The sequence below is a fragment of the Hypanus sabinus genome, chromosome 1 (genome assembly GCF_030144855.1).
Source record: "Hypanus sabinus isolate sHypSab1 chromosome 1, sHypSab1.hap1, whole genome shotgun sequence".
Classification (NCBI taxonomy): domain Eukaryota; kingdom Metazoa; phylum Chordata; class Chondrichthyes; order Myliobatiformes; family Dasyatidae; genus Hypanus; species Hypanus sabinus.
This window is the reverse complement of record NC_082706.1, coordinates 109,119,305-109,263,483: the sequence shown is the minus strand read 5'-3', so window position 1 is coordinate 109,263,483 and position 144,179 is coordinate 109,119,305. Positions and strand designations below refer to the sequence as shown.

Below are 144,179 nucleotides of genomic sequence, written 5' to 3'. Positions count from 1 at the left end.
AATAGTATTGTCAGAGAATTCAGATTTATAAAGGTTAGAGTAAAGATCCATAAATATCTTATTAATTTCATAAGGATCTAAGGTTTCAGTTCTGTCTGGTCTAGGTGTTTTCAAAATCTGTCTTCTAACCATACCAGCCTTTAACTGACCAGCCAAAAGTTTACCTGACTTATCTCCATGTATATAAAATAGAATTTTAGATTTAAAAATTTGCTGTTCAATGGAAAAGGTCAGAGGCAAATCATATTGTGATTGAAGTTCAACCCTTTCTTTATATAGATCTTCAGTGGGTTTTATTGAATATGCTTTATCAATCTCCCTAATTTTATTAGTAAGCACTGACTGTTCCGCTTTAGTTTTCTTTCTTAAAGCTGCTGAGTATGAAATTATCTGTCCCCTAAGAAAAGATTTCATCGTGTCCCATATAATCAAGTTTGACATTCCTTCAGTTGTATTAAATTCAAAAAAATATAAAAATTTGCTCCTTAATAAAACTAACAAAGGCTGGATCCTGTAACAATATGGGATTCAATCTCCACTGTGACATTTTCAAAAAGCTATCAGAGAGCTTCAGGGTTAATTTCAAAGGTGCATGATCCAATAATGCAATGACATCATACGCACACTCAACAACGGAGTATAGCAAACATGTGACTAGAAAAAAGTAATCAATTCTGGAGTGAATGATTTATGATGAACATGTGAAAAAAAGAAAAATCTCTGTTGTTAGGTGTTTATACCTCTAGATATCGACCAGGCCATATTCTAGTAGAAAAGAATTAATACAAACTGCCGCTTTATTAGGAAGCGATGGATTGGTTGATGACCTGTCAATCGCCGGGTTCAGACAACAATTAAAGTCACCGCCCATGATCAACTTATATTCATTCAAATTCGGTAGCTCAGAAAAAAAGCTTCTTAAAAAAATTCAGGACTATCTACATTAGGTGCATATACACACACCAAAGCAACCTTTTGGTCGCATAATAAACCAGTAACAATTAAATATCTTCCAATCAAATCAGTAACAGTATTAAAATGTACAAAAGGGATTTTAGAGTTAACAAAAATAGATACTCCTCTAACTTTATTAGTCGATAAAGAATGAAATAAAGGTTCTTTCCAAAATTTGAAAAACCGGTCCTCATCCTGTCTCCGTATATGATTTTCTTGTGCAAAAATAATATCTGCATTAAGTGTTTTTAATTTCTTAAAAATCTTTTTATGCTTAATAGGATGATTCACACCGTTCAGGTTTCAAAAGATTATATTAATTTTATTAGCATCCATGTTTAAAATTTAATTTAATATTTTATAAAGAAAACTATTGCACAAGCGCAGATTAATCCAAAAGTATTAGAAGGAATGACATATTTGAGAAAAAATGTCCAACAAAAGAACCAACCAATTGAGAAAGAAAACCTATTCTAATAGCCCGCCCCCCACCCCCCACAAAGCCAGACAAACAGCAACCAATAGACTGGTCGCATGCTAAACTAGTGACCCTTGATCCTATCCTTCATTTTGCAGCTACGTATATTAAGATTAAAATATTAATTTCATCCGATTTAGCCATAATAAAAGGGACAAACAAGTTCCAAATACTGCAATGTTATGTCTAACAGTAATAAAAACATAACTGGCGACGGCCATCTTAAATTCATCTAAAGTATATTAATCACATATTCAAAGAAAAGTAAATCCAAGCAAATAATATTACAACTGAAGTTCTTTCTTTCAAAAAAAACTTACAAGTCATACAAAAAAAAGAATATATATATATATAATAAACCTAAAACTATATTAATGTTGAAACAAACAAAAAAATAAAAAGAATAGTTCATGGTAGGTCCTGTACAGACCTATATGGTATAATACTGTAGGAATTCCCTACAAAACAATTATGTATATACTAATTATTAATGAATTAAAAAAATTAATCAGCCCAATCCCATACTGGAGATTCAAAAAGCATAGAATAGACTTTACTCAGGGCATCTATAAACATCTCATACATCAGAATTACCTATTCAGCAATCAGCTTAACTTTAAGATTTTTAATGTATTCCCATCCTTCTTGAGGGGAATAGATTCTCTGTGACTGAGACTCAGCAGGAAAGATTATCAGCCGTGCTGGGTACCGAAGAGATGGATGTAAATTTTGCTTATACATTTCACTCATGATTTCCCGGTATTTCCTTCTTTCGGCAAAAACCTCGGGAGGAAAATCTTTGACTATACAAATCTCTGTTGATTTGAAGATTTTCTTTCGCTTTCTTTTGGCCTCTCGAAGTATGGCTTCTTTGGTTGTATAGTAATGCAAACAAAGTACGATTGCCCGAGGATGCAATTCAGATGAACGTCGAAATCTTGGAACTCTGTGGACTCTATCGAGTAAAGGACTAGCTTCCAGGGTCTCACTAAAAAGTGAGTACAGCATGTCTGAGAAGAACTTTAACAGATCACCAGCTTCAGTATTTTCAGGCAGTCCTAGTATACGCGAATTCCTCCAACATGCTCTACTAACTAAATCAATCATTTTTTTCTTCATTTTAGATAGTTCCGAGGTAATTTCATTAATTTTCTTTTCCATCAAAGACATCTTCACTCCTTGTTCTTTAATAGTTTGCCTGAATTGTTCATGTTCGTGCTCAATTCAATTTGTAATCTGCTTGAGTGCCTGGAATTGAAAGTCCAATTTCTTCAGAGATTCTTGAATATTGAAGATAGATTTTTCAAGCTTCCCATTGGTATCCATCAGCTTATCAATCTTAGTATTGAGCGATCCAAATTCGAACTTCATATCTTGTACTAAAGAAAATATTCCTGCTAAAGTAACAGGTTCTTCCGATTTCTTTATTTGTTCAGTTTGCTCCATTTCAGGAAAAGTCTTGCCGCTTCTCAATTCAATACCAGATCTGGCCATCATAATTAAATCATAAATCCTTCAGCAGAAATAATCAATCATCAAACTTAAAAGGAATCCATCAGTGGGATGTAAAATATAAAGAAAAGTGGAGTTGCTATAAAAGGTGTCTCACTCCATGCGCTGCAAAATGGTGGATCTATAATTCATTAGGTGTCTGAGGAGATTTGTTATGTCACCAAAGACCAGCAAATTTCTACAGATGTACCATGGAGATCATTTTGGCTGGTTGAATCGCCACCTGGTGTGGAGGTTCCAATCTCAGGATCAGAAGAGGCTGCAGAGGGATGTGGACTCAGCCAGCTCCATCATGGGAAAAAGCCTCCCCCCCCCAATAAAGCCATCTTTAAAGAGTACTGCCCGAAGACTGAAGCATCAATCATCGAGGACCCTCTTCACTTTACTCCCATCAGGGAGGAGGTACAGGGGCCTTAAGACCCTCACTCAATTTTTTAGGAAAAGCTTCTTCCCCCCACTATCAGATTTCGGAACCATCCCATGAAGCATGAACATTATCTCACTATTCCTCTTTTGCACTCTCTATCCATCTATTTGTTTACTTACTTACTTTAATAATAATTTTTATGCCTTGCACTGTACTGCTGCCACAGCTACTGTTTTGGCTATTTTTGGGCAAGAATCAGGACACAACCTTAAGTCAAGTCAAGTCACTTTTTATTGTCATTTCGACCATAACTACTGGTACGGTACACAGTAAAAATGAGACAACATTTTTCAGGACCATGGTGCTACATTAAAAATACAAAAACTACACTGAACTATGTAAACCAACACAAAAACTACACTAGACTACAGACCTACCCAGGACTGCATAAAGTACACAGAACAGTGCAGGCATTACAATAAATAATAAACAAGACAATAGGCACAGCAGAGGGCAGTAGGTTGGTAGTATGATGGCTTGGGGGAAAATCTGTTACATAAATAATCAGCTGAATGGCGGTGTCCAGGATTCCGTCCGTTTCTGTACTCCTGCTGAGTATTTCGTTGCAACAGATGTAGTCCAATTTAATGTCCTTTGGAGAGCAGAATGGACGGGAGAGCCGGCCGGCTAGGACTTGCTTTTTTCCTGGCACGGACTCCTGCCCGCTCGCCTCGCCTCAATTCCGCTCCCTCACACACTGCTTACGACATCCCCACCTCCGGCCACCGGCAACAGGCGACTCCAAGGACTGCAGGCCTGATTCCCTCAGCAAGCCGAGGTCGCGCAATCTAACCAGCAGATTTTCATGAAGGTTTGTTTTTGGGCAATCTCTGTATTGTAGCAGTATCTGGTGATGGTAGTTAGTCGCTCTGTTACCATTGCCATAAACACTAATTGTGCCTTAAAATTAAATTAAATTACTAAATTAAAGTAGATTAATTAAACTAGATCCAAAAGGCTGCTGCTGCTGTGTGCCACGCCTCCTACAAATCCAGCCAAACACAAAAAGACACTGGAATAGCTTGTGGGGCAGATTTTTCCACAGGCTATTAAAACTTTCATTCTAAAAAAAAAACTTTCTGAATGAATGATTTCTGTTCCTTTGATGTTCAGTGAGACCTGGAATATGGTTAATGATACTATACACATACTAAATGTCTGAAAGGAAATGTAGGTTCACCCAGGCATCAGATCTGGAAACCTGAAGAAAAGTTAAACCATTCTGAGGAGATAAGGTGGTGTTTAAATATATCAGAGGCATTAAAAACTAAAGATAGTTGAAATGATTTATTTTGGCAATTGGCATTAACTGGTGGGCTCTGTTTATCAGACTCAGAATCAGGCATATGTTGTGAAATTTGTTGTTTTATGGCACCAGTAAGTTCCAGTCTATAATAATAAAAATGGTAAATTATAGTAAATATATATATTCTGGATGATGGGGGTCCTCAATGATGGATGCTGCCTTTTTGAAGCATCACTCCTTGAAGATGTTCTGGATGCTGGAGAGGCAAGTGCCCATGATGGAGCTGACCGAGTTTACAACTTTCTGCAGTAATGTTGATGCTGTGCAGTAAAACCCCCTCTCCCCCAAGCAAGATGGCGATGCAGCCAATTAAAATTCTCTCCAAGGTCTGTAGAAAATGCTCTGTTGGAATTTGGGAGTGTCTTTGGTGACATACCAAATCTCCTCACATAATGAAATACGAATGGTGATTGATAAGTTCGTGGCCTAAGGTAGAAGGAGTCAATTTTAGAAAATCTAGTACATTTATTTTTCAACCTGGTCCCCTCCTACATGCACACACTTAGTCCAGTGGTCGTGGAGCATATGGATCCCTTCTTTGTAGAAGTGGCCCATAGCAGGGGTGATTGATGTTTGTGGCCTAAGGTAGAAGGAGATGAGTTATTAACTTCAAACTTTCTGCATTTTCACTCGAAGAATTGAACTGCACGTGCATGTAGTGAGATCTGTATAACTCATCTCCTTCTAGCTTAGGCCACAAAGTTATCAATCACCTCTGCTGTGGACCACTTGCAAGTCCAAGACGCTCTCGTTACATGCTCTCCTGTACGTTTCCTCATGACCATCTGAAATTCTGACAATAGTTGTGTTGTCAGCAAATTTATACATGGCATTTGAGCTGTGCCTATCCACATAGTCAAAGGTGTAGAAAGTAGAACAGTGAGCCAAGTGCACATCCTTGAGGTGCGCCAGTGTTGATCATCAACGAGGTGGAAACGCTATATCAAATCCACACAGACTGTGGTCTTCTGGTAAGCAAGTCAAGGATTCAGTTGCAGATAGAGGTACAAAGGCTCAGGTTTGGGAGCTTTTCGATCAGAACTGAAGGAATAATTGCTTTAAACTCTGAGCAGTAGTCAATAAACAGCAGCCTAAATATTAGTAATGTCCAGGTGATCCAAGGTCACATGAAAAGCCAATAAGATTGCATCTGCTGTAGACCTATTGTTGTGATAGGCAAATTGCAGTGGGTCCAGGTCCTTGCTTAGGCAGGAGTTGATTTTAGTCATAATCAACCTCTCAAAGGACTTCATCACTGTAGATGCAGGTGCTACTGAACGATAGTCATTAAGGCAGCTCACCCTGCTCTTCTTGGGCACTGATATAATTGTCCTTATGAAGCAGGTGCAACTTTCAATTGTAGCAATAAGAGATTGATAATGTCTTTGAACACACCAGCCAGTTAGTTGGCACAGGTTTTCAGAGCCCTACCAGATATACCATTGGGGCCTGTTGCCTTGTGAAGGTTAACCCTGTTGAAAGACATTCTGATGTTGGCCTCTGAGACTAAGACCGCAGGGTTATCAGGTGCTGCAGGGACTTGCACAGGTGTACTCTTATTCTCCCTTTCAAAGTTTGCATAAAAGGTGTTGAGCTGTTTTGGGAGTGAAGCATCACTGCCATTCATGATGTTAGGTTTTGTTTTGTAGGAAGTAATGGTCTGCAATCCCTGCCAGAGTTGACATGTATTTGATTCCACCTCTAGCCTCACTTGTAGTTGTTCCTTTGCTCTTGAGATAGCCCTAGTAAGTCATAACTGGCTGTCTTGTACAGTCCTAAATGGCTGAACATGAATACCACAGATCTAGCCCTCAAATCTTCAGGACACACTCATCCTCATAGGTTTTAATGAAGTCAGTGACAACTGTGACATCTTCATCCGGACTCTAAGAAGAAACTCTGAATACAGTCCAATCCATTGACTCAAAGCAGTCCTGGGAGTACTTCTGCTCCTTCTTTGTCCATACCTTCTTGGTTCTCACTCCTGGTGCTGCGATCTTCAGTCTCTGCCTATACTCAGAGAGTAGAGATACAGCCAGGTGATCGGACTTTCCAAAGTGTGGGTATGGGGTGGCACAGTAAGAGCTCTCTATGGCGGTGTAATAGAGTTTCAGTGTGTTGGCTTCTCTGGTTCCACAAATGATATGTTGGTGATAATTATTTGGAGACTTTTTCAAGCTGGACTGTTTATATACAATAGCTCAATATTATACTTAATTGACATTGACAGTATGTATTCTTTGTTGTTTCTACGTTTTTTGTATTATGTGTTTGCTAAAACTTCTCCCATGATTTGTATCATTTACGCTGTTGGAAAATTAATAAAAAAAATTGAAATGAAATGAATTATAGCTGTTAGCATGCCTTCTTTGTAAATGCATCAATATGCTGAGCCCAGGGTTGATTCTCTGAGACCTCAACACCAGGAACTTGGAGCTGCTCACTCTTTTCACTGCTGATCCCTCAAAGAGGATTGGTGTGTGTTCTCTTGACTTTCCATTTCCTGAAATCCACAATCATTTCCTTGGTCTTGCTGACACTGAGTGCAAGGTTGTTGCCATGACACCACTCGACCAACAATCTATCTGTCTCTGTAGGCCTCCTCATCGTCATATGAGATTCTGCCAACAGCAGTGTTGGCATTGGCAAATTTATGGAAGAACTTACTTTGAATTTATAGACGCATGGTGAGCAGTAGGTATAAATGGACAAAATATATTGGTTACAGTTCTAAATCAGAAGCCAAACAAAAGCAGTTGAATTAATGCTGAGTTTATTGGACATAAATCAAAATGAGAAATGCTATATCATTTGGGCAAAACAAGGTCACGCGCAATTTTAAGGATCTCCCATCCTTCTTTGACTTCACAGGAATAAAACTCCGCGATTGTCACAGTCCCGACCATTAATTCCCCATTTTCTCCTGATTCCCTTTGATGGTGCCATGGTCCCAACTGTTAATTTCCCATTTTCTCCTAATTCCCTTTGATGATGGCACACCTGGTTTTCATCAAGACCTGCAGCATAAGAACCCTGGCTTTGCACACACTGGATGCCAGATCATTGGTTTTGACAGTGTGGTAATTAACGCTTCCCGACCACTTAAGATTGTGTGTCCTAAATTTTGCTTCAGTACCGAGATTTATCTGTGAAACCCAGTCTCTCCGTGTCAAGGTAAGTTCTGCCTGTCTCCTGCCTTCCTGATCTCCCTCCTGTTTGCTGTCCAACGCTCATGCCCACGTCTGTATCCTAACTAAATCTCTGTGCTGGTGTCCTGCGCTTGGGTTCACCTCATTCATTGCAACAGCAATATTCCTACTTCCAGGCCTCTGCAAAGATCGATTGTTTGGAACTCACCTTTCTGCTCATCTCAACCTGTCGTTTGCTACCAATTTTATATCCTTTATTTGCATATGTAGTGTTCCCTCAATATCAAAAAGTCCCTTCTTTTAGCAACTGCATTCGACTAGGGATGATTAGACATGGGAGATGTTTCCCAATGGTCATCATAAATTCTTGTGTCATTGAGCCTAATGAAAGCACTGATAAAATAAAGGATTTTTTCACATTTTGCCTTTCAGTCTTATTATTCCATCAGGATGCCAACTCCCAGCTAGTCACCATTTGAGTTAAGTCTGCTGGTGTGTTATGCATCTCGTCAGGTAGCTGTGGTGCAATTGTGCATGTGACAACTTGCCTTTTACAAGCAAACCTCAAACTGTCTGCAGACTCTGAATGCTGATCCCTAACTTGGCAGTGAAGCTAGATTTCTGACAACAAGGTGGACTACCAAAATTCTAAGGGGGGGTCACCCTGCTTTGTCTTCTTATCACTGACTCAATGCAACTATTCAACTGTTCAATCAGAAGTACTAAAACCATTTCATCTTTTCAGCTGAGCAGTGGCAGGTTGCAGTGAGTGATCACCAAATTCCTCAACGTGCTCTGACATATCATTGCTGCAGATTGAAACTTTGCCTGGGGATTGCAAAGAATGGGTGTTAGCTTGGCTCAGTTAGTACCACTCTTAACTCTGTGTGACTTGAGTAGTTAATCTAGTCTGACATTTTAGGACACTATTGAGAAAACAATCCATTGGCAAGCATGAGAAGCAATTATTTAAATTCCTTTTGCCTAATCTCTCCAAGGTTTCACTCAGAAACCAAGACACTGTTCCTATGTTCCTGAGCTCCTCACTCTGTCAGCATGGAACTATCTGCTAAAGCCACATCATGGGTTATTTATTTCGCATGAACACAGGGACTGCTGGACAGCACAAGATAATTGTACTTCACATTTCCATAAATGATTTTGATAGTTGCATCACACAGGATAACTGTGTTGTTAACTTATCATGGGGATCAGTCACAATCAATTCAACATATTGGATTTGGAGAAGGCAATAGGATAAAATTAATTGAAGGTAGGCGACAGGAAAATCAGGCTAGTTGACGAACCTGTGAAAGGGAATAGGCTACAGGGAGCTAAATGGGGGATTGTACTGATGGGGTTTGCTCTGAGAACTGGCACAGATACTAGCACAACATTCGGTAACATTTAAAATTCCCCGGAAAACAAAGCTGTCTGTGGTCCAGACTAGGAGGGGTGACTGATAAATTCATGGCCTAAGGTAGAAGGAGATGAGTCATACAGCTCTCGTTACATGTACATGCAGGTCAACTCTGAATGATTACGCAGAAAGTTTGAGGTTAATAACTCATCAGAGGTGATTGATAAGTTTGTGGCCTAAGATAGAAGGAGATGAATTATTAACTTCAAACTTTCTGCATAACCACTCAAAGAGTTGAACTGCATGTGCATGTAACAAGAGCTATATAACTCATCTCCTTCTACCTTAGGTCACAAACTTATCAATCACCCTCATAAAAATCCCAAGCATTAGGCAGGCCTTGGCTGAAAATGTGGAAAGTAGCATTTACAATATATAAATCCTTTGAACATAGAAGCCAGGGCAGTACAGCACAGGAAGAGGCCCTTAGGACCACAATGTTGTGCAGAACCAAATAAATTAGTACTCAAATGGCAACTAAACTGGTACCCTCTGCCTACACATTGCCCATATGTTTCCATTTTCCTCACATTCATGTGCCTATCTAAAATGTCTCTTAAAAGTCCCTAATGTATCTGCTTCTAACAGCATGCCACGCAAAGCATTCCAGGCACCCAACATTCTCTGTGTAAAAAAAATTGTCCCTCACACCTCCATTAAAATTACCCTATCACCCCTTAAATGCCTGTATTCTGGTATTAAATTTTTCAACCCTGAGAAAAATATAGTGTCTGTCTACTCAACCTACGCCTCTCATAATCCTATAAACCTCTATCAGATCTCCCCTCAGCTGCCACTGTTCCAGAAAAAAAAAACAGCCCAAGTTTATCCAACTTATTGTTATAGCACATGCCCTCTAATCCAGGCAGCTTCCTGGTAAACCTCTTCTGCATCCTCTCCAAAGCCTCAACATCCTTCCTATAATGAGGCAACCAGAACTGAACGCTATACTCCAGATGCAGCCTAACTAGAGTTTATAAAGGTGCAACATCACTTCTTGACTTTTGAACTTCATGCCTTGACTAATAAAGTCTCCTGTCATAAGCCTCCTTTAACCACCCTATCGACCTTTCAAGGAGCTATGAACTTAGACCCCAAGACCCTTCTGTTCATTAACTCTGTTCTCACCTTTAACAGTGTACTGTCTCTTTACATTCAGCCTACCAAGGTACAACACTTTACATTTGGTCAGGTTAAACTCCATCTGTCATTTCTCCATCCATATCGGCACTTGATCTGTATCCTTCTGTATTCCTTGCTAGTCTTCAATGCAATCTACAACACCACCAATCTTCATATCATCTGTAAACTTGTTAACCCACCCATCTAATCTCCATCCAGATCATTTTTATACATCACAACAGCTGTGTTCCCAGTACAGATCCCTGCGGAACACCACTAAACCCAGACCTCCACCTAGAATAAGTCCCTTTTTCTACGGGCAAGCCAATTCTGAATCCAAACAGCCAATTCACCTTGGATCCCATGTATTTTAATCTTCTGGATGAGCCTCCTATAAGGGACCTTGTCAAATGCCTTACTAAAATCCATGTGGACAATATTCACAGTTCTACCTTCATCAATCACCTTGCCAAAAAAGCTCTATCAGGTTAGTAAGACATGATTTGCCTTGTACAAAGCCATGCTGGCTCTCCTTAATTAGGCCATAGTTTTCCAGATGTTCATAAAATATAACACTGAGAATTCCCTCCAGTAATTTCCCTACCATTGATGTGAGGCTCTCCAGTCTACAGTTTCCATGATTATCCCTGGTTCCCTTCCAAAATAATGGACCAACATTAGCTACTCGTCAGGTCTCCAGGACCTTGTCTGTGGCTAGTGTGGACACTAAGATATTGGTCAAGGCCCCAGCAATCTCTTCAGTTGCCTTTCTCAATAACCTGGGGTATATCCCATCAGACTCTGGGCACTTATCCACCTTATTACTCTTTAGGAGACCCAACACTATCTCTAACTTTACTTCAAAATATCCTAGCATATTAATACCCATGGCACTGATCTCCCTATCAGCCATATCTTTGAGTGGTTCCTAGTTATCCATTTGGTCCTGATGTATGTATAGAATGTCCTGGGATTTCCTTTAATCCTGCTTGCCAAGGACTTTAAATGGCCCCTACTGTCTTTCCTAATTCTCTTCTTCAGTTCTTTTCCAGCTTCATTATAATCCTCAAGGGCTCTGTTGGATTCTAGCTTCCTATGATTTACAAACATTTCCTTTTCCTTCTTGACTAAATTTGTTACCTCTCGCAATATTGAATGTTCTCTTAACTTGCCATCTTTGTCTTTCCTTCTGATCGGAACATCCTTGCCCTGTTCTCTGTGCAGTTGGTCTTTAAACACCCTCCACACGTCAGATGTGGACTTGCCCAAAAACAGCTGTTCCCAGTTAACTCTCCCTAGTTCCTGCCTAATGCTCTTGTAATTTGCCTTGCTCCAATTTAATGCTTTCCCACAAAAAGAAATATAAAACTTAAGGAGTTGAGCTCACTGTTCCTAAACTGCTCACCGAACTGATAGGTCGGTCATCTGACCAGGCTCATTACCCAACACTAGGTCCAGTACAGCTCCTCCTTTTATTAGACTATATACATACTGATGTAAGAAACCATCCTGGATGCACTTAACAAATTCTGCCCCATCTAAACCCTTTGCACTAATAAGGTTACAGTTTATATTAAGGAAATTGAAGTCCCTCATAACAACAACCCTATTGTTTTTCACCTTTCCTTAACTTTCCCTCTTATCTGTTCCTCAATGGCCTAGTGGTTCTTGGGAGGGGTGGTGGGGAGATCTGTACTATAATCCCAAGAGAATGATTGTACTCTTCCTATCTTTGAGTTCTACCCATATAGATTCATAACGAGCCCTCTGTTATGTCCTCTCAGAGTGCATACGTGATATTGTCTCTGATTAGTAGTACAACTCCACCCCCCCACCACTGTTTTACCTCTCTCCCTATCTTATCAAAAACATCAAAACGCTGGAACATTAAGCACCCACCCTGTTCCTCTCTCAAACAAGTCTCTGTAATCATCACAACATTATAGTTCCATGTACTGATCCATGCTTTAAATTCATTACCGTTACCCATAATACACCTAGCATTAAAAGACACACACTTCGAACTATCCACCCCATCATATCTATTACTTTGCTCCTTCCTGTTTTTACTGGCCCTTATATCTACCTATCTCTACATTCCTCCTCTTTCTAATCTGGTTCCTCTGGTTCCTATCCCTCTACTTCATAATGATGATCCTTTATAGGAAAAAAATCCAGCTTCATCCCTTGGCACTCAAAGGTCATCATCAAATCCTACAGTATGAAAGTCCTAAGAGTCACAACCGTCCATTAACTGGATCAGATGGAAAGACTCTAGCTTCCAAAGGCTGAGTACACTGTGCCAAATAATGTGCTTCTTGATTTACAAAACTTTTTCATTTGCAACATGGCCCAGGGAGGGAGCATAGTGATATATACTCCGCTACCATAGAACTCACAAGCTGCCTGATGCCATCCAGGACAATGCCATCACTTTAATGGCACACACAACATACACTGCCATTCGCATGGCACAGTAGTTTGGATTACCCAGAGAAGTCGGTGGTAGCAGAACATTGCATGCACAGTGACCACAGGATTGACTTCAATGGCACAGAACTACTGTGCCATGCCTGGCTTTTGGGACTCCCCGGTGAAGGAAGCCATTGAAATAACACTAGTGTATAATAATTTCAACAAGGACCAAGGTATCTCTAAGTAAGAAGTGTAATAAAAAAGGTGGGACAGCAGAAACCTGATTGGTTGAGAATGACAGATGACAGGAGTTGAGTAGATATATCAACAGACTAGACTTCTCTAGGCATCATTCTTGAGGAAGGTGGTGGAGTTTGTCATCAAAATGTTGGTTAAAATCAATGCTTGAACCCGGCTGGAAGCCCGAGAAGACTTTATGCATCATATACATCGGGAAAGCACCAGGTCCTATTTTTATACTCAATAAGTTAATTCATCACAACATGCTTAAAGTCAGTAAGATATGCATTATCAGCAGCACCCAAATGTCTGGATGAATATATACAACTGATGCAGTCAAGCTCAGCCTAAACTCCAGACCACAATTGATATAATCACTAAACCATTGTTGGTAGAATCTCAGGTGGTGACGAGATGGCGCACAGGAGTGAGATATGCCAACAAGTGGAGTAATGCTGCAGTAACAACCTGGCACTCAACATCAGTAAGACGAAAGAGCTGACTGTGGACTTCGGGAAGGGTAAGACGAAGGAACACATACCAATCCTCATACAGGGATCAGAAGTGGAGAGAGTGAGCAGCTTCAAGTTCCTAGCTGTCAAGATCTCTGATGATCTAACCTGGTCCAAACATATCAATATAATTATAAAGAAGCAATTTTGGCTGATAACAACCTGCAAAGGGACATAAATACTATTGATAACCCATGGGTGAAATTGACTCTTAAAATATTGAAAACTACTATAAAAGAATATAATCTAGAGGGAGATATTGCAATTCTTAAATGGTGTGCATATGACTCTGATTTTACACCAAATAAATTGGATGCTAGATTTAAGGACTGGACAGCTAAAGGAATAACAGTTCTTTGCAACATAATGGAAGAAGGAACACTGTTCAGTTTTGAAATGCTTAAAGAGAAACACTTATTAGAAAAACAAGATTATTATCGGTATTTACAGATGCAACAATATGTTAATAAGACGCTTAAAAATTTAACCAAGGCAAATACATGCTTGATAGAGCGCTTTAGAAAAGCATATAATTCAGATAATGGTAGTAGAATCATTTCAAGCATGTATAAGGGGTTGTCAAATCTTAGAACACATTCGACTTCATACATTAAAACAAAATGGGAGAAGGAAGGAGAGATAATTATATCTCAGGAAGATTGGACAACAATATAGAGGTACCAATGGAAGTGTACCAGTTCACAGAAATGGAGGGAGTTTGGATGGAAAAACTTGATAAGATATTTTATTACACCCTCTCAGAAATCCCATTATGATGGTAACCTCCCTGTTTGCTGGAGAAATTGTGGAAATCAAAATGCAAATCATTAACATATTTTTTGGGACTGCCCTGCTATCAAAAACTATTGGAGGGGGGATACACAATGCCCTATAAGACATCTATAAATGTGAAATATCCTTGGAGAGCAAGACTATATATTTTGGATATATACCTCAAGAATGGTTGAAAAGAGATAAATATTTAATGAATATACTGTTGGTGACTCTTACAAAAGACTCTTAAAAAGACTCTTACTAGGAAATGGTTATCACAGGACAGCCCAACTTTAAATACATGGATGGAAATTACAATGGACATTTACAAAATGGAGAAGATAACAGCATCTGTTAATCATTAGCTGGAACAATTTGATTCATACTGGGAAAAATGGTTTAACTACATAATGCCTCATAGGCCTGATTTTATTCTCACAAATCAATGAATCTGTTGTAAAAAAAAAATCACTCCCTACTTGTACATAGTTCTTTCCTTTTACTTGTTTTTTCTTTCCACTCTTTTCTGTAAGTGTATACCCCAGATGAATACTTTGTGGAGATTTTGTGATATATGATTATATGATATATATGTACAATGTCTGAAATACATCTTATGGAAATGTTTGTTTGATGAACTTCAATAAAAAAATAAATTACTAAAAAAAAGAAGGCAAGACAGTGGATATACTTTATTAGAAATTTGAAGAGATTTGGCATGTCAACAAATACACTCAAAAACTTCTATAGTTGTAACGTGGAGAGCACTCTGACAGGCTGGAGGGGCTACTGCACAGGACTGAAAGAAGCTGCAGAAGGTTGTAAATCTAGTCAGCTCCATCTTGGGCACTAGCCTACAAAGTACCCAGGACATATTTAGGGAGTGGTGTCTCAGAAAGGCAGCGTCCATTAATAATGACCTCCAGCACCCAGGACATGCCCTTTTCTCACTGTTACCATCAGGTAGGAGATACAGAAGCCTGAAGGCACACACTCAGCAATTCAGGAACAGTTTCTTCCCCTCTGCCATCCGATTCCTAAATGGACATTGAATCTTTGGACACTACCTCACTTTTTTTTAATATACTGTATTTAAATTTTTGCATGTGTTTTTATCTATTCAATATTCATAATTGATTTATTTGTTTATTTATTATTATTATTTTTTTATTTTATATATTATTATTTGATTTATTATTATTTTATTTATTATTTTTTCTTCTCTCTGTTAGATTATGTATTGCATTGAACTGCTGCTGCTAAGTTAACAAATTTCACGTCACATGCCGGTGATCATAAACCTGATTCTGATTCCGATTCTGAAATTAACAAAACTAAACACCACAAAATATACAAGTAAATCAACCCTTACTGTGCAGGTAGTGTTGAGGAAGCAGGGAGTCTGCAGAAGAACTTAAACAGATTGGGAGAATAAGCAAAGAATAAGACATGGAAAACAGCGTACGGAAGTGTATGAGCATGCACTTTGGTAGAAGGAATAAAGGCATTGAATATTTCCTAAATTGAGAGTGAAACCGTTAGTCTAGAATATAAAGGCAAGGATCAATATTGAGTCTTTATAAGGCATTGATCAGACCACATTTGGAGAATTGTGAGTAGTTTGTGACCCATATCTAAGAAAGGATGTGGTGACATTGAAGAAGGTCCAGAGGAGGTTCACAATTATAATTCTAAAAATGAAAGGGTTAATATATGAGGAGCATTTGATGGCACTAGGCCTGTATGCACTAGAGTTCAAAAGAATGAAGGGATCTCATTGAAACCTACAAAATTTTGAAAGGCCTAGGTAGAGTGGATGTGGAGAGGATGGTTCCAATAGTGGGAGAGACTAGGACAGAGGTCGGCAACCTGCGGCTCCGGAGCCACATGCGGCTCTTTCATCTCTGTGATGCGGCTCCCCGTGGTTTGTTAGCTTTTGAAATGTAATTCGAAATTTGAAGATTATGGTGATCTTGTACAATCTAAAAACTTTGTGGAGACACCATTTCCTGGCACATCCGAACCGGCTCACAATTAGCATCCACACCCATGGGGACGGGTTGAGGGAGGGTTTAAAGCAAGGCTGTTTAGTTCGAATAAAGTTACCTTTGACTGCAGTCTTTATTTTAGCGCTGCGTGTAGCACACCACTACAACGTGTTTTTTTATCGCTATTAATCTACATCACCACGGCCAATGCCTGACACCCGCCTGTGCACGCTTTCTTTTAATTCTTCGATCCAAGGTAGGCTAACTATGGAGTAACCTTCAACCCAACGTCTTTTTTTCGGAGTTCAAAATGTTTTTGTTGCATGCAGAAATGTAATTTTGTTTTCTCTGCAGGAGTTCATCAATTTCATAAATGCAACACATTATAGTTTGTTTATACATAGCATAAAGGCAAAAAAAACCCGTTGTATGCAGTGTTATTTCATTTTGTGGCTCCCAGTGTTTTCTTTTCTGTGGGAAATGGGTCCATATTGGCTCTTTCAGTGGTAAACGTTGCCGACCCCTGGACTAGGACCAGAGACCTCAGTCTCAGAGTAGAAGGATGGCCACATAGAACAGAGATGAGGAGAAATTTCTTCAGCCACATGGTAGTGAATCTGTAAAATTTATTGTACAGATAGCAATGGAGGACAATCCATTAGGTAAATTTCAAAGTTCAAAGTAAATTTATTATCAAAGTACTTAAGTACCACCATATACAACCCAGAGATTCATTTGGTTGCAGGCATACCCACGAACTCCAATAACCATAATAGAATCGATGGAAGACCTCACACAAAAGGACAGACAACAAACTGTGCAAATGCAAAATAAAAAATAAATAATAATAATAATAATAAACAAATAAGCAATAAATATTGAGAATAAGAGATGAAGAGTCCTTGAAACTGAGTCCATAGGTTGTGGGAACAGTTCAGTGCTGGGCAAGTGAAGATGAGTGCAGGAGCCTGATATTTGAGGGATGATGATTGTTTCTGAACCTGGTGGTGTGAGTCCTGAGGCTCCTGCACCTTCTTCCTGATGGCAGCAGTGAGAAGAGAGCATGACCTGGGTGGTGGGGGTCTCTGATGATGGATTGTGCTTTTCTGCGACAATGCTCCATGTAGATGTGTTTTGTTGCAGGAGGGCTCTACCCATGATGCTGATAGGTACTTGATTGGTAAGGGCGTTAGAGGTTACAGACTGATGGTAGGAGAGTGGGGTTGAGAAAGAAAATAGCTCAGTCATGACCAAATGGCCAAATGACCTAATTCAGTTCACTACCATGTGACTGAAGAAATTTCTCCTCATCTCTGTTCTATGTGGCCATCCTTCTATTCTGAGACTGAGGTCTCTGGTCTTATGGTCTTATGGAATGCTCCTTCATAATCGGCAGATCTACCCTCTGATAAACCTATCAGAAGCAAAAATCAAACTGCTGGAGGAGCTCAGAGGGTCAGGTAGGAGCAAAGGGAAAATCTCTTCATCTGCACTGGAAAGTTAGAAATGCATTTCTCAAAATGCAGTCCAGAAAAGTCAACTGTCAAGGTACAAGGCATATATAACACATATAAGAGAGCAAGTAAACATACTGTCACACAAAAAAATATGTATAGCCCAAGTCCCTGAGCGGCATGTCCTGTAAATTAAAGGTGCATGGGTGTTATCTGCAGGGACAAGTGGTTCTCAATAGTCCACAAACAGACATATGCATACACACATGTACGCAATCCAGTATGTCATTCCATCAGTCAAACACTGGAGGGCAGCACACCAGGAGGGGCCAGACCCCAGTCCAGCATGGACTCCATGCTACACTACCGCCAACATCTCCGCTCCTGCACTACTACAACAGGCAAGCTCACAGCCTGAGGCTTAGTCTTCGCTACAACCGAGCCCACACAATGTGATGTTTAAGGTAATAGAAGTTGGGAGTAGAGTTTATAGCACAGAAAAAATAGTCCACCCACCATATTTGCAATATAAACACCTTTCCACATAAATCCCATTTATTCTCTCACTGCCATAATGTGTCCATGCAATATCATAACTGATCTTCTGCCTCAGCTCTTTAAGTACTATCCCCATACCCTTTGATCACTTCAGTATCTAAAGAAATTGTTGTTGCCTGTCTTGAATAAACGAAAATGACTGAAAATTCACAGCATTCTCAATGGAGTTAGTCAAATATTTGCATCTGCTTATCACAGTGTCAGAAAATTGTCCTCATACTCTGAGACAGTGTTATCTAGTCATCTCTGCATAGCCTGTTGGATACCAATGGCAATTCTAGCTTCATATTTGTGCTCTAAACCAGAAGTGATGGTTTAAATCCCATTGCAGACCGCTGAACAGAAAACCTAGGTTAATACTCTAGTACAATGTTATATAGTGAAAGATGTCCCCTTTGGATGAGATTTTAAACCATCACTTTATGGACATAAAATCCCATGAGATTATTTCATGAAGTCATTGAAAATCTAAGCCATCAAGCTTGTGTCAGTCATGGTTGCCCAACCACAGTGGTGCAGTCGTTAAACTACTGCCTTACAGTTCCGGAGACCTGAGTTCAGTCCTAACCTTGAACACCACATGTGTGAATTCTGCAAATTCCCCCACATCGACATGTGTTTCCTCAGGTGCTGCGCTTTCCTCTCCATGCTAAAGAAAAATGGCTGGAGATTAATTGGTTATTGTAAATTGCCCTATCTGTATGTCAGTGGCTGACAGCTTTGGGGTCAGTAGGGTACAGTCAGATTATTGAAGAGAATAGATGGGATTTATGTGGAAAGGTGTTTATATTGCAAATATGGTGGGTGGACATTATTCTTTCTGCGCTATAAACTCTACTCCCAACTTCTATAACCTTAACCATCACAATACTTCAGTTAGGATGTCCTACTCAACACTATGTCAGAATGTAAGATGCATAATGCTTTGTCATGTCAAATCTTTCACTCCATCACTCTTGAAAATCTTGCTTCCCCCATCACTTGAATGGTTTTTGTTTTTGGATGGTGTATCTGACATCTGAATAAGCTGAAAAGGGTAATTGCAATTTAAAAATACTCCACAGATAAGCCTAAATAACATGGTTTTACTAATGTAAATAAAATATGTTTATTGGACAAAAAAATTAATGGAGGCCCAAAACTACATACAGTATTTACCATTATGGTTACTGAACATCCAGAGTTCACTCACAAAATATATCAGCAGAGTGAAGCCAATGCTATAGTACAAGTGTATATTATACAAATACTGATGTGTACACCTGCTCTATAAGGTCTTCAAAACATCATCTAACGTCAGATGCTCTCACAACCATCTAACTGGCACCAAACCTGCCTGTGAAAATATCTCACTGCTCTCGGGTTGTTAAAAATCATTTGTTGCTTCATTTGGCAGTTGGGATAATCATTATGCATCTTTTTACTATGTGGGGGGTTGAAAGAATTGAGGGATGCACTGCATGTCACAAAACACAAAAAAAAAATTGTGTGTGTCATTTGTTTTCCAGCCCTGTTAGGGAGCATAGATATTGTCCATTCAATCTCTCTTCGCAGGGTATATCATGCATCTCAGGAGTCAGTGTAGGTGTGAATTTTTGTCACATTTTCTCTAAGAGAACTATGTCTTTCCTTAGTGAAGAAAATAATGTTAAAAGTATTGACCCTAAGAGTAGAAAATTTGATTAATTTTAGAATAATTCCTATAGACTGAAAAAAAAAATTCCTGATTTCCAATTGGTTCACATCAACAAAAAACTTTAACAGACCTACTGTATGCAGTTCTGGTCTCTGAGCTAAAGGAATGATGTCAGTAAGCCAGAAAGGATGCAGGAAAGACCCACAAAGACACCATAGACTCTGGAAAACTTGAGTTATAAGAAGAGGCTGGATAGGTTGGACTTTCTTCCTTGGTGCATAGAAAGCTGCAATATCACCTTACAAAATCATGACGCATAAACAGTAAGTGAGATGAATTGCCAGGGTTGGAGAGTCTAAAACTGGAGTGCATAGGCTTATAGTGAGGGGGGAATATTCAAGAGGACCCTGAAGGTCAAGTTACTCACATATGGTAACCATATGCTTCAAACTGCCTGAGGAAGCTATGAGGCATTTGCAACTACAATGTTCAAAAAGACATTTAGGTATGTAGCTAGCAAGGGGTGAAAGCAATGGTTCCCAGCCTTTTTTATGCCATGGTCCCCTACCATTAACCGAGGAATCCATGGTCTTCAGGTTCAAAACCCCTGATTTAGAGGGATATGGGCCAAATGCAGCCACGTGCATCTAGCTCAGGCAGACAATACGGTCAGCATGGATGAGCTGGCCTGAAAGGTCCGTTTCTCTGCTATATAACTCTATCCCTCTAGGACTTTTTAATAATGTTGGATTTTAAGCTGATTATTCAGTATTAATTATGTAATGATATTTTATTATGGTCCTGTATTATTATGGCAGATGTATCTCAACTGAAAATGCTGGAAATACTCAGTTTGTCAGGCAGCATCTGGGGCAATAGAAGCAGAGCTATTACTTCAGGTTAATGATCTGAAATAACCCTATTACATTGCCACATGGCCAGATCTAATGTTCCTTAGCTAATTCCATAATATAGTTTACACAATATATACAATATGAAGTGGCTCAGTAGCATAGCAGGTAGTGTAATGCTATTACAATGCCAGTGACTCGGGTTCAAGGCATTCTTGGTAAGATGGCAGACATACTGAAAGAGCTGGTGTCGTGCATGAGGTAGAAGGTTATAGAAACTTATTAGGAGGATCTTGAGCAACTAGCTATGTGGGTTGTGAATTGGCAAACAGTTTTAAATCCAGACAAATATGAAGTCTTGCATTTTGGGAGCTCAGACCGGGGTAGGACTTCTACAGTGAATGATGTAAGCTATTGGACAGAAGGACCGAGGAGTACAGGAACGTAGTTCACTGGAAGTGGCATCACAGGGTGACAGGGTGATGATGAAAGCATTTGGCACACTGGCCTTCGTCAGTCAGTATGCTGAGTATAGGAGTTGGGAATTTACATTGCAGTTATATAAGCCATTGGTGACGCTGTACCAATTAAAGCTTAAGGGGAACATAAGGGGAAACTTCTTCACTCAGAGAGAGTGTGGAATGGGATGCCAGCACAAGTGGTCCATGCGAGCTCAATTTCAGCATTTAAGAGAAGTTTGGATAGGTACATGGATAGAAAGATTTCAGACGGCTATGGTCCTGGTGAAGGTGGTTGGGAGTAGGCAATTCAAATGGTTTTGGGCATGGACTAGATAGGCTGAGGGGCCTGGTTCTGTGTTATACTTCTCTATGATTCTATGAAATGAGAATAGAAAATTACAGAAACAGAAATAACAGAAACTAGAGATGAGCGTATATGGGTCACATTCTGGTTGGCAAGTGTGGTACCACAAGGATCCTCAACTATTTACAATCTACATTATTGACTTGGATGAAGGGACTTGAAAGAATTATTAATAAATGAAATGTATTCATAATGTGTCATTATTAGTAGGAATCTATGCAGAATTAGAATATAACAAAGAAAAAACGTACAGGTTAGAATTCTATTCAATCATTCACTTCAACAAAGTACTAACTACTGTCACTGTAATGAATTATATACCAAGAAGGAACTAAAATTGATCCTTGTCAAAACTGTTTAGAACAGGAGACGGTTAATATGATTTAAGTGGTAACTTAATACTTTACTACAATGATGAATTGAAACTTCAGCAGCCTGGTGAGGACTGACTAAGAATTTTGGCTCTTGTACAAGGCTGGCAATCATGTGGAACTTTGAGGTGCATAAAGAAGCAAGACTGCTGTTAGATATAGCTGTAACCGTTTGATGCCAAACTCAGCAACATGGAGAAGGGAATATCACACCCATCTCATAAATATTGTCATTTAACAGGGCTTCGACCTCTGGGATAGCAAAGCAAAGCAAAGCAAAACTTCATGTGGTTCTGGTGGAAATCAATGATACCACGGCTGCTGCTACTATTGGGAAGTTTTCTGCAGTTGAAATGCACAGTCATTGTCATCAAGCTAGCTTTCTTCCTCAACTCAACAGTTATCATCAAACTTTGATGTTTAGTAGAGCTGTGATACTTGGCAGCATAGCAACTAATGCAATGCTTTAGAGTGCCGGTTGTAAGATTGGGGTTTAATTAAAAATTTGTATGTTCTTCCCATCACTGCATGGGTTTTGTCAGGTGCTCCAGCTTCCTTCCATATTCCACAGATGTATGGTTAGGGTTAGTGGGTTGTGGACATATTATGTTGGTACTGGAAGGATGGTGACAATTGTGGGCTGCCCAGCACAATCCTTTCTAATTTGATTTGACACAAACAATGCATTACACTGTATATTTCAACATACATGACAAATAAAGTTAATCTCTCTTATCTCTCTTATCTCTCTTATGTTTGTTTTAACCATGCTGGTCATGTTAAAAATTCCTTCACTGGCTTTCAAAGCTGGTGACATGGAGAGTACCAAGTCTCTCTGACTAACAATAATGAGCAGTGAATCCAATCTCATAAAATATTCCAATTGCCTCTTCATCCTCATAAGTTCTCCAAGGAAAATCTGCTAAAGCAGAAATTTTAAAAACTAAGGACAAGCTATATCTTAGACCTCAACAGCAGTAGTATTACAGATCGTTGATTCAGATTCAGATCAGTACATTGAATCATACCGTGAAATGTCATTTGCGTTAACAAACTGCACAACTTATGGGTGTGCTGGGGGGCAGCCCGCAAGGATTGCCACACATTCCTATGTCAACATAGCTTCCCCACAATGTTTATAGAACAACACAAGCAACAACAACAACAAAATAACAATAGCCAAATAAGTCTCTTTCCCACCATCCTACTTACTCTCCCACACACACAGACTGACAACGTGCCTTCAACCACCGATCTCTGTCACCAAACTCTCTGACTTGAAGACATCAAGCCTTGACACACAGACTTGCTAACCTTAGCACTTCGACCCCTGGACTTTACCAGCTTCTGGGTATTGATCCCAGGACTCATCAATCTGGGTCCTGCTGACCCCAGGCTTCAATATCTGGGCCTCAAATGCCAGAAAGAGAACATGTAGCATTTGGTGTTGGATGCCAGAAGTTACATTCCCTGAAGTTCAATATCTACTCCAGCACCAAATTGCATAAATATTGCACAATGGAATAAATTGTACAAGAGTTGAACAAACTGGTCAGAAAAGAGATAAAAAGTAGATTGATAATGGATATGGTATACGTTTGTGAGATGGATGAAACATGTCTCAAAGGAACATGATACTTGGGAATTCTCCAAGTTATATTCAAAATAAAGATGCTTAAGAAAAAGATGGCTCAGGGCAGAAAACAAAATAGGCAGCCTTTTTTACACATTCAGATCTAACTTTCTATTATGGAAATAAAAATCACACAGGGTATAATATGGGCTAATTGTTTACTTTTATCCATATTGAGCAAGCACTTGAAATCAATTTAATTTCTCGGACTGATTATGTTATCCTGATTGAAATCTCAACCTCACATAGGCTGCAGACCCACAGAGCATAACTCCATGATGTAATATCATTATGAGGTCAGCACCGACCATCCATAGCCAAAACAATCAGAGAAAGAGCAATATGATTTACTGGCATTCTGACAAATGCAAGTGTCGGCAGCCAACATCAAAAGGGAGAATCAGTACAGGCAAGTCTGCATCATGGCCCATGAGTCAGAGGCAGCATGCCTTCCAAGAATAGGCACCTAATTTCAATCCCATTGTCATAGCCAGTGCCACGTTGAAGGCATGTGAAGATGGGTTAGAAGTAGTTAACATTTAGTTATTTTTAAATAGTCCCACTTCAGCAGGACCCATTCACTCATACTGCAGATTCTTACAATATTCCCTTGCCCACAACCCTTTGGAAATAGGAACAGGAGAATAAAATTCACTGTTCCACCTCAATGAATATCCTCAGGGTTGTGCAAGTAATGAGTGGATAGAAACATAGAAAACCTACAGCACAATACAGGCCCTTCAGCCCACAAAGCTGTGCCAAACATGTCCTTACTTTAGAACTACCTAGGCTTACCCATAGCCCTCTATTTTTCTAAGCTCCATGTACCTATCCAGGAGTCTCTTAAAAGACACTATCATTTCTGCCTCCACCATCGTCGCCAGCAGCCCATTCCATGCACTCACCACTCTCTGAGTAAAAAACTTACCCCTGACATCTCCTCTGTACCTACTTCCAAGCACTTTAAAACTGTGCTCTCTCATGTTAGCCATTTCAGCTTTGGGGAACAGCCTTTGAGTATCCACATGATCAATGCCTCTCATTATCTTGTATACCTACATCAAGTCACCTCTCATCCTCCGTCACTCCAAGGAGAAAAGGCCAAGTTCATTCAATCTATTCTCATAAGGCATGCTCCCCAATACATCAAGTCACCTCTCATCCTCCGTCACTCCAAGGAGAAAAGGCCAAGTTCACTCAATCTATTCTCATAAGGCATGCTCCCCAATACATCAAGTCACCTCTCATCCTCCGTCACTCCAAGGAGAAAAGGCCAAGTTCACTCAATCTATTCTCATAAGGCATGCTCCCCAATACATCAAGTCACCTCTCATCCTCCGTCACTCCAAGGAGAAAAGGCCAAGTTCACTCAATCTATTCTCATAAGGCATGCTCCCCAATCCAGGCAACATCCTTGTAAATCTCCTCTGCATCCTTTCTGTGGTTTCCATGTCCTTCCTGTAGTGAGGTGACCAGAATTGAGCACAGTACTCCATGTGGGGTCTGACCAGGGTCCTATATAGATGCAACATTACCATTCAATCCCACTATTGATGAAGGCCAATGCACTGTATGCCTTCTTAACCACACAGTCAACCTGCACAGCAGCTTTGAGTGTCCTATGGACTCGGACCCCAAGATCCCTCTGATCCTCCACACTGCCAAGAGTCTTACCATTAATATTATATTCTGCCATCATACTTGACCGACCAAAATGAACCACCTCACACTATTCTGGGTTGAACTCCATGTGCCACTTCTCAGCCCAGTTTTGCAGCCTATAAATGTCCCATTGTAAATTCTGACAACCCTCCACACATTCTACAACACCCCCAACCTTTGTGTCATCAACAAATTTACTAACTCATCCCTCCACTTCCTCATCTAGGTCATTTATAAAAATCACGAAGAGAAGGGGTCCCAGAACAGATCCCTGAGGCACACCACTGGTCACCATCTCCATGCAGAATATGACCCATCTACAACCACTCTTTGCCTTCTGTGGGTAAGCCAGTTCTAGATCCACAAAGAAATGTCCCCTTGAATCCCATGCCTTACATTCTCAATAAGTCTTGCATGGGTTACCTTAGCAAATGACTTGCTAAAATTCATACACACATACGGTTCTACCTTCATCAATGTGCTTAGTCACATCTTCAAAAACTTCAATCAGGCTCGTAAGGCATGACCTGCCTTTCACAAAGCCATGCTGACTATTCCTAATCATATTATGCCTCTCCAAATGTTCATAAATCCTCCCTCTCAGGATCTTCTCCATCAACTTACCAACCATTGAAGTATGACTCACTGGTCTATAATTTCCTGGGGTATCCCTACTCCCTTTCTTGAATAAGGGAACAACATCCGCAACCCTTTAATCCTCCGGAACCTCTCCTGTCCTCATTGATGGTGCAAAGATCATTGCCAGAGGCTTAGCAATCTCCTCCTTTGCTTCCCATAGCTGCCTTGGGGTAAATCCCATCTGGTCCCAGTGACTTATCCAACTTGATGCTTTCCAAAAGCTCCAGCACATCTGCTTTCTTAATATCTACATTCTCAAGTTTTCATCCCTACAATCACCAAGATCCTTTTCCATAATGAATATTGAAACAAAGTATTCATGAAGTACCTCTGCTTTTTCCTCCAGTTCCATACACACTTTTCCATTGTCACACTTGATTGGTCCTATTCTTTCACATTTTATCCTCTTGCTCTTCATATACTTGTAGAATGCCTTGGGGTTTTCCTTAATCCTGTCCGCCAAGGCCTTCTCATGGCCCCTTCTGACCCTCCTAATTTCATTCTTAAACTCCTTCCTGCTAGCCTTATAATCTTCTAGATTCATATCATTACTTAGTTTTTTGAACCTTTCATAAGCTTGTCTTTTCTTCTTGACTAGGTTTAGTTCACCATGGATCTTGTACCCTACCATCCTTTCCCTGTCTCATTGGAATGTACCTACTCAGAACCCCACGCAAATATCCCCTGAACATTTGCCGCATTTCTTTGGTACGTTTCCCTGAGAACATCTGTTTCCAATTTATGCTTCCAAGTTCCTGCCCAATAGCCTCATAGTTCCCCTTACTCCAATTAAACGTTTCCCTAACTTGTCCGTTCCTATCCCTCTCCAATGCTATGGTAAAGGAGATAGAATTGTGATCATTATTTCCAAAATGCTCTCCTACTGAGAGACCTGACACCATTTCCAGATCAAGATTTCCAGAATTGTGATCATTATTTCCAAAATGCTCTCCTACTGAGAACCTGACACCATTTCCAGAACAAGTACAGCCTCCCCTCTTGTAGAATTATCTACATATTGTGTTAAGAAATCTTCCTGAACACGCCTAACAAACTCCACCCCATCTAAACCCCTCACTCTAGGGAGATGCCAATCAATATTTGGGAAATTAAAATCTCCCACCATAGCAACCCTGTTATTATTACTCCTTTCCAGAATCCATCTCCGTACCTGCTTCTCAATGTCCCTGTTACTATTGGGTGATCTATAAAAAACATCCGGTAGAGTTATTGACCACTTCCTATTCTTAACTTCCACCCACAGAGACTCCGTAGACAACCCCTCCATGACTTCCTCCTTTTCTGCAGCTGTGACACTATCTCTGATCAACAGTGCCACGCCCCCACCTCTTTTGCCTCCCTCCCTATCCTTTCTGAAACATCTAAAATCTGGCACTTGAGTAGCCATTCCTGCCCCTGCACCATCCAAGTCTCTGTAATGGCCACAACATCATAGCTCTAAGTGCTGATCCACACTCTAAGCTCATCCACTTTATTCATGATACTCCTCGCATTGAAGTAGACACTTATCAAACCATCAGACCAAGCACATCCCTTCTCTATCACCTGCTTATCCTCCCTTTCGCACTGTATTCAAACTTTCTCTATTTCTGAGCCAACCTCCCTTCCCTCTGTCACTTCAGTTCGTTTCCCACCCCCCCCCCCCCAGTGGATGACCAAAATAAATGGAGCCCAAGTTTTCTGTGTGCCATGTGAAAGCTCAGGTAGGCCTTAGGTACATGTATTATAGAAATCTCTTCAATAGAATATCAGTAGGGCCAAGATGTTTTTAATGGAACAGGAGGGAATCTTTCTTTCACAATCAACCTCATAAACAATTCAGTTTCCCCTTAGCACCATGGTATCATAGTGGTTAACACAACATTATCATTGTGTATTCAATCTTTCAGGAATTTTCCAATAAAATTGCAAATATTTTAAACATTCTTTGTTTACATAATTCATTGCAGGTATATGTAAAAGTAAGTGAATGGCATATGTCATCACGCCACCCTGTCATATATGTGCATGCCTCGCTAAAAGTAAAAACAAACATCCATGCATTTATCCCGGTCTCCTCATACTTTCCTTTCAATTAACTTTTGGAGTTACAAAGCATAACAGTGGTGATGAAGAAACTTTAAGCAAAACTGAGTCAACTACCTACCTGTTGAAGTGAAGCAAGATGATCAAATTTTTAAAAAAGTGCAGCAAGTGTTTCGTTGGGAAGGGATGGAGATGGTCAAATTTTAAAAAGGCAAAAAAAAGGACAAAGTTCACGGATTCATAAACAGTGAATACCGTTGATAATAATCAGAATTAAACAAAAAGCAGAAATGGCTGCCTACATCCAAAAGGTAGATGTAGTTGATCGCCTAAAAGGTGATGTATGAATTGAGTGAACTGAGCAGTATTTTATGCAAATAGAATAGCCAATACAAAAGGAGTGCCTGTTTTGCTGTGTGTAATAGGTAGAGGAGCTTGCAGTTTGCTCAGTTTAACTGCTCCAACCAAACCAAGCTGAAATTGTTACAAGGAGGTGTTGGGAGCGGACCCAAGTGCAGAACACAGACACAGGCATCGTATAAACAGAACAGTGTTTATTGATAGTTACTAGGGAGGCCAGGGAGCGAGGACAAAATGTCAACATGGACATAAATATTGGATAACAAACCGGTAAAACCTGGACTTGACCTGGACTCGGACTTGGACTCCGACTTGACCTGGACTCAGAACTTGGGTCTTGACTCGGACCCGGAACTTAAGTCTTGACTCAGACTCGGAACTTGGGTCTTGACTCGGACTCAGAACTTGACACAGCCTGGAACTGGAACATGACTTGGAGCCTGCACTTCGACTAAGACCATGAGGAGACAGAATACCCAACTCGGAGTAGCCAGACCTACTCAGCTGGAAGGACTCGGACAACGAAGAGACAGAATACCCAACTCGGAGTAGCAGCAAATGGCTGGACCTACTCAGCTGGAAGGACTTGGAAAATGAAGAGACAGAACCACACAACAACATGTCTATTTGTATCTAGGCTTGAAGTGGCTGGCAATACGGCCTGGACGGCAGGTTCTCAACTCAACCCCAGGAACTTGACTCGACCCTGGAACTTGACTCGACTTGGGCTCGGAACTTGACTCGACTTGGGCTCGGAACTTGACTTGACTCGGGCTCAGAGGACAGTCCCTTATTCTCAGCGGCTCGGAACATGCATACCGCACCGGCTACGGTGAGCAATTCTCCGCCGGACATGAAAAGGACAAGATTCGCATCCAAACTCGGAGTTGCAGCAAAACTGCCGGCAACTCAGCTCGATACGAAAGCAGCCGCAGGCACCGAAGCAACTTAAGAGTCTACGATTCTCGGTGGCCCCGGCGATGGTACAGACTTCTCGGCAGCCCGGAGCATGAATCGCTGGACTGGCTTCCAGTGACCAGCTTCTGGTGATGGCCCAGCAAACAAGTAGCTGTAACCCGTAGCCTTTTATGTTGCTGGTTCGAAAGGTAGATCAGGTGCCTTAATCAAGCCGCCCAACGGAACACGGGGAAAAGGAAATAACTGGAATGAGGAGTTCAGAAATGAACATTGATGATATTGTTTTAGCACTAAAACTACTGTTAATTGCAAAACTCTTTTAGGATTCATAAATAGAATCAAAAGAAAGGAGAGTCCATTTCAGCCTTCATGGCTGAATTGAAGAAGTTGTCTGAGCAGTGTCAGTTCAGCGATTAGCTTAATGATGCACTGAGCGATCATTTAGTTTTGCAGAATTTAACAAGAAAGCATACAAAAATGACTCCTAACTGAAGGACAACCAACGTTTAAAATAGCAATTGAAATCACTCTATCAATGGAAACAGCAGGCAGAGACACAATTGAATTACAGTCAAGAATAAAAGTGTACATGAACAAAATTGCAACGTCTAAATAGAGACTGGCCTGGCCAACCAGATTGTGTTACCATTGTGGTAGGAGCTTACATACGCCAGACCAATGCAGGCTTAAAGGCAAAACTTGCAGTAAACAGAACAAAGTAGGAAAAATATAAATAGCATGTCAGGCAGACAAAAATAAATGGAATGCACAGGGAAGAGATGAAGATAAGACATTATTGCAGTTTCAAGAAGAGCACTAATCTGCATGCTGTTGATGAAAAATCTGACAATGATGAAAACCCACATTGTCAGGTTCCGAAACAGTTACTACTCCTCAGCCACCAGGATCTTGAACCAAAGAGGTTAACTTCACTCAGCTTCATAAGCTGCATCACTGAAATGTCCTCACAATCTATGGACTCACTTTTAATGATTGTTCATCTCATGCTTTTGATATTTATCGATTGATTATTTATTATTATTATTTTTATTTATTTATTTATTTTTGTATTTGCAGCTTGTTGTCCTTTTCACACTGGTTCACAAAAATAAATGGAATGCACAGGGAAGAGATAAAGATAAGACGTTATTGCAGTCTTACACATGACTTGCACAGGGAAGAGATAAAGATAAGACGTTATTGCAGTCTTACACATGACTTACTGTGTAGAGGCATGGGGAAATACATACAAAACAAATACAAACTCAATTTTTCTACTCCAAAAGAAAGACATACAAATTGTAAATAAGACAAGTTATTATGAGCCAACCAATCCACTATTTATTCAACTAAACATTTTAAAATTCAGAGATTTCGTGGATTTTACGGCTGCAAAGGAAAATGATATACAGAAAACAAAGAGGCCTGGAGTCTGGTCTGGGGTGTAAAACATTTCAACCAGTGGGAGAGAACCTAACCTCATTACTGATCATCAACTATTAGTGTCCACTTTCAGTCCACAGAGGGACCTTCTCTCACAGAACCATGACAAATGCAGAGATGGGATCTGCTTTTTGGAGGACACATTTACAGAATTGAGTAGAAGAAGACAACTAATAATGGAAATGCTGATGGATTGTCCCATTTAACATTGGAAAAGGAAAAACCTGAAAAATTTACAAATGAGTACACTCCTCTTGACGTATTCTCCATAATGCAAATCAAAAGTCTCTCTATTACAGCAGATCCAAAGAGAAACCAGAAAGACCTCACACTGTCTCAAGCCTACATGGCCACCCAAAATGGCTGGGATGTGCATCAGAAATTCTAGTTCCCCCAGTTTTACCAGTGCCGGGATGAACTTGCCTTTGAAGGGGATTGCCTTATGTGGGCTGAAAGCTGAAAGCGAAAGAGCTGGGGGAGCTAAATGCTGGTCATCTGGGCATTGTCAAAATGAAAGCATTGACTCAAAGCTTTGTCTGCTGGCCCAGGACAGACCAGTAGATTGAGCAGCTTGCGTGCACTGTTCAGGATGCCATCAAGTCCAGAAAAATGTCACAACCACTTGCTGTAGTCCCAGAGTCAACTCCTACAACCAGCTTTAGGAGGCACCAGAACCTGAGGTTGTTTCACAGCCACAAGTCTCACCTGCCAAGCAGAGAGACCTACCTGGTGAGAAAAGATGTTTTCCCACAAGAGTGCGAAATCCTCCACAACGATGAAATATTTTGACCTGAATGGGGCCTTTTAAAATTTACTCTGGTGTAGTTGTGTTCATAGTAATTTTATTATATGTATTATATATATAATTTTATTATATTTCAGTAATATTAAAGTAAAATTCTAAATACATATTGTTTGATTAAGCATTCTTTGCTGTTTTCATATTCCGTTACAGGTTATACATAGAAGTATGTGAAAGGTATACGTCATTATGTGGCCCCGTTATATATATGCATGGCTCACTATGAGTAAAAATGAATTTGACTCTTTTATCCCAGTGATGCACCATCAATAACTCTCTGAGACGTGAGGCGAGATATCGGCTTTTATTGACTGGAAGAAAGAACAAGCAGTAGTTGACCACCATACTACATCCTGGAGACTGAGGGCAGGGCTCAGGCCTCAATTGCCTTTATACCGGGGTCTGTGGGAGGAGCCACGGTCAGTGGGAGGAGCCACAGGAGCAGTCAGCGGGGGGGGGGGGGGCGTGTCCAGACAGGTATATGTAGTTCACCACACCCAGTCTTCTCATGTTTTTCTTTCCATTAATTTCTTGAGTTATAAAAAATAACAATTGTTACAGCTCGAGGCATTCCGGATTTTGGAATTCGATTCAGCTCTGACAGAACGTAGCTTATACTTTCTCCCCACGGTCCATGCAGTTTACTCCTGGTGCTCTGGTTTCCTCTCACAGTCTAAAGATGCACTGGTTAGTAAGTTAATTTGTCATTGTAAGTAGTCCTGTGATGAGGTTAGTGTTAAATAGAGCGGCTCACTGGGCTGAAAGGGCCTGTTCTGTGATAATTAATAAAATAAGATAAACTTTATACATCTCTCGCCCTACATCTGAAATCCTGTATGCAACAGACACCTTTCCTGATTTTCCGATCTATTTACCTTGGCAGTAAATTATTGCATTTTTCCATGGATGTGCTCTTTGTTTATATTGTCAATGTGCCAGCTAGGTGTGGCACAAGTTTTTTGTACAAATGGTAACCCGGTTATTATATTTGAACTGCTGAATGTTAGGCAAATTAAAAGCACAATCTTTTAAATGGTTTGTGCTGGGAAAGATCACACGATCTTGCCTAAGATTTCAATATAATGAAACCCCTTATCTCCATTAATCTACCCTTCCTTTAGCAATAACAGTATTGCAAAACGTGCCCCTTGCAACTTTGAACCACTACTTGATATTCTCTGCTATCCTTTTTAAACTAATTTCTTCATTGCTCTGTGATGGAACATCGTCTTCCTCTTCTGAGGACTCATATTAACATAGAACTTTGGCTCAGCTGTAATGAAGTGGATAGCTACTCTCCATAACAATTGGATGCCCATTTTCTTCATCTCTGCTACCCAATGAAAACAGTGTCTGACTTAGCTGTCTACAACTGACTGGTCTGAAACATAGATAAACCCTTCAGAGCACAATACATGAAGCTTAGCTGCTAGAGCTAAGGGCTAAGTCAGTATTTATGTTGGCACCAAACCACTATCAATTCAGGCGTGTTTCACAGACTGGGAATGAAGAGTTCTGATTTTACAAAGTGTTGTAAAAAGATAACCAAGATTCATCTAATTCACACAAAAAGCTGGTAGAACACAGCAGGCCAGGCAGCATCTATAGGGAGAAGCGCTGTCGACGTTTCGGGCCGAGACCCTTCGTCCTGATGAAGTGTCTCGGCCCGAAACGTCGACAATGCTTCTCCCTATAGATGCTGCCTGGCCTGCTGTGTTCCACCAGCATTTTGTGTGTGTTGTTGTTTGAATTTCCAGCATCTGCAGATTTCCTAGTGTTTCCTCTAATTCACCTGCAAACACTCCATGAATTCTGTAATACAGTACTATGAAGCTATTATCTGTCAATAAGTTTCCAACATAATCTGAGGGAAAACAAAAACAACCTCAAAGACAGGAATTTGATTCAAAGTTGCTTCTCCCTTCCAATCTGCCTATAATATGTTTAAATTATTTCTAGTAACTTCCCTACAGCTGATGTTAGATGCACTGCCCAGGTTTATCACTGCTGTCCTTGATTAAGGGGACCATAGAGAACAATATGGCCCGGGAATATGATATTCAGCTTATCATATCAGTGCCAAACATGATGTCAAATTAAGTTATTCACAAACTTCCTATACGCGATCAATACCCTTCTATTCCCTGCCTGTCCATGTATCTTTTGAAGTACCTCCTAAAAATTGCTATCATATATGAATCTACCAACTCCCCTAGCAGCATATTCCAGGCACCTATCACTCTCTTGTCAAAATATGTGCCCCACGCACTCCTTTAAACTTGTCCTCTCGCCTTAAGCCTAGGCGATCTCGTATTGACTATTTTTCATAATGTTAGTTACTTTTATCAGTTTGCCTCTCTGCCTCCAGTGATTCAGGGAGACTGCCACTTTCAGGGAGATACAGACTTGTACCCTCAGATCTCTCTGTGCATTAATGCTCCTAACTTTCCTCTCGTGTATGACCTCTGTAAGGGCAACATTGCACACCAGTCTAGGCTAAACACCATATGCCAGTTCTCCATGCAAAATTCTAACTGCAACAACTGCAACATGACATCACAACTCTACTACTCAGTGCCTTGGCTAATGAAGACCAGCATGCCTATATCTTCCCCATAAACCTGCTTAATTTTGTTGCCATTTTCAGAGAACTACTGTATACATATGTACCCCAAGGCATCTTTATTCCTCTACATTCCCCAGTGCTCTGACGTTCACTGATATGTCCTGCCGTGGTTTAATTTTCCAAAATACGTCACCTCATATTTACTTGAGTTAAATTCCATTTGCTATTCACTTGCTATTTTTATTGCTGCTTTAGATCCTGTTGTAACCTTAGGCAACCATCTTCATTATCTGTTATGCTGCCAATTTTCATAAGAACTCCAAACTTACTAAACCTGCCACCTCCATTCTTATCCAAATCATTGATATATATGACAGCAGACCCAGCACAATCCCTGCAGCACACTAGTGGTCAAAGGCCTCCAATCAGAAAAATATCCCTCCACTATCACCCTCAGACTCCTGCAACCAAAGCCAATTTTGTATCCAGTTCACTAGCTCACCCTGAATCCTGTGTGTTTTAATCTTTCCGACCAGCCTATAATGCTGGGCCTTGTCAAAGGCCTTGCTAAATTCCATGCAGACAACTGGCTAAATTCCATGCAGACAAATGGCTTACGATACAATGAGACATAGATCTTTGTGCTTGTTCAATGTCTTCACCACTGTAGCCATGGACTTACATGAACTCCCTGCAGAGCTTTGATTACGACGGTGGGAATACAATACATTGACCATGGGGACAGAGTACAACTGTGAGATTGCAGTGCACTGTGGGTATACATGAAAGTCAGGTGAACACAGGTGTGAGGTTGTGAAGTGTGGGGGACAAGTGATGATTAGTTCCTCTTCTGAACTGATGCTAATATATTGGTCCACTTCTAGCAGCATTTTATATCAGTGGAATGGGGCAAAGATATAGTGGCTGGAGGCTTGAGGGTTGTTGTGTCTGTGCACAACTACATATGAATTAAATAAAAGCACGCATATGGGAGATAGCTTTAACTGATGTACTCACATTGCAATGAGAGAGAAAGATAACAGTACATGCACAGACAACAGGTCAATATGTAGTGCTCCAAGGGTGGAGACAGTCATTGCTCTAAAAGAAATAGATCCATACATTACAAGGGTGGTCTTCGAGGCCTCACATATGAGCTGATCACGAACGGTGACGCGGATCAAGTGGGAGGTGTGCTGAAATGAAAGGGGCTCAAGCACACATAGATAAGTGTATAAATGCTTTCCATTGTGTCTTAACAAATGAAGTTTTGTAGTTCAAAGTAGATCATTGGAGTTTGTGTCTTCCAGCCTTATCAAGTTGATCTGTGAACCTTCTGGTGTGATGTAACACTTTGGCAGTGTTGACAAAGGACCTGGAGGGTATGGTCGAAACAAAAACGTTTTTGAGTAAGGGTAAGAAGGGAGACCTCCTGTGCAAAGGATACCAAATATTACAGTGGACCAATAACTCTGCGGGGCTTGGCAGTCTAGCCAGTTTGCCAGCGGACCATGGTATGTGATGCACCATCAATAACTCCCTGAGATGTGAGGCAAGATATCGGCTTTTATTGACTGGAAGAAAGAACAAGCAGCAATTGACCACCATGCTACATCCTGGAGACTGAGGGCAGGGCTCAGGCCTCAATCGCCTTTATACCGGGATCTGTGGGAGGAGCCACAGGAGCAGTCAGCAGGGGGGCGTGTCCAGACAGGTAAATGTAGTTCATCACATTCACCCCCCCTTTGTTTTAAAAGAGAGTCCCCATGGGGCGGTTCCTTACAAGTATATTTACAGGTTAAGACTATCAGGTGGTCGAATCTGTCCCTGCGATCTATGCAGCATCGGCTGTGATTGCACAGGTGCCAGTGGTGATTCCACCGGAGACGGTGGTTGTGCTGGTTCCGGCCTAACTGGAGGTGTCAGCCCACTAGGCGTCAGTGATCCTTCAAGCGTGTGCGAGGCACCTGGCATATGCGCGTGTGAGCCGCCCGGTATAGGAGTGTCCTGAGGAGTCTGTGTAGGGCTCGGTGTGCGCAGTGTCACCTCGGGTACAGGGTTCATAGTTACCGTGGAGTGTTCGGGGTAGTGGTCTGCTGCTCCTGCGGGCGCCAGGTCGCGGACGGAGACTGTGTCCTCCCGCCCATCAGGTAAGACCATGTAAGCATACTGGGGGTTCGCATGTAGAAGGTGAACCCTCTCGACCAGTGGGGAGTATTTATTGCTCCTCACATGTTTCTGGAGCAGCACTGACCCTGGGGATGTCAGCCAAACTGGTAGGGTGGTCCCAGTGGCAGACTTCCTGGGAAAAGAGAATAGGCGCTCGTGAGGGGTAGCATTGGTGGACGTACATAACAGGGAGCGGATAGAGTGGAGTGCCTCGGGGAGGACCTCCTGCCATCGAGAGACCGGCAACTCTTTTGACTTAAGGGCTAAAAGTTTGGCCTTCCACACAGTGGCATTCTCCCTCTCCACCTGTCCATTTCCCCGGGGATTACAGCTCGTGGTCCGACTAGTAGCAATGCCCCTAGCCATAAGGTACCAGCGCAGCTCGTCACTCAGAAAGGAGGACTCTCTATCACTGTGGATATAGCAGGGATATCCGAACAGAGTGAAGAGCTGGCGCAGGGCTTTTATGATGGACATGGCAGTGGTGTTGGGGCAGGGGATGGTAAAGGGGAACCGCGAGTACTCGTCAATAATGTTGAGAAAGTAGACATTGCGGTTGGTGGGGGGAAGGGGGCCCTTAAAGTCAACACTCCGTCGCTCAAAGGGGCGGGTGGCCTTAATAAGTTGCGCCATTTCAGGACGGTAGAAGTGCGGTTTGCACTCAGCGCAGACTTGGCAGTCCCTGGTCATCGTCCTGATGTCCTCAAGGGAGTACGGCAGGTTCTGGGCTTTCATGAAATGGTAAAATCGGGTGACCCCTGGGTGGCAAAGATGTGCACGGAGAGCTGTGCGCTGGCACATGCTACCCGGGATAGGGCATCAGGGGGCTCATTGAGTCTGCCAGGCCGGTACAGGATGTCATAGTTGTAGGTGGAGAGTTCTATTCTCCACCGCAAAATTTTATAAGAATCAGAATCAGAATCAGACTTTAATCGCCAAGTACCTGTACACATACAAGGAATTTACTTCCGGCAGATGTTGTCTCTCTGCTCATAACAGATGATAAATATAAATGAAAATATAGATTATACATACAAGTAGAGCAATCCAAGTAATAGTTAGCCGACAGTTAACCAGCTGATTTTGCCCCGCTGTTGGTTGCTGAACATGAACGCAACTGAGCGCTGGTCGGTCAGCAAGGTGAACCTTTTGCCGGCGAGATAGTGCCTCCAGTGCCTAATAGCTTCCACTATGGTCTGGGCTTCTTTCTCCATCGCGGAGTGCCGAATTTCAGGGCCTTGAAGGGTACAAGAAAAGAATGCTACTGGCCTGCCTGCCTGATTGAGGGTAGCAGCCAGCGTGAAATCGGAGGCGTCACTCTCTACTTGGAAGGGAATGATCTCGTCCACCGCATGCATCGTTGCTTTGGCAATGTCCCCTTTAATGCTGCTGAAGGCCGCGCGGGCCTCGGCAGAGAGGGGAAAATGTGGTAGACTTGACCAGGGGGCGGGCCTTGTCTGCGTAATGGGGGACCCATTGGGCATAATAGGAAAAGAAGCCCAGGCACCGTCTGAGGGCTTTGAGGGTGGTGGGAAGAGGGTGTTCTAACAGGGGTCGCATACGGTCGGGATCAGGGCCAATGACCCCGTTCTCCACGACATATCCAAGGATAGCGAGCCGGGTGGTTCCGAACACACACTTGTCCCAGTTATAAGTAAAGTTCAGGGCTTTGGCCACTTGGAAAAATCGTTGGAGGTTGGCGTTGTGATCCGACCAGTCGTGACCACAGATGGTGATATTATCCAGATAGGGAAATGTGGCCTTCAGTTGGCACTGGTCCACCATCCGGTCCATTTCCCTCTGGAAGACAGAGACACCATTTGTGACACCGAACGGGACACGCAGGAAGTGATAGAGCCTGCCGCCCGCCTTGAAGGCGGTGTAGGGTCGGTCCTCTGGGCGGATGGGGAGCTGGTGATAAGCGGATTTCAGATCTATTGTCGAGTACACCTTGTACTGAGCTATCTGGTTGACCAAATCCACGATGCGGGGTAGTGGGTACGCGTCAAGCTGCGTGAACCTATTGATGGTCTGGCTATAGTCCATGACCATCCTATTTTACTGCCCGGTCCGAACAACAACCACCTGGGCCCTCCAAGGACTTGTGCTTGGCTCAATGATCCCCTCCCTGAGCAGCCACTGCACCTCTGACTTAATGAAGGCCCTGTCCCCCGCGCTGTACCTCCTGCTTTTAGTTGCCACAGGTTTACAGTCGGGGGTCAGGTTGGTAAACAGCTGTGGGGGAGGGATCTTGAGGGTGGAGAGGCTGCAAGTGGTGTCAGTAGTGCAGCTGTCGGCATGGTGCTGGGTGGGATGTGTGTGTCAGTGTGTGTGTGTGGTCAGTAGCGGGGTATATGACGAAGTCCCACAAAACTGAGGATTCCTGACAGTGAGTGGTGGGAGGGGCCCGTCATATGCCATAGTCACACTTTCGAGGTGGCTCTGGAAGTCCAGCCCCAATAGCACAGGCGCGCACAGTTGAGGCATGACCAGTAGCGCAAAGTTCCGATATTCTGTGCCTTGCACCACCAATGTCGCTACACAACCCGCCCGGATGTCTGTGGAATATGACCCAGAAGCCATAGTGACCCTCTGGCTTACCGGCTGTGTCATGAGTCCGCAGCGTTGCACTGTGTCCGGGTCAATAAAACTCTCAGTGCTGCCCGTGTCAAACAGGCAGCTAGTCCTGTGCCCCTCCACCAGGATGTCCATCATTGACCTTGCAAGCTGTGTGGGGCACTTTGGTCGAGGTTTATGGAGGCCAGAGTTGAACAGCCGTCTTGGTGCCCGGTAAGCACCCGTGGGTCAGGGGCGGGGCAATGTGGCGCCGACAAAGATGGCCGCCCCCATCCGGGCAGGCAAGATGGCGGCCCCATGCCTCACATGCAGCGCTGCCCGACCCCGCTCGTGGTTCAGATTTACAGACCTTGGCGAAATGGCCCTTCTTCCCGCAGCTGGAGCAGGTCGCTTCTCGGGCCGGGCAGCGTTTTCAGGGGTGCTTTTCGAGTCTGCAGAAGTAACACTGCGCGGGCTTGCGACTGGCAGCATCTGTGGTCGGGTTCGGGGAGTTCGTGGACTCACGACTGGCAGCGGCGGGTGGCGGGGTCTGAGGGGTCCACGGAACCAGCGGAGAATCGCGCGGCTGGACAGCGTCAGCGTTGTGCAGAGCAGCCTCCAGAGTGTCGGCCGTCTCGATCGCCGTGAGTAAGGTAAGATCGGCATTTTCCAGCAGCTGCTGGTGCACGTACACTGACCTAATTCCTGTAACAAAGGCGTCTCGTACTAGCAGATCCAAATGCTGCTCCGCCGTCAGCCTTTTGCAGTCGCAAGTTCGCACAAGTGTCTGTAGGGCTCGGAGAAACCCGGCGCTCGTCTCGTCGGGTCGCTGCCGCCGCGTCGCTAAGCGATGTCTTGCGTAGACGGAGTTCACCGGCCGCAGGTACTGTCTCTTAAGGGCGTCCAGTGCCCCTTGGTAGGTCGGTAGGTCCCTGATAAGGGAGGATACTTTCGGACTTACTCTAGATAGTAATATTTTGTACTTCATGGCAGGCTCAGTCATGGGAATCTGTTCCAAGTATGATTGGAAGCATGCAAGCCAGAGTTCAAAGGCAAGAGCTGCTTCGGAGTCTTGCGGATCAAGGTCTAATTTTTCCGGATGTAAAATGCTGTCCATGGTTTACACTTCCAGTCAATAAAATTGATGCACCATCAATAACTCTCTGAGACGTGAGGCGAGATATCGGCTTTTATTGACTGGAAGAAAGAACAACCAGCAATTGACCATCATGCTACATCCTGGAGACTGAGGGCAGGGCTCAGGCCTCAATCGCCTTTATACCAGGGTCTGTGGGAGGAGCCACAGGAGCAGTCAGCAGGGGGGCATGTCCAGACAGGTATATATAGTTCACCACAGTATGCTAGTGGATTGGATGGACAAGGGGTAAAGAAGGGAGACTATCTCATGTCCATACTAAAGGTGTTAGGGTTGCAGTACAAGAGTGGGAGCCAGAGAGAGGATTTTTGGCTGCTGATGGCCATCATCAAACAACAACATGAGATAATCTCCTGGAAAGAGAATTAAATAAGGAATCTTAAACATGAAGTGGAGGCATTGAAGCAGTGCTGCACTACAATGCAGGAGGGTGTCCAGTTGGCATAAATCTGGGCACAGGAGATAGAGGAAAAGAGTATCGCTTTTGCCTGCTTCAAGGCTAAGGTCCAGCAACAGAAGGCAACTCCAAGGGCTAATTTGCAACTGGACCCAGGGAAAGTCCGGGCTCTTATTTTATGGGGTGATGACACAGATATCTGGGATGGAGATATTTGATTTGATGATGAGGATCGAGAGGAGAGGGTGGAAGGTTGCCCTCCACCCATATAACCATATAACCATATAACAATCACAGCACGGAAACAGGCCATCTTGGCCCTCCTAGTCCGTGCGGCCTTCAGTTGCATTAAAGGGGACATTGCCAAAGCAACGATGCATGCGGTGGAGGAGATCATTCCCTTCCATGAGATATTCCATAGATATTCCCCTTGAAAGCATGACCAACTAGGGTTATTACATCCACAGAAATGTGATCTGACTAATCTCCCTTTGGGGGCAATCCTATTGAGGAAACATCTGGGACAATGGTCAGCAGCAGGTCACTGTCTACCATGTAGATGCCCACACTTCTCCTGTGACAGAGGAGGTGACATACAATGCTTCCGTAGAACGAGCTGTTCAGATAATGACAGCCAAAAAGACTGAAGTGGAAGAAGATTAGAGTTGTTTCACCCTGTGAGCACATTGGAAGAGTAGGAGTTTAGGGATGGAAGGATTAAGGAAATGAATAGAGACCAGAGGGTTGGTGCTGATGAGATATGATGAAGCCAAAACAGTGGCAGCAAATTATCCAACAAGCCAAGGTCCCTTGGGACAAATCAGAAGTGTTAAGGGAGACAGGCCAGATTTGGCAAGTGGACTACATTGGGCCTTTGCCTACGCCTAATAAGAAGTGATATGTGTTGACTATGGTTGATACTTAATCTAGATTACTTGTGACAGTGCACTTTAGCCATGCTGATCAGATACATACAATTAATAATCTGCAATGTTTATCCCCCATGTATGGAGCTCCCCCGGGAAATACAGTCAGACAATGTTGCACAACTTGCGGGAACCAAGGTTCAAGAATGGGCCACAGAATCCAGGGGACTGTGGGTATTTCACATTCCCTATTATCTGCAAGCTGCAGGATTGAGCAGGTGGATGAATGAGCTGCTGAAACAGCAGGTTAAATTATTAACAGCTACATGCACCCTGTAGAAGTAGTTGGGAGTCCTACAACAGGCAGTGAACAAGTTGAACTCCAGACCTGCAGGTCAGAGAGGGTCCCTGATGTCCTAACATTTTGCAGTGAATGGCTCCACAAAAATAGAGGAAAGGGAATTGGAATTGGAGTCAGGGATGGTATGGATACAACAAACAACCGGAGCTGGCAATAGGCAGTGCATGGCACTTTCAGAACAGAAAGTGGTGTGTCTGTACACCCAACAATTAATTAAAAGGGCTGATCAGTTCTGGATGATAGCTTTACCCCCACATTGTACTGCCCGGTTATCAAGGGAGATTATGCTGATGGTCTCAGCCATGGAGACATTAGCCAATGAGACTGCACTGGCTTTTAGCAAGCGAAGCATATGCTGATACGGCTTTCAGCTGAGATAATAGCCATGAGGACAGTGACCCTACAGAACAGAATGACATTTCTTTATATCCTGAAAAAAGAAGGAGGCGCCTGGTGCCACAGTAGATCAGGAGTGTTGTATGAGTCAGAAAATAAACAGATTTGGCTGACCGTATCCAATGGCCGGCCGATAGGATACGTAAGGTAGGAGATCAGCTCCATAGCTATTATACTCAAGGAGGGAGTTGATAGTCCTATGTAGCACTAGGAGGCTGATAGGCTGCTGTAGTGCACTGCACTGTTACTATAGCCATTTTGCTTTTAAACTTAGTAGCTTTGTGATTTGCTTGTAATATGGTCAGGCATCCACAGGGTTTGTAATAAAGCCTGTGGGCCAGATGTAATGAGGTTGTAATATTCGAGTGATGGAATGTATTGTAAAGGGTTAATCTTTGTATTTGGTGAATGCCTTCACTACTGTAGCCTTGGATTTACATCAACTACAGTACTGTGCAGAAGCCTTAGGCACACATATACAACTGGGGTGCCCTAGACTTTTGCACAATACTGTAAATAACAAACCTATGGACTTTGCTACATGAGAATAGTAGAGGACAACAGTTGAATAGACTTAAGGAGATAAGTTAACAGAGGTGAAAAACTTAATGAGTATTGGGAGAGAACAAGAATATGGTGTTACAATAGATGATTAGCCATGACCACATTGAATGGTGGAACAGGGTCTAAGAGCTTTCTATATTTCTTTGTTCCTTTGAGAATCATTATCAATGTTGACATTGTAACATCCAACTTCTTTCAATGACTTTCAGTTTGGCATGCATCAACATGAGACATGGATTAGTTTGAACATACCTGGCCTCACTCTGCAAGATCAGTGCTGTCGACAGAGATTCTTAATTATCTGCAAGAAAATTACAGATTCAGTGACTGGAAATGCATACACTCCAAGATTACATCAGCCGTTGCTTGTCAAGCAACACGTTTTCCAGAAAATGAAGAATAGGTTTCATTATTTAAGTTACGGGAAAATATAATGCTAATAATTCATAATGAGTGTTTGAAATGATTACTCATAATTAAAATAATCAATTTTTTGTATCTTCAAAGAGAATGACTTTGATGATATAATTAACTTCCATTCCAGTACATTTCTTTTTCAGAAACAGGGCTTTCCTTCCACCGTTATCGTTGCTACCCTAACCCTTGTCTCCTCCATTTTCCACACATCTACCCTCACCCAATCCAACTCCCAACTCCTAATGAAACAGTGATATGGTTCCCCTTGTCCTCACTCACCACCCCATGAGCCTCTGCATTCATTCTTCACAACTTCTGCCCTCCTTCCACTATCAGGCATACCTTTCCCTTCCCCTCCCCAACTTTCTGCAGGGATCGCTCTCTCCGCTGCTCCCTTGTACACTCATTCCTCCCCACAGATTTCGCTCCTAATACATATTCATACAACTGTTTGGATTGGGAACAACACCTCCTCCACAATCTGCATCAGCACAGGTATACCACAAACCTGTGTCCTTAGCCCTCTGCTGTACTCACTCTACACTTATGACTGTGTAGTTAAGGGCAGCTCCAATGCCATATTTAAGTTTGCTGACAAGACTAATGTTGTAGTGCGAATCATAGGTGGTGATATAGGAGGAAGACTAAAAATCTGACTGAGTGGCGCCACAACAAAAATGTCTCACTAAATGTCAACAAGATCAAAGAGCTGGTTATTGACTCCAGGAGGAGGAAGCTGAAGGTGTAAGCCAGTCCTCATCAGGGGATCAGACGTCGAGCATGTCAGAAATTTTAAAGTCCTCAGTGTTATGGTTTCTGAGGACCTGTCCTGGGCCAGGCAGGCCATCATGAAGAAAATGCAATAATGAAGAAAGCATGGTAGTGCCTTCCTTAGAAGTCCATGAAGATTCAGCATGTCATCTAAAACTTTGAAAAACTTCTCTACATGTGTTGTGAAGAGTAAATTGACTGGTTGCATCACAGCCTGGTATGGAAACACCAATATTTCTGATCTCACATCATTCCCATTTGTCACCCCCCACTCACCCACCTTCCTCCTCACTTGGTCTCACCTGTCACCCAAATGACAATCTTCTGTAATATATTTTTACTGTTTGTTAATGTATTTGTGGTAATATTACTTCACGTGTTGTGTGCGAGTTATATGTACTGTGTTGTGCATTTTGGCCTAGGGGAATGTTGTTTCATTTGCCATATACATGTCCAGTATATGGTTGAACGATAATAAACTTGAACTTGATTTCACACCTGCCAGCATGTATACCACCCTCTCCACACCTTTGTATTCTGGGTTCTGCCCCTTCCTTTCCAGGCCTGAAGAAATGTGCTGGCCCGAAACGTTGACTGTTTATTTCTCTCCATAGACGTTGCCTGATCCTCCAGCATTTTGTGTAAGTTTTGTATAACCAACTTAATCCTATTTCAGCCTTTTTTACTTCCATACATACTGCATGTTCCAGCAGGCTACCTGACTATTGCTATACATGCCTGTCTTTAATGTTCAGTATGAAAAGCATTAATGGAATTTACATTGTCTTCTAATTGGATGCTTTAACTAGGGGTGGAGGTCCTTAACACATAGTTTTATTTGCAGTATCTACTGATCCTTTATTGGAGTAGGGTAAAGAAGAAAAATGTCCAGCAAAATTCCTGACCTGAAATTTTTAGTGATATTTTCAATGCTCGTGCAAAGCTGAATATAAGGAAGAAAGCAGAACCAAATCTTGTCGGGCATCCATCTCTAACTCCCCTGCAAGATTTGACTCTACCATCTAGTTGTGGATCTCCTTGACATTTAATTCAAAACCTTGAAAGCATTTAACATCCTTATAGATTCTTGGGAACTTGTGACTGATCAATCTCTAGGAAGACTCTGAGAAACTCAAATCACCTCATTGTGCAAGCTCAGTGAAGAGAGTCAGCTTTATAGTGCAGAAAATTTTTTCAAGATGGTGCCGTTGAGTCGTGGATTAGATTTAGTTGCTTTTTAATTGTTCCTTAGTTGGTTTTTTTTGCTAGGTTTATAGAGATGGTTTTTGGGACAGAGAAGGTAATTATGGTTTAGGGACAGGTTTATGAGGGAATTAGAAGTCACGCCAGAGTCTAATTAGAGCCTAGTTAGAAACTTCCCTGCCCCAATTAAGCAGCTTAGTATCCCAAATAAGCAAAGGGAATCCCAGCTATTTCATAATTAGTTTTTGCTCTTTAAGAGTTGTCCCAAATAAGCAACTGACCCGATGGCCCAAATAACTGGAATCCGCTGTGTTTCCATTCCTTGCGACTTAGACTTATCCTGCTAAATTGCCATTAATTTCTATCTTTCACTTCCATTATTCTGTCTGTCTCTCTGTTTATTACAGTTCTCCTAAATGATTGCTAAACACTTCATCTTTCGGGTATCAACAGATTTCAACATCACACACAAAATTATAAACTTGTATGGACAATGAAAGTAGAATTAGCAGTGATTGGTGGGGTGCAGAACTTCTAACCTTCTCCAATCTAAACAACATACATTTTCTTTAAATCTTTAATCACTAAACCATTGGAGTTCAAGAAGTCACATGAGACATACTCTCCATGAAGTATTGCAGAAGCCTCCTTGGCAGTTGGCTCTTGTAGATCAGCTCATCCGCTCAGTCCACTGGAACTGGCTTCGCATGCTAAGATAGAAAGGCATATCCTTAACTCACTAGGGTTGGAGTTTCCCCGTTACCCTCACCTGGTTTAGCCCATCCGTTGGAGCGGTGTAGCAGAGTGTGGCCACTGTCACAAGCAAACAGTTACTTGGAGCCACAGGTGAGAGCTGGATGGCAGGTGGGGACCAAAAGTGGACGAGCTGACGCTGGGCAGAGCACAACAAGCCCACCACCAGAGCTGCTACCCCTTACGTCCCATATTATGAGTTTCAGATTAACTCATAATATGAGCTGTGTTTATCCCTCTGATTATAATAACTGCTGGTACAATTATCCATGAAGCCTTGCTGCTTTGATCTGCAGTATTTCTCTATACTATACACCACCTTGCACCATCTCAGTAAGTACGAGGTGTTTGCTTCTGTTTCTGCTTAATCAATGGATCTGGAGTAAACAGCTTTAAGTTCCTCAGCATCCACATCACCGAGGACTTCATGTGGTCTGTACACACCAGCTGCGTGGTGAAAAAGGCACAACAGCACATCTTTCACCTCAGACTTGTTGAGGAAGTTTGGTATGGACTTTCTACAGGGGCACAATTGAGAGCATCCTGACTTGCTGCATCACTGCCTGGCATGGAACTGTACTTCTCTCAATCACAGGGCTCTGCAGCGAGTGGTGTGGACAGCCCAGCGCATCTGTAATTGAGACATGATTCAGGACATCTACAAAGGCAGGTGTGAGAAAAGGGCTGAAGGATCATTGGGGACCCGAGTCACCCCAACCACAGTCTATTCCAACGGCTAGCATCCGGGAAACGGTACAGCAGCATAAAAGCCAGGATCAACAGGCTCCGGGACAGCTTCTTCCACCAGGCCATCAGACTGATAAACTCATGCTGATTTCTATGTTACATTGATTGTTCTATTTATTATAAATTATTATAAATTACTATGATTGCACATTGCACATTTAGACGGAGACATAACGTAAAGATTTTTACTCCTTATGTATGTAAAGGATGTAAGAAATAAAGTCAATTCAGTTCAATTGCTTGCTTCTGTGGAAGGTATATGACAAATAAAATAGGGAAGATGTAAGGCAGCAAGACAGTAGGACCTCTGTAGATCCATAAATCACTTTGGATGTGGTTGGGCATTGTGGAGCACTATTCAGTTGTAGAAGCTATCTGGTTCTTTTTTAAAAAGTGCCAAGTAAATAGGTTATAATACACACGGTGATACAGATACCTGAGTCAAAGGAAGGTACAGGTTCATAAGAAGAACATGCGGTTAGCTTTGTATTGCCGTAAATGATGGAGTGGGATTCGGACTGTAAAGTCACCTAAGCATGCTACACTTATTATTATGATACGTCTCAGATAATTTACATTACTTTTGCTAGTTATTTTTGAAACAAAGCAATCTGAAATAAATTTTAATCAATGAATTCAGACTACTTCAATCATCTTCTGAGATCCTGTTCCAGTAAATGATCTTCTTGCATAATTAATTATTTTACAGAATTAATTTAGAATTAATCCTATTTCAAGCACTTGCAGCATCCTTTGGGCCACAGCGCTGGACAAGTGAAATAAGTTGCCATGGTCTACAATATCTAATCTATTTGATAAATAACAAAATTATTATATCACTCCCAACCCTCTTTCCAGTAAGACTATTACTTATCTTTGTAACCAGCTCAGAACAGAGAAAAACTGGGATAGAAGCAAGTCATCCTCATTACAAGGGACTTCCAAAGGAGAAGGGATAAAGGAGGTAAAGGTGAAGCTGAAAAATGTCTACCATCATAAGAATCACAAGGAGACACAGCAGAGTCAATCAATGGGGTCTATAAGTGGTGAAGAAGCTCAATGCCCGAGCTGGCTCAATATGACTCATAGTGGCTGTATCTCCACTCATCTAATAAAGGTTGGAACATACTTTAGCTTCTGGTTCATCTCAATCTTATTTTTGTCTTGGTGACTGCAACAGACATCGCTAGATTTCCCTGTTTGTGGGCAGGGTTTTCTCAGCTGTCAGAGGCAAGGTTCAGCTTTTTAAGATTTTGACTTGTCTCAGTAGCAGAATACAGGTGGTTTCTGGAACCTGTGGTATGCATTCACAGCTTGTGATCACCCTTTGCAGTCCATGTAGTCTACAAGCCGGTTCTTTCAATTAGTTGGCACTAATCCATACTCAAGATTCTTCCGTGGCAGGGCTGCTTTATCACTTTAAGTTAATAATGGGCCATCATTGTATTCCATGTGATGATTTTGTTGATTTGCTCCCACAAATATTAGTGATAGCTTAATTTTATTATCATCTGGGGACAACAGAACTATCATTTTTCATCCATGTTATCTTCTTTAAGCATAGTTTCTTCTTATGTACATAGTTTTGGAAACAAATTGAATTTACACTCAGCGGCCACTTTATTAGATACACTCGTATACACGCTCATTAATGCAAATATCTAATCAGCCAATCAAGTGGCAGCAATTTAATGCACAAAAGCATACAAGTGTGGTCAAGAGGTTCAGTCAAAAATGGGGAATGAATGGGGAACAAATATAACCTAATTGACTTTGATCATGGAATGATTGCTAGTGCCAAATGGTGTGGTTTCAGCACCTCAAGAACTGCTGATCAAATGGGATTTTCACTCTAGAGATAACAGGGAATGGTATAACAAGCAATAAACATCTAATGAGTTGCAGTTCTGTGGGAGAAAATGCCTTGTTGATGAGAGAGATCAGATGAGAATGGCCAGAACGGCTCAAGCTAATAGGAAGGTAACTCAAATAACAATGCATTACAACAGTGGTGCGCAGAAGAGCATCTCTGTATGAACAACATGTCAAACCTTGAAGTGAATGTGCCATGGCAGCAGGAAACCTCACTGGATTCCACTACTGCACCCAATAAAGTAGCCACCAGGTGTATAGAGTGTTGCATTTTACATGTGTTTCTCAACTATGCTTCACTTCATTGTGTTTTAATTCATATGTGTTTCATTTAATAACTGAGTCACATGACATATTCTCCATATCATACATGCACCACTACATTTTATATGCTGACTGATGTGTTTTTCATTGATCAGAGTTCTACTTGACATGTTCTTCAATCAGGTCATAGTCCATTATCAAGAATTATTTTTGGAAAGATATAAAAATATCATTATGTTGTTTAAGCTGTTGAAAACTTAATTACAGCTTTTTGTTAAATCATATTACAACTTTAGGTAATCACAGTTGCTTTTATGAAGAGGTTTGATGGGTGAAAGGTTTTCAGTAGAACTCTGAGTCACTCACATTACAAAGTAAAAGCACAAGATGAGCCATGGTATTCAGTTGTTCTGTGATTACCCTGTGATTGTGTATCACAGCTATGGAAAAATAAGGGCATTATTACAGAAATGAACAACTGACTTTGTATTTCTGTAAGTTATTATTTCAAACAGATTATCAAATACACTCTGAATTGATCCATTTAGGGGATGTTTTGGAGTACAGAAAAAAAGAACAGAGGTTCAGTAGAATGACATGAATATTATCTGAAGAGATGTAGGTGGCTTCACAAGAACTAGAAGTTTAGAAATATAATAGATTCTTTTCAAGGTTAAGACCTTCTTGAAAGAAGTTAATTAAGGAAAATATTTATCTCTACACATTCACTAATTAAAAGGTGGGATGTTTTCATAGAAGCACAAAACTAGAAAATCATGGACACTTTTAAAGAATGCAGATGCTTGACATTTAAAACAAAAATATATTCTGGCAAAAAGCAGAAAGTCAGACAACATCGGTGGGAAGAAAAACAAATAGTGTAATGGATCTGTGATCCTCTGCTCTCCAACAAAATTTCCACTTGACCTTTTGTCTTGCTTATCCTCAGTGGTTTCACTTGTCCTTCCAGCCTTGAGGTCCACACACCCAAAATGTTGACAGTTTGCCTTTCAGCAAGTGCTGCCTGAACTTCTGAACTTTTCAGCAATTTTCTCCAGAAGTCACGGAACACTTTGCCATAGGAATAGGCCATTCGTACATTGTGATGATGACATATCTTTCAATAACTTGTCCAGCTTTTCATTGTTCAGACTTCACTGGAAAGGAAAGAGGATGAAGCTGTCTTTCTGGTCAAGATCATTCCACTGTGAAGTTGAGTAGTTGGTTCTGGAAATTCGGTGCAATTACAATGAACAAATGTGATCATTTTCCAAGTCAAAACGATATGCAACTTGCAGGGCAACATGGAGGAACATCCAAGTGTCTAGGGTTCCTGTCCAGCCTCGTGATCATGGATTTGAGAGGGGCTGACAGAGTAACGCATTTGAGTATCTGCAGTGTATTTTAGAGATGATACACACTTTGTGCCAATGGTGGAGGAAACGAATGTTTATACAGGTGGATGGAGTACCAGACAAGCTGGGTATTTTGTCCTGGATGATGTCAAACTTCTCGAAACTTCACTTATCCAGGCAAACAGGCAGTATTCCATCACAACCCTGACTTGTGCTTTGTAGATGGAAAGACTCGATGGGAAGGGGATACCCATGAGTCATCTCCAAAAGGACATCCACGCTCTGATTAGCTTTTCCAACCATAGCATTCACATCTATTTATATGGCTGCATCAGTTTTTGTTCAGTGATTATCTCCAGGATGTTGAAAGTATGGTCCTGATGCAGGTTAATGGGAGTAGATAGTTTAAATGTCTCGGCTCAGACTAGATGGGCCAAAAGGCCTGTTTCTGCGCTATATTTTCTACAACTATGACACTATTGATCATGGTAGTAAGGGTAGATATGTATACTCTTTTGTTTGAGATGTTCCATACCTAGCACATTTAAGGTATGAACATCACTTGCCTCTTATCAGTCCATTCCTGAGTTTTGTCTAGCTTTGCTACAACTAGGCATGAAATACTTAATTTGCTCAGGAGATGTGAATGGAACTTAAAATTGTGCAACCATCTGCAAACATCCAACTTGAGACCTTACGCTAGAAAGAAGTTATTGATGAACTAGCTGAAAATAGTTCTGTCTAGAGCAGGGGTGGGCAAACTTTTTGACTTGTGGGCCACAAAGGGTTCTAAAATTTGACAGGGGGGCCGGACCAGGAGCAGATGTACGGAGTGTTTTGGTAATACACCTCATAAGAGAAAATAAAATATCATGGGATATGTAGAAAACATGTGCTTTAATTTCAATTGAAAATGAACAAATGCATTACAACAAAATATCTGTCTTTGAAGTCCCATGGTATTTAGCTATTTATTGAAATGACTTTTAAAACACTGAAAATTAAATGAATAAAATACAGCTTTTTTTAATAGTAACAGTCATTATTTTAAAGCACTGAAAATTCTGTTATCCTTCAAGATATTATCATCATCACTCTCTTCCTGACTGTCTTTATTTCAAAAACGATAGGAGATGCAGGTCTACTTGTCCTGCTCCTTCTTATTCAATTGTCCCCTGTGCCAAAACTCAACAACGACCAGCACAAAGACAGAACACTGTCAGTATGCGCCAGTATGCGGAGCGCGTTATTTGATCTGGAGCGCATTTTTTATTTTGAGAACGTATGTGCACCTGCGCACTACTCATGTCCATCACTTAACAGACATGACATGTAACATGTAAGGCTTATTGAAAAAAATATTTTCAAATGCATTTTTTACATAACACAACGAATAAACTTATTTTTAATTTCAGTGGGAACAGTGTTGTTGGTCTCCCTTTTTAGCCAGCGCATCAAAGTCTGGATTTAGTTTTGTTGTGGCAATTCTCAGGATGGATCTGAGGTGTTGGTCAGTTAACTTGGATCTGTGGCTGGCTTTGTTGATGTTCATGACGCTGAACGCCTGTTCACACAAATAGGTCGAGCCGAGCAAAGAGTAAAGCGCAAATGTGGAGTAATACGCTGCACCTCAACAAAGGTCAATGTATATAGAGTGCGTCATCTATTGGGAAAACGCCAGAATTGCGGGGAAAAAACGTTAACAAGGTTTATTAATATAATTTCATCAAGTTCTGCGGGCCGGATTAAAAAGCTTAACGGGCCGCATATGGCCCGCAGGCCGTAGTTTGCCCATGCCTGGTCTAGAGTATTCTTGACTGAGCATCCTGAGGAGCTCTTGACTGAGTATCAATAAACATAAACATTTTCCTTTGTATAAAGTATGACCTTCACTATTGGAGTGTTTTCCCCTTGACTTTGGTTTCCCATGTTGCTTGATACCACATTTAGCTAAACGCTGCTTTGATCTCAAGGGCAGTCATTCTCAAATTACCTGTGAAATTTAATTCTTTATATCAATGCTTGATTTAAACTGTGATGACATCTGGAGTTGTAGGATGCTGGCAAAACCCAAACTGACCATTGGTTCTGTATTGGAAGATTATCCCTACAATCCGCTTAATTAGTCCTTCTTAATTACTTACCTAATTACCTTATTTTTAACTTACATTGGAATTTAATTCCACCACCCTTTCATGTTGCGCATCCCAAATCTCATTTGACACATAACAAACTTAATTATTAACTCTCTAGCTACTTTCTCAAGTATTCTAATTAAATGACTAGTGGCTACCAACCCTTCTAAAATTAGAGCCAATTTATTATAATGTGGTTCTGTCAAAACTCTGAATACTTACATTTAATTCATTTATTTTTAATCTTCTACTCTGGAAATAATTCCAGATTCACTAATCTCTCTATATAACTGAGATCCTCCATGCATGGTACCATCTTGGTAAATATTCACTGAACCTTCCCAATACTACTCCTACAGTAAGAATTATGAAGTGTCCTCTAGCTGTGAGCCATCTACCCATAAAGTACTGTGCAAAAGTATTAGGCACCCGTGGTTATTCTATGCTTTCAGATGGTATGGCATCCACAGAGCCCTAATCTCCACATCATTGATGTCTGTGATTACCTGGAGAGACAGAAGCAAGCAAGACAGCCAAAGTCAGCAGAAGAACTGTGGCAAGTTGTCGAAGATACTTGGAACAACATACCAGCTGATTTTCTTACAAAACTGCACAACAGAGTACCCGAGAAAATTGATGCTGTTTTAAAGGCAAAGGGTGGTCACACCAAATATTTATTTGATCTAATTTTTTAATTGTTTACTGCTCTTTAGTCTTTTTTATATTCAGAAACTATTCATTTCACTATTTTTTGAAAGCATCATCGCTTTACAGAAGTTTTTACATGTGCCAAAGGCTTTTGCAGAGTACTGTGTGTAATATTTTTGCATTTTTTTTGTTTTTGTAATCAATGCTGCAATTTATATTGCTATGTACTTTCATGAACCACTTCACTAACTTCTCCTGCCCTCTACAGGGGTTTATGAATAAGTACTCTCAAATCTTACTGCTCTTGAACAAGCTTCGAAAATGCTATCTTGATTATATTGCCTCTCTGCTGCTTCTCTCAAAGTCTATGATATAGACAGAATGGGTTGCATCTAACCATTTTACCAGTCAGCCCTAAGCCCTTAAAATCTTCTATTTTCCTAATTATAATATGGTAGGAAATGGAGGCAGAATTAGGTCAAATGAACCTTCCAGCATTCAATAAGAGAATGACTGATCTTATGTACAAACTACTGCCTCTTCCCACCCAGTTACTACATATCCTAATTCTCTTGGGGTCTGACAGTGTGTGTTGTTTTCCACCTTGAACATACTCCACAACAAATTATCCACAACCCTCTGAAGTAGAAAATTCTAAAGATATACATTTATGGCATAAAGATATTTCCCTCATCTCAGTCATAAGTATTGATCACTTAGCCTCAGACTGTGCCTTCTAATTCCAGAATTTCCAGCTAGAGAAATTAATTTCTTGGCCTCTACTTTGGTAGACCCTCTGTGACTCATTCTTCAAAACTTTGGTGAGTTGGCAAGTATAAGGCAAGCTTCTTCAGTCACTCTTCATTGTGCATCCCAGAAACCAACACTATAAACCTACATTGCACTGACACTTTCCTAATTTTGATGGTCAGAGCTTCACACAGACTTTCACTAAAACCTTTTGTAATCCAAGCAAGATTTCCTTCCTACTTTTTTGAACTAAAAGCCAACAAATCATTTGACTTCCTAACTACCTTGTTGTGCCTATTGTTTAGTTTCTGTATCTCCTGAATCAGCAGGTCCAATTTCCATTATAAATACACATTTACTGGTTTATTATCTCTGAAAACTATCTGGGCACATGGCACGCCCCACTGGAGATGATGGTAGAGACTGTTACATAATGGACATCTAAGAAACTGTTAGATAGGCACATGAATTATAGAAATATGGAGGATTATGTAGGAGGTAAGGGTTTGATTGATCTTAAAGTAGGCTAAAACATTGTGGGCCAAAGAGCCTGTACTTCTCTGTAATATTCTATGTTCGACTGTTAAGTTCTAGGTTTCTTCTGTACTTTCCATTAGAGTGTGCATTCTCCTATGTTAGGACTCTAACAACTACTTTCTTCTCCACTCAACATCTAGTCCATTTGCAGACTCTCACTTCCTCAGCTCACTTTTTATCTTTAGCAAATTCATATGCATTAAATTCTGTCTTTTCATTTCAGACAATGTAACTTGTAAATGGATTGTAAGTGTCACTCGTGGGGTACCGCTGGACAGCACTGGGCAGCCAGCTATTCACAAGCTGAGGGTCCTAATCTGATTCCATTGGCACTCCATGAGTAATATTCTGACATCTATTCATTCACATCATTCCTACTGGTTTTATTTCTGTCATCAGTCTTCTGTCCATCAATCCTTGTTTTAAAATAAACAATGCCTAATTGTGTATGAACTGTGCAGCTTTAAAACTATTTCCCTCTATCTCTGCTCAGGTTGTTTACATGAGTAACAAGAAAGGCAATGTTTCTCATGCCATGAATTAAAGAAATTATTTCTTAAAGTGGTTTTCCAGCCATACCAGGGATCAACCTGGCGAATCCTTACTGCCTTTTCTCCATCAGGTAGGGAGGCTGGACCTTTTTACACTATTCCAGATGCAGTCTCATAAAATCTTGCAGAAGGACCTTTTGAACAGCACAATCTTTCACTCTCTCCTCGCTTAAAAATACTCACCAAAATGCATAACCTCACAATTTTTTTCTATATGATATGCTATCTACCAAGTTATCAACCATTTATTTAACCTGCCTAAATAATATTGAAATTTATCTGTATTTTTCTCACAGCCAACACTACCAGCCAACTTCTACCTCATCAGAAATGTATATTCCAGAATGATTTTTTGCAGATATATTTTTAACCTGCGTTTATTTAATTATTTTTATTTACATTGGCATGCAAAAATGTGGGTACCCCTGGTCAAAATTTCTGTTACTGTGAATAGTTAAGTGAGTAGAAGATGAACTGATCTCCAAAAGTCATAAAGTTAAAGATGAAACATTTGTTTCAACACTTTAAGCAAGATTAGTGTATTATTTTTGTTTTGTACAATTTTAGAGTGAAGAAAATGGAAAGCAGCTCCATGCAAAAGTTTGGGCACCCCAAGAGATTTGAGCTCTCAGATAACTTTTAACAAGGTTTCAGACCTTAATTAGCTTGTTAGAGCTATGGTTTGTTCACAATCATCGTTAGGAAAGGCCAGGTGATGCAAATTTTAAAGCTTTAAAAATACCCTGACTCCTCAGATATTGTCCCAAGAATCAGCAGCCATGCTCTAAGCAGCTGTCTAGCACTTTGAAAATTAAAATAAATGATGCCCACAAAGCAGGAGAAGGTGATTAGAAAATAGCAAAGCATTTTCAGGTAGCTGTTTCCTCAGTTCATAATGTAATTAAGAAATGGCAGTTAACAGAACGATGGAGGTCAAGTTGAGGTCTGGAAGACAGAGAAAACTTTCTGAGAGAACTGCTCATAGGATTGCTAGAAAGGCAAATCAAAACCCCCATTTGACCGCAAAAGCCCTTCAGGAAGATTTAGCAGACTCTGGAGTGGTGGTGCATTGTTCTACTGTGCAGCGACACCTGCACAAATATGACCTTCATGGAAGAGTCATCAGAAGAAAACCTTTCCTGCATTCTCACCACAAAATATGGTGTCAGAAACTTGCAAAGGAACAATCTAAACAAGCCTGATGCATTTTGGAATCAAGTCCTGTGGACTGATGAAGTTAAATAGAACTTCTTGGCTGCAATGAGCAAAGCTATGTTTGAAGAAAAAAGGGTACAGAATTTCATGAAAAGAAAACCTCCCCAACTGTTAAGCACGGGGGTGGATCAATCATGCTTTGGGCTTGGATCATGCTTTGTGTTGCAGCCAGTGGCACGAGGAACATTTCACTGGTAGAGGGAAGAATGAATTCAATTAAATACTAGCAAATTCTGGAAGCAAACATCACACCGTCTATATAAAAAAGAAGCTGAAGCTGAAAAGAGGATGGCTTCTACAACAGGATAAACATACCTCAAAATCCACAATGGACTACCTTAAGAGGCGCAAGCTGAAGGTTTTGCCATGATCCTCACAGTCCCCCTACCTAAAGATCATTGAAAATCTGTGGATAGACCTCAGAAGAGCAGTGCATGCAAGACGGCCCAAGAATCTCACAGAACTAGAAGCCTTCTGCAAGGAAGAATGGGCAAAAATCCCCCAAACAAGAATTGAAAGATTCTTAGCTGGATATATAAAGCGTTTACAAGCTGCGATACTTGCCAAAGGGGGTGTTACTAAGTACTGACCATGCAAGGTACCCAAACTTTTGCTTCGGGCCCTTTTCCTTTTTGTTATTTTGAAGCTGTAAAAGTAAATAAAAAAAGTAATCTTGCTTAAGATATTTTAAAAAGTGTCACCTTTAACTTCATGCCTTTTGGAAATCAGGTCATCTTTCACTCGCTTAGCTATTCAGAGTAACAGAAATTTTGACCAGGGGTGCCCAAACTTTAGCATGCCACTGTATATTCCCCAATCACAATGGTGAAATTCAAATTCATTTTGCTGGATTAACCATCAAAGCCTCTGGATATTAGCTCAGTTACTGAAACATAATGTGACATTACACCCACTGTAATGTGTTATGGAAAATCAGCAGCCAAACGTTATTTAACATTTCAGAGAATGTCAAGAGGAAGTGGCTTGTAACTATTTTCTTAGCACTGAGAATGAAACAGAAAACTTTAGTTGTTTTGTAAGAAAGTTAATGATGCTCACCAACAAGCTAAAGTTATTCTCAATTAAACACCTACATCAACCCAGCATAAGTAAGAATCTATTACAGCTTTCTGACTGGAATGTTTATATCCCATGAAGATTGTGACCCTGAAATCAGTCTTTGGTATCCTTTGCTTTTTCAGTAAGTTATCTGCATTTTTAAAGGGCTTGAGTTTGATCATTATCTAGAATTTTGAGGCTTTAACAGGGCTCTGACTAAACGTTATCTCTTTACTTTCTGGTGCTGGAAAATCAGCAAGGGGAGGTAACGAATTTTAGAAAACAAACTCTAAACCACTGAGGTGAACAATCACACTCAATCCATACTGCAAGAATAAAATAAGAGCAAGTTTTTTTTAAAGTTTCATTCTTGAAATTTGTATAGCATTTGCAAAACTGAAAATGCGGGGTCTAAAACAATCCTTACAAATTTGTACAGGTTTCCTCAGGTATCCGAAAGTAGAGCATTCCTATGAAACCTTCCGTAAGCCAAAATGGCATAAAGCAAAGAAGCAATTACCATTAATTTATATGGGAAAGATTTCTGAGCACTCCCAGACCCAAAAAACAACCCACCAAATCATACCAAGTTTTCAAATTCAGGGTTTGAAAGATTTACCTGTGATGGTGCAATTGAGGTGCACTGAGCAAATTAAGGAGCCAAGATTATCATCAATGCAACAGGAAGCATAGCTAGGGGAAAATTTCCAAGATGATTTGAAGCAAGGGAACATTTTGACAAAATGCCTGAAGCCAACAGTTAAAAGAGAAGTTCTTTTTTCATTCATTGCTACTTTTTAATATTGGAAAGTTCAAGAAGGTAGATGTTAGATAAATTAAAGTTGTTTTCTCTTTCAACTAATGATCATGTTGTCAGAATTCCCCACATCTGAGAAATGAAAATTGGCATCAACTAAGATGATCAACCTTACAGTTCCTGGATTTAAAATTTCCTGTCATTCTTGTTTCTGCTTTATCTTTGTTACCATGGTTTTGTTTCTCTGAATATTCTTGTTTTTTTTTATTTTTGCTAAGGAGTACTTCTTACCATCACAGTAGGTGCCAAGGTACTGTCGCGGTTAGCATGACACTATTACAGCTTGGGGCGTTCTGGAGTTCAGAGTTCAATTCTGATGCTATCCTGTAAGGAGTCTCTATACATCTATCCATGGGTGCTTGGATTTCCAAAGATGTACCAGGCAGATTAATCGGTCATTGTAAATTGTCCCGTTATCAGGTTAGGGTTAATTGAGGTTGTGGGGTTGCTGAGGCAGCATGATTCAAGGGGCTGACAGGGTCTTCTCCCACTATATCACTAAATAATTAAATAAAACTATCACAGTGCTAATGTAACATGGCACTAGTTTCTTAATCTCAGGATTTTAATCTTAATCTCTCTCAATTTTATCAGTTTTACACAACAAAAAGCCAATCAAAAAATCAAACTTAGCTTCGTCCAGCCACTGCTCATTAACTCAACCTCATTTTCTCTCCTTTAAATCTCGGTGCTGTCCTGATCATTTTTCTAATATATCATTGTGGAAAAAATGCCCCAATATTCATGCTTCTGAGGTGTGGAATATTCAGGCATGAAACTTGTTGTCTATCTAGCCTACCAATTAATCCTGAGGTAAACCAATTGCAGATAGGTTCATTGGACACTCTAAATTCTGGGTAGCAATCTAATGTTTTGATGATATCACACATGAGGAACCCAATGCAAACAATTAAGTAACAACACACAAGTTTTGAGCTGGTGATAAAAGATGTTTTTCCTATAGTAACATTATTTCTACTGACTCCTCATTACAGTGTCTAGCAATTCTGTAAATGAGCAAGAATATGGACTTGCATTTCTACTCCCATGATGATGACTTGCACAAAACTTCTTTTGTTGCCTATCCTGCTAACTTAATGTAGTTGACAATATTGCTCCTTGCTTATCTTCTCTATGCCATTATATTGTAAGAACTGTTACGTAACATGGAACGACGTAGAGCAAATGTGAATATCTGGAGATCTACCATTCCCTCTTTAAGAGAGTGAAATTGATTGCATCTCCCATTTGATGTAAAAATAATTGAAATCCACCGCTTCATCCTTCTAACACCTTGTACTTTACTACATACTTTTAACATCTGTCTGACTTTTAACACCTTGTATTTACATTACCTTTTGCATATTCAGAAGATTCCAAAATGACTAACTGTCAATAGGTTAACCATGTTTATGTAAGCAGTTTTCCTTGAAGATTAGGTAACTCAAACAACAAAGAAAACAACCCATTATTCTGCATTTGCTAGTATTTAGGGATGCACGTTGGCCAGAATATATGGAGAATTGACCTAATTTTCATTGGAAAATGGAGATAGATTTTTGTCCCTTTACCCAAAAGAGCAAGTGGAGCTTCACTTTAAGACTCTAATATTCAGTTGTACAAAATGCTAGTTAGACTGTACTTGGAATCTTGTGTGATTTCTGGTAGCCTGGAAGGATACGATGAAACTAGAGAGGGTACAAAAACGATTCATAAGAAATGTCAGCTGTTCATTCCCTCCACAGAGGCTGCCTTCCTTCTGAGTTCCTTCAGTATTTTGTGTGTTGTTCTGGATTTCGAGCATTTGCAGAATCTCGTGTTCATCAGAATGTTGCTTGAACTGGAGAGCTTGAGTTATAAGGAATGACTGAATTGCCTTGTACTGTTTTCCCTAAAGTAGAGGAAGCTGGGAGTTGTCCTTGTGTAGAATTATGAGGGCCATAGATAGAGTAGATAGCCAAAGTGTATTTTTTCCAAGATAGGAGAGTCTAATAGTAGAGCATATACAGTAGGTTTAAGGTGAGACAGAAAAGATTTAAAGGGGATCTGACGGGCAAGTTTTCACACAAAGGATGATGAGTATTTGGAACAAGTGGTAGAAGCAGGCAAAATTGCAATACTTAATAGGTGTTGGATAGGTTCATGGTAAGGAAGGGTTTAGAGCAATATGGTTCAAATGCAGGCAAATGTTATTAGCTGAGACAATCACCTTGACAAACATAGACTAGTTGGACAAAAGGGTTTGTTCTCTGCTGTATAACTGTATGAATTAATAATTGGTAATTGGTTTTTGGCTTATTATTGTCCCATGAACTGATATACAGTAAAAGGCTATTATTTGTTTGTCATCTGAACAAATAATTCCATAAATAAATACATTGAAGTAGAACAAAACAATAAAGAGAATGCAAAATGTATTGTTTACAGCTAAAGAGGGAGTGCAGTTCAGGTAGCCAAGTTAAAGTGCAATCTATGAATCTAAAGAAGACATGCTAAAATTCTTGAAAATATCTACTAAAAGGCAATAGTTGGACAATCTGCTTCAGCTTTGTCAAAAATTGCAGGGTGTGATTTTCCTAAGCAGAATAATTAGTCAGAAGAGCCTTGTAAATCCTTGCCCTTCTCTGTGATTGCACATGGAAACTGCACATTGCATGCTGAGCTGAGCAAAATATACAAACCTTATTATTGTGATCTCTTGTTGTAGCTGGAGCTTAAAGTAACAGTTCCCAATCAGAAAGGCCACTTCCGGGAGTGGAGCCTTTGCATGATAGTGCAACTTTGGGTGGGGCTCAAGATATATCTGAAGCAAAAGAATGATCTGTTGAGTTAGAGATGGAGACCTAGTAAGAAGATTGGTGTGGTTAATTATCTATTACACATGCCAGCAAAATAGAAAGCTTTATCTGTAGTGTCAAAGGAATTGGAGCCATCATGAATCCATGAGATTTGTGGCTTCTATTGTTTGCAGTCTTCCTGATTCTATTTTCTGTAAAGACTGTGTACTTTAACAAACTTTTGAATGGGTCTTTACACTTCCATTGAGTCCCATTCTGGCATTTCAGACCTACAAGTTTTCTTCATTACACATGTCTGATCTGATAAGGCAGCAGCAACATCATTCATGCACTGCACACTATAACTGCTACCTCACCAGACCAGTTGCACCAATGAACATATCATATGCAATGCAATTTCCGTCACCTGCTGAGCGTACACAAAGGTGCTGATTGTAGAGTTTGCAATTATTTTTCCAGGCTTAAACTATCAAATAAACTTGTAACCCATAGAACACGAGTCTGTATCTAATCAAGCAGGTTTGATAAATTCTGTTAAAAATTCATTTGGAAAGAATCTAGCTGAAATGTTTCCTTTAGAGAAAGAAACATTTATATAGGAATTGTACATATTACCGCCTGTCTTTATGGGCATGAGAACCTCTTTACTCTGCTAAAATATCAAACTAGTGCCAGGTGACATGTATTTATTTTATTAAAGCATGAAGTTGTATCCATGTGTTCAGGATTAGACAATTAGCTGGGTCAGGGTGAGACAATAAATTGCGTTCAGACTTGGCATGGCTCCTGTCAGTAATTCCATTGCAGATGAACCCAGCTCCAGTAAGTTCCATGTAATCAGGTGGGGTTTTTGCCCATGAATTGGGTTTCTAGAGAAGGCAATTATGGCACCCTTACTCCATACAGCCTGTTGCATCAATATGGAGATAAAGGGTGTTACTGGACTAGCATTTTGGTCTGAATACTAGATTGCATTATGAATTGGGCTGCAGGGCTATGAATGTGGTGAGAGGCTGCGGAGTTCCATAGAAAGAGTGATTTATGAAGAATGTCAAAATGGTGTGTGTGTGTGTGTGTTTGTTTGAAAAAGTAAGTTTCCACATGAAAGAGGTCATGAAAAAGGGGTTGTTACCATGGTTGCATCTCATCACCTCAGCAACCTTCTCCTAAGATCTCAGAGTGACAACCCTGCCAGCTCTCTTGGCAACTCTCTGTAACACAGTGCTCTTTCCTAATCTAAGGTATTACTTTTAAATCAGATTAGATTATATATTCCCCCCTCCCCCCTCTCCATACAGGTGCTTTCTATTGTGTTGTGTAAATTTCACAACAATGCCAGTCCAGTGTTATGGTACAATTCTGGGTACCAAACACTCTTAACATTTTATAAATATACCTCTGGTCAGTTTTACTATCTTTCAAGCAAAATCTGTTAGATGTTTGCTCCTAAGCAGCATTAATGTAAGGTCCAAAAAATGTCTTAAGTTCAATTTTAGAGCAATGTTGTCCTTAACCAGTCTGGGCTATTTGATTCCAATATCACTAACCAAAAGCAAAGCCAATGCTGAAAATTTTTTAAAAAACAGAAAATGTTCTGGATCCTTTGCTGATGAGACATCATTTTTGGAGGTAAAACCTTCAACAGTGTAGTTCTCTCGTTGAAATGGTCCAGCCAAACAATCCTAACATCAGATCGGGGGGTGGGGGGGGGACAATAAATGCATGGTCAGTTATGCTAATATCTGGGAAATTAATTACAAAGTCAAGATTCCCAAGGCTTAGGTGCCTCAGGGAACATTGTAGTCTCCCATCTCAATCAATGAAATTTCCATAAACATGCTTATTATTACAGAGTATTCTAGTGCAAGATTGAAAATAGAACCAACTTGAAGTTGCATAGTGCATCCAAGCACTTTGCTGATCAGCATGAACTGGAAGGTTATTAAGGATGGGTGGGACTGATCAGACAGTCAGAGCAGATAAGTTAACACAGGGTTTTTATGGAAGAGAATTCCAAAGAACAGCAACTTTATGACTAAAAGTTTGATCTGAAATGCAGAAACTTGATTACCTGGTACATGCTGTGTTTTGCTGATTAAAGAAATATACCAATGTTGCTCTGGCATTCCCTCAGAACTATCCTGATTCAGGGCACTAACTCCGTGTTTTCTCTATCTTAGTCCCAAAGTACCTTCAGTTTTGTGGAAATATATTCAAAACTTTGATATTTTTATGTATTTGATCTTGTAATGTAACAAAATAGGACTTGCATAATCCCAAAATGCTTTGCTATAAGCTAAGTGAATACTGTATGTGTCAAGAGGCACGTAATGTCCTTGTTCATTGTGTAAGTAAGTAAAGGTTGATATACTGCTGGTCTTGAGAAGTGCAGCTGTACTGAAATGGAGGAGCTGAACTCCAAAACAGGTAACAGTCAAAGAATATCCTGAAAACTTGTATTAAAAAACGAACATTGTAAGCTGTAATTCAGAAGCACCCTCTATCCATGAGAAATGGAGGTGTTTCTCATTCTTAGCAATGAGAATCTGTCTTTCAACAGATCCACTCTGTGCTTTTTTGGTTCTTTATTATAAGACCTAGCAAAAGATACGCAGCAGTTTTATCAGTGTTGATTAAGACACATCCTCAATGACTGTTGTGTACTTAATTTTTGAGTATTGTGTGAGTAATCGTGTGTGTGTGTGTGTGTGTGTGTGTGTGTGTGTGTATGTATGTATGTATATATGCTCGCTTAAAGTAAAACATGAAGTTACATTTGGGATTCCCATGTCTTCCTTTGAAATAGTTTTATATGTTGAAGCTACAAAACAAACACTTGTGACGATTATTTTTAAAACAAACCCAAGAGGACTGTCAACCTACTGAAGTACAGCGAAACTTTCAAACTAAAAAAAATGCATTGAGGAATGACAAGTAAAAACTGCAGCCCAGCATGTGCAGAGACGGTTGAGTAAAAAAAAAAGTGGAAGGTTAGACACAATCGAGTTTTATTTTTAAAAAGGCAAAAAACTGAAGAATTTACAAGCCCATAAAGAGTGAGTACAGGTCAAGTCAAGTTTATTTATAACTTAGGAAAGTAAGAATTAAATCTACAAATAAATTATGCATAGATAACAAAGTAAACTGCCTATATTCAGTACAAATTATCCGGTGGCATTTTGAATGCGATGCGGCAGGGAGTGCAGAAGCCTATTGGCCTGAGGAGAAAAGCTGTTCCCCATCCTGACCATTCTTGTCTTTTTGCATCAGAGTCTCCTCCCTGATGATCAAAGAGGATGTTGGATGAATGGGTAGGATCCTTGATAATACCAAGGGTCCTGCATACATAGCACTCCTGATAAATGTTCCCAATGGATGGTAGGGAGACTCTTGGCCATTTTCATAGTACTTCCAGTCTGATGCCCAGCTGCTCCCATACCAGATGGTGATGCAGCTTGTCAGAATGCTGTCAATGGTGCTCCTATAAAATTCAGTTAAGATAGGGCAAGGGGAGCCTTACTTGCTTCAAATTCCTCAGTAAGTGGAGGAGATGCTGTACCTTCTGTTCCAAGGATCACCCCTTGTAATAATGATCAGTAGGGTACAGCAGAGAATCTGTTTTTACTGACAAGTAACTTTCATTATTTCTACTAAAAAGCACATGGGTTCAAACGCTTATCTACCTGTGTGCTCCCTACTAGAATTCCCTGACAGTCTCTGAACAGTCAATGAAAAGAAGAGGTATTACCCGGGGAAGAAGTCTACGCTGGCCAGGCGTTCCTCGTGGTCCTGATCTCCACATGTCCATGGGGTCCTCCATATCTGCAAAGGTTGGTCTCTGGCTGCTGGAGAGTTATGGAGCCCCTGAGTCTTATACTGTTCTTCATCAATTGAACCATTGGATCTCCATCCCATTGGCTCAAGGTCACCTGAACTACCTGAGTCACCTTCTTACTGGTCATTGTACAGGGCTACAACCAACATTGTTTCATGGTTCTGCCCACCCCAGCTTTGTGTATTTGTGCCTTGACACTGACTGGTCCAAACCAGTTAAATGAGGCGACACGGACAGAGTCTAAAGAGATTGCAGATCGCTTATTTGGTAGGTCTGGCATTTTACATAATAAGTAGCTACTCCTCTGAGAATGGTCTCAGATTAATTGCTCTGATTAGATTGGCCCAGGGTCAAGAATCAGTTCAGAGTCCATCCCTTTGCATAACAAATAAATGATTGTTGGGGAATGGTCTCAGATTTAGCAGATCCTGAAGCTTCCTGTGTCCACATTCAATTGCTCTGATTAGATTATCCAAGAGCAAGAATCAGTTTAGAGTCCACAAAAAAGAGGAAACCAAACACAACTGGCTTGTCTGCTTCTCCTATCCTTGATTAGACTGCAGTTTCTTCTGGCCAACATTTCTTATTCAGGGAGGTGATATTGAGGTGAGCTCATCCACGACGTGAACGCTGAGGAACTTGGGGCACTTAACTCTCTTGATGGATAGGCCATGTATACACAGAGGGGGATGGTTCATCTGCACCTTCCTAAAGTTCACAATCATTTCCTTGGTCTTCTCCATGTTCAGACTTAGGTTGTTAATAAACATTTTTTTTAAATCCACCATTTGTATACCACGCCCCCGTAAAAGAGTCAATTAAAAGCAAATTAAGAAAGGTACTGGATGATGCTACAATGGTCTCCATGCTGTACACCATGAACTGTTCCCAAACAAAGGGCAAACATGTGTTCATGCCAAGTCCTGTGCCTCTGGTTAGAAAACATATTGGACCAAAGAAAGACCATGCTGCTCAGAGGGAATGTGAAACAGTAGGCAACATATCTGAGAAAGTTTCTGAGATGGTAATCAAGCAATTACTTGTGAAATGTGGCTTGGTTTTAAGCTGGAAGAAAGTTCAAGGAGCTTCAGTAAAGTTGCGAGCATTTTGCTTTTGTGAGTGTAAAGAATCAGAATCTACTCTACGTGCATTAAGGTTATTGCGTGAACTTCAAGTTGGAGGCAAAAAAGCAGCTTCTAACAGTAGATGCAAAAGCCAAAACCCAGCTAGATGAATGGAAGGCTAAAAAGAATGGAGTCAATGGAGGTATAAATACAGAGAGTTCATTAGAGGATGTTGCAGATGAGGAAGCCAAGAGAAGAGATCAGATCGTAAAGGGAGCAACAGAAGGATTAATAAGAGAATACTCCAGTGAACTAAATGCTCATTCTCAAGATTAAGATGCGTGAACTAGAAGAAGAAAAAGGAAGACGAGGAAAGGTGGCTATCGCTGTCAGAATCACTTCCTGTAGTTTCAGAGTCAATTCCTACAAACACCACAGATGTGACTACAGAATGTGAGATTGTTTCACAGCCACAAGTCTCACCTGCCAAGTACAGTGATCTTCCTTGTTATGAAAGATGTTATCCCACATGAGTAAGGAAGCCTCCACAACGATTAACTCCTTAGGTCCGAAAAGGACAATTTAAAATGTACTATGCTGTGGAGGTGTTTATATAGTAGTTGTATTATACAGTATATTGTGTATAAAGTTAAGATGCATTCTCTATTGAGTTGGAGTTTATAGGTAAGCAGGGAGGAATGTTGTGTATTCAATATTTCAGTAATATGTGAAATATATATTGTTTGATTAAGTATTCTTCTTTGTTTAAATAATTCATTCTGGGTTATGTGTATAAATATGTGAAATGCATATGTCATCATGCTACCTTGCTTAAAGTAAAATATGAAGTTTGACTCACATTTTGGACTCCTGTGTCTTGCATTGAATTAGTTTAATGTTTTGTAGTTACAAAACATAGCAACATTGACTGAACTCCCTCAGTACTGTCTCAATATTGGTCCAGGGAAATGCACAGAGCCTGAATGTCAGTCTCTGGACTCCCTGTTCACTGCAGAAATATCAGGCCAGACTCACCATCTGCACTGTGCAATAGCCTGCCTACTCCCACAGTGCTGTCCTGATGTGGGCCTGACCACTCCCTCACCTACCCCCTCGGAGATTTTACTATGTTTATTTTATTTAATTTAGTGGTACAGCATGGAGTAGGCCCTTCTGGCTCTTCAAACCATGCTGTCCCAGCAGTCCCACAACCCCAATTAACCCTAAACTAACGGCGGGGTAATTTACAGTGGCCAATTAAACCAGCCAGTACATCTTTGAACGGTGGGAGGAAATGGAGAAGGACTTACAGAGGCTCCTTACAGAACAGTGATAGAACTGAACTCCGAACACCAGAACACCCTGAGCTATGATAGGGTCATGCTAATCGCTACACTACTGTGGTGCTCACGGTGAAAATATTTGAATATATTTTCATTGTATACATCCCCAAATTATTCCCAAATACTCCTTAAATACTATCTGAATTTTAGTTACCATTACAGCATAGGCAAACATGACAGCATACGTTAGAGCCCTTAAATAATTGGTCGTGTGTTCTGGTCCAAAATATAGAAAACAAAGGAATGAAGCTTCAAACACCTCAAAAACAGATGTGAATGGAAATTGGGCATAGCCTTAAGAGTATAACTTTATGTTACAGAATTAAATTATTTAATTGAAACCATGAACTCTCCCTTCCTTAATATAACAAACATACACTTAGCTGCCTGTGAAGTGAGAAGTCCTAAGGCTCCCCCTGGTGCTTGGCAATACTTGGCAATCGAAGCAGGCAAGGCCTTCCAGCACCACCTGGTGGTTTAACTCATTTATTTTATTAGTGAGACAAGAGGTTCTGCAGATGCTGGAAATACAGTACTGGACATCACACACAAAATGCTGGAGGAACTCAACAGGTGAGGCAGTATTAATGGAGGAATGTTTTGGGCCAAGACCTGATGAAGTGACTTTGCTTGAAGCATCGGCTGCTTATTTCCCTCCTTAACAACATAGATTTTTGATTGAGAAACTACCAGCAGCAGCATGACTGTACAAAAGAATCAGCTTCGATCAGGTTGTAGCATTGCTTTCCTTAAAACTATTCAGAGTTGAGATGACACTGCACATTTTAAAAAGTAGGTATTTGCCAATGCTAGAAATCTAAACTATAATAGACAATGATTTAGATATTCAACAGGTCAAGTATCTTCTGCAGAGTGAGCAAGATAAAGATATTTACAGCTTTTAGATCTTAACAGTGCATTCCAGCCTTTCAAATTCAGTCCACTTGTGTTGAAAGGCAATCAACTGACAATATTTACACTAATGTTCTTCTTACTTGACCAACTGAGTATTTCCAGTATTTTTGCAGTGCCATGTTCAGGAAGTGCACAATCTCCACAGTCTGCAGTTAAAAAGAAGGAATGTAACAGGCTTTTAGACTTTTAAATCAATATATGTGGGTAATCAAGCACAGGGTAATCTGTAAAAGACACCATTGCTGAAAAAATAGGTAAAGCAGAGTTTTGGATGAGCTCAAGTTCATTCTGAGTTGGAAGATGGGAGATGGATTGGAAAGAAGAATAGTACTTAACAATTTAGGGCAATGGACTGCTATAGGCTTGTTGGTATGTAGGAACTTTGAGTCTCTAACAACACTGATATTTTGGAACTGTCAGAATTTTGATCAAGGAACACTATATTTCAAAATCTAATTAATAAATGTCTGCCAAAGAAAACTTTATGCACTATTAATGTCTTTTATGTCCTGCTAAAGGGTTTCAGCCCAAAACTTTTACTGTACTCTTTTCCATAGATGCTGCCTGGCCTGCTGAGTTCCTCCAGCATTTTGTGTGTGTTGCTTGGATTTGCAACATCTGCAGATTTTCTCTTGTCTGCTTATGCACTGTTTCTGTGGTTTGCCAACGGTGGAGAGAATAAATGCTTTAGGTGGTGGATTAGATGCCAGTCAAGTAGTTGCTTTGTGCTGTACACCAGATTGTTGGTTTATGCCAGGAATACACTATCCAGGCAAATAAAAGGTGCACTTCTGGTTTGTGACATATACAGTGGATTCTGGTTAATTGGGCCATTGGTTAATCAAGACTGTCGCTTATTTGGGACAACGCTTAAAAAATAAAAACGAATCGAGAAAATAACAGGAATTCCCTTCATTTATTTGGGACATTGTGCAACTTAATAGGGACAGGAGATATTGCTGAACAGTTTCTAACTAGCATCATTCACTGCACTTGCATAGCAGGTGGATACTACACCATCCTACAGCAGTTTTAAAATAGTGTCAATTGCATGTGCCTGTGTTCAAAAAGCAGTGATCATTGTCACAGAAAGTTGGCGACAAGTAAGCAGCAAGACAATTCAGAACTGTTTTGCTCACTGTGGTTTTAAGCATTTAGGCTTGCAGATGCCAGAAATGGCTGGGAGTGAAAATGAAATAATTTCACTACTTCAACGAGTTGAGGACTTTGAAGAATTTGAAAGTATCAACAATCATCTTGGAAGTTACAATGAAAATGAAGATTTAGAGGATGAAATCATCGAAAGCTTTGTTTAAAGGCAGTCCATTATCTGTACTAGGTGTTGTTATCATTTGTAAATCTAAAACATTAAAACCAATTTAAAAGAAAAAAACATGGGAGCAACTGTATATATTTTGGTTTTTACTTCAGCATGGCATATGTACATATGACATGGCGTTGTGATGATGCATGCCATTCATGTACTGTTACATATAACCTACAAGGAATTACTTAAACAAAGAATGCTTAATCAAATAATATATTTACAGTATTACTCAAATATTACAGAAATATTAAATACACAACTCCTCCCTATTATAAGCTCCAAATCAATATAGAATGCATTTCAACTTACAACTTATGTATATGCACATATATATACAGATGTGTGTGTATATATATATATAAAATCTATCATTTTAAATTGTCCCATTCAGGCCTAAAGGTTTCATCACTGTGAAGGATTTCTTACTGTTGTGGTATAACATCTTTCCTGACTAGGGAGGTCAGTCTGCTTGGCAGGTGAGACTTGTGACTGTGAAACAATCTCAGGTTCTGTTGCCTCCTCTGTGATAGTTGTAGGAGTTGACTCTGGGTCTGCAGCAAGTGGTTTTGATAGCTCTGGACACCATTCGTCTGGACATGTTGGCATCCCGAACAATGCATGGTAAGCTGTTCGATCTGCTAATCTATCCCAGGCCACCCGATAAAGCTTCAAGCCAATGCTTTTGTTTTGACCATTGCTAGTTGACCAGCATGTAGCTCCTCCAAAACTTTAGCTCTCAGCTTGAATGGTACGACAAAGGTCTATCCATGTATAAGGTGACTTCTGTCAAGAGCAAGTTCATCCCAGTGCTGGTAAAAATGAGGGAACTGGACTTTCTGTTCCCCATTCCAGCCATTCTGGTTGGCCATATAGACCTGAGATAGTGTGGGGTCTCTCCTGGTTTCCCTTTGGATCATCTCTGTGATAAGAAAGAGACTTTCGATTTGCATTAGAGAGAATACATCTAGAGGTGTGTCGTCTTTTGTAAATGTTTCAGATATTTCCTTTTCAGAGGGTAAACGAGACAATCTATCAGTATTTCCATGATTTGTTGGCCTCTTGAATTCAATCTTGTAATTCTGTCCTCCAAGAATCAGAACCCATGTCTGCATTTGTGCTGTTGCTGTTAGCGGAACACACTTCTGTGGATTGAAAATGGTCACTAGTGGTTAACGATCACTAGTGGTTAATGAGGGTAAACTCTCTCCCACACAAGTACCAGTTGAAACGCTTTACACCCCAAACCAGGCTCAAGGTCTTTCTATCAAACTTTGCGTAATTTCACTGCAGTGGTAAGGGAACGTGATGCAAAGGCTATGGGGCGTTCACTTCTATCACATAACATGTGACATGACTGCACCTATACCATAAGATGAGGTGTCACAGGCAATTTTTACTGGATGATGTGGATCATAATGTGTGAGTACAATATTTGATGTTACCATTTCCTTTACCTTTTTGAAAGCCACATCAGACTGCTTTGTCCATTGCCATTTCTTCCAGATCTGTAGTAATGATGTCAAGGAATGTAGCACAGTAGCCAGGTTTGGCAGGTACCTGCTATAGTAATAGACAAATCCTAAAAAGGCCAAAACTCTGACAGGTCCTTTGGCCTTGGGACATCCATCAGCACACAGAATTTTCTTAGCACACTTGTGTAATCCTTATGCATAAATAGTGTGTGGCACAGCAAGTGATGTTTCATTTAAAGAATGTGTCATGCTCTGAGCACATAATTTTCAAATCTTATTAACACTGTCTTGAGATTTTGGAGATGTTCCTTGTTATCCTTATCAGTAACAATGATGTTATCTAGGTAACACTGAGTGCCTGGATAACATTGCAGTATCTAGTCTATAGCTTTCTGCCAGAGTGCAGGTGCAGATACTACTCCAACAATTAGCCTATTATAGCAATAAAATGCTTTCTGAGTATTTATGATGAAAAACACTTTGAACTCTTCTTCCACCTTCATCTGTAGGTAGGCCTCAGCTAAATCCACGTTGCAGAAAAGATGTCCTCTATCCTGGCAGAGGGTATTGATCTACTTTTAGTACTGGCAACCTTAAAATCACCACAGATCCTGATAGATCCACTCTTCTTGGCTTCTGGGAGAATCAGTGTTGCCCATGGGCTCCACCCAAACTTGTGAAGGATTCTTTCAGCCTTCACGCAATCTAGCTCACTGGCTAATTTATCACAGATGGTATAAGGCTCTATAAAACTTTGGTATGGCATTTTTATTTAAGACTATGTTACCCATAAAATGTTTCAGCTTTCCAGTGCCATCTTTGAACACTGTTGTGGCATCACACACATAATACAGCGTCTTTCTTAATACATGTTCGGTTGACTCTATTACATGCAAATGGTAGATGAATCTTCAATCGTGTTGCAATTGTCTCAGCCAATCACATCCCCACAATGCTGATCCACCTGTTTTTAGCACATACAAGCCAAATGTGGCTTGTTGGTTGTTGTATTTCTGTTATGAATGTCTATCCCACAGGAGTTTTTTTTCCCAGTATACATTCTTGGTTGGATATCTGTGGACTTCAGTTTAGTATCTTTAAAATGCTATTCAAACTCATTTTGTGGAATGACTGGAACAGACTTAATTTGCTGTTCACTTCTGGTGTAAGCCATTGTGCTTGGTGATTGTTAATTTTCACACTATAAATCTCAAGGCTAAACATTCCTTCGTCACTCTCATCACTATCAGATTTTTCATCAACAATGTGCAGATTCATGCACTTGAAACTGCAACTTGACTTTATCTTTTTCTTCTCCCCAGAGCAGTGTATTTATTTTTGTCTACCTGACATGCTCTTTGTATGTCTCCTACTTTGTGGCATTTTCTGCGACCAGACCAAACCTGCATTGGTCTGGTATACAGTAAATATGCCCCTGCCACAACAGCAACATAATTTGTTTGGCTAGGCTGTTTTCTGTTTAGGCGCTGCAATTTTGTTGACGCTCAATTTTATTCCTGACTGCAACTCAATTGTGTCTTTGACTGCTGTTTCATTTGGTACGGCAATTTCAACTTCTCTTTAAAATGCAAGCTGCAGTTCAATAAGGAGCCATTTTTGAATGTTTTCTTGTAAGATTACACAAATTAACCAATTTCTCAGTGCATCATTAAGCCCATCACTGAACTGACAATGCTCAATCTCTTCAATTCAGCCATGCATGCTGAAATGGACTCCTCTTCATTTATTCTACTTATGAAACCTAAAATGTTCTGCAATCAACAATGGTTTCATTTCTAAATATTTCTGCATTACTTTCACAATATCAGCAAAGTTCACTTTGGTTGGTGTGCTTGGAGCAGTGAAACTTCTAAGCAAGCTATATGCCTCTAAACCCAATGAACACAGCAAAATTGCAACTTGCTTCTCAACAGCTATTTCATTTGTTTTAAAATACTGCTCAATTTGCTCAGTATACAAAATCCAGTTACCTGTTGTGCAATAAAACTTGTCTATCATTCCAATGTGGCCAGCTATTTCTACCTTTTTTAAATCTATGATTATTATTACCCAGTATTCACAGTTTATGAACCTGTGAATTTAGTCCATTTTCTACTTGGAGAATGAGCATCATTGGCAGTTAATGCCCAACTGCAGTTCTTCATCAGACACTGGTGGCACCAGAGATTTTTTCTTGCTGGTGCTACAGTGGGGCTGAATTATTCAGTGATGGTGCTGAGGGATGTACTGTATGGTAATATGTATTTGCAAGGCCAGACGTGCGGTATTCAAAAATCAGTTTTCAAGCATTATGTGCCTACTATAAATGCCTCTGTTGATTCACAAGCAACAGCAATTGATAGATCTAACATAGAAGTGAACTGTGACAGTGTCAACAGCATCGGAGACAACCCAGGCTACACAGAGCATAAACAAACAAACCAACAGAGCATCTGACCCATAGCACACAACATAAATCATGTACCAATCTCGCAATCAGCGTCAAATGTGTGCTTTTCAATTGAAAAACACACTACCCCACAATGTCCACTGCTATTCACATTACATAGACAGACAATGACAAAAGATACACTGTTATTAAGGTTAAATACGGCAAACAACAGATGTAAGGCTTTACCAGGAGCTGGACAACTCTGACCATGCAATACCTCAATTAATACAGCTACTGAATTTAAAACAAAAGTCAACAGAATCACCGCTTGATATTCTAAGCAAAACCAGTAATCTTAATAGTAGTAAATGAAATATTTTAGGATTTGCAGGAAACATAAAGACTTTGGGGTATCCACCACAAAATAATAATTATAATCAGCATTAGTCCAGGCCCAAATTTTTTTAAAAATCAACTGCACTCACCATTGATGTTTTCGGAGAAGCACAATCCATCTGTTGTTGTGACTGGTGGCAAAAGCATCAATTATTTTCTGGATGTCAAGTGCCTTGGTCCTCCAGCTGCTTATGGCCAACAGTGCCAAGTTGCTGTTCCGAGCATTGCCGCTGCTATTCCTTAGGTAGCTTTTGAGGCATCTGAGGCAAGAGAAACTCCATTCACATGAGGCAGATGTCACAGGCAGAGTCAGTGATACTCAGATTAATTAGTATGAATCTATAAATGCATCGCAGTAGGGTCTCATTAGAGCTAGAAATTCCACTGTGTCATTCACTGTCTTTGTTTTGTTTCCAGCAGATGCTGAACCTGATGTAGCTCTGCAGTCAGGTTCACTTCAGTCACTCCATAGTATTGGGCCATTGGCCAAAGACAATTCTTGTCTAGGAAGAGCTTGTGTTTGGGACTCAATGCTGAGACTCCAGTCAGAACACCTCCAGTCTCAATTGAGAACTGTCTTTTCATTTCAGTCAGAAGTCTGTCTATAACTGGATAGAAACAGTGCTTGCGAAGGTCATCAGAGGATGTGACAGGTGTAAGTTCAGTTTGGACCTCAACAACAAAATCATGTTGGCGGCAGGGTGGCTGGCCCTGTCTCCTTTCATGTGGTCTGCTCTGTATACTGGCCTTGATGCACAGGTCACTAGCTCTTGCCTGAATTTCACTCCATGATTCCTCTCCCCGTTTTGCTGAGAGTGCATTGATAACAGACCGAGCCAAGGCCACAGTGGATGAAAGCTCCAGACTGGGAGATTGTAGACGGTCTGACATGAACTTGGTGACTCAGAATAAATCCTCAAACAGAGTGAGAAGTAAAGCAAACTGCTCATCAACAGTCCATTTACAGCTCTGGACTCCGTTTTCCTCCGTGCATTTGGTTGACACAGAATATCCTATAGTGTAGCTAGTATGGCAGGGGGTGATTTCCTTACAGCCCACAAAGCTGTATACTGCCATGCCCAACATGTATCTGACAATTTCTTCAACCCCACAGGCTGTGCAGTTGATTCCAGTTCTCTCTGTGGACAACAAAGTTTGAAAAGAAGTTGTAAAGCAGCTGCAGAGTTTCAAAAACCTCACCTGCTTGGTGTACGTTGCTCACAAAATCCACTGAAACAAGGTTAAGTCTGTGAGCATGACAGTGTATATATAAAGCCTGCAGGACCTCTTTCCTGAACCTCTCTTGTACCTCGTTATTGCACCCGCACATCACTGCCGCCCCGTCATAACACTGACCTATACATGCGTTCTTATCAATAACACACTGGGCGAGTGTCTGTTCAATGCTTTTAAGAAGCAACTCTGCGTCCAACCCTTCTGCTGGAGTGAAGTGCAAGAATTCCTCAAGCACTGTTTCATTATTCAAATACCACACCACCTCTGATATTTGCTCCTTTTTACTCAAATCTTTACTTTCATCCACCATGATGGCAAAATGTCCAGCCTCCTTGATTTCTGCACTTATTTGTTGTCTGACCATATCTGCCATAATACCCATAATTTAATTTTGGATATCGTGATGGTTTTTTTTTTGCATTTCCAGGATTGTCCTCTATTTTTTTTAGCTACAGTTTTATCAACCTGCCCAATTACACTGACCTCAGCAAAGTTTCCCCTATTGCCAGATCCATTATCCTCCCAGTGTCCTCACTGGGCAATGCCTTGGCATGCAGTATAGCGTAGAGACTCAACCACTGCTCTCATAGACTCACGATTTTCTTGGACAATCTTTGTATGTCCTTGCATGTTTCCCACTCTTGAACCATCTTGTTTTCTCAATCTGAATTCAGCCCATGCCTCCATAGCAAACTTATGAGCTGCACTTACATGGTGGGTTTTGAAAGCTGTTGCAGCTTTCGACCAGTTGCAGTAACCGGTGAGAGGGTAGACTCAAAGTGAAACCCATGTCCTCCACACAGGAAATGCCTGCATGCGAAACAGAACGTAGTATCTTTTGTGATCGAATATTCCAGCCGGGAGTACAGGTCAAACCAGCCATGAATAAAACTCCTTTGCTGATTGCTAAACTGTTGCAAAGGGTACTTTTTTCAATGCTTGCCGATGGGGTCCTTCCTCAGGCTGCTGGCTAACATCGCTAACAGTATTCCCACTAGCACTAAGAGCAGCTTCATCCACATTCTCTTCCAAATCCCGCTCCATTTCTTGTTCCTCTACTTCGCCCTCACACTCCTTCGATGAACTGCTGTCGTCCTCATCCCCACTTACTTCTTTCTGCATGTCACTTTCAATTAAGACAGGCTCAGGCTGTCTTAACACCACTGATTCCTCCGGATGAGGTCGTTTTCTCACTAAAAATTGATCCATTTTTCACGCCGGCCAAAATAATGTATGTGCCAGGCCCATGCTAGCTTGTAAAAGCACAATGTGTGTGTGTGGCATCCATTAGTCTTGCAAGACCATGGATCTGCGCCTGGATCCTGCACAATATACGGTATGTATACTATCAATTTCTTGCGTGAGTAGAGAGTGAGTGATATCACCACCTTAAGTGATCTTAGGTCAGCTTAACTAAGATGAGGACAGCAATGGCAAGACATTGACAATGAACAAATAAGCAGAAGTGTAGAGTGGATCTGACCTTAGACCAGCACAGAGTTTATAACTTTATTGCTGCATGGGTGCTATGGTAATTGGGGGCGCTGTTTCACTAGATCAGCTGGAGAGACAAGCTGTATTCAAAACTATACAGAGAAAGCAGCTGCAATTTGTATGTCAAATTTCAGTTAATTTCTTGGCGGTGCTATTGTAATTTCTGCTGGTTCTATAGCACCAACAAGCACCACCTCAACGTCGCCACTGCCATGAGAAGTCATGGTGAGCTGCCTTCTCTAATTTCTACGCCACAACAGTAACCATCCTATTAACAGTGTGTGCTTTTCCATAAAGACTAGTATTTTTACCCAACATTGAAAAATTACTATTGCTATGTGAACCAAAATTGTTTGAATTAGAGAGAAACTTGAAGGGAGGGGAATTCTATGTGGCTGCATCATTTTCTTTTCTTGGAAAAGAAAGTCACAGGTTTGGAAACTGCTATTGACAAGTCCTTGCCAAGTTACTGAAGTATATCAAGTAATTAGTACACACAGCAGCTTCGTAAATTGAATAGTGAAAATAAAGAATGTTGTTGGTTAAAAACATGGTATTCAAATTGATTGCAATTTTCTTGATAGCGTCAAGCTGTTGAATAGTTAGAATAGCAACCATCACTTTCCTGAAGTCCTATGGTTTGAAAAAAATTGAGGAGTCAGGATCATCTTGCTACATACAAGGAGCAGCAGTGTCATTGATAATGGGAGTACTCCATAGCCATTCTGACTATTCAGAAAGCTGTAATGGGGACTACCTTCTTAGACTGCTATACAAGTAATGTAAACCTACCTTTGCAGTGATTTTAGGAGGAACATTTTAGGTTTTTGAGCAGTAATAGCCGTATTTTTCAGGCTTATGAGGAAATGGTTGAATAACACTTATAAATGTCACTTTTGAAGAATTGACACAAATGCTACTGCAAGTGTAGCCTCCAATATGCTGGGACATTTTGATTCTATGATTCTGTGCTAAGGTTTCACCATGATAGCCTTATTTTCAGGCCGAGTTCCTAATAAGTTCTTTTAAATATCTCATCAAATCATATTTGGATATCTCTGCTTTAAGAGAGAGATGCACAACATCTGGAGCATGCAATACTTATTGTTTTCCTCTAGCCTGACTGTAAGCCTTCGTAAAATCATGGAGGACTAAGGGGACCTATATTATAAGACAAACTTTTTGGTTAATTGAATAGTAAAGGGGGATAAAATTAAAAAGAGCTACAAATAGACAGTTTAAGAGAGAAATGCCACAACAGTTTAACAGGAGAGGCTTTAATTTTTGTTAATGAGCAGATTGTGGCTGTACAATTATCCTGTATGAGATACATTTCAAATTTTTATTGCCAATAGCAGTGTTGATTAATCAACAAAACCCAACAAGCCTAGATTTCATTCCAGTGGAATGACCTTTGTGTACTGTTGGCAAGATTATATTTCTCCATTTGAATTTGTAAAATATGGAGTATTTTAAAAACAAATGTGAGAAAATAGTTTTATGAAGAACAGAATCTGTTCTGAGCCTCTAGGTCTATGTGGTCTGTAAAAATGTCTATCTTGTCAAAACCCTTAGTGAGAACACTTTGCATTTGAAGTAAGTGTGCTTACTATATGGTTGTTATCTGCTAGAAATATGAAGTGTTAACTCTCTCTGTTACTTCAGAGAGCTTGATCAACTAGTCTTACACAATTTGTATCTCACACATATGTGTAACTCAAAAATATTGCCTATACATTTACATACACCAATTAATTTTGCCTCAGAATATTGGTTTTAATAGTTTCTACCAACATAACTGTTTAATGATTGCATCATCTGCCCTTTCTTAAAATGGAGAAAATTTATTTTCATTAATTTACTCCATATGCAGAACATTGAACATAAAGTAGTACAGTACTGCAAGAGGGCTTTAAGCTTATAATGTTTGTGCTGACATTAATGCAACGATAGTGTAGCAGTTAGTGCAATGCTATTACAGCGTGGAACAGTAGAGTTCAGAGTTCAATTAGTGCAATGCTATTACAGCATGGAACGGTAGAGTTCAGAGTTCAATTCTGCAACAAGAAGTTTGCACATTATTTCCATGTGTGCTGAGTTTCCTCCAGCTACTCCAGTTTTCTCCCACAATCCAAAGCCTCGTAGGTTAGCAGGTTAATTGCCTATTGTAAATTGTCCTGTGACTAGGTTTGAGTTAAATTGGTGGGTTGCTGGGTGACATGGTTCGGTGGGCCAGAAGGGCCTGTCTCACGCTGTATCTCTAAATAAAAATAAAAATAAAATTAAACAAAGTCCCTTCTGCCTTCAGATGCACAATATCCTGCTTTCCCCTGCATATCAATGAGTCATCTAAAAGCCTCTTAAATGTCACTTTCATATCTGCTTCCAGAAGGGAAATTATACAATGGATTGGATACAGCAAACATTCAAGCTAAGGTTCAGAGAACCAGCACTTATACCATACCAGTGAACCACACTGACAACAGAAGACGGAAAAGCTGCTTTAATTCTCAATGAGGCTGTTTAACAGTTTACCCCACTGACCCCTTCCCAATCAACAACTGACAGATACAACATAAAATCCAGGCAACTGTGCCGTATCTGAGTAAGAAGTGGCAAAGTCAAAAATTTAGAGCAGTCTTTCTCAAGCTTTTTGCCCTGGAGGAACCCTTGAAATCATTTTCAGGTCTCAGGGAACCCCTGCATAAAATTTATTACGTCTACAGCTCATGGTACATTAGCGTGATCAGTAAGGTGTTAGTTTCCTTTTAAATCCAAGAATTTTGTCACTTGAAGTCAAAACATTTTCTCCAGAACCTTGCAGAAACTTGTCCAACTGGTTCATATGATGACAAATGTCTGCTAAGTAGGTTTCTTTCTGCAGCCATTCTTCATCTTCAAAGCACTCAGCAAAATCTGCCCTACTATTTTCTTGAAGGTACTCTGGCACTTCACCTTTCATCTCAAACATCCTTTGAGAACTCTTCCTCTGCTAAGTCACCAGATTTCTAAAGGTAGCAGGAGATTGGTGTGTTCTTTGTCCAGATTTTCAGTTTTTTTTAAAGATTCTCGAGTGAACTGGTCTTTGTATAATAAGCCGTAGAACCCTAGAACATTACAGCACAGAAACAGGCCTTTTGGCCCTTCTTGGCTGTGCCAAACCATTTTTCTGCCTAGTCCTACTGACCTGCACCTGGACCGTATCCCTCCATACACCTCTCCTCCATGTACCTGTCCAAGTTTTTCTCAGTGAGCCTGCATTTACCACTTCATCTGGCAGCTCATTCTATACTCCCATCACTCTCTGGGTGAAGAAGCCCCCCTCCCCACCAATGTTCCCTTTAAATTTTTCTCCCTTCACCCTTAACCCATATCCTCTGAGAGGTTTTTCCCCTAGCCTCAGTGGAAAAAGCGTGCTTGCATTCACTCTATCTATACCCATCATAATTTTATATACCTCTATCAAATCTCCCCTCATTCTTCTATGCTCCGGGAATAAAGTCCTAACCTATTTAACCTTTCTCTGTAACTCAGTTTCTCAAGTCCCAGCAACATCCTTGTAATCCTTCTCTGCACTCTTTCAACCTTATTAATATCCTTCCTGTAATTCGGTGACCAAAACTGCACACAATACTCCAAATTCGACCTCACCAATGCCTTATACAACCTCACCATAACATTCCAACTCTTATACTCAATACTTTGATTTATAAAGGCCAATATACTATAAGCTCTCTTTACTACCCAATCTACCTGTGACTCCACTTTTAGGGAATTTTGTATCTGTATTCCCAGATCCCTCTGTTCTACTGCACTCCTCAGTGCCCTACTATTTACCTTGTATATTCTACCATGGTTTTTCCTTCCAAAGTGCAATACCTCACACTTGTCTGTATTAAACTCCATCTGCCATTTTTCAGCCCATTTTCCCAGCTGGTCCAAATCCCTCTGCAAGCTTTGAAAACCTTCCTCACTGTCCACTGCATCTCCAATCTTTGTATCATCAGCAAATTTGCTGATCCAGTTTACCACATTATCATCCAGATCATTGCTATAGATGACCCAGCACTGATCCCTGTGGCACACTCAGAGAAGCAATCCTCCACTAGCACTCTCTGACTTCTCCCATTGAGCCAATGTCTAATCCAATTTACTACCTCACCATGTATACCTGGTGACTGAATCTTCCTAACTAACCTCCCATGCAGGACCTTGTCAAAGGCCTTACTGAAGTCCATGTAGACAACATCCACTGCCTTCCCTTCATCCACTTTCCTTGTAACCTCCTCAAAAAACTCTAATAGATTTGTTAAACATGACCTCCCACACACAAAGCCATGTTGGCTCTCCCTCATATGCCCCTGTCTACCTAAATACTTGTAGATCCTATCTCTTAGTACACCTTCCAATAACTTACCTACTACTGACGTCAAACTTACTGACCTATAATTTCCTGGATTACTTTTAGAGCCTTTTTTCAACAACGGAACAACATGAGCTATCCTCCAATCCTCCGGCATCTCACCCGTAGATACCGACATTTTAAATATATCTGCCAGAGCCCCTGCAATTTCAACACTAGTCTCCTTCAAGGTCTGAGGGAATACCCTGTCAGGTCCTGGGGATTTATCTACTCTGATTTGCCTCAAGATAGCAAGCACCTCCTCCTCTTCAATCTGTATAGGTTCCATGACCTCACTACTTGTTTGCCTTATTTCTATTGACTCCATGCCAGTTTCCTTAGTAAATACAGACGCAGAAAATCCATTTAAGATATCCCCCATTTCTTTTGGTTCTGTACATAGCTGACCACTCCGATCTTCAAGAGGACCAATTTTATCCCTTACCATCCCTTTGCTCTTAATATACCCGTAGAAGCTCTTTGGATTATTCTTCACCTTGACTGCCAAAGCTACCTCATGTCTTCTTTTAGCCCTCCTGATTTTGTTCGTAAAATTTTTTCTGCACTTCTTATACTCCTCAAGTACCTAATTTGCTCCGTTTCCTAAATATGTCATACATCTCTCTCTTCTTTTTTATCAGAGTTCCAATATCCCTAGTCAACCAAGGTTCCTTATTCTTATAACACACACAAAATGCTGGTGGAACACAGCAGGCCAGGCAGCATCTATAAGGAGAAGCACTGTCGACGTTTCGGGCCAAGACCCTTCGTCAGGACTAACTGAAAGGAAAGATGCTAAGAGATTTGAAAGTAGTGGGGGGAGGGGGAAATGCAAAATGATAGGAGAAGACCGGAGGGGGTGGGATGAAGCCAAGAGCTGGAAAGGTGATTGATGAAAGTGATACAGAGCTGGAGAAGGGAAAGGATCATGGGACGGGAGGCCTCGGGAGAAAGAAAGGTGGGGGATCACCAGAGGGAGATGGAGAACAGGCAGAATGATGGCATGAACATTGATTTCTCTAACTTCTGTTAATGCCCCTCCTCCCCTTCTTAACCCATCCCTGACAAATTTAGTTGTTTGTTTTTTTTCTCTCTCTCTCTGCCCATTACCCTACCTGTTCTTCATCTCCCTCTGGTGCTCCCCCCTCCCCCTTTCTTTCTCCCGAGGCCTCCCGTCCCATGATCCTTTCCCTTCTCCAGCTCTGTATCACTTTCGCCAATCACTTTTCCAGCTCTTAGCTTCATCTCACCCCCTCCGGTCTTCTCCTATCATTTCACATTTCCCCCTCCCCCACTACTTTCAAATCTCTTAGTATCTTTCAGTTAGTCCTGACGAAGGGTCTCGGCCCGAAACGTCGACAGTGCGTCTCCTTATAGATGCTGCCTGGCCTGCTGTGTTCCACCAGCATTTTGTGTGTGTGTTGTTTGAATTTCCAGCATCTGCAGATTTCCTCGTGTTTGTTCCTTATTCACTTTGCCTTTAATCCTGACAGGAACATACAAACTCTGCACTGTCAAAACTTCTCCTTTGAAGGCCTCCCAATTACCAACAACATCCTTGCCAGAGAACAACCTGTCCCAATCCACGCTTTTTAGATCGTTTCTCATTTCTTCAAATTTGGCCTTTCTCCAGTTTAGAATCTGTGGTGAACTACATATACCTGCTCCTGTGACTCCTTGCACTGACTGTGGCTCCGCCCACGGATCCCGGTATAAAGGTGATTGGAGACACCGCCCTGGCCTCAGTCTCCAGGATGTAGTGTGGTGGTCAATTGCTGCTTGTTCTTTCTTCCAGCCAATAAAAGCCTATATCACGCCTCACGTCTCGGAGAGTTATTGATGGTGCATCAGAACCTCAACCCGAGGACCAGATCTATCTTTATCCATGATCAAATTGAAACTAGTGGTGTTATAATCACTGGAACCAAAGTGTTCCCCTACACACACTTCCGTCACCTGTCCTAACCCGTTTCCTCATAAGAGATCGAATATTGCATCCTCTCTAGTCGGTACCTCTATATATTGATTTAGAAAACTTTCCTGAACATATTTTACAAACTCTAACCCGTCTAGACCTTTAACAGTATGGGAGTCCCAATCAATATGTGGAAAATTAAAATCCCATACTATCACAACTTTATATGTTTCCTGCAGTTCTCTGCTATCTCTATGCAGATTTGCTCCTCCAATTCTCCCTGACTATTGGGTGGTCTATAATACAACCCCATTAATGTGGTCATACCTTTCCTGTTTCTCAGCTCCACCATATGGCCTAGGTGGACAAGCCCTCTAATCTGTCCTGCCTGAGCACTGCTGTAACATTTTCCCTGACTAGCAATGCCTCCCTACCCTTCATCCCTCTGCCTCTATCACGTCTGAAACATTGGAACCCTGGAACATTAAGCTGCCAGTCCTGCCCCTCCTGTAGCCAAGTTTCACTAATGGCTACAGGAAGTTAAATATTTTTGAACCATCATCCAGAACTTTATTTATTTCATCTTCAATAGTTTTTGACATCAGCACCTCTCTGTGAAGAAAGCAGTGTTTAGTGACAACTGCCGTAATGAGCCACACTCAGGATGGAGAAGCAATACCTTGTATTCTGTCTGCGTAGCCTCCAACCTGATGGCATGAACATCGATTTCTTGAACTTCTGGTAGTACCCACCCCCCAAATTCACCATTCCCCATCCCCTTTTCCCATGCTCACCTTATCTCCTTGCCTGCCCATTGCCTCCCTCTGGTGCTCCTCCCCCTTCTTATTCCTTCTATGGATTTCAGTCCCCTCCTATTAGATTCGTCCTGCATCTCTTTTACCAATCAACTTCCTAACTCTTTACTTCACCCCTCACCCTCCTAGTTTCACCTATCACCTTGTTTTTCTCCCTCCCTTTCACCCACCTTCTAACTCTGACTCCTCATCTATTTTTCTCTAGTCCTGCTGAAGGATCTTGGCCTGGAATGTTGACGGTATTCTTTTCCAGAGATGTTATCTGGCCTGCTGAGTTCCTCCAACATTTTGTGCGTGTTACTTGGATTTCCAGCATCTGCAGAATTTGTCTTGTTTGTGCTGTGATAATGTCAGGATTTTCTTCTTTTACAAGGGAAACCAAACCTCTCAAGGAGCCAACCATTGATGGGGCACCATCAGTATAGATGCCAACACAGTTCCTCCAAGACAGATCTTTTGTTCCCTGATATGAAGATGAAATATTAAATATATCTTGGCTTTTCTGGCAGCTCTTTGCAACAGAAAAAAGTTTTCTTGAATTTCAACATCATTTACAAATCTTAGAAATCCTACAACATGAGATTTATTGGCATTTATCAATACGTCAACTTATAGTACTGATTGAGAGTGAAACCTCTTCATTTTCTCATACTGCATCTTGTCCTAGCATTTTACTCACTATGATTTTACATGCTAGAATTATTAGGTTCTCACCAGCTGTGTGACTTTTCCTTTTCTGGGTATTAAGTTCTACTGAGTCATGATGTATAAAAAATTCCTTCTTTAGAATGAAAATTTCCCCTCCACTTTTCTACTATGCTGTCAGAGTTTATTCACTCCCATTAAGTCAGTGGTGGCACGTAATTTGGGAGGGAGAGGCTGTCATCACAACCCAGGTTGAGAAATACTGATTTAGAGCAATGGTCTAACTTGCTAACGCTCTTAATATGTTAAGTTTCAGACTTACTTCAGGTCCACACCATCTGCACACAAAAACAACAAATGTCTGAGAAGGTATGAGTACCAAAAATGTGTCAGCACATCTAACGTTAATATGATGGAACCTATGCATTAATGTGGTCAGGTAGCATGACTATAATTTTTCTCTACGATCCAGCCTAATCCATTGGGTTCCTCCAGAGTTTGTTTTTAACTCCCTCTATGCACTTGTCCAGGCGACTCTTAAATACCTTGCTGTGCCTTCCTCTATCACCACCTCATTCCAGATGGCGACTACTTTCTTTTTGAAAAATGTATCCCTCAAATCCCCTTCAAACCTCCTCCCTCTCACTTTTAACTTACTGTATTCTTGTTGTCTGCGATTATAGATCCCTACCCAAGGAAACATACTCTGCCCATTTATCCCTCTTACAGTTGTATATATCTGTCATGTCACCTCTCAGCCCTCTTTGTTCAAGGGAGAACAAATAAAGCCAATCTCATCTCTCCTTATAACTCAAGCCTTCCAATACAGTCTCAATTTGGACAATAAAGGGAATCAAATATTGTAGAGGAATCTGGGCTGAAAGTGTATCTGATGCAAAGGTCAAATCAGCCATGATCTCAGGGGAAAACGGAGCAGTCTAAGTGCTACGTAACCCATTGCTTGCTTCCATTTCTTATGTTTGTATATAAGCAAAGTAATACTCGCAGACCACAACAAAAACAGGCAATGCAAGTGGATGCATGGTCCTCAAGATGTTTCTCTGTGGCATTTTAGTTGCTTCAATACTCTTTAGCGCACACTAAAACTGATGTTAATAGACTGGCTCATAGTGCCATCAATGATCAACCTAAAGCTAAAAGTCCTTGCATATTTGCTAATGCTTCAAAATAAACACAGACGGTGCAAAGGTTGATAGAGTGTTGTCAATAGAAGACAGTTAACGGTGTCATGATTTGGCGATTTCCTCTGGTCCATCAGCCATACGTGTCTTCTGAACTTCTCACAATACCTTCAGTACCAGAGCTTTGTATCATTAGCTATCTGCCTTGCACTAAGTTCTCCACACTTAAAGTCCATCATTCTATTAACTCCTGTAAATTATTTTAATTATTTTCAGTATCTGTCCAGGAAGTTGAGGCAACAAGTCAAATTAGCAGTTTGGGCACCAACTGGTAAAATGAGGCAGAAAGGGGCTGAGATATTAATGGTAACAGAATAATAGTAAATAAATAGTAAACTCAAGGAAAATTATAAAAAAAGCTAAAATTAAAGGAATTACACTGGAATCCACAAGGCATGTAATAAAAATGGATGACATAGAAAACTTAAATAAATAGGCTCGATCTAATTGGTATTACACTGTTGCAGGACAACAAAGAAGTTAGATATTTCAAGGTCCTTAATATTTTAAAAAGTCATATAAAATAAAAACAATAGCAAAGAGATTCTGCAGATGTTGAAAATCTTGAGCAACACACACAAAATGCCAGAGGAACTTAGCAAGTCAGGAGGCACCTATAAAAGGGTATAAGCAGTTGACATATCGGGACAAGACTCATCATCAGAAAACAAAGATGGTTGTGGAGAGCAGTGTGGAGAGATCTTAGCTAATAAAAAATGGCATAGGCCAGTAATTAGGTATGAACTTTGTTCTTTGGAACAAGAAGGAAAAGCAGTATGTTGGAGATAAGATATAACATGTGACAAAAATGGCCAGTTTATGGATTCTCAAACAGGAGTAACACAACTGGAGTGAGAATTAATACAGGAGAGCTAATACCACAATCATGTGTACATTAATTGTCACTTAAACTGTTCAGATCAAATAGACAACATTAGTTTAAAGAATACTATAGTTCATAGATCTCATTTGAGGCAGTTCCACCAACTGTCTTAGAATCTGCTGGGGAAAAAGTTATCTTAGAATTTATGTTGTATAATGAATGAGTCAGAGTTAATTAGTAATCTCATCGTAATGGGATCCCTGTGAAAAGGTGATCCCTGCATAGTTTTAAAGATGACACAGTTCAGTCAGTAACTGGAGACCGATATTTAAAAAAAAAACAAATTATTAAGTTAAAATGGTGGATTGGTTGTTTGAATGTGGAAATTAAATTAATTTAAAGAAATATTTCAAAGTTCTGAAATATACATTCTATTGAGAAACAAAAGACAGGAGAGACAGCAGGAGCTGGAATCTGGAATAACAAACAATCTGCTGGAGGAATTCAGTGGGTTAAGTGAGGTGGGGAGAAATTGTCAATGATTCTGATGGATAAAGAAGAAATGAAGGATGGTTGACAGAAGAGAGACCTGATGAGTTCTTCCAGCATTTACACGAGGAAATCTGCTGATGCTTGAAATCAAACAACACACACAAAATGCTGATGGAATGCAGCAGGCCAGGCAGCATCTATAGGAAGAAGTACAGTCGATGTTTCCGGCCGAGACCCTTCATCAGGACTAACTGAAAGAAGAGATAGTAAGAGAATTTGAAAGTGGGAGGGGGAGATCCAAAATGATAGGAGAAGACAGGAAGGGGAGGGATGAAGCTAAGAGCTGGAAAGTTGATTGGCAAAAGAGATACAAAGCTAGGGAAGGGAGAGAATCATGGGACGGGAGGCCTTGGGAGAAAGAAAGGGAGAGAGGAGCACCAGAGGAAGATAGAAAACAGGAGAGTGATTGTGAGAGGGGCAGAAAGAGAAAAAAAGGAAAAAATAATAAATATATAAATAAATAACGGATGGGGGTCATTAACGCAAGTTAGAGAAATCAATGTTCATGCCATTGGGTTGGAAGCTACCCAGACGGAATATAAGGTGTTGTTCCTCCAACATGATAGTAGAGGAGGCCATGGATTGACATATCAGAATAGGAATGGGACTTGGAATTAAAATGTGTGGCCACTGGGAGATCCTGCTTTCTCTGGTGAACAGAGCATAGGTGTACAGCGAAATGGTCTCCCAGTCCGTGTTGGGTCTCACCAATATATAGAAAGCCACATCGGGAGCACCAGACACAGTATATCACACCAGCCGACTCACAGATGAAGTGTCACCTCACCTGGAAGGACTGTCTGGGGCCCTGAATGGTGCTGAGGGAGGAAGTACAAGGGCAGGTGTAGAACTTGATCCGCTTACAAGGATAAGTGCTGGGAGGGAGATCGGTGGGAAGGGATGGGGGGGACGAATGGACAAGGGAGTCATGTAGGGAGCGATCCCTGTGGAAAGCAGAAAGGGGGTGGGAGGGAAAGATCTGCTTGGTGGTGGGATCCCGTTGGAGGTGGTGGAAGTTACAGAGAATTATATGTTGGACCCGGAGGATGGTGGGGTGGTAGGTGAAAATAAGGGGAGCCCTATCCCTAGTGAGGTGGCAGAAGGATGGGGTGATAGCAGATGTGCGTGAAATGGAAGAGATGCGTTTGAGAGCAGAGTTGATGGTGGAGGAAGGGAAACCCCTTTCTTTAAAAAAGGAAGACATCCCCTTCGTCCTGGAATGAAAAGCCTCATCCTGAGAACGGATGCAACGGAGACGGAGGAATTGCAAGAAGGGGATGGCATTTTTCCAAGAGAAGGGTGGGAAGAGGAATAGTCCAGATGGCTGTGAGAGTCCGTAGGCTTATAGTAGACATCAGTAGATAAGCCATCTCCTGATGCTTATCAGGAGATAAGTCTCTATCTCAGATAGAGACAGAAAGATCAAGAAAGGGGAGGGAGGTGTCGGAAATGGACCAGTATAGACTTGGAACATGGACTGTTCCACAAAACCAACAAAAAGGCAGGCATACGGGTGCCCATGGCCAGTGGCATATCTAAGGTATGGCAGGTATGGCACATGCCCTGGGCACCACTGGGCGCCACTGAGCAGTTTCTATTAAAGACAGACAGGCCATCCTCGGATAGTGAAAAAAGAATTTTCTTCAGATGTATGATCTGTCTTTGATTATCATGGGTGAGAAGCTCGGATGGCCTTATTTCAGAGCATTGTGTAAGAAGACCATGAAATGTTTCTTCACGAAGAAGAAGGAAAGTGGAGCCTAAAGACGTCAGAGACAAAAGAAATGAATGGCTGATGAGAGCTCAAGAGATGATCATTTAACAGCTAAGGAGGAAACGGAAAGAGTCATGAAGGGAACACTCGACCGTCTTCACAGAGAAGTGGACAAAAGGTTCGCTCGTTTGCACGACACTGACACCAAGTTTGGGTTCCTTCTCGATGTCGAGGGACTGTGTTACGGTGCCAATAGTAATGACCTAAAGAAGAAGTGCAAAAATTTGGGGGAATTGTACAGCTCTGATGTTGATCAACATCAGCTATATGAAGACATTTTGGATTGCAGAATGTCGCTATCAAGGCAGGTCAACATGAAAATATCAAGACCTGAAGAGCTTCTTGAATTTATTGTTCAGTATGGAGATGAGAGCATCTACCCCAAACTTCTCATTGCTATTCAAATAATGCTAACCATTGCAGTTTCCATCGCCAGCTGTGAGAGATCATTCAGCAAATTAAAACTAATACTTCCGTATTTGAGAGCCTCCATGGGTCAAGGCAGACTCTGTGACCCTGCTCTGCTGAGTGTAAAAAGAGAAGAAACTGAAAAAACTGACTTAGATCACATCATAGACCAATTTGCATCAGTGAAATCAAGGAAGGTGCAGTTATAATTTTCATGTAGTTTCATAATTTGTTAATTAAAAGATTAATAGCTTGCCATAGGCGCTATTTTCCGTAGATACGCTCCCTGTCCATGGCTAGATCTTCAGTTTGGAGGAAGTGAGAGGAGCCAAAGGAGAAATTACTTAAGAAATAATTATTGAAATAATTCTGCTAGATGAAGGAGAGTGCTGGCAGAGGAGTTAGGTCTGGAATCCAAAAAAGCATAGAGCTTTGAGATCTTCCTGGTGGGGGATGAAGGTATATAGGGACTGGACATCCATGGTGAAAATAAGGTGATGGGGACCAGGGAACTTAAAATTATTGAAAAAAATCAGAGCAGTGTTTCCAACATCTGCATGCTCTCTTGTCTCCAGACTTGCTGGCTCACAGCTCCAGTAAATGGCTACTGTAAATCGTCCCTCAGGGGTAATTGATGGGAATGTGGGGAACATAGAACACAATTTTTTCTCCTTTTTCTTTTTCTTTTTCCTTTTTCTCCCCCTCAGAATTTTTACTTTTATTTCTGAATTCCTGCATCTTCAGTTTACTTTCGGTTTATATGCGTCATCGAGAAAAGTACAGCACAGCAACGGGCCCTTCGGCCCATCTATCCATCCATTTCCAACACCTGCCTCGCTCTCAGCAACAGCTCCTCCCTTTCAGGGTCCACGGCCTCCCGGCCTCTCCTCGCTGACCGCTTCCTGACCTGAACAGCCGCCGACAGAGAACGAAAATTACGAAATAAGCCTTCGAGGGCGGAGTGATTCTTTCTTCCTCTGATCACGGTTTGAATGACTTTGGCCGTCCTTGGGTTGCCGTAGCAACCGGCTGCCCTATCGACGTGACATCATCCCGTCGACCCCCCCACCCCCCCCTTCCACTTTCTCCTTGACGTGGCGCAGAGAGAGGAGGCGAGCTCGAGCGAGCGAGCGAGCGAAGCTCGGAGTTTTCCCCCTTGTCTTTTTAAACCAAGGTGAGGGCGAGCAGGCGATCGCCCGGGGCACGCTTGGCGCATTAAGCGGGAAGGGAAGCTCGCTGGCTTGCGAGAGGGAAGGGGGCAGAGGCCGGCGGGTTCAGTATTCGGTCGGGGAGAGAAAGGCCCGCGGTTCAGGTTCGGCGGGGCTGCGATCATCGGGCCGACAGGCTGCCATTACTTTTCCGGCGCCTGGGCTACCGAGCTCTCGGAGGACCGTGTCACGGTAGCTGCTTCGACGGATCGTCGGGTTTTCCGGCGAACAGTCAAATTTCGGGGGGGGGGGTGGAGGTTTGGCCGTCTTTTTCGGGTCGCGATTTGAGAGTCGCCATCTTGGGTTATTGGCTGGTTATGGGCTGGGGAGGGAGGCTGCCGCTTGTGAATGTGCTTCAGACGTACCACCTGTTTCAGTATTGAAAGATTTCTCTCCTCCTTACAATATGCAGTAATTATATTCACAACTGTTTCAATGCGAAGGAAAAGAAAAGGCCGTTCTTCGCTATTCGATACGATCGGGCCAATCTTGCATTTTAACGCCATCTTCGGCATTTCACTTGATGCTTATAATAGTTCAGAATTTTTTTTTTGTTTTGAATTTAATCCGTGACCCCACGATATTCGGGTAGAAAACTAGAAAAAATTACCGAGCGGTGAAGAAATTTCTCAGAATTGGCCTTCACCTTATTTTGACATTACTATCTCCGGAGTTCCCGATTCCTCGGCCAGTGGAGATATCTCCTCATGTCCACTCTGTTAAGTCCTCTAAATATTTTATTGTTTTGAACGAAATGAACTTTAATTTTTAAACTGTTAAGAATAATCGCCTGAGTCCATTTTCTGTCTGTAGGACAGACCAGCCATTCTAGGAATCAGTGTGGAAAATTTTCTCTTGCGTCAAGTATTTTTTTTTGGTAAGGAGAGTAAAATTGTAGCTCTTCTTACGGGTATGGTCTCAGCAAGGTCTCTTAAAATTGTAGTGAAGCATTTTTGTTTTTTCAATGAAATCATCTTGCATGAAAGGTGCCTGTTAACTATCAGTGACTTGTTTGGAAGGACGTTCAGGCCCCATTTGACCAGTATCCAACCTGTTGTCATTTTTGAGCTTTCAATGGATATCTTTGCATATTGCCATTTGAACACTATATGCAATGATGTTGTCTACTCATTCAGTTTTGACTCCTATGGGTCTTTGTCACTACCTGCATTCCTACCTTGTTGACTGTCCTTGGCAAACTTGAAGATGAGGAATTTTGAAGAGGAATAGATAGTGGACAGCCAGCGCCTCTTCCCCAGGGCACCACTGCTCAATACAAGAGGACATGGCTTTAAGGGTAAGGGGTGGGAAGTTCAAGGGGGATATTAGAGGAAGGTTTTTTTACTCAGGTTGATTGGTCTGTGGAATGCACTGCCTGAGTCAGTGGTGAAGGCAGATGCACTAGTGAAATTTAAGAGACTACTAGACAGGTATATGGAGGAATTTAAGGTGGGGGGGGTTATCTGGGAGGCAGTGTTTAAGGATTGGCACAACATTGTGGGCTGAAGGGCCTATACTGTGCTGTACTATTCTATGTTCTAGGTAATGTTTGGTTTCTTCAACCAAATTGCATGGTTGAGACCCAAGTATTGATCCCTATGGTACTCCATTAGTCACTGCTGTCAACCCAGGAAGCACCCATTTATTCCTTTTTTAAAATTTATTAATCAAAGAAACCGCAGCTAGTGTGAAAGCTTTGTAGTGGTTAACTTGTGTCTTCCTATTAAATAGCACTTTAGTGACATTGAAAAATGGATATAATTACATGATGTACATATTTTGAAATCTTTCCGCACTATAAGCCCTCTGAATTCTCCAATCTACAGATATTCTGCAACTATCACCCTTTTCTAGTGTGATTCCTTCCAAGTTATAGTTACATAACCAAATTTATCATAAAGTAATGGGACTAATATATAAAATTGTCATTGATTACACCATCCTCACTGAAAGAAAGATGTTACAGTGTATGTTCACCTGGACAGCTTCCATTATACATATAGTTGTTGAAGTTTAAATGAAGCATAGTCAGTCTTGTTATATGCTCCCCATGAACAGACTCTCCTATCCTAATTCATCTCACTTCACCTAGAGAAATTCATGCTCATTTGAAATATTTAAACCTTTAGATCAGTTACTCTTATTTGGTGGTGAGTTGCTGCTGTTCCCTTTGAAAATGATTTTTTATATTAGATTCCTAAAGTTGGGTTCTTCTCTCCCCCCCCCCCCCCCCCAATGAATATATTCGCTCAATAAAGTTCTTTGATAATTTTGTAAAACTGTATAATTGTTGTAGGGGAAATGATTCCAGTGTGTTTGGCCTATACTTCCTTAATAAGGAATCAAACTGTGGTTACAGTAATGACTACCACATCCTTATCACCAGGCTGCAAATAGTCCTTTATGCAACTTGGTTAAGGATGAAAATTAAAAGAATGAAAGTTTGTAAGAGCTGAATAATAAAAGACAGTAAACAAATTGCATGCAGGGAAAACTGCTTGCCCTTCAAGGTAGTGGAAATATAATTAGTCAAAACTATTTCCAGTATAGAACTCAGTATATACTGAAAGCAGAACTACAGTTCTATTAAAAAGCATTGGGCAGTGCGGCTTATCAGTTAGCCATTTGTGTCCATGTTGACTTGTTCAAGAGGTTGCTTAAGACCATAGACATAGCAATTCTGCAGATTCCTGAACATCTCACTGTTTTGTAAAATCCACAATAAGTACTGAAGTCAGTACTACATAGCTCATTACTTTTAAACATTAGTTACTGTATGTGGAGACCATGCAGTAGCTGTTTTGTACCTTTCAAGGTATTGTAGATCAACTGGCAATGTCACTTCCATAACTTTTTATGTTGATTGGCAAATAAATATTAGCTGGGATATTGGGAAAATCGGTAAGCAGACCTGCAATCTCTAGCAGGTCTATTTATGTCAACTTATTCAAAATTTTGATCATACTCTGTAGCATGTTCCTGAGCTCATCTTGCTGCAATATGCAAACCATTTGTGTATAGATTTGCTGAAAATATTAAAAAAACTACTGAAAACCCATGTTAAGATCAGTTGTACTACTGGTGTTGTCAAACTGTCAATGCTAAATTTTGGCTCATCTGCTGAGAAGGGGAAATTATAACTTGCAAATATCAGATTAATAGTGCATAGTTGGAAAGGACTTCTGATTTGACTGCTAGCTTATTTTGGATGCTCAAGTGCATCTCTCATAATAACAGATAATGAAATGGATACTTGAATGAAGGCTTTCAGGAGAAAAAGATAAGGAGTAAAGCATTTTTGGACATATAATCTGCTATTGGTGAGAGTTTTCAAACTAATTACAAATTCAGTCTTCCTTTCAGTTTCATTTGAAATAATGATTTGCAAACTAGAGCTGGTTCTCAGTCATCAGATCAGATGTAGAGTATTTGTAATTATTTTACCTAACCATTATATTGGAAGCCTCTTTATTATTTTAAAACAAGAGATGATGGAGTTGACATGCTGTTACTTCGCAGAGTAGATGGTTTCTTTCTGTATAGTTCAATGAAAAATGTATTATTTATATCTCTTGCTCTCCAATTCCCTGTTCTGTTGCCATTCTCCAATTCTTTTAAAGATGGGAACAGTTCAAGGATTTGCCAGTAAATCTGATTTGGTACTCTTCTTTCAAATAAACGCAAAATTAACTTGCACAATAAAGAGTAAAAAGGAATCAATTCAAGTTGAGTTTCTTCTCAAATTGTCCTTTGGACAATTTGATCAATTACACTGATCTAAACTTGTAATGCAGACTATTCACTACATCTTGTGGACTGGATTTTGAGAACTATTTCGCTGCTTCTGGGATGTATAGGACCAATCACAGCCTTCCATTGTCGCTATATTAAGTCATGAAATCATCAATTCATATTTTCCAATATATCCCATTTTGAGAATCAAACTACAGGTGCTGGAAATACAAAATTCAACCACTAAGTGCTAGAAACTTGAAGCAGATGAGGCTGAAGCCGGGAAGGGGTTAATGTTTCAGGTTTGAGACCCTCTATCAGAACAGATTCTAATGAAGGCTTTTTTTGATCAGAAATGTTAACTTTTCTTTTTTCAAAGATGTAGCATTTTTTGATCTTTATCAACTGGAGGATCAATACTAACGTAGGAAGTGTTTTCTTTCAAATGTAGATGTCTAGGTTGCTTTTAATTGTAGGCATGCATGATGGGGGAGATATTTTTGCCATGGGAATAAGCAAGTTGGGTTAGTGTGTCTAAATGGAATAAATGAGTGATAAAACCTTTGCAAATTATGTGTGTATCTCCCAATCTAATGTCTACTGCACTCTTGAAAATTAATTTCTCCTTAAGAGTAAAACTAGCATTTAGTAAAGCAAACTAAAGCAACGGTTGTTGGAAATACTTATGTCAGATAGCAGTTATTGTTTCACGTCAGTGAGTTTTCATTAGTAAGTTCATTAACTAGTTCTTTAAAGGTATTCACTGGCTTGCTGGTTATATCTGCTCTATGCAAATTTTGGCTCGGGAGATTACACTTAAATTTCAATAAGAAGATTTTGGCTATCACGTGAACAGTGTGCCACTGATATTTCTCTAAATGTGAGAAGATGTTACTTCCTATCTGACCATCCTAGAATCAGAATCAGATTTATTATCACTGACATATGCCATGACATTGTTTAGTGGCAACAATACAGAAGACTTAAAAAGTTCCCTCAAGTTACAATAAAAATAGTACAAAAGAGTGTAAGGTAGTGTTCATGGACTGTTTACAAATGTGATGGCAGAGAGGAAAAAACTGTTTCTAAAATGTTAAGTGCATGTCTTTAAGTCCCCTGTACCACATACTTGATGGTAGGAATGAGAGGGTTACAAAATTGAAGCAGGCCATGCAACACACACAAAATGCTGGAGAAATTCATCAGGCTAGGCAGCATCGATGGAAAAGAGTACAGTTGACATTTCAGGCCAAGACCCTTCAGCAGGACTGGAGGAAAAAGAGAGGTCATGTTGCTTCCCATGCCTGTTACGATTTTCTAAAGCACTTAGTCTAGTTTAAGTGAAGCTGTTCTTTATACACACTACTGTAAGTGAGGTTAGTTATTTGTTTTCAGAATAGTTTTGTGTACTTTATTTTTGAAATAATTTGGCCTGTTTTAAAAGCTTACATTGAATTTTACCTTAAAGCTGTCAGTGTTCATTGCCTCTCACTTGCTATAGTCTCATATTCCTAATAGATACTTTGATCTTTGGCATCAGTTTGATTAACCTATTTCATGCGGATTCTGGTTTTAATTGCGTAACTGTGGGCCAGGCAAACTGAACCAAGTACTGCCTGGTGTACACTATTTACTCATCTTGATCTGACCAGCTCTGATTTGCCAATCTGTTTCAGATTTATTGTGTATATTATTGCTATAATCAGTTAATACTTCAGAAATGAAGCATATTGCTGCTTTGTAGACACCAGGGCATTCAGCAAAATGTGTTTTGACAGGCTGATTTTAATAAAATGAAGTTGCACACAAGTTTCTTAGGCAATGCTAAAACCCAAAAAAACACATTGAGGTTTTAATCAGCTCTTTCTGAGATATCCACTGATCAATTTTGTTCATATCTCCAATCATCAGTGTAACTTCTGATTGGACTGAAGTTGCTAGATGTGGTAATATGCAAAGTAAATGACAACATCTTGCCTTTGAGCAAGACATTTTTTGCTGGTTTCTCTACCAAGCTGGAACCCTGTGACTCAAATTGGCTACTACTTTGATGATTAACACTGAGGGTGATTGCATGTTTGTGTGCCTGAAAATATTAGCGTAAGTATGATGAATTCCGGGGCAGATGGGATTGGCCAGCTGTGGTTGCCAACTCATCTAGAAGGACAATTCTGATCTCAAACCTCCACTGCTTTGCAACTATAACCACTCATGGGGAATGCTTTTGGGGGGGGGGGGGGGGGTAAACCCCATGGAAAATTCCAGAAGTGGAGTCCCTAAGTCAGTCTTACATTGAGTTCAACGCTGACTGGCAACACCTGCAATGCGCTGGTGCCAAACTATATCAATCTGTGCCATTCCTTTAGATTAACCAGCTGCGTAGAGAGGGGGAGCCAGCTGCTTGGGCAGCAGCTTGCTCTCTGTATCATACTGCGCTGGTTTGTGTATCCCATAGACAGCAGGATGGAACAATCCTGACCAATGGAGGTCCTCTATGATAAATACACCTCCAAGTGAGTTTGTTTAGCAGACAATTGGCTTTCAGATCTGAGAGCTTAGCAAGGTTTGTGGATGAGAATTATATTTAGTGTTAAGGAAACATGAACCAGTGTACCAGATCAAATGGTTAAATACAAATAAATTGCGCAATCTTTTGTAGTACAAGATAACACCCACATTAAGCTGATTTCTAGTTGGAAATAATGAAACTACTGAGCTATTAAACTTAATTCAAGTTATCTTCATTACTTCAGTTTGTAATATCTCTACTTGTAGTTTCCAAGACTATCCACCGTTACTGAGTGGCTAAATTACAAATGAAGTTTGGCTCACTATTTGTATACTTAAAGACTGATCACTAACAATGACCCATATTCTCTGAAGATGGTTTGTGCTTTTTTTTCAGTTAGGCTTCCTATCCGTTTGGCATTTGTGTTCTTCTGGTTCAACGGTTCAAAAGAGCAGGTATCACTGTTTATATTTTCTTCAAACTTTCTATTTCAATTTCCCTTGCATTGTTACTGTTCCTCAATTATCTTGGCTTCCTCTTCATGTTTAATTTCCTTTTATTCAGAAATTGTATTTTTTCAACTTTTTGTTTTTAAGTTATCTTTATTTTGTTTCCACTTGTTTGAAAATTTCTACATGCCAAAATGGACCTACTTTTCTGTACCATTGATTTGCTTATTACTAAATTTTGCCTTTCTTCTTGTATTGAGACTAATTAGTGTCTACTGATCATTTCCAATCTGTTAAACTAACTTACTATTTCTTAACCACAATAAATAATGGATTTTGTCTTAACCTAGCCTTTTTCAGGAGCATGAATGCCCCACTTGAAAATATTGTGATTTTGAAAAGTCAGTTATCTATAGAAACTGAAGTCTTTATTTTAGATACTATGTTGTACGGACACCATTTATTTTCCCAATTTTTGAGCCTTTATTGTATCTGAATTTATTTGTTTATACACTAATGGCATTTTGATTTATCTTTTATTGCTGCTTTGTTTTGGAACGTGGGCTCAGCTATAATACAGAAGTTTTTTTACTTTCTGTTCTGACGTTAAGACGCTTCTCCTTTTTTCAATAAGATTTAAGTATTGCCTTTTTCACACAATGAGAATGTGAATTCTTCTTCCTGCTTTAGCTGGGCAGTCATGCTGATGTTCCTAATCATAAGTCCCCTTGTCCTCACAACATCAAAACCTTTTTACAGCACCCTTAAAATTTTGGCATTCAGCTACTTCTGCAAAGGTCCATCTTCTGGTTGTATTGGTAATTCCAACAGAAACAGTAACTTATGGAATTCATGAATTAATTCATTAATGCTTAACACTGGGCTAGTGGCTATTGCTTGTATCTTGACACTCACCACAGGCACTGTTTCTTTAGTGTGGAACAGGCTCTTCCAATCCAACAAGCTATGCCACCCAGCAACCCCCCTATTTTACCCTAGCCTAGTGACAGGACAATTTACAATGACCAATTAACCTACTAACCAGTACATCTTTGGGCTTTGGAAAGAAACCAGAGGAAACCATGTGGTCACAGGGAGAATGTATAATAAACTCCTAAGAGATGGCACCAGAATTGAACTCCAAACTCTGACCGAAGCTGTAATAACTTCGAGCTAACTGCCATGCTACCATGGCACCTCTATTTTTTTTTTAACTCATTACACCGAAATTTGGAAAGAAGGGAGAGAGAAATCTGCAAAAACTTCCCTCCAGAGCTGCTTCAGTTGCTAAATATATAATTGTGGTACAAATGTCTGTGGTTACCTCCAGTTAACCAGTTTGCTTACAGGAGAAAATGTGTGTGCATTTACATTTTCTTTGAAGAATATAGAACTGACATTGAAGGAGATGGTGCTAGCAAACAATGTGACTAAAGGCAGTTCACAAGACTGCTTATTTTACTACTTTCAGATATGATTCTGTTACTGTTGGAACCTGTGATTTATTTAAATGGTGTGTTTTCAGGCCAGTTCAGCAATCTGGCACTTGGCAGTCTCCAAGGAAGTTCAATGAGATTTCAAGCATTGTGTGGCCTGGAGTCCATGATTGACTCCATATCTCGCTGATTAAAGCATCAAATAAGATTGAAATTAACAAGGACGAGAGTGGAAGGCAAGTGGATATTCAGCGCTGTCTACGTGCATTTGACTCCCCCTCCACCCCCACCCCACTTTTAATAAATATGAATTGTTTGGGCTGGTGTATAGGCCATTCACCTTGAAGATCTGGACTTCATTGATACATGTTTCAAATGACTCTCTTTATTTTGACTTTCTTGTGAAAATGAACAGTTTGAAAAGCTTCACATTAATTACTCAAATTTTGAAGACTCTTAAAATCACCTCATTTTCCTCGATGAAGATATATTAGTTATCATGAATGTGCATTACTACAAACTCAGACAAGCATTATAGGCCAACTTAAGTTTACTCTGCCTTTAGATTTACAGAAACAAAACCATGGGGAATATAGTGCAGTATTAAACCCACTCTTTACCATAATATTAGGCAAACATTTTGATATCAATGAATATTTTATGAGGACCCAAAGGATTTGTTCCACTGGTGACGTGGAAATCTATCCCATGGGCTTTTATATTGATGTATTGTGTTTCCACTAGATTGTCATTGAAGCATATAATATTTAGTATGTGAACTAAGAACACCTGTCAATGTAACTTAAGAATTTGTCTTTCTCAGCGTTATCATGGGAACTGGGTGAATTCCTCATGGCCATAGATCTGTTATTGTGATAACTTTTGGGCAAATACGTTCATGAAGTAAGATAGTAACTTGTATTTGTATACGTTTACCAAAGGAGGAGGTTGGATGGTAGCTCAGTGGTTGGCATAACGCTTTGCAGCACCAATGATTCCAGTTCAATCCCTACCACTGTCTTTAAGGAGTTTGTGCGTTCTCTACTTGACCACATGGTTTTTTTCTGGGTGCTCCATTTTTTATCCACATTCCAAAGATGTATAGGTTAGTGTTAGTAAGTTGTGGGTACATTATGTTGGTGCTGGAAACATAGCCACATTTGGAGGCTGCCCCCATCACCTCCTGGACTGTTGGTATTCAGTGTATATTTCAATGTACATGTAACAAATAAAGCTTTGTCACATTTTAAAGCATAAAAGCAGTGTTCCAAAGTAGTACTATATAGAGTACAAATATAGTACTCTACACTAAAGGGTGTAGTAGGATTGGTGTAAAAAAGCTTGCTGTGTTTTGAGAGGATATGCATTTGGTAGATTATTGAGTTTGGAGTGTAGCCAGCTGTAGTCACATCTGCCGGAATCAGGTAAAAAGTAGGATTTACAAAACACGTATATAATTTCATGAACTTATGTGTCTATGGTTGGAATCTGCAAATTTGTTGGAAGTTTGGGATGAGACCATTCAGATCACAAAAAGCTTTAAGGATGAGGCTAGATTTAAAGTTTTGGACAGGACCCAGTATAGATCGTAATGGAAAAAATGTGAAAAGTGAGCAATATTTGGTGCTGAGTTGCTGCGATTTTCTCAGTGAGCCCTATGGGGTCTAACCTTGCATATAGAAAGTCATCTCAGTTCAAACAATGCTGAAGGAAATGTTGGAAGTCACCATTGACCAGAAATTTGACCTGAATAGCCACTTAAATATTGTTTGCAAGAGCAAACAAGGAACTGAAACCTGAAAGTCACTCCACCATCTCTAAGGCATAAATTAAGTAAAAGAATACTCTGCTTTGTCCTGGTAAATGTAACTGCAACAATGCAATAGGAAGTTTAAATTCTAGCAGACTTGTGAGACTGCAGATGCTGGAAGAATCTGCATTGTCAGTAGAAGATTACTTTGGAAACTGACAAAACCATATCTCAAGCTATCGCTGCTGTGATTATGTTTTGAAATTTAAGTGTAAACAGTTTTTTTAAAGACTTGGTTTTGTTTAATTAATGAACTTTCTAGTTGTGGCTGTTTCTCCCTAATAACTTAAAGGCCTTTTTAAACTATCAGACCCGTGAAATCCAAATAGCAGAAATAAACAGCAAATAGAAAATGTAATCGGGGCTTGCGGCCATGATTAGAGCTCCGCTGGCGTTGTATTTGTGCACACATTTGAAATATATTCCTTGATCTGGTTCTTATTTCTGCTGACAGGCTGAAGTTGGTATCAGGTTAAACCCATCCCCAGCATACACTATAGGTAGTCCCTGAATAATACAGTTCATTAGTTGCGCTCTAGTAGCATTAGATTTATTGTCATAATGAATTATATTCAAGGTCCTTGTTCATTTACAGAAGTATAATTGTACTGGATCTAATTCAGAAAGGCAGATCTTGAGAGACCCATTATCAGCAGGATCTGCTTTAACTTGTCTTGGGTGACCCAGATCAAATTTCTGGAGGAACTACAATAGAGGGGCGGTCACGAGTTCTTTCGTCACATGTGCCCAAACAATAAAGCATGAAAATTAAACCTTTGGTGTCACCCTGCGTAGAGCTATCAACCAACATCTGAAAGGTGTCTCGGTGAAGTTAATTGGAATGTGGTGGGATTCAGGTACAGTGCATGTGCACTCAGTGGGCTGAAGGGCCTGTGTCCATATCATATGACAGATTGAATGTTCAAATGTAGCTGCATCCCACTGCATATGATGACTGGAGCAGATTTTTTTCTAATTTACGCTGAAAATAGTGCTGTTGCAAATGTTTTGTGCCATTAGTTGTTTTTCTGCATTTGGTGCCTGACATACTTTATTTTCTTTCAGATAAATAATTGTGTCCTTGGTGTGTCCAATCAAACACTGCAAATATGGGGGGGTTTCTTAGCACTATGTTGAAATCTCTGTTTGGAAGAAAAGAAATGCGTATTCTGATGGTGGGCCTGGATGCAGCTGGCAAGACGACCATTCTATACAAACTCAAACTGGGTGAAATTGTAACCACTATTCCCACCATAGGTAAGTGAGTTGTCAGAATTTAATACATGGAGACATGATATAATAGAGATGTTGTAACTTAAGTTGCATGTGGTGGACATTACAATTAAAAACTCAGTGCTCTAATTGTCCAGTTAATGCAGGATATGTAGAAAGCTTGATATTTACAGTATTTCCAGCATTTCGTGGTTTTATTTGAAGTATTATTTGTAAGAGTACCCCCTAGCCACCAATGAAGGAGAATGTTAGTAAGGAGCAGATATACAGGAAAATTGAAGGTGTGCAAAGGGCTTACTGATCATAGTGAGGGACTTCAACTATCCGTGTCCAGCAGAGAGGGAAAAGAGTTGATGAAGGATAGGAACATAGAGTAGTACATTACTGGGAAGGCAATTCATCTCACAATATTGTGCCCGTCTTGCCAATTTGTACTAAATAACCTCCTGTGTATCATCCATGTCACTCCATTCCCTTTGTATTCATGTGTTAACTTCAAAAAGCCTTAAATTCTACCAAAATGATTCTATTACAATCACTGGTAGCCTTTTGCATCAACCTACTACCCTCATATCGCTTTTAAATTCCACCCCCACCCTAACTTAGACAATTTGAGGGTGGTGGATGTCTAAAAAAGGTTAACAGTGATTGCAGTGGGATCAGTTTTATCTTTTGGTGTTTCATATTTCTACTCATGGTGGAGGGGCGGAAGATTTGGATATATACCCTATCTTTGGTTTTCGTTTAAAATTATAAAAGGCAATCAGGTCTCCTCTCAGCCACCAATACTCTAGGGAGAGCAGCTGAATTTGTCCCAACCTCTCCTTGTAGGTTAGACCTTTTCTGCACCCTCTCTATATCCTTCCTATAATGGGGCAAACCAGTACTCGAGTTGTGGTCTAAAGTTTTATATAGCTACAGCACAACTTCTTATAACTCCTACTAATGAAGGCAAGCACATGTGCCATTCAACTTTTTAATCCACTTGTGTAGCCACTTTAAATGAACTATAGACATAGACTATATGTCTCAATGACATATCCCTCTATGAAGAGCTCTATTATCTGTATACATTTTCTTTTCACTTCATCTTCTCAAGTGCAACAACTCACTTGCCCAGATTAAACTCCATCTACCACATCTCAGCCTGTATCTGTAACTGATCGATACATTTAGTCCTTTACACTGTCTACAGCTCCACTAATCTGCAAGAATGCAAACTTGATCCACCCAAATACATTTTCATCCAAATCATTGATACATGTAGTGGTCCCAGCACTGATTTTTGTGGAATGCCACCAGTACGCCCTCCAGCGAGGAAAGGCAACTTCCACCCGTACTGCCTTCTATTGGGCAATCTGGTTTGTGATCTAAATTTGCAATTCACCCTGGATCTGCATGCTTTTTTTTCTAAGTCAATCTATAATGGATTTTATCAAATGCCTCACTAGAGCCCACATAAGTAACATGCACTTGCTTATCCTCATGAAACTCCTTTGTCACCACCTCAAAACCATGCTTATTGTTTCTAAACAAGCTATGTCTTTCCAAATGTACATAAATCCTATCCCTCATATACTCACATGATATGAGGCTCACTGGTTAAGAATTATGTGGATTGTCCCCATTTTTGGCACAAAGGCACATTTGCTATTCTCTAGTCCTCTGGGACATCACTTTTTGTTAGTTTAGAAAGATCTGTCAAAACACCAGCAATCTCCTTGCCTGCTTTCAATATTCTCAGAGACTGAGGTACTGCATATGTGGTATCAGATGAAGATCCTCTCTCTTCATAATACGAAGATGAGATGGCTACGGATTTAATATAAAGGACATACAAAAAAGGCCACATGCTTAGTGTACAAGTCGTCCAAGCATTTGAGAGAAACCTGGGAGAAAATAGTGGAGGCTGAGGTTGGAATCTTGGATGAGCTTGGTTATTACAGAACAGACAGTATAAACTTAGCATTGGGAGAAATACCAAAACCAAATATAAGGGATGGAGTTTCATTAATTTGAGCAAACTTGAATTGATTAGAAAAGACCAGCATAATTTGATTAAAAAGTCAAATTGATAGTTTTTAGGGTTAATAAGAAAAACAGTCTGTGTGGTGTACATAGGCCTCATAATGTATTTTATCATGGCATTTATTTTGCTGGTTTACTGCTTTTCTTGGTATGAACTGATGTCTTGAGCTAGGATTTAGGGAGCACAACCTCCAAATTTACAAATGTCACAAAGGTTGGAGGAATGGTGAACTGAGAGAGTGATTTTTAAAAAAAATTCAAAGGATAGCTATGCTAGTGGAATGATGGCAAAATTAATTTGTATTTTGATTAGATAAATGAGAAAACACTTATGAAATGGTTACAAGAACACAGATCTGGGAGCATAGTTTGTCTTAATGGTGTAGTCGTCGTCATTATATACCATGTTGTATTACATAGGCAATCATGGTCTGATGACCATGCTTATTGGCCACCTTCTGGGCACTGTCTTTACGAGATGGGTGACCCCAGGCATTATTGATACTCTTCAGAGATCGTCTGCCCAGTGCCAGTGTTTGTATACCCAGCATTTGGTGATATGCACCAGATGCTCTTATGGCTTAATGTGACCCTGATCAGGGGCTAAGCAAGTGCTGTACCTTGCGCAATGGTGACCTGCAGGCTAGAGGATTTAATGTTCATTCCGCCACCCAACTGATGGCAGATTAAGTTGAGAAAATTGTTTAAGTGGAGGATACCAAATGCTGTTTTTTATGAATAGAGGTTAGGAATAAGGTTGTATTGGAAACGTTTTCATTGTTGAAGGAATTGGAGCTGTCAGCTAATCAAGATTGAATGTTAAAGGTATTGAATTGAAGGGCTGACGATGGTACATTCAACAGAGTTGTTATAAGCCTTTTTTATTTCTTAGGTTTCAATGTAGAAACAGTGGAATACAAAAGCATTAGCTTTACTGTATGGGATGTGGGTGGTCAAGACAAAATCCGTCCACTTTGGCGCCACTACTTCCAGAACACACAAGGTGAGTTCAGGTTGCTGTTTTTTTTTCTAAATATTCAACAAAAATACCTTTGTTCACTGGCTTTTCATTTGAGAGAAAATTTATCTAAGTAGATGAATTTAGACTTTGCATGCTTAAACAGCAGCTCTTTAGGATCCAGGATTATTTGCCTCCATTCTGGTTCTGAGGTGACCTCCCACCTTTGCTGTGATGCCAGAGGCTAAAGGGACAATGTTTTAGAATGTTGAATAATGTGCTTCTTCTGTCATTTACACTGGATTTCTATGTGCTTCCAAAGTTTGAACTGGCTATTTTGTACAGTCAACGACTAGAGATCCCGAGGAGTATTAGGAGTATTTTCATTTTTAAGGAGGCTGTGAGTACACCTTTTAATCTTCTGCCCACCTGATAGTCTGTTCCCATGGCGAAGCTCTGATATAGCAGACTCAATGGGCCACATAGCCTAATTATGTTCCCATGCCTCTTAAAATATTGTGTTTACTTTGAGAGTCTGGTGTCATGCAACTGAACATCACATGACAAATGAGGCTGGCTGAGTGTAATTATAGCTTCAGAGGGGTATTGGCCTGAGAGAGAATGTTGACATGTTTTTTCTTCTAGTAGATTGAAGGTTTCATGATGATCTAAATTTCAGAAGTGTATAGATTTGTAGGTTTCAATGCTAAAACCATGAGTTCTGCGAGGGATTTGAGTTTTTGACTTTCAATCAAACTTATACATAGACCATACTGGTAAACTCAAGGTTATAGTATATTTCATCATCACTATCTGTCTTCACTGAGGGACATGGGATGTGATGTTTTCCAGATTATCATTGTGAACCTTTGTTATAGGTTTTAAGGGGGTAGTTCGTATATGACCTCTACAGACTCTCATTTATTGCAGAGAACAAGTTTGGCTTAAAGCTTGGCTTCTGAATGTGCACAAAGATAATGATTGTACATGTACTGCAGTGGAACAGTTGAGTTTAGGGTGACTTTTATACTGGAGATGAAATGGGTTTTTTCCCCCATTAGTGCTGTAGATTAGTTTTATTTATTACAGTTGGGTTGAAACATTACCCAGATAGATTTGGGAGATAGAGAGCTGGTTTTAAATACATTGGGCCATCAGTCAGACCACCCATGTTTGACACTAGTCTTAAGATTAGCTTTATATAGTTAAGATGCTTGCATTCTATTGTGAAGTAAAAAGGTAGAAATAAAATTTTAGTGGGCAAAGTAGTGTTTTGCAAGATCAAAGGGTTTAGAAAACGGCTTGTACATTGGTGCTGCTCACTGCAGTTCAGGGACTGGCTCTTCAGCTACCAAGGAGGCATATGAGAGCAGGGAGACCCTTCCGTAATGGCCACCATTAAATTAGCACTGATGGTGCGGCTCCTAGGTTTCACACCAATATAGGTAAGTGTGGTAGCTAGCTTTTCCCTTGACTTGGTGACCTTGGGAGACTGACAAAGGCACCTGTCAAATGACTAGACCAGGGGTCGGCAACGTTTACCACTGAAAGAGCCAATATGGACCCATTTCCCACAGAAAAGAAAACACTAGGAGCCACAAAACCCGTTCGATATTTAAAATGAAATAACACTGCATACGTTTTTTTTTGCCTTTATGCTATGTATACACAAACTATAATGTGTTGCATTTATGAAATTGATGAACTCCTGCAGAGAAAACGAAATTACATTTCTGCATGCAACAAAAACATTTTGAACTCCGAAAAAAAGACGTTGGGTTGAAGGTTACTCCATAGTTAGCCTACCTTGGATCGAAGAATTAAAAGAAAGTGCGCACTGGCGGGTATCAGGCATTGGCAGTGGTGATGTATATTAATAGCGATAAAAAACAAGTTGTAGCGGTGTGCTACACGCAGCGCTAAAGTAAAGACACTGCAGTCAAAGGTAGCGTTATTCGAACTAAACAGCCTTGCTTTACAGCCTCCCTCAACCCGTCCCCGTGGGCGCGGATGCTCCAAAAGACACGTACTCACAAACCCCCGTAGGCTATCTCCCTTAGCCAGAACGGTGGCTAATTGTGAGCCAGTTCGGATGTGCCAGGAAATGGGGTCTCCACAAAGTTTTTAGATTGTACAAGATCACCATAATCTTCAAATTTCGAATTACATTTCAAAAACTAACAAACCACAGGGAGCCGCATCACAGAGATCAAAGAGCCGCATGTGGCTCCGGAGCCGCAGGTTGCCGACCTCAATGACTAGACCATCCAACTTTTTTCAGCTGGCTTAAAATATCCATTGGGCATCTGACTAAAGTCTACCGTTTTATTTTAAATTGGATTTGATACAAACTTTTACTGAACAAATGACTGCTTACTAGCTGAAGGACAAGTGAAGATGCAGACCGGGTGATATTTATACTTGCTCTCCTGTTTTTCAGGATGTTTTATAGCCTAGTATTTGTTAACATAGGTATTGATGATGAGTAATTAATTGAGAATGTTGAAGATTCAACTCAATTGGCCCTGATCAGTTTTAAGATGGGTACCAATATCTCTCTGGACCCCACACTGATCATTTACAATCTAAGGGCTTAGAATGTCCTTCATTAGCTCAAGCCTTATCTGAGCCATTGTTAAAAATAGTGCTTTCTGCACTTTTCTTCCCTCTACCCTGCAAAATACAGTCCCCTCTTCATACTGATTTCTCTACAGCATAAGCTACCTGTAATACAAGTTAGGGTTTTAGCAATCCTGGCTGGGTCACCTGGGAAAGAATGTCTGATGTTGGAAGACTCAGAACACCCGCTGACCCCAGGTTACATCACTGATGTGTCCCAGTGCATCCTACGATATATCTCAGCAGCATTATAAATGTCCCAGACCAGAGATTTGTTTCTTATTAATTAAATATTCATTGACATCAGATTTTGTCATTTGGGCACAGATCTCATAATGGCCCTTAATGGGATATTTATATTATGACAGCAGAAAAAGCTTGGGGTGGGGTGAGGAACTGTTTTCTTGTCACATCTTCTTGTTGCTGGGTTCCAGGTTTGATTTTTGTGGTTGACAGTAATGACAGGGAGAGAGTGAATGAAGCTAAGGAAGAATTGATGAGAATGCTTGCTGAAGATGAGCTTCGAGACGCTGTGTTGCTACTTTTTGCAAATAAACAGGTGAGCAAATAGCTGCAGTTATTACAAATAATGGAGAGTGGGGCTGAGAAAAGGTTAATCATGATTGAATATAGCTGAGCAAACAGGATGGTCCAAATGGCCTAATTTCTGGTTCTCTATTTTATGAACGTATAATTACAGTACTGGGTAGCATATGTGGACAAAAAGCCACCAACCTAATTAATTGGTAAATCATATCTGGAAACTGAAATGTAAATTTTATTATTCTGATTAGTTGGATATTAGTTTATTGGCATGAGCTGTATGAGTGCTTGTTTATCACATGTATTCTCTATTCAGTTTTGTCATTTTTTAAGTGAATGCTGTCTTCCATTTTAACTGTGGTGGTAGAAATGTTAGTTCAGGTATGCTCACATGATTCTTTCAAATGCATTTCCCCTATTGATCTTCATCAAATTTTATAGATGCATCACAGCTTGATAATGCAACTACTCTACTGAAAAAAAATGCATAGAATAGTGAATGCCATGTAGCCCATCATGCAAACCAACCTCCCCTTCATTAAGTTTGTCTATACTTTCTGCTGATTGAAAAGCTGCTAACAAAATCAAGGAACCTTTCTGCCCTGAATACTCTCTCCTCTCCCATCAGGAGCAAGAACCACTAAACTTAAAGACAGCTTCTATCCCACTGTTATCAAACTCTTGGGTGGACCTCTTGTACACTGAAGATTAACTTGTGATTTCCCAATCTACCTGCAATAAACTTTGTCTGTAATTGTAACACGATTTTGCATTTTTTTACTACCTTGATGTAATTACGTATGGTATAATCTGTCTTGATATCACGTAAATCAAATTTTCAGTACTTGTGACAATAATAATTAGCATTACTAAAGATGTCTCAGTGATATTGATCAGCCTAGAACTAAATGTGATGCTGTTTCCAATTGTTCTTCTGTTCTCAGGATCTGCCTAATGCGATGAATGCTGCAGAGATCACTGATAAGTTGGGTCTGCATGCACTCCGCCAGAGGACCTGGTTTATCCAGGCAACCTGTGCAACCAGTGGCGATGGTTTATATGAAGGACTGGAATGGTTGTCCCAGCAGCTTAAAAGTAACAAATAATTCCTTTCTTCCTTCCTACCCACCACTCTTCCTCCCTTTATTTCTGCTTCATTATGTCGTATGGCAACTGCTACTTTGTGGTATTGGGTGCCAGGAACCTGCTTCATTATATCTGATCACTAGAACTATAAATAACACCATACTGTATGGGTGAGAAGTACAGACTTGAAAGCAAATGTGGTTTCTTATTTAAAATGTGTATATATTGTCCCTTTTTGTAACGAGGCAGTTTCCTGCTACTCCTATGCAATATTTACCCCATGATTGTTCTGTTTCCTTTAAGGTTCATATTGACATGTAAGAATTTAGTGTAGAAAGGGGACAAACTGAGCTTGGAATTGGGAGTTGAATGCACTCCCAACAGTACAATGTACAAAGTCTCCTAAGAGATTTGCTTTACAAGCTCTTAAATGGGGCTTTCCTGCAGTTTGGGGCATGGCTTTTGATGGAGGGAGGGAACTTGCATCTGACCTTTATTGATTTTTCTGCTCGTCTTCCCTCATTGCCCAAAGCTGGAATTTCAGCAGTGAAGGATTGCTTGTATTTTTGGTTTTAAAACTGCCAACACACTTCAATGATTTCTGGGTTCAGATTCTCTTGCACTTCTGTGAGTTGGTCTCAATTTAAAGCTTATTTGAACATCCCTTTCCTAGACCTATGGAGGCTGGAATTGAAGTTCAGAATAAAAAGACTTGTAACCTACTTTATCTGCCTTTTTGAATAATTTAAAGTCAAACTCAGTGGCTTGATTTAATCACTCAGATCGATTTTCAATTAATTTTAGTGAAAAGCTGAAGGTTTCATCATCTGGGGACCACAACTTCAAAAAACATGAATTGCATTGGGGAAGAGATGATTAGCAAACACAGCAAATTTTGAGTGGTTACCTGAAGTGCCAGGAATTTTGCCTGTTCAATTCCTGACTTTTCCTTTGTGGCTTACCCCCTACCAACGTGGTAAACTGATCACAGCATGCAGGCACTGTTGGGTCAGATGGAAAGGTTTTTTTTTTGGGTTTTGTTAGCTTGTCCCATGGCTGATGTAGCAAGTATCAATGTAATTGAATGCACCTAAGCCCCTAACCTCCTTTGCTTTTCCCAATGTGTGGAAACTACATGTGCGAGTCATTCCATTTTAGGTATTGCGCAAGACATTGTATTGCCATCAATTCCATTTCCCTTCTCTCCCATACCATTCTCCAAACCTGCAGAACTCATCTGATTATAAATACTGTAAGGCCTTGATTTGCCAGTGTTTAAAGCTTTTAAAACCAGCTGAGAAACTGGATAGTAAATACTTGAGTCTGATCAGGTTGAGTTATTGATGTGAAGTTGATCCTTTCATTACACTACTAATCAGATGTTTTGTATACATTTCAACTTTCATTTTGACAAAAGCACTGTAATTAAAGCTACTGTTAGAATAAAATCTAAGATTAAGAACTTGATTCCTGCACTTGTTGCAATTTTTAATGCATATGACTGTGGTAGAGAAATTTTCTTGTACTGCATAAAACATTCTAGAACTTTTATTAACCTCCATTACCCCAGAGTTTAATGTGTGCTTCAAAAATTGGTCAATGCTGCTCTGATATTAAGCCCTAATAACTGAGAAAGGAATGTTCCAACAGCATTTAATAGAGACATAGTAAAATAATGAACTTTACATCTTGGGCATTAAATCTACATTCACTAGACCAATTAATGAATTAACCACTCTCCCTGCAATCTGCAGCAGATTTGTTTCAAAGATATGCTCCTTGTTTGCCAATGCTAACAACCATTAACCTGCATAAGTCTTCAATCTATATAGCCTCTTGTAGATTTAAGGTGTTGACAAAACTTGTGCTAAAATGACAAGCCTGGCTGTAAAATATCCTATATCTTCTCCCTCAAAGTTACTAATTATTAAAGCATTAATTTTCATGCTGTGATTCTTGGAGAAGCTGCCCTCACTGTGAGATTAGCCCCTGGATAAATACAAATTGGCGAGGGAATGTTCAACTGCCTTTAAATGACTGTTATCTGTGCTGGCCGTTTACTTCATTCTCTGAATGGTGATGTCTTCTGGAAAAAGAAAAGAAAACATTAGAAGCCGAGGTCTCTTCACAAAGTAAAAATGCACCTAACAAGAAATCTGAATTCTTCCCACATAAGCTTAGGATGTACCCTTATCTAAGGGGCTTATGATAACAACTTTGGATGTCATTCAGAGTCTACATAACTAAACCTGAATGGGAATTATATTCTTGGAGAATTATGTAGCTGGTTCGAACCATCATTAGTGTAAAACTTAACTTTTGGGTAAATTTACACAACTGAGAAATTTTCAAAAGGTTGAATAATAATACACTACTTTTAAGCACCTAGGCAGATTCCATAAATTATGTCAACTCCTGGTCACGACTTTCATTTAAAATTAGACAGGGAGTTTTCATACAATGTTAACTTTCTCCTTTCACTAAAGATGCTCTTTGGAGAAAAAGCATCCCTTCCTCCCCCTATTGTGTCAAATGATTCAATAGCAAAACTTCTGTAATTTGTTTTATATAGTGATAGGAGGGTTCATCTAAGAATTTAAGTTCTGACATTTCCACATCTTCCATCTCAAGATTGCTCACATCATGCAGTTATCATGCTTCTAGTATCATTTATAGCTGGCTGCTGTTACATTCTCAAATAATTACTTATAAAACCTGTATGAATCCTATTCATCCTTCATCCCAAACTTTACCAGAGGTCAAGAATTTTATTTTATCTGCTTTGTGATGTTCAATATGCCCCCTTCCCATCTCAAACTTGGTATCACTTGTCTTCATGTTCCATGGTATTCTCAAAAATACAACTTCAGCTAAATTTTCAATGTTTTTCCTTGCCTTCTCAGAATTGTTTCCTTGGTGTGGTCATTTGCATTAAAAAGGTCTTTGATGCTCCTTTTCCAATGAATATTTATCTCTCTTCATGGTGCCAATTTTAACATGTTCTCAACAAAGACAAGGCGAAAATATGAATCTGCAGCGGCTGGAATTCGGAGCAAAAACTGCTGAAGCAAAGAGACTCAAACAGCAAAACTGGAGGCATAGGATGCTTAATATTTTGGTTTGATACCTTGTTTCAGGTTAGGATGTAGAGGTAAGGTAGTATAAAGGTTTAAAAGAGAGGGATGACAGGTGCTGGTTTCACCCCTTCTCAATACTGACAACCTTTATTCTGCAAGCTGTCCTGATGCAGTGTCTTAACCTGAAACATCCCTTTGCTTCCATAGATGCCAAGGTTGCCCCTGTCCAAACCAGAATCTATCAGTCTTTACCTGTCTCGATGGCTTGTTTTGGATAATTTTTCTCTGTTCTTGTGCTTTTTTTTCTTCTTTTCCTTTTTGTGTTTTTTATCTTTCTTGTGCCGTTTTCGATGTATTGACCTAGAATGTGAGATGGGCAGTCTTTACTGAGACAACTGTTCAAAAGAATCTAGAGATCTGAAAACATTTCCACCCCGACTCCTTCAATGAACTAACCAAATGAGTATTTTAGAAGGCTTTCTTTGCTCCAAACAAATGCAATTTTTGCAAATCTCAGAGGATACTCAGAATAAAGCTTAAAACAGGACATAAATGGCCTGTTTTTCAAAGCACTATCAGGATAAAAAAGACCACTGATTCTGAGAAGCCACATTGGACATTCTTGTACTTACTTCTCAATCTCCTCTTCTCTACTCTCCTCTGGTTTCCGCTTTTGACTCACTGATTCCACAGCTTCACTGCATTTGTGGTGCTGTAACAAAAAAATGACAGTGTTAAGTAATGGGGAGAACGGAAAACTGAAAGCTCAGGAGGTTCAACACGAATATGTTGAACACCATATCCTTGATTACTCCAATATCCAGAAATTGAAGTACTCAAAATTGGGCAGCATCAATGGAGTGGGTGATTGATGTAGTTACGTTTTAGGTTGAAGACGTGTATATAACCAGCGTCTATCTTGTGTATGCATGGAAAGTGCAACAAGGGGAGATGGTTTCATCTCTCCTCCTTAGACGACCTTCTTTCTTCAAGATAGTCACAGAAAATGGTTTCCCTTGAATTAGTGAAAAACATCTGGCAGTGACGTGAAGGTAACATGACAACTGCTACAGAACACAAACTGCTGGAGGAACAGGTCAGGCAGCATTTATGAAAATGAATAAACAGTTGATGTTTTGGGCTGACACCCTTCATCAATATTCAGAAATTAGACTCAGGATTTCTAGCATCTGCAGAATCACTTGTGTTGGACTACTGGTGCTAGCTTTTACCTTCCACTTGTGCAATTCATATTCTTAAACTTTAGCTCCATCTCAAATGAGTAAGCATTTGAACTCAGTCCTTGAACTCATATACCTACATTGCCTGTATATTCTTCTATCCTGTTTTCCATAAGGAGCCTCTTTCATTCTTCCAGTTTTTCTGGCTTTTGCATCTATTCTGATGAGACCTTCCACAATTTTTCCAGAACATCTTATTCCTCTGTTACAGTTTCTGCTCTAGGGCTACAATCGGGTCTACTGCTACTAGTCCCAGAATTCGAGTGGACTTGAAGGAATTACTAGAGTGTCTGAGGAAGTGAATTTCTGTACGACTAATTCTGTGTAAGCCTTGCCAAAATGAAGCCAATGCAAGAATATGATACAAAATTTCCTGAAAATTTTATCCTGGAAAGTCCATGAAAATACTCATCTGATCCTTGTGTCAAATATCTGGAGGCTTTATGTCCATATGTCATTTCTCTTAACAGTATCTGTATATAGCAATGAATGGCAAGAAAATCTGGACAATTTAGCACATTCCCTGGATCCCTTACACAATTGGCAAGTAGTACACGCTGCAAATATCAACAGATTCGATAGGAAGTTAAGTAAGGGCTTGCCTGCAAGAACTGCTGAAACTATTAGCTCCCTCCCTAAAATTCCATAATGCACCCATATGATTGTCTTCCTTTCCAAAGCTATCATCATAAAATTGAAGAAATTGCAATGCAGCTCCAGACATGACATTGAAAATTTGGTTACATGTAGCACAATAACTACACTACTTCTTAGTTTGAATAGTTACTGTAGGTAGACTAAGCCCAAGCAGGTATTTAAAATTAATGGATTTTTTTGGCAATATTATGAAAGTCAAGAACTTGTAATACTTTAGTGCTAGTTTCTGCACTTCTACACCAAGACCTAGAAACAAAGTAAAAGATTTACTGTACATACATGCCTTTTGTATCCTAGAAAGGCATCCTAGAGCAGTTTGTACGTTCTGTGACAGTTTCCTTCCACAGTCCAAAGACAAACATACCAGTTAGGAGGTTACTTGGTCATTGCAAACTGTCCTAGTGTTAGACGAGTTGCTGTGCAGTGTGGCTTGTTGAGCCGGCAAGGCCTGTTCCATGCTACCCCTAAATAAAAACTGTCTAATTAGAGTGGCTGCTCAGCGTTACCCTTAAACCTTGGTCACAATTAGCAGAAAAGTGCAAGACTAGAACAAAGATTGTTGTAACCAAAAGATGAAGGCAGATCCTACTGAGACAGTATATTGTCTACAGAAATTATTTCTAAGCAGCATGATGTACCTATGTGGATAACAGCCTCAATGTTGACTCTACCACTTTAAAGCTGGCTGCTCCCGAAATGGGAAGTATAGTGAAACAAGTTACAGGGATAATTGTATCAGAGAACAAAGTAACAGTAGGCTACCTGGCCTCTTAAGTTCAATAAGATGATCAACATTTCCTTATACTTTTCACATCTAGAAATATATTGGTTTTTGTTTCAAGTATTTAAAACAGTATCTTTGCAATCAAGATTGACTGCCAGATTGTATGTTTCCTATATGCTACCAGCGTGACTTGAAAGAATATTGGAAAGGAAGGGAGGGGCAAGCCAGTTACTATTGTACCTGTGAGACCAAAAACAGTAACTCTAGGAAAATAGGAGGATCTTGGAAGCAAAGTGAAATTAAAGCACCTTGACTATTTTCTAATAAGAGAACATAGAAGTGGTTCAACATGCAGCTCAAAAAACCTATTCTGCTATGCAGCCCAGAACCTCAAGTTCAGTCCTTATCTTGGGACGCCATTGAAGCAGACTTTGCACATTCTTTTCGCTGTAAAGATTTGTTTACCAATCCTCCAATTTTATCCCCACACAAAGGAGGTATAAAAAGATTTCGTGTCCAGAAATTTACAGATTAAGATTTACTGGATTAAAGAGTGGAAGATTTTGGGGGTGGGGGGGGGGGGGGGAGAAGAGAGAGAAATTGATAGGATAAAATATCTGCTATTCAAGAAACCAAGAATTGGGAGTATAATTAAATAGTTATGAGGCTAAGATCTATCCATGTTCCCAGTTCTGCACCTTCATTTTTTCTGATAATTCTGACCAACTGTCCAGCTTTCTGGAGGAGAGGTTTCAAATTTCCACAGCATTTAGTTTTTTTAAACTAGCTCTCCCTTTAAAATGTATTTCATTTTTCTTTCAATGCCCAAAGGAAAATTTCTTAATACATGTTGAAACATTTTATTTAAAACTCCATATTATACTCAAAACATAAACAGGATATAGATGTCACTAACATGGGCAATATTTATTACTTACTCTCAGCTGTCACAAAAATAGTCTGCCTTCTTAAAATGCTCCAGCCAGCACAATAAATGAACTTTAGCATTTTGGTATAACTGGGTTGCTTTTACCAGGGCATATTGAAGAATCAACCATAATTGCTAGCCACATGGTTCAGCCAAGCAGGACAGAATTTTATATGACAATTAATTAGTTAAACTGAGCAATTTCTTGGACTAGTTAGTTACTTCAAAGTTTACTTATCTAAGTTTACTTTCCAGACTGCCCTGGTAAAATTTCAAGATGCATCAGTCCAGCAATGTGCACATCTAGTCTACTAACTTAACCTTTGATACCATGACCTTGCAGAAGAGTATATTTACGATTCTGTACAAGTTATTCCAGCCCTCTGAAATCAGATCTATAGAAAAATGAACCATTCCCTACCGTAAAGATGGCCAGTCCAAGCTTGGCTGCTTCACGGTCTTCTTTAGTTAGCATCATTCTAGAAGTAGTACCACTGTAAGGAAAGAGGCTGGATCAGTTCTCTCTTCCCCCATCACAAATCATGGACTCACCAAATACAGGTTGCCCCTGCTATCCGAAGGTAAAGCATTCCTATGAAACGGTTCGTAAGCTGGAATGCCGTAAACTGAATAAGCAATTACCATTTATTTATATGGGAAAAATTTGTGAGCGTTCCCAGACTCAAAAAATAACCTACAAAATCATGCCAAATAACACAAAACCTAAAATTACAGTAACGTATAGTAAAAGCAGGAATGATATGATAAATACATAGCCTATATAAAGTAGAAGTACTTTTCTGCAATCATTGCAGCACCGTCTAGCGTAGCGAAAATCTCACTATGTCGCGGAAGCAGTCTCACCAGTAACCTTTAAGCTATGAAGCATACCAAAAACACAAAAATACACAGCCTATATAAAGTGGAAATATTGTATATACGTTTGTAGTTTCAACTTACTGGAATCTGGAAGATAGCAAGCACGCTGATGGTGTGTTAGGCTGAGTCGGAGGTTGGGGTGCTCGGCAACTTTTCCCAATAAATTGTAGTTTCATCAGTTAAACACTTGCTTATACAAATAACCACCTTCTGTAATTATTTTCTTCAGTTCTGCTGGTAACTTTTCGGCAGTAAAAATTTGGCACTGTCCAGTAAACTTTAAGCTATGAAGCTGCCTTCGCCTCAAAAACCAATCAAACCACCCATAACTACCTTTAAATTCCACTTTTGCAATACTTTCATCACCGTCGTCCAGTGCTTAATAAGTTTCAGCTTATTAAAAAGACTGACCGATTTCTCCTTAAATATAGGATAACTTAACGGAACACCATGCTTTGTACACCCATCTTTCCATTTTATCCATTATTGGATGCCGACTAAGAGACCACTTTGCTATGAGCAGAACCAACAGTAACATCTGCAGCTTTCAAGATTCTCTCTCTGCGTAGAAACAGTGCAAATGGTTCAACGCGCGGACAATATTCTTACTTTGTTCATCACAATCGAAATGCTTAATTATGTCTAGTTTTACACTGTGTAACACCCTTACGAGCTCTTTTAGGCTTTTCCGACACCTTAGAACTCATCTTGCTAACGGATGCACAAAATAAATTGAGATAAAAGCACAGATGCTCACAGGCATGTGTTTAAGCTATGGCAGCTAGATTGCAGTTCCGGGGGAGGAGCTTGGCTGCTGCCTTTGGTTGCTAACTCTTTGGTTAGCAAAAACAGGTAACTAATGTAGGTCTTTCATAACAGCGAGGTGTCGTAAAGCGAATGTTCGAAAAACATGGGCCACCTGTACACACTTTCAGGAGTATATTGCTCCCAGCAAGTGGCATACCCCCTGTACAGTGGAAGAAATTTCCAACCAAGTGGTAGGCCCATCTCTGAGTACCATTGTAGTTTCACTGTGATCATAGAAGGGGGTCAGGAAAGTCGGAAAGAAGCTGGGAGGTCAGGACCAGAGAGGCTGGAGATCACTAGACAGCATTGGTTGTCAGCAAAACAGTAGAATCCATCATTAGGAACATCATAACAGATGCTAAATAAATCTGCATAAAAGCAGCATGAATTTATGGAAGTCATGTTTGAGAAATTACTTTGAATACTGACCATGGTAAATTACGTTACCAGTGGAATTAGCTGAATGGTTTTTATTTGCTAGTTCACATAACATTGCATAGAGATTCACATGGTTAGTGGTACTATATTAGTAGGGATAGCAGGTTGATTCATGGAACAGAAATAAGTAATAAAGGAGTCATTCTTAGTTCGGCAGAAATACTTTTGGGTGCCAAAGGAATCAACATTGAGTTCTCTGCTATTCATTATTAATGACTCATTGATGACTTGGACTAAACAAAATGGACAAGAATGAACCTTTTACTGATGTTAAGTGTTCAGCTTTACTAGTGCCCCTTGAAGTTCCTTTAAGGTTAACCCAATAGATGACAGACAGAATAATGTGGGGAAATTTGAGGTTGGGAAAGTTTGTCCATAAATGGTCAATGTACAGAGTAATCATGTTACAAAGTTTCATGAAAAGCAAATAATACTAATGCAAATATAGCAATTAGTTAAAAAGAGGTACATAGACAAGGACCTTCGGAGAGTTGATGTACAGAAAGAGTATAAGATTACAAGTTGAGTATTATGTACATGTGTTTGCCACAGAGCAGGAAGGATGTGGTAGTAATAGAGAGTATAGAAAAGATTTATCATGAAGCCCTACACAGTGGAAAACATTTCTAACCATGATACAGGTCCCATCTCACAATTAACTTAGGCCACGAACTTATCAATCACCCCTCGTAAATTTAGAAAAACCTTTCTTTTGAGAAACTATTGTAGAATTATACAGCACAGAAACAAGGCCCTTTCTGCCCACCTTATTCATGCCAACTCTGATGCCTATGTACCCCAATTCATTTGCTGGCATTAGGCCCATATCACCTTGCCTTTACTATTTAAAACCTAAATACCCTTTAAATACTGTCACTGAATCGGCTTCCATCGCTTTTTGTAGCGCATTCCAAATATTCACCATCCTTTGTGTGGAAAGTTACCTAATCACTGTGAAACTATGGTGTAATTGAGAAATGTTAATAACTCATCAGGGGTGATTGATATGTTCGTGGCCCAAGGTAGAAAGAGATAAGTTATTAACTTCAAACTTTCTGCATAATCACTCAAAAGAGTTGACCTGCACGTGCATGTAACGAGAGCTGTATAATTAATCTCCGTCTACCTTAGGCCACAAACTTATCAATCACCCATGCTGTGGACACTTTCTGGAGGTCCAAGATCCGTATGCTCCACGACCACTGGACTAAGTGTACAAATGTAGGAGGGGAGTATGTATAGCCTACTCCTGCTATTCCTTATTAGCCTTCCTTCCCATTCAGTAAGTGTGCTCAGGAAATGTAAAAATAAATCCAATTAAGCTTTGAAAATCAGTTTCAAAAATCACTGTGTTAAATCATCTGGGAAAAAGGATGCAGAGTCCAGCTCCTATGCACTATATATTAATATTAGCTCTAGGGTATCTCTATATGACTGCATCCAAATTACATAGCTTTTTAGCAGCACAAGAATCAGGGATATGTCTGTCACCATGTGCTATAGGCTATCTAATGATGATTCTGCTTAGGTCTTGTTAGACGCAACCAGAATGTTGCGGAGACTAAATATGCATGCAGTGCAATAGATGTTTGTACAAAGGCGAGTGTTGGAGTTGAACCACTGAAGCCAGGAACTCAGCAATTACGCAGAACCTGACAAACTGGAGGTCCAGCATTACATGTGTATGGAACGATCTGTCTGTTGGTATACAAAACAAAAGCTATTCAATTGCAACTCATACAGTATGACAATAATAAACCATTCAATACCAATTCCAGTTACAGAAATATTGAACAAAATGACAGGGATAAATCAAATTTGCTGTGTCAGCAGAATTAAAATGTTCAAATATTTATAGTAGTTATTATACATAGTGGCATATGTTAAACAGCAATTACAGAAGCATTATATTGCTTTACACATACATTCAAGGGCATTCTTGAGTACACTAAAGAAAAAAATTGCTGGAAGAACTCAACATATCTGGCCACATCTGTTGAGGGAAATAGACAGTTGACAATTCGGATTAAGACACTTACTGTAGATATCTAGATTAATCTACAACTGGCAAGACTGGGATCTTCCTACCTTGAACTGCCAAGCCCAAGGACTCTGTCAACATCTTTGCTATCTGGGTCCACACCCTCGCGCTTACAGACCTCTGCCAGTTCCTGAAATTAGATGAGAACACTTTTTATTCTAAGGCAGCATTTTGCAACTCCACATAAGCAGAACATCGTCCAGGTTAGTGAACAAATCAACAGGAACAGTAAAAAAAGTAACAATGATAAATATTAATGCAATGTTTTGGTGTTTTTACACAGCAAACAAGACGCTTGTAAAAACAGTATACAAAAGGAAAGATGGATACAGAATTTTCTCACACAAAAATGTATGAACTTCCAGTGTAGAACGTAAAGTGCATTATACAAGGTGCAATGCAAAATAGAGACAAATAAATATTAGGGCAATGCACTAACAGAATGATACACAAAAGTTTAGAGAGAATGTTAATGTTTGGAGTTGGAGTATATAGAGAATCTCTCAGTGACTGGGTAGCAGATACAGAGATTGCACACAGCATGTAGAGAATAAATGACATGCACACAAGGGCAAGTTGGACATGCAAAATAATGGGGCACCTTTCACACAGTACACTGCCCATGTGTAAATAAAAGGAAACTGTGTGAAGTATGTGGACGATCACATTATGACTAAGACAAAAATTGTTTTATTTCTTAAAGCACATTGTAATTTTTCCTTACCTCTTTGGTTACTCCAGTTGGTTTCCTTTTGGGATTCTTATATCCTCTAACAAAGAGGGGAAAAAAATTATACCAAATTTACTTAATATGTTGACATCTAATAACTGCCTCTCGTAGGCACTGTGAAATAGAGTCATACAGCATTGAAATAAGCCCTTTCAGCCCAACTGGTCTATGCTGACCAAGATTCTAAGCTAGTTCCATTTGCATGTTTGGCCCAAATTCTCAAAACCTTACCTATCTTTGTACCTGCCCGAGTGTCTTTTAAATGTTGTTAATGTGCCTCGAGCATCTCATCTGGCAGCTCAATTCACAAATAGATTACACTCTGGCTGGAAAAGTGGTGCTCTGGTTATTAAATCTCTTCCTTCTACCCTAAACCTGTGTCGTCTTGTTCTTGATTCCCAACCCTGGTGAAAATTCACCCCATCTAACTCCTGTGATGATTTTATATACTTAAGAGCACCTCTCATGTTCCAATGAATAAATGAATGCTTAACCTCTCTCAATAACTCATTCCCTCAAGTCCCATCAACATCTTCCTGAGTCTGCTCTGCACTCTTTCCAACTTGGTGACCATAGCAGTGGTCAAATCTGAACATGGTATTACAAATGTAACCTCACCAACATCTTGTACAGCTATCACATTAACATCCCAACTTCTCTACATTGAAGAGAACATTGAGAATGAAGAAGCCCAGCATGCCAAAAGAATTTTTCACCACTGTCTACTGTGATGCCATTTTCAGGGAACAGGACACTTGGATCTCCGAGGTACCTCTGTTCAACAACACTCCCCGAAGCCCTGTGAAAGTATAAATTCATACGTCTTCCCAAAATGCAACACCTCACATTTAAACATTTGAAGCAAGCTGCACTAATACATCTTTATTCTATATCATGGTGCCATAGCTGTTACAGAAATGCCTCGGAGTTCTAGGGGCCCACATTAAATCCAGGCTCCCCCCAGGATTTATTTAGATACAGCACAGTAACAGGCCCTTCCGACTATACCACCATATGGGAGGAAACTGGAGCACCTAGAGAAATCCCACGAGGTTACGGGGAGAAGTAATATTTACGTGGACTTTGTACATTCTCTCCGTGACTGAGCTTCTGCCAGATCCTCCAGTTCCCTTGCATCTTTCAACAATGTGCCAGTAGGTTAAATGTCTATCACAAATTACAGTATAGGTATGGGGTAAAAGAATTGGGGGGGGGGGGGGGGGAGTCATAGAGTCAGAGCAGCACAGTATCAATACAGACCCTTCAGCCCAATGAGACCATGCTGACCAGTGTCCACATAGGTCGTCCCAATTTCCTGCATTCAGGTCACAGCCCTCTAATCCCCTTCTCTCCATGTACCTACCCAACTGCCTCTTAAAAAGAGACCACTTCCAGAAGCTTGTTCCATATGTTCACCATTTTTTAAAAACAAAACAAAAGCTAATTGAAAGGAAAACAGAGCCAGGAATAACTCGTGTACATTCTCGGTTGCTTTGAGGTGACATGCATATTACATGTTAAGTCATGATGTATACAACTCACTGTTTACATACAACCTGTAATGATTTATAGAATGATTAATCAAACAACATATTTACCTTACTCAAATACTACTGAAATATTAAATACACAACACTCCTCCCTGCTTAGATATAAAGGACAACTCGAATGTATCTCAGCTATATACACAATATACATATAATGCAACCATTATACAGACATCCACAGCATAGTAAATTTTAAATTGTCCCATTGAGGTCTAAAAATTTAATCAGTGTAGAGGATTGCCTACTCTTGAGGGTTAACATCTTTACTGCCAAGTGAGACTAAACTCTGAAATAATCTCAGGTTCTGGAGCCTCCTACGTAGTGGATGTAGCAACTGACTCAGGAAGTATGTAGTTCTGACAGGTCTAAACACCTTTCATCTCCTTTCTTCACGTTACTTTCATGCTTTTCTCTTTTTTGCCTTCCTTTTTCTTCCAGCTTCTAGTATCTATGAAATTTCTAATTTCAAGAAATTTAGGTCTCATTTATCCTCTTCCATTCCCATAGTACATACGTCATTGTTCTCTTTTCCTTCTTTCTAGTTTGTGCATCTTGATCATGAGAAGGTACATTTAGCTCACTGGAGTATTCTCTTATTAATCATTTTATTGTTCCCTTTACAATTTGATTTTTCTTGGTTTCCGCATCCACATCATCTGACAAATCCTGTTTTCAAATCTCCTTTGATTCCTTTTTTTTTGACCTTCCATTCATCTAGCTGGGCTTAGGTCTTTGCATCTACTTTCACAAACAGCTTTTTTTCCCCTTCGCACTTGAAGTTCATGCAATATCCTTTAATGCACACAAAGTAGATTCTGGTTCTCTAAAAACAAATGCTTGCAACTTTCCTGAAGCTCATTGAACTCTCTTCCAGTTTAAAAACAAGCCACATTTTGCAGTAACTGCCCAATTATCACATCAGAAGCTTTCTCAGATAAGTTGCCTCCAAACACTGCTGCAGTCAGACCATTGTTTTTTTAATCACTGTCACAATCCCACTGAGAGACATGGTACTTCCTTGGTCCAAATGCTTTCCAACCAAAGTTCATGGTAAATTTATTATTATCAAAATACCAACAGGCTCAATAAACTGCTTAGAAAGGCTGGCTCTGTTATAGGAGCCAAACTGGAGGCTGTGGTATTCTTACCCTCGGCCATTAGGCTGTACAATGAGTCAACCTATAAGCCGGGGAAGCGATGACCCCCCTCCTATTAAGACTTTGATGCAACTTATTTTTTATCCTTTCTTACTTCTCTTCTAATATTTGCATATCTGTGTAATGCTATTATGACACTGTAATTTCCATTGGATCAATAAAGTATCTATTTATATGTCACCATATGCAACCCTGAGATTAATTTTCTTGTGGGCGTCCTCAATAAACCTATAATAAAATGGAATCAATGGAAGACTGCACCAACTTTGGTAAGGTTAGATCAGAGGATGGCACCAACACCTGTTTGCCCTCTGTTAGGCAATGGCTCATGGTGTACAGCATGCAGACAGTTGTGGCATCAACCAGTACCTCCCTTAATTCGCTTTCAGTTGTCTCTCTTGCAGGGGATGTGGCATGCACATAGTGGGTGGATCTCCAATCAAATTGTAGCTGTCTCAGCCACTGTGGTCCCCACAATGCTGGCCCTCCTGTTTTTATCACATACAAACTCAATATGGGCTTTGAATGTCATCCCCACAGGTTCTGCAGTACAAGTTCTTAGATATCTGTAGGTTTCAGTTCAGTATCTTTGAAATGGCGTTTAAACTCATTTTGTGGAATGCAGCAGCCACAGGCAGTGTCCAATTCCATTTTAAAGAATCTGCCATTCACTTCTGGTGTAAGCCACATTGCTATCTGGTGTTAGTTTTCACATTGCAAACCTCAAGGCTACACATTCCTTTATCACTCACATCCTGATCAGATTTTTTTTTAAAGATCAACATCATGCAGATAAGTGCTCTTTTCAAAACTGCAATTTGACTTTTTAATCTTTAGCTCTTCCCTGTGCAGTTCATTTATTTTTGTCTGATTGACATGCTCTTTATGTGTCCTACTTTGTTACATTTTCTGCAAGTTTCACCTTTAAATCTGCACTGGTTAGGTGTATGCAAGCCCCTGCCACATTAACAATTTATTTGACCAAGCATGTTTCCATTTAGATGTTGCAATTTTGTTCACACTGCACTCACTTTTATTCTTGGCTGCAGCTCAATTGTATCTCTGAGCACTGTTTCTATTGATACAGCTATTTCAACTGTTCTTTAAAAAATAAGTTGTACTTCAGTTAGGAACTGATTCTGAACACTTTCATGTAAGATTCCAGAAACTAAGCACTCGCTCAGTGCATCAAGCCCATTATTGAACTGACAATGCTCGGACAACTTCAATTCAGCCACGTACACTGAAATGGACTCCCCTTCCTTTTGATTCCACTTATGAAATCTAACAGTTCTAAATGTTCCTGCATTACTTTCATGATACCAACGAAGCTCATTTCAGCTGGTTTGGTTGGAGCAGTTAAGATTTCTAAGCAAACGATGTCTTTAAATCCAATGCACTCAACAAAATTGGCACTCGCTTCTCAATGGCCATTTCATTCCCTTCAGTATACATTTGTTCTTGTATAAACACATCAATCTTTCCAATGTAGCCAGCCATTTCTGCTCTTTCTTAATTAATGATTTAATACCTGGTAATCATTGTTAATGAACCCATGAATTTGTCAATTTTTTGCCATTTTTTAAAAAATTTAACCATTTCTATCCCTTACAAAGAATATGTGCTGCAGTGTATTTTTTTTAACTAGACCATTTCTTGATGTGTTTTTTTAAAAAACTTGAACATCTTGTTGCCCTTCAACAGATAGATAGTTGTATCAGGTTCATTTTAAAAATACCTCATCACCATTGTTATTTTTTTGTAGCTCCAGACATAAAAACTAATTGAAAGACGAAACACGGAGTCAGGAATAACTCATGTACATTCTTTGTGATGTGCACATACGACATGGTAATGTCATGTATGCGATTCATTTATTTTTACATACAGCCCATAATAAATTATGTAAGTGCACAAGAATGCTTAATCAAACAATACATTTACAAAATACTACTCAAATATTAAATGCACAGCACTCACCACCCCCGGGTGAAAAGGTTTTCCCTCAGGTCCCTCTAATCCTAAACCTTCAGATTTGGACCCCCCTTATACCAAGAAAAAGACTGTTACCATCTCCTTTGTCTGTGTCCCTCATATATTTAAACACTTCCGTAAGGTCTACCTCATTCTACTATGTGCCAAGGAACAAAGACCAAGCCTACACAGGCCTTTCCTCTAGCCCTGACTGCTTCCTTATAAATCTTTTATGCATCCTTTCTGGTTTAACTATACCTTTCCTGTAGTAGGGAGACAAAACTGTGTATAGTACTTTAAGTGCAGCCTCACCATCGACCTATAGAGCTGCAATATGTCCCAATTCCTATAGTCGATGTCCTGACTCAAAGCCGAGAAGCTAAATGCCTTTTTCACTACCCTACCTGTGATGCAGCTTTCAATGAACTATGTGCTTTTGCTCCTATCTTCATTGAAATGCCCTCAGCCTACTTCCTTAACTGTTCAAGATAACCTTGTAATCTATAATAACCTCTTTCCACTATCAACATCTAATTTTGTCTCATCTGTAAACTTACTACTCAGGCATTGTACATTTGCATCAAAATCATTATTTAGATATATAACAAGGTTCCCAACACCAGCCCCTGTGGTACACCACTAGTCAGCAGCCTCTATTCCAATGAGCAACCTCTAACCACTACCCTCTGACTCCTACCTCACAACCAATTTTGATCCACCTAGCTAGCTCACGTTGGACTCCATGGGACCTATTGTAACATTCCAGACCAGCCTACTATGCAGGACCTTGGCTGAAGCCTTGCTAAAGTTCACAGACAACATCCACTGCCCTACCCTCATCTACATTTTAGTTACCTCTTCAAAAGACTAAGAGACTCTCCAAGCACAACTTGCCACACAGAAAGCCATGCTGACTCCTCCTGATCAGACTTTGTCTATCCAAATATCGGTAGATCCTGTCCCTCCGAATTCCTTCCAGCATCTTCCCCACTACTTACATTAAAGGTCTTTAATTCCCTGGGTTCATCTCACTACCTAAGAGCATTGTCGGAACAACATGATCTAATTCGCTTCAAGACACAGGCAGCCCTGCTGATCTCTAAAGGGACCCATTCTCTCCCTAGCCACCCTTTTACTCTTAATACAGCTATAGATCTGGTTGTGACTGAACAAAGTCACCGGAGAGACACTGGAGCTGGTGAAATAGAAATCACTATTCATAACGAGATGACATCATTCTGGAGATATGCTTGGTAGAGACTCAAAAACCTAAAGGTACATCACCCTTAAGATCAGAGGTAACAGTAGGTGATTGAATACAATTTCAATAGTTACGATGACATTGTTTACTTAAATACTTTGGGTTGACAAGTGGTTCCTTTGAGATACATAGGGGAAGCGCACTGTCATTGATAAGACACCTCTGAAGGCTCAAATGCTTTCGGGAGAAACTAATTAATTATCAAATATTCTAAAACCTTCTGACAACAGATTCAGATTCAGTTTATTGTCATTTAGAAACCACAAATGCAATGCAGTTAAAAAATGAGACAGTGTTCCCCCAGAATGATATCACAAAAGCATATGACAAAACAGACTACACCAGAAAATCCACATAACGTTTGGCAATCCCCAATCCAGAGACCGGAGAGGCAGCTGCGTATTAATATCGTGCTACCATCTAGCACGTTCCCCGGAAAGGAGCTCCAAATCCAAATCCACCAGGTAAAACAAGACCAGAGCTACAAGACCTGCACAAAACCACATAGTTACAACTTATAGTTACAACAGTGCAAACAACAGCAAAACTGATTAAAAAAAAAATCAGACTATGGGCACAGTAAAAGTAGTCCAAGATGTTAAAGGACTGTAAGTTCAAAAGAAATCACCACAGTTTCCACAAGTCCCCAGGGTCCCGACAGACTCGCCATCCCACGCCGGCAGCAGAAGGGAGTACCCCTGTATGGACTTCCAAGGTGCTGCCCGATGCAGCCTCGCAGACGCAGCACACAATGGAAGCTCCGTCGAAACCAGCCTCGCAGACGCAGCACACACCGAAAGCGACCTGAGTCCGTTGAAAAGAGTCCGAGTCCATTGAACCTCCGAGCCGACGACCATCCCCTTCAGCGCAGCTTCTCTGAGCACTATCCTCTGCCGAGCGTATTAAGACGGCCCCACCAATGGCCACCTGCAACATGACCCTGAGGACTGGGGGCCTGTTCTTCCCAGCAGAGTCCCGGCCCTCACAGCAGCAACGAAGAAAATCTTCCTGGAATTTCCCGATGTTTTTTCGTGCTTCCATGTCTGTTTTCAATCGATTATGATTGCACACGGCACACACCCAAAATTAGTGCTGTCAGGTTGTCTCTGAGTACACAAATATGATAATTACATAAAAACTATTGATCGTCTATCCCTGTGACCATGCTTGATATGCTAAGTGACAACCTCATCTGGTCTGTCAGCTTGCACTCAAGTCACAATGGTGCAGCTAACTTAGTGTTGCCGGGTTTGGTGCAAGCCAATTAATACAACTCCTGTTTGGCTTCTGCACATGCAATCTCTTAGCGTGGTCTTTTAACTTCAATTTATTGCTTGCAATTTCAAATTAAACGAAAGGTAATTGCAAGCTTCCTGAACTTATTTACATTTACAGAACTGAAGAGTGGTTCTTGTTTGAATATATTCACATAAATCTAGAATACTCCCCAACAGGCCCTCTTAGGATTTTCCTTAACCCTACCCAATAGATGCACCTTACAGTCTTCCTTTGCCCTCATCTCTTAATTCATTTATTGTCATGAAGAGTTTCACTTGACCCCAACTCCTAAACCCCGTGCAAGTTCCCTGCTCATTCTTGACGACAGCCTCAATTTCACTCGTCAGCCAAGGTTTCCCAAACATAAGAAACAAAGAAATTCTGCAGATGCTGGAAATCTTGAGCAAACCACAAAACAATGGCGGAGTTCAGCAGGTTAAGCCTGAGAAGGGCCGTAGTCTGAAACCTTGGTTGTTTATGTCCCTCTGCAGATGCCTCCTGACCTACTGAGTTACTCCAGCCTCTTGTGTTCTCTAAACTTGCCAGGTTTACCCCTCACCTGTTCCTGGACGCTTGTTATCACACTTTTTAAGAATCTCCCACTTGCTATCATCATTTCCCTTCAAACTGGGGAGTGAGGGAGAAAATTTGTGTAGAGTTGTGGGAAATGTGATTAATGGATTCCTCCATTGGGACACAACCCACATCCAAAGGGCCACATGGTCCTCTTTGCAATATGATAACCAGTTTAGAGAAAGACCTAGGTTGTGAAATCGGGTTTCAATCTGAAATATCTACTGTTTTGCTATATCTATTGTCTGCACTGTTGAAACTATATGTTAACTATAACTATATGTAACTATGTGGTTTTGTGTATGTCGTGTAGCTTTAGGTTTCTCTGATGGGTTTGTAGTTGCTTTCCGGGGAACGTGCTAAGACGGTGGCGCAATATCGATAAGCAGCAGCCTCTCCGGACCCTGGATTGGGGATTACCAAACGTTATGTGGTTTTTCTTGTATGGTCTGTTTTGTGCTTTTTCGTGATATCATTCCAGAGAACGTTGTCTCATTTTTAAACTGCATTGTATTTGTGGTTTATAAATGACAATAAACTGAATCTGAAATTAGAGAGACTACACTGACTTCATAAGAATACCATCATAGAAATGTCAGCATAGTAAATTTCCAGGGCTCCAAATAAGACTAAGCATCTTGGTGAAAATATAAAACTGAGAGCATGTCAAAACAGCCTTAATCCCTAAACCACTGTGAGGCTAATGTATTAACATATTAGACAAGCTGCCACTTTGGAATCCAGATGTATCAAATCTGCACTTAGCATTAGTAGAAACGAGTAACTGTGCAGAATCACTTGCAAAATGTATAAATGCACACATTCACTTTTTTTTGATTTATTAGTAAACATGAAATCTGTGTGTTCAGAAATCACATAATACTGTATTTGTACCTCTCTTACTCCTCCTCCATATCTACTTTTGATATATCACTAACAGTGCTTTGAATACAATCCTGCAAAAAGAAACAAACTACATATAATCCAAAATACAAGTCCCAGTTACTCTTTTTTGCAAGGGCTCACTCTGCAGTCACCCCTCACTCTGGTCAGGACCTCAATCTGCCTAATGTTGAACTCCATGAGAACCACAAACATTTTGGACCCCTTTTCCAATTTGCCCTGATTAGGTAAGTGTCCCATTATGGGGCCGACAACTGATCGGTGGTATGCTTTGGGAGGCAACCACAATCCAAGGAAGTTGGCACAAGCTTTTAGAAGAGGGAGGGAGATAACACAGAAAGGAATGCAGAATTTCTCAACTCACAGTGCTGCCATTAAGGCTTCCTGCTCAGCTTTCCTAACAGCCATCAACTCCTCTTCGCGAGACTGCTTCCCCTCGGTTTTCTTTTCCTTGGTGTACCAGGTTAAGTCCCTCCCTTTCTGCCATCGTCCAACTGGTGCCATGAGTGAGTTTCCTGCGTGTAGTCAATAATGAGGCACAAATGTATATAGATCAACTATCACAAAACTACTTCACGCACATGGACTGTTGGATGACAAAATCACTGCACTTCCATAGCCTTGTGCTCCAGTTACAATGTACGACAAACTACTGCAAATACCCAGGCGGAATGCCAATTTTCCCCAAGTCAATAATCACCTGAAATACGGGAAAACCATAGAACATTACAGCACAGTACAGGCCCTTCAGCCCCCCTCCCCCATGTTCTGCCGACCCAAATTATCCTTAAGAAAAAGTACTAAACCCACACTACCCCATAACCCTCTAATTTTTGGATGTTTGGAGAAAAGGCAAACGAAATTTCAAATTAACATTATTTTTGCGCGTGTTCTTGGATTGCTTCTCAATTTAACTCAATGGTACATGGCAGCTAATGCCAGCAAAGTAACTAAAGCAATGACAAAGGAAAGTTGCTCTCTCATGATTTGACCACACCTCCTCTTCTCACTCCTCTCTTCAACTAAACCGAACTCTTCCCCCACCTCTCCCCCCCGCCCGCCCGCCCGCCAGGTCTCCTGGACCCAAAAAGTACCCCTGTTCACTTTCCCTGCGGTTCATTCCCTGACCCTAAATAGCCCGCCTCCCTTTCTCCACGACCGACAGGTCTCCCCATGCCCCTCTCCCTTCCCTCCCGCACCCCACCGGACAGTGCCGAGTCGTTGCGCACAGTCCCTGCTCACCCAAGTAATTCTCACGATGTTTATCGGCTTTCACGTCCTCCCAGGTGAACTGATCCTGTCCCCCGCGGACACCGCCCCGGGCCGAACCCATCATCTTCTCACCGCACGAACACCCCAGGTCCGACCAGAGCAGCTCCCACTTCCTTTAACGCTCCACACTTCCGACGCAGTTGGATGACGATTTGACGCCGCCATCTTCCTGCGGGGAAATGGGTGTCGGCTCGGAAAAACAGCAGGCGCCATGTTTGTTAGGGGTGTAGCTGGGCCCTCAGGCGCCCCCTGCTGCACCGCAAATGTCCAGCAGGCTAAGAGAAAAAGTGAACCAAAATGAATCGGGTCGCTACTGAAAATTGTCAGCATTTTCTGTCGGTGTTTTAGACCCTAATATTTTACTTGAGCTCTAATACATCTCATAAGTTTTGTGCAAAGTAAAAATTTGTGAAGTAAAATGGCCGCTGACCAGAAAAAAAACACTGATTTGTTGTAATACATGTTGAGAGTTTCCCACACTTTGTTTTCTAACTTCAGATATTTTGGTAATTGTGTACATTTCTCTTATCATAAGGTCTTGAACACAAACATGTGTTTTCATTGACACTGTGTGCAACAACAGAAATGACAGAGTCAATGTCAGAGTTTATTGTAATTTGTACAAATACATTTATACCCAGAAGCAATAAATACTTTCAATGGCACTCCTAGGCACGTGGCGTCAGATAATCAGCATTTACAAGAAAAAATAAACATAAATTATACACAATTTTTTACTAGCAAGAACAATTAGAACACAAAGAGATCAAAATGGTCAAAGTGTTGCTAAACTGCAATGATGAGGGCTGTGCCAGTTCAGTCTGGAACCGAGTGTTGAAGGGAAGCAACACACACAACATGCTGGAGGAACTCAGCAGGCCAGGCAGCAAACATGGAAAAGAGTGAACAGTTGACGCTTTGGGCCGAAACTGAGGGGAAGTATCTTTATTTGGACTAGGTGGTATGAGAACTCAGGCTTCTGTAGTGCCTGCCCACAGTAGATGTCTTGTTACTGGTAACAGTCTATGTAAGTGGCCCCCAGACCAAAGGCCAATTTGCTTCATATTTAAACCATGAATAATCAAAATCAATCTTTCCCATTGAAGCAATTGCAATCATTTCCAGATTGTTCTGTCATTCCAGCTATCCCACCTGTGTACTTGTATAAACAAAGTGTATGAAACTAGAATGCAACATTCTAATTTCTGCTTTTTGAAATATTTTGAGGTTGTGAAAGATAGTGTTTAAATGTGGGATCTTTAAAATCTCCTATCGTGATTATAGGAACATAGAAAACCTACATCACAATACAGGCCCTTCGGCCCACAAAGCTATGCTGAACATGTCCTTACCTTAGAACTACCTAGGCTTACACATAGCCCTCTATTTTTCTAACTATTCTCTTTAATTGCTGAACACCACCAGCTCTTTAACGTGTTTACTCTTAGCTAATTCTTGCAGACACTACTTGCCGCAAGTTACATTACTGTTGAAGGAGGAGGAACAAGCCAAGGATCATCTTCATGAAGAAGATTAGCCATGATCATATTGGATGGCAGGAAGACTAAAGATGGCCACCTTCTCTTCTCGTCTTGTGTGATCAGTTTTCTTCAGCTCCAGCATTCAGACATCTCTGATTAGTAAACTGCTGCTTGCTTTCAGACAATTGGATCGGGACTGACAGCAAGGGGACCGATTGTTGCAAAACTGCACCATTCTAAATAGAGCAATCAATAATCCACAATGCATTGCCAAAGTGAAAATCCACAAGGTCCTCAGAACAAAATGAAGTCACTTAGTTCATTGATCTGACGCTAGTCCAGATAACCCTACACTAGTTACACTAGTCGTCTTGGTCACTGGGCCATTGAGAGGCTGAGTTGTCCTCTGTATCCTCTGATGAGGAAGGGTCAAGCCTCTAAGTTCAGCTTGTGCAGTAATTGTCATTAGCTCCCAATGGCAATATCTGGCTGAACGTGAGTGATTGGTGTTCTTCCAAAGCAATGTTAATCATCATCGCTATGTGGCAAGATGGAGGACGTAGATCTGATGTTACTATGTCAGAAGAGCAGAGGAGTCATTTGGATATCCCAGTTAACATCCCACCCCCCCCCCCCACTTTATTTTACACTGACCACTGAATTTTAGACCGCAGGCCCAGAGAACAGTTGAAGATGAATGTGTCCCCACAAAATCATTCAGAGCTTTCCCCAACCAGAAGCCCTGGATGAACCGTGAGATCTGCAATTTGCTGAGGGCCAGATCGGAGGCATTCAGGCCTGATGACCAACAAAGTTACAAAAGGTTCAGTTACAATCTCCGGAAAGCCATCTCACGAGCCAAATGGCAATTCCAGACCAAACTTGTCTCATTGAAGGACGTTCAACTGCTGTGGCAGGGCTTGAATGCTCTCACTTCCTACCAAGTGAAACCAGGTGACATGGGTGACAACAGGGCTTCACTCCCAGATGAGCTCAATGCCTTCTCTGCTCATTTTGACTGTCAAAATATGGAGGAACCATCATGAACCATCACCCCTGCTGATCCTGTAATTCGTTCTTGGAGGGTGACATGAGAGCATCCTTCATATGGGTGAACCCATGGAAACCATCCAGCCCAGACAGGGTACCCGGCCAAGTATTGAAGATCAACTGGTTGGAGTGTTCACTGAGATCTCTAACTCTCAATAAGCTCCAAGACCTAGGCATCAATAAGTTATTGTGAAATTGGATCTTTGATTTCCTCGCTTGTAGGCTCCCAGTCAGTTTGAATTGGCAACAACATCTTCTCCACAATCTGCACAGGTGTACCACAAGGCTGTGTGCTTAGCCCCCGCTCTACTCATTTTAACTTCACTTGCCCCATCACTGAATTGTTCCTATAACCGATGGACTCACTTTCAAGGACCCTTCATCTCATGTTCTCAATATTTATTGCATATTTATTTATTCCTTTTCATTGTCTTTTTGAACATTGGTTCTCCACTCGTTGGTGCGGTCTTTCGTTGATTCTATTACGGTTATTGGGTTTATTGAGTATGCCCACAAGAAAATGAATCGCAAGGTTATATATGGTTATATTATAATAAATTCACTTTGAACCTTGAGCTAGAATAATGGTTTACATATTTATTCAGCATCTTAAACCACTTAGAGATGACAGAAAAATCCCAGACACACCATTTTGTGAGAAACACCTGACCACGATTTTAACCCTTCTCACAGAAGTTGCTAATCCCCACTGTCCATCATGACAAAAGTTCCTCTGTGTCACAGTCTCCCAGCTGAGATAATGTAAGGAATTTGTATTTGATTGCCTGTGTCTGAAACACTCTTGTCTCCTTACAATTCTTGGGTCAATGCATTGCCATTTTAAGAATTAATTATTATATTTAGGATGATTTGTCACTCGAGCTCATTGGGTTCTGAGGTCCATAAGAAATAGTAAAGAGGTGTCTGCTGGGGAAGGTGATGGGTATTTTTGTGAGATGGGTGGGCTCTATTCTCCACTTCTGCGTGTTCAATGAACTTGAAGTTCTCAAGGTCATTAACATCTTGAAGGATCCCACCCAACCTGCCCATAGACTGTCCCACTCCCGTCAGGGAGGTGGCTACATAGTATCCACACCAGGATTACCACACCCAAAAACTGGTTGTCCCACTCCCCTCAGGGAAGAGACCTCGCCAGGACCACCAGCCTTAAAAACAGATACTTTCCGCAAGCAGTAAGACTGATCAGTGCCTCCTTCCACAGTCCCCACCACCACCCACCACCTCTTCATCATTTCCCGTCAGAGTCACTTTATGTACAAGCACTCCTGTGCCTAGTGTCACTTTGTGGACATACATTCAATCTGTGTGTATATGCTATCTTATATATATATAGGTGAGCATTTGGTCCACGATGACAGACGAGATAAGCTTGTTTATCTCGACTGCCATGTTTATTGAGACCAGCACAATAAAACTGCAGGCCCTATGTCCCGGGGAGAGAACCCACTCAGTCACATACAGACAGGGGAGGTGATTATCACACACTCAGGGCAAACCACAAACATACGCGCGAATAACTGTATAACCTGAGCGTAAAATGTAACAATAAATGAACTTAAACATTTCACCATAATCCCATGAACACATTTTAAAACAAGAACAATAAGTAGTGCTGGCCTCTAGGATTGCTGGGGCGAGCTATGGACACACTCCCAGAATGCCACAATATTTATTGTGATTTTGTTTCAATTACTGTGTTCTTTATCTTATTGTGGTTCTGTTTTGTGTTGCATCAGATCCAGGGTAACAATTATTCTGCTCTCCTTCATACTGGAAAAGATATTGAACAATCCTGAATCTTATCTTGAACAGGAACATGCCAACAAAGGGAGTGTCGTGAGAACTCGTCACACTGGTTCTTGGGAGTGGTCTTGCCATTGAAGAGAGTCGACCTGCCTTTAATGAATAGAGATCGAGTGGTCATCTTCGTTACTAGAAGATGCAACTAAATCAGTGCAGGGCGATGTTTCCCCCAGCTGAGGAGCCCAGAGTGTAGAGTCACAGTTTCAGAATAAAGGAGGGCTGCTTAGAATGGAAGGTGTGGTGAACTACATATATCTGTCTGGACACGCTCCCCGCTGACTGCTCCTGTGGCCCCTCCCACTGAATGTGGCTCCTCCCACAGACCCCGGTATAAAGGCGATTGAGGCCTGAGCCCAGCCTCTCTGTCTCCAAGATGTAGCATGGTGGTCAACCACTGCTTGCTCCTTCTTCCAGTCAATAAAAGCCGATATCTCGTCTTTACGTCTCAGAGAGAGTTATGGATGGTACATCAATTTTATTGACTGGAAGTTTTAAAAAATGGAAAGCGTTTTACGTCTGGAAAGATTGGATTTGGACCGCCAGCTCTTGCCTTTGAACTCTGGCTTGCATGCTTCCACTCATACTTGGAGGAGGTTAGTGCAACTGAACCCGCTGTTATGCGCCGAATTCTCCTCTCGAGGGTCACCCCGAAAGTTTATTCACTTATCAGGGGCCTGTTAACCTACGAAGGGGCAATGGACGCCCTCAAAAGACAGTACCTGCGGCCGGTGAACACCGTCTACGCAAGACATCGCTTAGCTACACGATGACAGCGGCCTGGAGAATCGAGCTCCCAGTTTCTCCGAGTCCTACAGACACTCGTCCAAACTTGTGACTGCAAAACTCTCACGGCAGAACAGCATGCGGAACTCTTGGTACGAGACGCCTTTGTTACAGGAATCAGGTCAGTGTGTGTGTGTGTCAGTGGCTGCTGGAAAATACCGATCTTACCTTACGCTCAGCGATCGAGACGGCCGACATGCTGGAGGCTGCTCTGCACAACGCTGATGCTGTCCAGCCGCGCGACCCCCCTCCGGTTCTGTGGATGCCTCAGACCCCGCCGCCGCCAGTTCCCACAAGCGAATTCGCCAACGCCACTGCCAGTCGCGATTCCACGAACTCCCCAAACCAGACCACAGCTGCAGCCAGTCAAAAACCTGCGCAGTGTTACTTCTGTGGACTCAAAAAGCACCCCCGAAAACGCTGGCCGGCCCGAGAAGCGACCTGCTCCAGCTGTGGGAAGAAGGGCCATTTCGCCAAGGTCTGTAAGTCTAAACCACGAGCAGGGTCGGGCAACGCTGCATGTGAGGCATGGGGCCCGCCATCTTGGTCGTCCGCCTCACGCGAGGCATGCCCGGAAGTGGGCAGCCATCTTTGTCGACGTCAACATGCCCCGCCCCAGATCCACCGGTGCTTACCGGGCACCAAGATGGCGGTTCAACTCTGGCCACCGTAACCCTCAACCAAAGCGCCCCACAACAGCTTGCAAGTTCAATGATGGACATCCTGGTGGAGGGACACAGGACTAGCTGCCTGTTTGACATGGGCAACACTGAGAGTTTTATTCACCCGGACTGTGCAACGCTGTGGACTTGTGACACAGCCGGTAAGCCAGAGGGTCACCATGGCTTCTGGGCCGTATTCCACAGACATCCGGGTGGGTTGTGTAGCAACATTGGTGGTGCAGGGCACAGAATATCAGAACTTTGCGCTACTGGTCATGCCTCAACTGTGCTATTGGGGTTGGACTTCCAGAGCCACCTCAAAAGTGTGACTATGGCATATGACGGGCCCCTCCCACCATTCACTGTTGGGAATCCTCAGTTTGGTGGGACTTCGCCATATAACCCGCTACTGACCACACACACACACTGACACACACATCCCACCCAGCACCATGCCAACAGCTGCGCTACTGACACCACTTGCAGCCTCTCCACCCTCAAGATCCCTCCCCCATCGCTGTTCGCCAACCTGACCCCCAACTGTAAACCTGTGGCAACTAAAAGCAGGAGGTACAGCGCGGGGGACAGGGCCTTCATTCAGTCGGAGGTGCAGCGGCTGCTCAGGGAGGGGATCATTGAGCCAAGCACAAGTCCTTGGAGGGCCCAGGTGGCTGTTGTTCGGACCGGGCAGAAAAATAGGATGGTTGTGAACTATAGTCAAACCATCAATAGGTTCATGCAGCTTGACGCGTACCCCCTACCCCGCATCGTGGATTTGGTCAACCAAATAGCTCAGTACAAGGTGTACTCGACAATAGATCTGAAATCCGCTAATCACCAGCTCCCCATCTGCCCAGAGGACCGCCCCTACACCGCTTTCGAGGCGGGCGGCAGGCTCTATCACTTCCTGTGCGTCCCATTCAATGTCACAAATGGTGTCTCGGTCTTCCAGAGGGAAATGGACCGGATGGTGGACCAGTGCCAACTGAAGGCCACATTTCCCTATCTGGATAATATCACCATCTGTGGTCGCGACTGGCCGGATCACAACGCCAACCTCCAACGATTTTTTCAAGTGGCCAAAGCCCTGAACCTTACTTATAACAGAGACAAGTGTGTGTACGGAACCACCCGGCTCGCTATCCTTGGGTATGTCGTGGAGAACGGGGTCATTGGCCCTGATCCCGACCGTATGTTAGAACTCCCTCTTCCCACCACTCTCAAAGCCCTCAGACAGTGCCTGGGCTTCTTTTCCTATTACGCCCAATGGGTCCCCCATTACGCAGACAAGGCCCGCCCCCTGGTCAAGTCTACCACATTTCCCCTCTTTGCTGAGGCCCGCGCGACCTTCTGCTGCATTAAAGGGGACATTGCCAAAGCAACGATGCATGCGGTGGACGAGACCATTCCCTTCCAAGTAGAGAGTGACGCCTCCGATTTCACGCTTGCTGCTACCCTCAATCAGGCAGGCAGGCCAGTAGCATTCTTTTCTCGTACCCTTCAAGGCCCTGAAATTCGGCACTCCGCAGTGGAGAAAGAAGCCCAGGCCATAGTGGAAGCTATTAGGCACTGGAGGCACTATCTCGCCGGCAAAAGGTTCACCTTGCTGACCGACCAGCGCTCAGTTGCGTTCATGTTCAGCAACCAAAAGCAGGGCAAAATCAAAAATGATATAATTTTGCGGTGGAGAATAGAACTCTCCACCTACAACTATGATATTCCGTATCGGCCTGGAAGGCTCAATGAGCCCCCCGATGCCCTATCCCGGGGAGCGTGTGCCAGCGCACAGCTCGACCAGCTATACGCCCTCCATGCAAATCTTTGCCACCTGGGTGTCACCCGATTTTACCATTTCGTGAAAGCCCGGAACCTGCCGTACTCCCTTGCGGACATCAAGACGATGACCAGGGACTGCCAAGACTGCGCTGAGTGCAAACCGCACTTCTACTGTCCTGAAAAGGCGCAACTTATCAAGGCCACCCGCCCCTTTGAGCGACTGAGTGTTGACTTTAAGGGCCCCCTTCTCTCCACTGACTGCAGTGTCTACTTTCTCAACATTATCAACGACTACTCGCGGTTCCCCTTTGCCATCCCCTGCCCCGACACCACCGCTACATCCGTCATAAAAGCCCTGCGCCAGCTCTTCACTCTGTTCAGATATCCCTGCTATATCCACAGTGATAGAGGGTCCTCCTTTATGAGTGACGAGCTGCGCTGGTACCTGCTGGCTAGGGGCATTGCTACTAGTAGGACCACGAGTTATAATCCTCGGGGTAATGGACAGTTGGAGAGGGAGAATGCCTCAGTGTGGAGGGCCACACTTTTAGCCCTTAAGTCAAAAGGGTTGCCGGTCTTTCGATGGCAGGAGGTCCTCCCCGAGGCACTCCACTCTATCCGCTCCCTGTTATGTACGTCCACCAATGCCACCCCTCACGAGCGCCTATTTTCTTTTCCCAGGAAGTCTGCCAATGGGACCACCCTACCGGCTTGGCTGACGTCCCCAGGACCAGTGCTGCTCCGGAAACATGGGAGGAGCAATAAATACTCCCTGCTGGTTGAGAGGGTTCACCTTCTACATGTGAACCCTCAGTATGCCTACGCGGTCTTACCTGATGGGCGGGAGGACACGGTCTCCGTCCGCGACCTGGCGCCCGCAGGAGCAGCAGACCACTACCCCGAACACTCCACGGTAACTATGAACCCTGTACCCGAGGTGACACAGCGCACATCGAGCCCTACACAGACTCCTCACAAAACTCATATACCGGGTGTCTCGTACGCATATATACCAGGCGCCTCGCACATGCATGAGGAATCACTGACACCTAGTGGGCTGACACCTCCAGTTAGGCCGGAACCAGCACAACCACCGTCTCCGGTGCAATCACAGCCGGTGCTACGTAGATCAGATTCGACCACCTGATAGACTTAACCTGTAAATATACTTGTAAGAAACTTCGCCCCATGTGGACTCTCTTTTAAAACAAAGCGGGGGTGAATGTGGTGAACTACATTTACCTGTCTGGACACGCCCCCCCCACCCCCACTGACTGCTCCTGTGGCTCCTCCCACGGACCCCGGTATAAAGGCGATTGGAGACACAGCCCCAGCCTCAGTCACCAGGATGTTGTGTGGTGGTCACTTGCTGCTTGTTCTTTCTTCCAGCCAATAAAAGCCTATATCTTTATCAATAGATATTGATGGTACATCACAGTGAAATTGCTCTGTGAGATGAATGGTGAATCACATGTGTCTCTGAACAATTGGAATGAATTTCCCATGTGCTGGTCTGGTCTCTCTCAATCAGCAAAACAACATTGCAGGATGATAAGGGACTGCAGATGCTGGAATCTGGAGCAAAAATAAAACAAGCTCCAGTGGGTCAAGCTGCACCTGTAGGAGCAAAGTGTCTTGGCCTGAAATGTTGACAATCGCTTCACCTCCCAGCAGTTTGTTGTTCTTTTGCTGCTAAACAAATTGCATTCTGGCTTTCTAATTATATCAGATTACTGCTTCCTGTGGACTCTTACGGTTCAGAAAATGGCTGCTGCTTTTAATGTAGGAGGTGCAAAGGAATTTATTTTATTCACGTCAGCAGTCAGCCAAACTGACTTTAAATTATTAGCCAGCAGAGGGCAGTAGCGGCTCAGATCAGAGCAGGCATTTACAGTGCACAGAACCTTTATCCTGGACAACCATGGAGGACCTTATTATATTTTACATAAATGATCTTTGAGTAAACCTTAAGCTGTACCTTTAAACAGGCCTTTGCAGCACGGGTCCATGAGAATCTCTTCTCTTTCGACAGTAGAAGTTATGAAGATAGATTTCCAGCTCTTTGAGTAGTGTTTTTGACAAACCAGTGCATTCATTTGCAGAAACACCAGCCCACAATTGCACAAGCAGGCTTGTTTATACACTTAAATATGGCACGCTGGAAGATGAGCGTGAACTGGTAGAATATCTTTCTAAAAGCAGGAAAATCAATCTGCTGTCCTTATGAAGATGTAACTGAAGACAACATCATTTCATGGAAACTGGGCAGAATGAGGCTATTCTGCATCAGTCATTTGAGACATAGGAGCAGAGCTAGGCCATTCGGCCCATCAAGTCTGCACCATTCCATCATGACTGATTTATTATCCCTCTCAACCCCATTCTCTGCTCTTCTCCCAGTAACCTTTGACACCCAGACTAATCAAGAACATATCAAACTTCGCTTTAAATATATTCAATAACTTGTCCTCCACAGCCATCCGTGGCAAAGAGTTACACAGATTCATCATCCTCCATGTAAAGAGATTCCTCATCATCTCTATTTTAAATGGACATCCCTCTATTCTGAGGCTGTGCTCTCTGGTCTTATAGGAAAATCCTTTCCACATCCACTCTATCTGGACCTTTTAACATTTGATGGGTTTCAATGAGATCCTCCCTCATTCTTCTCCCAAAGCCATCAAATACGCCTCATACGTTAACCATTTCATTTCCAGAATCATTCCGGTGAACCACCACTGGACCCTCTCTAATGCCAGCACACCTTGTCTTCAATAAGGGGTCCAAAACTGCTCACAATAGTTCAAGTTGGTCTGACCAATGTCTTATAAAGCCTCAACATCGCATCCTCGCTTTTATATTCTAGTCCTTTCAAAATCAATGCTAACACTGCATTTGCCTTCCTTACCACCAACTCAACCTGCAAGTAACCTTTAGGGAATCCTGCATGAGGACTCCCAAGTCCCCCTGCACCTCTGATGTTTGAATCTCCTCCCTGTTTAGTAGAAAACAGCTTACACCATTATTCCTTCTACCAAAGTGCCTGACCACACATTTCCCGACACTATATTCCATCTGCCACTTCTTTGCTCATTCTCCTCATCTGTTGAAGTCCTTCTGCAAACTCCCTGCTTCAACAACACTATCTATGCCTCCACCTATCTTCATATCATCTGCAATCTTGGCTACAAGTCCATCAATTCCATCCTCCAAATCATTGACATATAACATGAAAAGAAGCTAGCCCAGTACCAACCCTTGTGGAACACCACTAGTTACCGGCCAGAATAGGCTCCCTATTTTCCCCACTTCTGCCTCCTGCCAGTCAGCCTACCTATGCTAGTATCTTTACTGTAATACCATGGGCTTTATCTTGTTTAGCAGCCTCATGTACAAGACGGTAGCGTAGTGGTTAGCACAACGTTTTACAGTACAGGCAACCAGGGTTCAATTCCCACTGCTGCCTGTGAGAAGTTTGTACATTCTGCATCACATGGGTTTCCTCTGAGTCCTCCAGTTTCCTCCCACAGGCCTCAAGATGTGCCAGTTGGTAGGTTAATTAATCATTGTAAACTGTCTCATGATTAGGCTAGAATTAAATCGGGGATTTGCTTGGTGGCATGGCAAAAGGGCCTATTCCTTCTCCACGCTGTAATTCGACAAATAATACAGTAAGAACTTGGCTGCCTATAAAGAAGTCAGAGAGGAAGTAAAAAATAACACAATATAGACAATGTGAGCATACTAGAAAAGATTAACTGCCAACATAACTATGCCAAAAAAATGCAGAGAGAATATTTTCCTCTGTTGGCTTTCTATAACCAAAGATCATTGCCATAAAATATGGGGTCATCTATTCAGTAAAGAGATAAGAACAAATCACCGCGGCAACAGGATAGTGAATCTTCGGAACTCTCTACCTGGAAGGCTCATTTGCCGAGTATATTCGAGACACAAATCTATATATGTTTGGATTTTAAGGAAATGAAGTTAGAAATGTTGACTGGTTTCAAGACAATAGTTTCCACAGCTTCCCTAAAAAACTTCATATTAATAACCTCAGTTTGACTAACCCTTACTAAAGTACTTGATTCAATAGAATACTTGGCTTGTTCATGGTAATCTGATTTGATACCATTCGGATATCTTTGGAATTCACTGACTCTGCGGTAAATCTAACCTTCCAGGGGTGCTGGGCCCACAACAGAACAACTTTTAAGGTCGGATCTTACTGCAGCTCCATGTTGTGACTGATTAAACTGAGCCACATGTTGTAACTGGGAGATACAAAAGTCTTCATTCAAAACAGCCGATGTTCAGGAGAAAGTCCATTTCACCTCTCCCAACGCAGTGTTTTCTACTGCTGAAACACAAATATAACAAAGAACAATTAACCGGTTTCAATGTCTACAGAACGTACAACATTGCAGCAGATGGAATACAGTGTGGTGAAGTGTGTGGTCAGGCACTTTGGCAGAGGCAATAATGGTGCAGGATTCCTAGAAGGTTAACTTGCAAGTTGAATCGGTGGTAAAGAAGGCAAATGCAATGTCAGAATTCATTTCACGAGGATGAGAATGCAGAGGTAACAATGTAATTCTGGAGTGTTAAAAGCCATTGGCCAGACCACACTTGGAGTATTGTTAATAGCTTTGGGCCCCTTATCCAAAGGCATGGGCTGGCACTGGAGAGAGTCCAGAATGAAAGGATAACATACCAAGTCCATTCAACGACTCTGGTTCTGTACTCACCAGAGTTTAGAAGACATCCCAGTTAGAATGCTAACCGGTCAATGTAAATTGTCCCATGATTAGGCGAGGGTTAAATCGGTCGGGTGCTGGGTGGTGTGGCTCAAAGGGCCAGAAGGGCCTATTTCATCCTGTATCTCCCAATAAATAAATAACTTCCATTAAAATCTATCGAATATTGAAGGCCTAGATAGAGTGGATGTGGAAAGGATGTCTCCTACCGGGGGAGAGTCAAGGACCAGAAGGCACAGCCTCAGAATTCAAGGGTGTTCCTTTAGAACAGAGATGAGGAGGAATTTCTTCAGCCAGAAGGTGGTGAGTCTGTGGAGTTCATTGCTACAAGTGACTGTGGAGGTCAAGTCATTGGGTATATTTGAAGTGGAGGTTGATAGCCTCTTTATTAGTAAGGGTGTCAAAGGTTACAGGGAGAAAGCAGGAGAATGGGGTTGAAAGGGGTAATGAATCAGACATGATGGAATGGGGCAGTAGATGCGATGGGGCAAATAGCCCAAAACTGCTCACACTTCTTATGTTCTTAGGGAAGGGTTATGTACATTTGTGCAATGTGTGCTTTGCATGGGTAACCAACTGCACATGTGTGTGTCCATGTGTGTTTGTGTGTCTCTGCATGTGTGTGATATTGTGTGCACTGTATGTGCATTATGTGTGCAGATATGAAACATATATGACATAATCTGTTGCAGGCGCCTTGATTATTGCTGCTTCCAATGGTGCCAATGCTCATGGAAGGAAAGCAGAGGAGACCCAGCTTAACAAGCGATTCAGAAGTTCAACAGCGCAGCACAGCCCAGTGCTCTGTACAATTGGTGCTCAAGTTCTTGGAGGGAGATCCAACTTCTGACTTAGAAACTAGAATGTTCCCAATGAAGCAAGGCTGACTGCATTATGCTTGCTATTCCAAACGCAAGATTCTGCCATTACACTCTGTACTTGATATAAAATTAATCACAGGTTGTGTTAAAATGGAACACGTTCTGTGAAGAACCCTCCGGGGATCTGCAAAAGCAACATCTTTCTCTTACATCTTCCCTTTTATAAAACAAGACTTGCTCGCACTGAATGGAGCAGCCCTGGCCTTGTTATTGTGACAGAATGAGGCAATGGGGAGGTTCAGCTGTGCCAACAGTCTAATTTTAATGGTCTTACTGTCACGTGAGAACTGTCTAACCTAGAAACAGAAAGAAAGTGTAATCATTCCCCTCACCTCTCTTCCTGAGGTCCGGGGCAGTGAAGAACTATTAAAAACTACTTCTGGGCAGTGAGAAATTATTAATGAACTGTTTAATATACTCACGTGAAGTTTGCTTCTCCCATTGTTTAAAGGTGTTTTTCTATTATTTGAATTCTCAGCCATTAAAAGCACAACAAATGTTTTAAGGTGGTCATGTCCAGTAACAGCTAGGTTGATCACAATCTATATTGCCCGATACATAGGGATATCTTCATTTCATAGAAAGAAATGCTTAATAACAAGGCAGGTATTTTTTCTCATTCTGATTCCACCAGTAAGCAGCTCATTATCATCCTCCTTACAATAGGTGAGTCTATTGACAATTTGGGGATTTGTGGGAAGCGTGCTGAAATGGAATAAGATCTCGTGGATAAAGGGGAACTTTGGGTAAATGCACTATGTTTAGATAAATTGTGCTATCAGAGATTACTGCAGAAAATTAAAGTTCGTGTTAAAGGAGTATTCATATTGACATGGACTGTCTAACAGAAATAAAGTATGCACAAAAAGTCTTTTTTCTAGTTGTTGTTATTCCTTTCCATACTTTGTGCATCAGGTGGCATTTCTTCAGCATTTTGTCTGTTTCATTTATGAGGCCGAGTTGATAGCTTGATGCTCAACCCCAGCTCAGATGGAAAGCCTGCAAGGAGCCGGCCGGATTCGAACCCAGGACCATTCACCTCAAAGTCTGGTGCTGATGCCACAACACCGCCAGCTGGCCCAGACATAAAGGGGGATGTGCCACAGCAGCTGGTGCTATGGCCTTGACTTTTTACAATGTGTACAAATGACTCGGAAGAAACATCGGAGGTAAGGTTGCTGCATTTTGTTGGTGTTACAAAGATAGGTTGGAAAGTAAATTATGAAGGGACTTAACGAATCTGCAGGCTTTTGTCAGATACTGCCTGACTTCCTGAGATTTCTCTGTTTTCGTCACAAAGAGATGTGAACAGGCTTAGTGAGCAGATGTATCTGGCAAATGCAGGAATATATGGGAAAATCTGAGATTGTCCATTTTGGTGGGGAAAACAGAAAGGAGGTACATTGATGGGAGATTGCAGAGAGATCTGATGCTTC

General features: G+C 41.0%; 2 protein-coding genes across 7 annotated transcripts; one reads left to right on the top strand and one right to left on the bottom strand.

Moving 5' to 3' along the window:
* Nucleotides 1–89,466: 89,466 nt before the first annotated feature.
* Nucleotides 89,467–109,506, top strand: arf1 (ADP-ribosylation factor 1). Of its 5 annotated transcripts, none has more exons than XM_059974225.1 (7): nucleotides 89,468–89,602; nucleotides 96,274–96,332; nucleotides 97,852–97,998; nucleotides 100,638–100,829; nucleotides 103,726–103,836; nucleotides 106,845–106,969; nucleotides 107,898–109,506. In XM_059974225.1, exons 4-7 carry the CDS (start codon nucleotides 100,682–100,684, stop codon nucleotides 108,057–108,059), a joined length of 546 nt encoding a protein of 181 aa, XP_059830208.1. In that variant the 5' UTR covers nucleotides 89,468–89,602; nucleotides 96,274–96,332; nucleotides 97,852–97,998; nucleotides 100,638–100,681; the 3' UTR covers nucleotides 108,060–109,506. The 5 variants fall into 5 exon arrangements, with proteins under 5 accessions (XP_059830216.1, XP_059830208.1, XP_059830200.1 ...); XM_059974236.1 differs by having other exon boundaries at nucleotides 89,584–89,602; nucleotides 96,278–96,332; XM_059974217.1 differs by lacking the exon at nucleotides 97,852–97,998.
* Nucleotides 109,507–109,678: 172 nt separating this feature from the next.
* Nucleotides 109,679–129,653, bottom strand: c1h1orf35 (chromosome 1 C1orf35 homolog). Of its 2 annotated transcripts, none has more exons than XM_059974199.1 (8): nucleotides 129,497–129,653; nucleotides 128,619–128,769; nucleotides 119,556–119,601; nucleotides 118,879–118,961; nucleotides 115,088–115,160; nucleotides 111,749–111,828; nucleotides 111,369–111,476; nucleotides 109,679–110,125 (listed from the first exon to the last, which is right to left on the bottom strand). In XM_059974199.1, the coding sequence occupies exons 1-8, from the start codon at nucleotides 129,588–129,590 to the stop codon at nucleotides 110,080–110,082; spliced, it is 681 nt and encodes a 226-aa protein (XP_059830182.1). In that variant the 5' UTR covers nucleotides 129,591–129,653; the 3' UTR covers nucleotides 109,679–110,079. The 2 variants fall into 2 exon arrangements, with proteins under 2 accessions (XP_059830182.1, XP_059830187.1); XM_059974204.1 differs by having other exon boundaries at nucleotides 109,679–110,122.
* Nucleotides 129,654–144,179: the final 14,526 nt, after the last annotated feature.

Bases quoted from the DNA above. Each gene is read 5' to 3' on its own strand.
- arf1 (XM_059974233.1), top strand. From the start codon at position 100,682: ATGGGGGGGTTTCTTAGCACTATGTTGAAATCTCTGTTTGGAAGAAAA. The intron at 100,830-103,725 runs GTAAGTGAGTTG...TTTATTTCTTAG, and splicing joins AACCACTATTCCCACCATAG to GTTTCAATGTAGAAACAGTG. The intron at 103,837-106,844 runs GTGAGTTCAGGT...GCTGGGTTCCAG, and splicing joins CTACTTCCAGAACACACAAG to GTTTGATTTTTGTGGTTGAC.
- c1h1orf35 (XM_059974199.1), bottom strand. From the start codon at position 129,590: ATGATGGGTTCGGCCCGGGGCGGTGTCCGCGGGGGACAGGATCAGTTC. The intron at 115,161-118,878 runs GTAGGAAGATCC...CTTTCCTTACAG, and splicing joins CTTGGGCTTGGCAGTTCAAG to TGGTACTACTTCTAGAATGA. The intron at 110,126-111,368 runs GTAAAGACTGAT...TTCTTTTTCCAG, and splicing joins AAAACAAGCCATCGAGACAG to AAGACATCACCATTCAGAGA.